The sequence below is a fragment of the Chironomus tepperi genome, unplaced genomic scaffold, assembly GCF_022539635.2.
Source record: "Chironomus tepperi strain 1889 unplaced genomic scaffold, CSIRO-AGI_Ctep_v1 contig_346, whole genome shotgun sequence".
NCBI lineage: Eukaryota > Metazoa > Arthropoda > Insecta > Diptera > Chironomidae > Chironomus > Chironomus tepperi.
The window spans coordinates 525,729-669,168 of record NW_027226468.1 but is presented as its reverse complement, the minus strand read 5'-3'; the positions used below and the strand labels follow the sequence as shown (position 1 = coordinate 669,168).

Sequence of the window (143,440 nt, the reverse complement as noted above, 5' to 3'; positions counted from 1 at the left end):
AGGGTTTTTTAGAAAAAGTAGCTTGTAATTCACGCAAAGAAAATTACTCTACAATTAAGAGAATCACGAAGAATCACAAAAAACTTTCTTTTTTCTCGAAAATATTTGGACCGAAAATATAAAAAAAAAAAATTATTTGATGACAAAATTATGAGCTAGAAAGGAAAAGTATTAAGACTGGAAAGAAATGCTTCGATATTATTATTTTCACATGTGTAGACACTTTGGATAACAACTGTAAATATGAATCACATACGTATGAAGGATGAAATTGTTATAAATGACATCAGTTGAGTACCGTGTTGAACTTATTATTGCTGGATGATTGCATTTTATTCGAATGATGATGTAAATGGTGTGGGATTAAAATAATGAAAAAAAGCTTGGAAGATCTGGAAAGATAGTGGATATGCAAGCAGTTGTGGTCTGTTTGGTGAAATATTGTTGCGCATTATGAAGGTAAAAGATATTCGACTAGATAATGCGCATCCTATGAACGTGAAATAACAATATATTATTGCTGACCTGAGTTCGAAGTGTATTCGATTTTTATATGAAGTTGCATTAATTTAAGTCGATTTTTCAATAGGAAATCTAAGTGAATTTCAAATTTATTGGCGACATACTTAATACTCATACAAAAAAGTGTACAGTTCGGTACATCATGACGATAGGAATCTCAATTTGGTTGCCGCATGGGTTCCCAATTGAAATATTTACTTAGTTGTCATGTGAATCGTAATAATTATGCTTATGAATAATTAATACATCATTCATAATGCGAATTTAATTCGTTTTCATAACGCGCGCATTATCTGAATATTTAAATCGTTAAGTATTTCTCGTTAAAAACACGCATTGTTTTATGTAGACAATACGCCATGTTTCACGTAGATAATGCGCTTTAAATTTTTAAAATTTTAAATCACGTTTTCTCATTTTTAAACATTTTTTTTTAAGTCAAAGCAACCATCGCTTAAAAACTTCTCATAAAATTTAAACATAAAGAAACCACCGAACTAATAAAAAAATCTTCTTAAAAAGGAGAAAAAAAGTATATTTTTCTTAAAAAATATCAGATTATAAAAATGAACATAAAGGTTAATTTTTTTGTTAAGTGCTAAGCATCATAATACGGAAAGAAATCAAGAAAAAAGCAAAGCAAAGGCAAAAAAAATCCAAATTTGTGTATAAGTGTTGAGTATAATGGAATGAAGTAAAGAAGAAAAATGGGAAGTAGGTTAGTAGGCTTTCACATTTCTTTGTTGTATATTTTCTTTCTTTTATGATACTCATTCGTGCATGTACAAGAGCTTTATAATGCTGTCAAAGCTTTTTTTCTTTCTCTCGCTATGTACATGGTACAGAAAGCAAGGCAACACACATATTGATTGAACATGCAATAATTTTGAATTCCTATCGCGAAAGAAAATTCATTTTTTTTATTTTGTTTCTCTTCGTCTCCATTTTTTTGTTGCCTCAAAAGATCTTGAATAGAATTTATGATGATGATTGTTATTATGAAATGACAAAAACAAATTAAATAGGCATTATGCTCAGTATGGGTGCCGAAAAAAATGCCTATAGATAGGTAAGAATGGATGAGAAATACGTGTGTAAAAGCATGATGTATTAGGAACAAAAGACCAATGCAAGGGAGGGGTCGTATGGTTGTGATGTCTAAAAGCAGTCATGTTTTGCAGCATAGAATTTGAATGAATCTGGTAATTAAGATTGATATGGGCGGATCTTGAACGGATGAGTCTAGTTCGAATCCTTATCATAATAACAACTCATTTATATGTACATAGATCGAACAGTAGACCTTTGTGGGGAATCAAATTCACATCCATGATACACAGTGATGATAAGCCTCTACCGAAACTCTACACGGCGTATGGTTTCGGATTGCTCTAGTGTACCCCGGCACACATGACCACCTCAAGGCAAGGGTGCAGCCAGAAATTGTTGTCTCAAAACACACTAAAATTGAATATTTTTGTCCAAAAAGGGAGTTGAGCTGACCGAGAACCCCTTCCTGGATGTGTCATTGCATTTAGGTATAGAAGCCTAATTTCATACTGGCAGATTCTTCTATTTGAAATCAGGAACGTAGTCAGACGCTGATAATTTTGCTCAAAAACCCACGAAAAATTGAAGAATACGAACAAACGCGAACCCTTCCTAGTTGCCTCATCCACATCCCTGTATGGCATGACACCCCATATTCCGTTCTTCTTCGCTATCCCAAATATGGCTACTGAACTAACAAACTTAAAGAAGCAAGCTAATTTTGATCTAAGGAAGCTATTTAAGGATTGAGATTGTCTATGACTAACAAGTAGAGCCAATTCCGAACGCAAACCCTAACAGACCAAAAAAGGCCGCTTTTAGGAACCGTACAGGTATTTGTGTACCATGAAAGCATGCTCTTTGTCTGTTAGGAAAAGACATCACTTAACCACGACCTCCATGATGAATTTCAGAACAAAGAGCAGTGAAAGACAATTGAAGCCATATCGAACCCCACAAAATCAAATTTATCAAATGAAAAAGCAATTTTTCATGTTTTCTTTCATTCCATTCCTTCTTTATTGTGTTCGACATTTAAGAGATAGAATGGGTGTGCAATTCATTCTAATATTTCGCATAAATTCTACTTTCTTTTCCTGGATCTCTATTAAATTTATATACTATTTTATCTTTCTAGACCTTAACAAAACAAAAAAATGAATTGAAACGAATGGCAAGAAGTAATAAGTAAAAGGAGAGAATATGCAATACGTGAGCCAATTCAATAAATTTTTCGTAGCATTTCCACAATTCTCTGGAGAGTGTGTGTGGCGCGTTTAATGCCTTTTATGGCTCAACATCCCAATTCAGACGACGACGACGAGAAGCTACTTTAATTTAACATAGATAGTGTTATAAAATAATAGGCACGATAATGTTACGTATATGTAACGTTAGAAATGGAATTTGTAGTTTATAGATCCGTTTTGATGTTAAAAAATTGTTATATACTAAGATACATCTACAACATTACTAATTGAATCCATTAACAATATACACTTGACCTCCATCTATCTAATTCTATTCATCTTTAATCTCTTTTTATTGTACTCGCAGCGAAATTATGACTTTTTTTTGTTTATCTCCACTTTTCACTTCGTTTTGTCTACGTCTGCTTGGTCTTTTGTTGCTTACTTTATAGTAATTTAGATGGTAGATTGATTCTTTTGATAGGTTTCTATGGGATAATTTCCCAAACTTGTTATCTTCCTTGGTGATTAGTTTCTATTGATCTAGTGCAGATTATAAGTAAGATAAATATCAGGACAGAAGGAGATGTAGGATTAAATCTCGAAGTCGACTAGGATTTTATATGAAGAAGTTCGAATCGACTTCGAGAACTGTAAAGGAGTATGAAAGGAAACTAGCCTGCCTCCGCTCAATTTGCCCAACAGTACTTCACAACAATATCTTCATCAATATAAATGATTTATGCTTTAACGAAAACTGCGTTTAATTCACATAACCCTAAAGCATTACTTTCCAACCCAAAAGTTCTCCTTAACATCGCCAGAAAAAGCACTTGTCACACCTTTTTCGAATTTTATCAAATGCGCCATATCATGGCTCTTGTCCAAAATAATAATAATCTACATCAGCATCAAAACAAGAAGAAAAAACTTTCGTTTGAAGAAAGGAAAGTAATAATAATAAAAAATTATGATGACACAATGAACATAGTACTTATATTCCAATATTTTGAATGCTAAAGGTTATGGTACTGTTTATGATCATCTTCGCTTTAAGAAATGAAAAATATCCGCACACACAAAAAATTGTAAGATTAAATTACAAAAGTGCTCGACCTTATTGAGAGGCTAAAGCGCATTTTTGTAGTAGGCATCAGTAATTGGCGAAATTAACAAGAATTAATTTGCATTTTATCATTTAACGATTTTTTAGAATTTAAATTTTCTAACGGGTACTAAAATTTCAAATATATTGAAAGCAACGCTTTAAAAGTGTTTTTCTTTTGTGAGTGAAATGAAAAATTGTGAAAAATTATTAATTAACGTGCATAGAGATGGTTTTGCGCTTCCAAACTCAATCGATACAACAAAAAATCGATGCAACAGAGCTAATGCTTCAAACTAGAGCTTTCTACGAGGTTTGGTTGCCGAGATATCATCACTTACAAAGCCAGACGAACAAAGTGTATTATTAAGCGTCCAAAAATGCGCTAGAAAAGGCAGCCGGCAATGAATGGATGAAATTCATGATCATGGATGAGGAGAAAGATGTAAAAAGAGACAAACAAAAGTGTATTATGATTCTCGGGAAGAGGCGAGGCAAACTACTTTGTATGGGAAAAAGGTTATTGTGATATTATGATGTCATGTATAATTAATTTATAATTCTTTATTTATGTTTTATGGAATCAGTGCCAAAAAAAAATATGTTCTTTATCTTCTTAAAAAAGAAGTTTCTCATCAATCAGCATAAAGTATCTTTTGAATGCTGCTTTACATTGTATTTTCATCTTCTCATTCGAGTCGATCACATGATAAATGAGATTTTATGATTTAATTTTCTTTTAATGCTTAAGTTTCGTGACACACTAAGGCTTTAAAATTACTAGGTAACTTATTATTCGTCAGGTGATGGAAATATACACATGGGAAGAATAGAGTTACGGGTACATGAGACCCATGTCTCTTTCTTTACATCTATCATACAATGGTTTTAATTTCACTATCATTTCTCACTTTACCTCTTTTTTTTCATTGCCTTTTATTTGCGCCACTTAGACCCGTGGAAATAATTAAGCATCACGAACATTGCACGTATGTACACGTAAATACGATAGAAAGGTTAATGTCAACATCAATGCTAGCCTTTTTCGTTCGAAATGTTCCATATTTCAATTCTGGGTGTGCCAATGGAAATTGTCTTATTGATTTGGACATGAAATGTTGTTCTAACTGATTTGGATGTTTAGATTGATGAAGATTTAGTTTGTAAGTATCAAAAGATTAATAATTTGATGGGAATTAAGCTTGATTTAGTAGAAATTTTGATGAAAATCTTGTAAAAATCTAAATTTTCAATTTGGATTGTTTGTAAACAAAAGAATTTTGTAAAATGCTATTCTAATAGACTTGTATATTTATATTGTTGAAGATCTAGCTTTGAAGCATTAATAGATCAATGTAAATATGAAAATTAAGCTTGATTTAATGAAAATATTGATGAAAATCCAAAATTCTGAATTTGAATTGTATGTAAACAAAAGAATTTTGCCAGAAAAATTCAAATCTGAAAAGATCGTTAAATTACAATTTTCAAATTTAAAGTCGAGATTTCAACAAAAATTCAATAAATCAAGAGAGAGTCATTAAGACTCTCGGCACACCCAATAATTTTGTTATACATGTATCAAATTAAGGAAGTATAACAGACAATCTCACTAGAAATATTCTTTCCGCGATAAAAATTCTTATTTATTGCATATTGTTGGTACTATAGAAACTAAAGTACATTTGCAGCTACTACTCATAAGTAGACCATGACAAATTTTTATAAGAAAAAAATTTTTCGACAAAAATCGCTCTAGCGCTTCAGGGCTATAGATGGTAGTGGAATTTTATTTCAGATTTTGAAAGTCTCTGTTAGCTATCAAAAAAGCAATAAAATAAGAGTGCGTTCTCTTGGCAAAAGGCACTTTTTTGGCTTGAAAGTCACATGTCAGCACTCCTCATATAGAAAAAAATTCATAAAAATTTTGGATTCAAATTAAATTTACCTAAAAAGTCTTGATTGATAGATCTATTCAAGGCGCATAAGATAAATATGTCAAGTTTTGGTCCAGTTTTATGGGCAAAACCAAAATCGATTTTTACTAAAATTTTAGATAAGTTTTTTCTCGAACTCAATGAAACTTGTTCAAATTTTTTTTAAAAGTTGTATTTTTATGTGTATAACAACTTTTGTTCTGCAAGTCATAAATATTTGATTTTCGGCCTGAAATTTTAAAAAAACAAAAATCCTAATTTTTGATTTTTTGAACAAATGTTACGAAATCTTATCAAATATCAGTTTTTAACATGACATTATTGACTAACTTTATATTTTCGAGGATAATCTTTCATTTTCCGATGAGAAATATATGGGTTTTCATATAAAAATGTTCTAAAAAATGACTTTAAGTAGTTCGAGCATCAAAACATTCAAAACTTTTCCATAGCTAAATTATTCAATGACTTTACTTTCATTTATTTATTATTGTAATAACTAATTTATCTAATTCAGTAATAACTCTTTTTGATCAGATTTTAGTAATTTTAGCAATTAAAATTCAACAAATAATTTTTTTACATTGCATTCTTAGACTGTTACTAAATTTCTTGAATTTTTGACTGAAAAATCATTTCTGACTAAATTTTAACCCAGTTACATAAAAGTGTTGCCACAAAAATGCCTCAAAAAGCATTAAAAAGCATGGTTAACTGTTTGTTCATTTTGAGCTGTATGACTACTAAATTTGAATTTGTTCAAATATTTAAACTTTTTCAACAATCTCTGCCCAACCAGAAAGAAAACAGACACTAAATAAAAGCAAAATAATAATGGAAACTAAGTTTAGACGTGAGTTATATTTTCCTAAAGTTTTTGGAAATTTCCGTTTGTTCAGTCTCTAAAATCCTATCATATAACTATTATTAATACCAAAACTAGCCATAAATTAGTCAATATTACAATAATAAATAAATTTAGAAAGTTTTAAAGTCATCTGAATAGATTTAGCTATGGAAAAGTGAATTTGAATGTTTTGATCTCCTTGCTCGAACTACTTAAAGTCATTTTTTAGAACATTTTTATGTGAAAACCCATATGTTTCTCATCGGAAAATGAAAGATTATCCTCGAAAATATAAAGTTAGTCAATAATGTCAGCTAAAAACTGATATTTGATAAGATTTCGTAACATTTCAAAAAATACCCAAAAATTAGGATTTAATTTTCAAAATTTCAGGCAAAATCAAATTTTATGAGAACTTGCAGAACAAAAGTGTTATCCACTAAAAATACAACTTTTAGAACAAGTTTCATAGTTCGAAAAAAAAGTTATTTTTTTCTCAAAAATTTTAGTAAAAATCGAAATTTTGAAATTTTTAAAACTGGACCAAAACTTGACATATTTATAGAAAATATGCGCCTTGAAAATCTAAATCAAGACTTTAATAATAAATTTAATTTGAAACCAAAATTTTTAAATTTTTTTCTAAAATTGACATGTAAGAGCCAAAAAAGTGCCTTTTGCCAAGAGAACGCACTCTTATTTTATTGCTTTGTTTGATAGCAAACAGACTTTCAAAATTAAATATTCCACTACCATCTATAAAGCGCTTTTTTGTCGAAAAATTAAAAAAAGCTTTTTTTCACTATCAGATTGAACAAAACTATACAATTTTCACAAAAGTTGTAGATTAATAATCTTTAATATAAAGAACAATTAAGAATATAAAATTGCACTAGGAATGAGCTAGACAAACGGAAGTATTGTGACCACGTGGTTTTCAAAAAATTAAGTTTTTCACATAATTTTCCGATTTTTATTATCTCAAAATTAAGTAATATTAAGCTAATAAACAAAAAAAGTTTCAAAAAGATTCATCAATACAGTAATCGGTGAGTAATTTGAATGATACTTGAAAATGGGCGACATACTAATTCAAAGTGCTATTTCTCCTACATGCTGTTGAGTTGGAAACTAGTTTGACACCATTATATAGAGTAATATAGGGACTATCATAAAAGCTTTTTGAAAGAATTTTTAATTCTGGCCCATAGTGCATTCTATTACAAATTTTGGAGCTTCTAATACCCTAATTCAATTCACTTGATGTGATTTATCGTGGTTTAGTTCATAAATTAGCAAAAACAATTTTTGTAAACATTGAAAATTTTGCGAATGTGTTTTGGAATAATGGGTTATTACTTCATAACGGCAATTTATTATTTGAAAAAAGTAACGAAAACAGTAATTTAAATAAAAAAATAACAGAAATTTTTCAGGATGCCGCACTCTGAATAGATCAATGTAATGATGTGAATTTAGCTTGATTTAATGGAAATTTTGATGAAAATCCAAAAAATTCAATTTGAATTGTTTGTAAACAAAAGAATTTTTCTAAGAAAAATTTAAATCTTAAAAGTCCGTTAAATTACAATTTTCATACAAAAAGTCAGAATTTTAGCAAAAAAAAGTCAATAAATCCAGAGAAAGTCATTAAGTCTCTCGGTACACCCAATAATTCTGTTCTATATGTATCAAATTAAGGAAGTATAACAGACAATCTCACTAGAAATATTCTTTCCGCGATAAAAATTCTTATTTATTGCATATTGTTGGTAATATAGAAACTAAAGCACATTTGCAGCTACTACTCATAAGTAGACCATGACAAATTTTTATAAGAAAAAAAATATAATTTTCAACACCAATCTTGGACTGAATAAATGTTTCCACTATATTTAAGTGTGAGCTTCATAAAGCTCCGAATCAAATTATTTTTTGGGCTTTAATCAGCACCATGAAAATTGTTGAAATTATTACAAAACCATCTTGAGAAAAAAAAATAAGAAATAAGAAATATTGAAACACCTCAAAAAAATTGTAATACACAGAAAAAAAGAGATATTTGGCAATAGACTGGCAATTAATATGCCCATGTGCTCATAATGGTTTTAAAAAATTTTTATGATTGTAATCAAAAATGTTTGATGCAATTCTTGTGTTTTTAGTTTTTTCGGTTTGGTGCATTAATTGCTTTTTATTTGTATTAAAAATTGGTAATTTTCAAGTGCTTTACAATTGCCACCATACATAGTATAAGCAGATCTAATTCGATTCTTTGTTTGTCAGTGTTCATAGTTTAGGTAGACTTGACTCTATACTTTTTTGGCTGTATTGTGACATTTCTATCAAATTGAGATATTAAATGGGACTGGGAGAGTCGGAAGGGCTTAGACTAACGCTTCTATTTATACCATTTAAGGAATAGAGCTTTATATACGCGAATCTGCTGATATGAATATCCAAGTTTCACACCACTTAGCCAAAAGCCTTATTAAACGATCTCTGAACAATTTGCCAGATTCTAAATTCCAAACCTTTGATCCTTACATAATTGTCCTGCACTTGAACACCAATTTACTAGACATGTGACTAGCTGAACTTCCTCAACTCACAATTTCTTCATGATATATCTAAAAATAATGTGACGAATTATAGCATGAGAGTATCTAATAAACATTTCACTAAATGAGCACATTCTTCTTCCATAAATTCTTCAAATCGTCAAAATTATCCACGTCTAATTGTTTAATCTCAAGATCTCATGTCAAAAAATTATCTTTTTTTATTGTGCAAAAAAAATATGCTTGATGTAAATCTCCTGCTAATAATTCTTAATTAAATGCTCTTTATCTCGAGACATTTCCGCTCTGGATTTAGAAAAAAGAAAAAAAAAATCACATGGCAATTTCTCGTACAACTCATTTTGTTGTTTATGCAGCTTCTACATTAAATTCTTAATGAGTGAAAATGACATAAAAATTATGCCAAAGACTTTTCTAGCGCAATTTTCCAATAAGGAAATGTGACAAATGCTTGGGGCGTATTTGTTTGGGTGTCTGGATGTCTGACTGTCAGTTAAAGTTCTCAACAAAGAGGTTATGAAGGAATTTGGATTGAAATTTAAGGATCCATTTGGCAGCTCTTAGAAGACAAGTTCAGAGCATATTAAGCCTCAGCATAGATTCAATCATCTACTTTGTGTTGCTCGGGTTCAGATTGTAATAACCTATAAACTTCATGATCAATTTCCTTAACAAATTAGAAACATTTTCTTGTGAAGTATAAAGATTTCATACAAAATGTTTGATGAATTATTCCTACTGAAAAGGATGGGTTTGAATCTCGGTCACAAGAGCATACCCAGGTGGTCTAGGGTCATCTCATGGAGGTTAAGGGTCAACCCTTCTCCCCTTTTTTGGACATGATTCTTGAAATTTCTAGAAATTTTCGATTAAAAATTCTCAAACATTCCCAAATTTTTGCGTCTCATACAAATAGTTACAAGCCCCCTATGTTACATACCCCACCCAGGCTAGGCCATGTCGATCCCGCTAGTGCGACACTAAAATGCGCCAACTAACCATCTACTTATTAGTCATCATTTCTAATTTTTCCGTCTTTCTTTCTTTCATTTTGCTAAAAACATCAACAATATTTTTTTTTCTATGCTTTTTCCCGCGCTCATAATAATATTTTACAAGTTACAGTAGACATTTTAAACAAGAAGAAAACATGCTGAACATACATGCGTTTACCTTTTTTAACGATTTACGATTTCGTTTTCTATTCTATCGTTGATATCTTCCTGTAATATTGCTTTTTGATTTGTATTTTTATTCTCATTAGTGCTGGCACGATAACTTCTCTTTTATGTCTTCTTTTCAATTTAACGTTGATTTATGTGTTCCTGAAATGTCACTGAAATTATGACGAGTATTGATGTATGAAAAAGGTTTTGAGACATAACCTAACCTCATTTGATGAAATGGTGATTGAATGAGATTTAATTTTGAATGATTGTTGAGAATTTAGATGGTTTTTGAGTAGAGATCAAAGTCGGATTGAATTCGCCGCATTTTGCTAAGAATCGTTTGAAATTTGAATGAAATGTTATACTTCACAAGTGTTTGCAGAAACCAATTTCATGTAAGTTTTAATTGGTTATCAGCTAGCTGAAGCGAATTTGAGTCGAATTTGACTTTTTTCAAGTTGATCTCTGAATTTGACGAAGTTAAGTTTCTAGAATAGAGCCCTACCCCTAGCCGCTTCTAGATTAGAGTCTAACTCGAACGGTTTATATAGTAAGGCCCTACTCTAGTATTTTTTCCTAAACCAGAAGTTTAGGTCGACTTGAGATCGCTCCGATTTGCTAAAAACCAATTAAAATTTGCATGGAATTCTTACAAGTGTTAGCATTGTGAAGTATAAAATTTCATACAAATTTCAATCAGGTTTTAGCAAACTGAAGCAAATTCAATTAGGCTTCGATCTCTTAGATTTCGAATGAATTTTGGATGTGCTCTGCGTCGTTGAATAGGTATTTAGGTTAGTAAGCTGTAGCGATGTCCGGCAAACTTTTCTTATACGTCTCAAGTTCCAAAATCAATATTAATACTTCTCAAAATTCCAAGAATCTAAATAGTAAATTGAACATAGATCATATCACAGGATGAGTCACCTTCTCATTAAATTCTTATCTCAAATGAGCATTAGGGAAAAAGTTTTATGTGCAGCATAAATTTAATTTTACGATCTGTAATTAATATTCTGTAAAAGCAGTGTTGGGCAATCTTTTGTTTATTATGGCGCACTTTGGTGGAAAGTTTCGACCAAAACCTTACACGGTATAAGGTTCTAATGTATCGCGGCATATAGGTTGCCGACCACTGTGTATAAGGAACGTTCTATTCTGATAAGTCTGGTAACTATCGATCGAAACCGCAATAAACATACGGCACATGGCATTTGATAGCGCACGAGTGTGCCACGGTACATAGTTTGTCCACCACTGTGTTTAATGAAAGTTCTATTCACCTAAAAATTATGCTGAAAACATAAAAAATAAAACAATTAAAAAAAGTAGACAAAAGGCTCAATTTTCACATAAATATTAAAATTTTTATTAATTTTTCTATATTTCTCTGTGAATTTACAAATTAATTTCGCCATATCATCAAAGTATATCTTTTCTTTTTTATTTGAATACATTTACAAAATAGCATATATGAAACCAATCAATAACATGAATGAGTTTTTTTTAAATTAAAAGCTTTTTATACGCATTCATTTCCATCATCAACGCTGGTTTCCAAAAAATGTAGAAAATATTAAAAAATTTCTCTTTTTTTTCTTGTTAATATCTTGTGTTTTTTATTTATCTTCTTTTTCTTACAAACTAGCTCATCATCATGGATTTGTTTGTTTATCTCATGACTTAGCTTTTTTTTCTAAAATATTTCATTTTTCATAAATAAAGTAGTGAATTTTTTTTCGGTCAAAGAAAGATGTAAAATGTAATTTATATATTTTTCTTTTGTCTATTAACAGTATTCATTTCATTTTTCTTTCAATTTGCTTCTTTATTTTTGAGATCTCTTGGCATAATTTATTGTGATTTAAATAATTTAAATTAATTTAATTGAATTTTTTATTGTTTACTTTAAATGTATGTATACGTTTTTTAAATTACAGAAAGGAAGTGAAAGGACGATTCTCCAGATAAATTATGTTTTTATTGCTTAATATTGGCAGCTGAATTGTGCTGAATAGTACTGAGTTGTGCTTTGTTGCTTTTTAAGCGCTGAATTGCACGATAAAGTAATAATTTGTAATCAAAAGTGCTGGATTTGCAAAAAATGTGCTGAATTTGCAATTAAAACTTTGAATTTGCAAAAAATGTGCTGAATTTGCAATTAAAAGTGCTGCAATTAAATGGAATTAAAACATAAAAGTAAATCTGCAATTAAAGAATTTGGTAAATTTGCAAATTAGTTGAATTTACTGCTCTAATTTGCAATTTAAGCTTTGAATTTGCATTTAAAAGTGCTGAATTTGGAAATAATAGTGGTGAATTGGAAATTAAAGTTCTGAATTTGCTAAAACAAGTGCTGAATTTGCAACTAAAGTGTTGAATTTACAATTTAAACTCTGGATTTTCTTTTAAAAGTGCTGAATTTGCAACTAAAAGTGCTGAATTTGCAATTAAAGCGCTGAATTGCAATCTAAAGCTTTAAAAAACTTTTAATTTGCTGAATAATTCTGAAAATAGCTGAACAGCTTTAAATCCAAGCTCTACAAATTCATCTGGAGAATCACCCTAGTTAGATACTTTAAAAGCTAGATAGATTTTTCTCATTATATGATAAAATAAATAAAAATTTACATTAAGTGAGTCCTGAATTTACAAAAACGATCATAACTATAATCCATTTGTTTACATACAATTGATCTGCTAGGGATTTTTATAATTAAATTAAATAAAAAAATTGTGAAAATAATTTACAATACCTAATTTTTTTCTTGTTATAATTTAATTAATCTTTATAATTTTTTTTTATTACAAATTAATTTTTTTTAAAATAAAAATTACATTACCACATACATATATAAATAATTATTTCTTGGATTTCATCTACACACAAACATTTAAATTATAATTAATTCATCAATCTACATTTTTAAAAATTTTATTTTTTATTTTTTCATACATAATGCAATTCTGCAATTAATTAACAAATCATTTGAAAAATCAAATTTACTGCTACGTTGTTGCAATTGAGGAGCCTCCAATAAATTATGAATAATAAATATGTGTACTTAAAAAAAGTGTGTGAAAATACACAATGGGTGGATAAGCAATACATTTGCAACAACAATTCAATTAATAATTGATTGAGAAAGAAGACGGTGAAGAAGAAAAAGTGGAAAATAATAAATTATTACCTTTTTAAAATCGATTAAGATTTAAGTGAGAAAGAAACGATATCACAATAATAATTTAGCATATTATGCAAGGGGAAGTCTACTACTAATGAGGTTTATTTCACATCATTAAGATTTATTGGCTGGAGAGTTCTTTATTTTATTTAAATTGTTGAATTAAATTGAAAATTCAGCTGAATTCAGCAAACTAAGTGAAATTCAGTATACTTTTATTTTCAATCATGTCAGATCCACTGAATTCAGCCAATTTAATCAAGTAAGCTGAATTCAACAGAATTTGCTGAATTTCTTTCAATCATGTAGTTTCTGCTAAATTTAGTCAACTCTAACAAATCAACTGAATTCAGACGATTCAGAGAATTTAGCAAAAGTTGCTGAATTTAGTCAATTTAGCAAAACTTGTTAAATTTATTCAATTCAGCTGAACTAACTGAATTCAGCCGTTTTAGTAAAATTAGCTGAACTCAATCAACTTAGTTGAATTTTGTAAAATCAACAAAATTAGCTGAATTCAGTCAATTCAGTAGAACTAGCTAAATTCAGTCGATTCAGCTAAAATAGTCGAATTCAGTCAGTTCAGCAAAATTAGCTAAATTCGGTGAATTTAAAAGAATTTGCTGAATTTAGCTAATTTAAATGAACTATTGAATTTAATCAACTAAGCAATAATTTCGACTTAATTTATCCATTTCTGCATAGTTCATGCAATTCAGCTAAGCTCAGACAATTCAGCAAATAAAGCCTAGTTTAACTCCCCCTTGGAAAATCTACTATAGATACAAGAATCAACAAGAAAAAAGAAGAAAATAATAAAAACTATGTGTTAATGCATGTATCTATGAAGAGAAAAAAATAAAGCGAACGAGTAAGATAAAGACCGAAAGGGAAAAAAGAAGAAAATTATGTTATTAAGTGCACGATAATCAGCTTTGTTGCTCATTCTTCAATAAGATTAGTAGAACTAGTACAACATGCAATCGCTTGATTTAGTGTAAGCATATAGTGAGAAAAAGGAGTTTATTTTTTGTAAAGTAAATAAGTAATCTATTTAGATTTATTATAGGTAGTGAAATCAATAATCACATGGGAAAATCTTATTACATTTATATGAAAAAGCTTATCTCAACAACCAGAAGTCTCTAGAAATTTACGACTTTAATTTCAATTTTTCGTCGTACAATTCTCAATTATTTTCACATACAAAAAAAATTAAATTGAATTCGAAATATAAAATAAAAAATATATAATTTTTTTCTATAAACATTATTAAAAATTAAAATTGCACTCGACATAGGAAATTGAAATTTATGAATCGCGCATGCAAAATAGTCAAATCATAAAGATCGAAATAGATAATAAAGACAAGAAAGTGTATTTTTGTTTTATTTACAGATATAATAAATTAGATAATAAAGACATGAAAGTGTATTTTTGTTTTATTTACAGATATAATAAAATAGATACAATAATTGATTTAAATTTATTGTTCTCAATCTTTGAACTATTTAGTTTCCATCTTTTTTTAAGTTTTTCTTCTGCAATTTAACTTGCTTAATTCCTCTTCTTTTGTGTTTTTAATCACATTTCATTATGTGATGTATTAATTTACAATTTCATTTAATTTTTTAGGATTATTAATTTCATTCAATTTCGAATGATTTTCATCTAGTTTTCATTTGTGTGAGGTACCATTTCTATTAAATTACATTTATTACTTATAGCACGTGAATTGATTGTTTTTTTGATTCAATTAAGACTGTATTCATTAATTTACATCTTTATCTTAATTAATTTTCACTTTCAAGTTTGTTGCCAAATTAAATGATCACAAAATCTTGTTTTTTCATCCTCGATTTATACTTTTTTTTATGATTCGAAACTTTCTATCCGTTCTAATTTTCTGTTTGTTGGTGATAATCAATCACGTCCGATTCGTTTATGAATTTGTTGATGTTTTATGAGATGTGCCTTTTGTCTGAATGCTTTTGCACACGTCTCGCATCTAATGGTTTATTGGGGAAGATAAATGCAAATAAAAGAAGCATTAGTTTATGACACCAAAAAAGAGTTTTTTTATTGCGTTAGGAAATTACTTTTCATATGAGTTTTGCGTAAAGTATCACAGCGTCGAATAGCAAGTTAATTGCTTTTAGGTATAGAGTGATTTTATAGTGGATATAGTTATGTATAGTGTATGAAGAAGCTATTTATGTCTCTTATTTTCTATTGAGAAATTTTATGGTGAATAGCATTCATTAATCTAAAATGCTTAGGTCTGAGATTGACAATTTCTCAAATTTCTTACAGAAACACGAGTGGCACAATGCAGCGCATTTCTCGCTGTAAAAATGAGTCGATATCAGATTTCGCGGAGCCTTTGGGCAACTACGCATCTAGCCGTTAACACGGGATACATAGTGAAACCCTAGAGCATACAGTGTACTGTTTGGGAAATCTAGCAAGCTATGTACTAGGAATGATCAATTTCTGACAGACAATGATCCGAGCAAAACAAATGAAGAAAACCCTGCAGCGGAGCTTTTAAGGCTCCGCTAAAGCTCTTTTATTAACACTAAATGGAAACCGTCTCTATTTGACAGTCATATAGAAGCAGGGCTGATCCATCTTCATTTGTGTTGCTCTACTAACTATACTCCAATCGTAGTCTCTGTGAGTATGCTCCATTGTTTGTTAGAAAATTAATTTCTAGTTGAAGCCTTCTTTGTCAATAATTGCTCTGTGTATCAAAAATTCAAACCAGAGCTCCAAGTCATCTCGGATTTTTTTTATAGAAAGGTCAATTTGAGTCGAGAGTCGACTCATACTTCTAGTCAACTTCGATCACTGATTCATACAAAATTCTGAACAAAGCTTACTTCAACACCTGTCATCATGCACCTACATATTACCCACTTCGAACACTCTCTCATAACATAATCAATAGCTTGCTGAGATTCGATTAAGAAAAATTCTTTCATAATCTTTAATTTATTTTATACTATAAATCATTATTATTCATTATGTAATGAATCAAGAGGTAAAAAAATCACATTACATCGAGAAATTCTAATAAATTATAAACCGTTTTGCATGTGAACAGATTTACTGTGAGATTTATTCTCAGAAAGATTCTATAGCTTGAGATAATGCAATTGGGTCATAAAATGTTTAGGGATTGGTGCATCAAAACTCATATTTCAAGGAATCTAAAGACTAACAAGATTCTTACCTGAAAGGTTTCTCTCCAGTATGAGTACGTAGATGAACTTTAATATTACTTTTATTAAGGAATCCTCGATTACATATTGTGCACCGATGAACAGGCTTCTCTTTCCCAAGTAATCCACTCAAATCATTTGGTGATTGAAAACCATGTGCTGACACTGATACATTTGTTTGATTTTGTACTTGTTGCTGTTGTTGTAGTTGCTGTTGATGATTAGCACCTGATGACACACTTATGTGAGATTGTGATTTCTTTGGATTCCGCGGCCGTTTTATTTTTGTAGTTGAGGATGTTGATGATGTTGTTGTATGTGGAAAATTACCCATAAGCTCTGGACTACAAATGCCATCACTTTTAAGTCCATTAATTATTTGATATGCTTGCACGTTATTGTTATTAGAACTGCTATTATTATTGTTATTATTACTATTTGAGTTATTTGATAAATATCGATTGCCATTAAGCATAACATTATCTGTTGTTGAACACACAGAACCCGGTGGACTAGTAGAAGTTGAAATGATATCATTACAATATGAAGTTGATTGGGCTTCTAATTTTATCGGTGGGCCGTTCTGTAAACGATTTTGTAGAAGCGGCATATAGCCATGTGTAAGAAGACTCTGTAACGTTGAGCCAGATGATTGAAGAGGCGAGTGTGGCAGTAAAAAGTCATTTAAAGCATCATTTTGCGATACAATAAGTTTACTATCTTGAGGCACAACTGTTTCTTCAATCCATGCATCTAAATCCATCCATGAATCTCTTGTATCACCTCCCGTATCTCCATCACTACGATTATTCGGTACCGTTGTGTCTGCAATTGCTGATCCAATTATTGCAGCGATATCCTCAATTGAACTCATATCATATTCAACAAGTTCTTTTGCATCGACATAGATTTTTGTGGCAGTACAATTTTGATTTCGATTTGACACGGAGTCAGGACCTGATGAGATTACACAACTATCGGCTGTTGATATGGAATAAATTTTCCTATCTATTGAACTATCTGAAAAGAGTTTAACGTCTGATAGACATGAGTCTGCACCATCTGGATTAAGTACTGAATCGGGTAGACATGTTGACGACGACACAATATTGTTGTCACCATTGTTATTGTTTGAACCGCCATTACATGACGTTTGATATGAGCTTTGTGAATAGTTATTATTATTCTCTTCAGGTAGTCTCTGCGCTATAGCATGATAATGATGTCCAGATATTCCATTTATTGATAAATGACCCGTATAGCCTGTAAACGGTGGCAGTGGTTTTAATTCGGCTAAATTCGTATTACTTATTGATGAAGAATTTGACAATAAATTATCTAATAAATCTAATGATGATTTTTGTGTCTCTGAGTCACTTGGCAGTGAATCCAAATCATGATCTAGAAGTAATTTGTGACCATCGAGTAAATAATCTTGACCATTTGTGCCTGAATTCCAACATGGACTCATCAATAAACTCTCTACTTCTGATTCGTTTTGTGAGCTCATATTTGTTGAGCTGCAATACACCATTTTACGATTATGTTTCTTCGTGAAATCCAATTTTTTTGTTGGTTTCGTTTCTTACTCGTGCTGAAGGTTGCTTTTCAGTTTCTTTATATTTATTTATTTTTGCAAAATTTCCTTTTTATTTTACAATAAATTTTCGTGTTTAACTCAATTTTCTGCTTCTGTATTTATTTTTGTGTAGCTTTCTAAGAATGTGCGTTTAATATTTCTTGAAATTCTACAATATTATTGCAACGAAATATGTTTCAGATAATTACGAAATATTTTTTGTAGCCGTAGTTACCTCGGTAGAGTTGGAATTCGTAACATTTTGGTATCTGCAATGAGAGCATTTAAAAAATTTACTGTATTAATGAAGTTATCTTAATTGTTTGTTTTAGTGTTAAATGTTAATATGAATGAAAGATGAATGAACTTATAACTTGAACATTCAACTACCAAAATCAGAATGACTCAATATTCCCAAAAAAAAGAGAGAAGAGCAATAACCTAGGTTAACAAAAATAACACTGACGTAATTCATGAATGATTTTTCAGAATTTTTGATTGTGAGTATATTAGAACAATTCGGTTGATGTGTGTGAAGATGGAACGGATCTAAACAAGATTATTAACTTATAGCTATGATCTCTTTCCAAGAAACTAAACTTTAAGTTCAATTTAACATTGATTTTCGATTTTTCTTGATTCTATTGTTTTTGACAAGTTGAATTAAGTTATTTATGCTATGTGTTGAAGCTGCCTTGAATTACGATTAATGAACTACTAATTGCTGTATTTATTAATTGCTTTCTCGCCTTTAAAATAATTAAAACACCAATTTAACAACTTTATTTACTAAATTAATCTTTGTCACTAATGTAAGTCCATAAAAAAATCACAAAATCTAATAAAATTCAAATTTTCAAAATACGTTACAAAGTAAAGTTAGAATAATTCAAAATTTAACTCAATCTACCAAAGAAGCATTATTAAAAGAACATAAATCCAGCACAATTCCAGTCAAATTAATCAAAAACCTTTAACAAAATGAATGAAATATGAGCGGATATTTTTATTTAATAGCCTAATTTGGCTTAGCCTTTTTACAACTTTCTTTTATTGTCTCATCACTTCTAATCCACAAGCCACAGCCTTTTTTCTTTCTCTATTATTTCCTTCTACATCATTCTCTCTTCTATTTTCATTATTTAATGTAATTACTACAAAAGTATTATTCATCATCATCCTTTACCGGAATACCATACAAAAATGAAATAAATCACACAATGTAGAATGAGCTGAATAGAAATATAATATTAAATTTTATAGCACAGATTGAAATTTAGACAGTAATAAAGCCATAAATTTAGAAGATTTTTGGTTTGACCTTTTAAAGGAATCTCCTTTATATTTAATTGTTAAAGTTTATCGACCCAGCCGTAAACCTCGAAATTGGAACTATTTTATGAGCAAAAGACACCAAAATTAATTTTCGACTCACTTTTTTTTATTTACTTAACGTGTATTAACTATCTTTAATTTGGTTTGGGCAATTAACATTCCATCCATACCAAAATGGCAAATTGTCATTTAATGGCTAAGAAATTCTTGTCCTACATTTTTCACATTCAACATTTTAACAAGCATTAAGCATCAATCGAGTCTCTTTCTCTTCTCTCTTGTTCTTAGATGTTAACAGAAGTGTAGTTAGAGGAATTTGAGGAGGAGGGAGATGCCGAGTGTATTAGACAGAAGGATTGGGGTAGAAGCTGGGGACGAGGGTTATATCTCATAATTCCCCAATTAACTAGGTACAAGCAGGTTGAACCCTAATTATGTAGATTCTTACTCCGCGGATAGTTGACCCGGGTGAGATGGGGTGGTTGGTTAGCAACTCTGAATTCCGAGAGTGACATGAATCCCAAATCCACAATTTAGTTTCAGTTCCATACATAATAGTTTTAAATTTTCATAATAATCAGTAGACTCATGATAGTTGGTCTAACCCACCATTGTATACCAGGTCAACCCATGGTATACTAGGTCAACCCACCATCTCTTAATATACTTGGTCAAGCCACCACCGATTGTAAACTAGGTTAACCCACTCCCCATTGTATTCTAGGACAGCATACCCTTCATTGTATACTGGGTCAGCCCACGACCCATTGTATACTATGTCAACCCACTCCTCATCCTCCGATTGCACACTAGGTCAACTAAATTTCCGACCTAAATTGTAGGCTAGATCAACCCTCCCTACATTGTATACCAGGTCAAACCCAACACCCATTGCATACTATACCAACCCACTTCCACGCCCCCTGAATTCCATCCTGATTCATTCCCAGTTATGTATTGAGACATTTTATACCTTTTATACCTTTCATTATTTATTCTTTGATTAAAATGTAAACATTTTTTTGCACTAATCGACCTCACGCATTCTTTTTCCATCATATACATACATACGTATCGCTTTGATGCCTTTGAAGTTTGAAATAAATAAATAAAAGAAAGAAAAGAAATTAAATAGTATTATTAACGTATGAATAAACGAACTGAGCGAATGAATGGAGTGAGAAAGATAGAAGAAAAAAAAAATGTGGCTTTTATTAACCGCGCCAAATTATTCATTATATGCCTCATTGTTGCAAATGCTTCAGTGAATATTTGGAGTATAATCGGGAGAGCAAAAAATAAAATCTGTGTATATAATCGCTGAATAAATTACAATGTAGAGATAAATATGTTATTAAGTGATTCAAAATAAAGCTGACATATGTTTTATTCATGTTATATTTATTGGTTCACAGCTATTAGCTTGAATGTAACTGACTCAATTCGAACTTGTGCGGTCAAGTAGTTTTTTCTATTTCTGTTAACTAATGTCAATGCTTTTGTCATGCATAAATTTCTCTAAAATAAATCGGATTTTGTTTTGTGTTTGCATGGCACATTTAATTATTGTCATAAAGTTTATGGACCAGAGAAATTTTTGAAATTTGAATTTTTTATTGAGTTTTCATGTTTATTGGGTTTAGACTAAGTACATTAGAGCGGATTGTTCAGGTGTATGCAAGCGAATATCTCATATGCCTAATTACACTGATTTTTAACTCAAGCAGCACGTTGTAGTCACTTAGGTGCACTGCTATCCCAAGTTGTACAATATGGCGAACTCACGGTACCATGGCGAATACGTTGTGCTTTTTGGGATTGTTGCCGCGTTAACGACAAAACGTGAAAACCCCTTCACACCAGGAAGTTGGATAAATTCAACCAGTACATTGAAGTCACTAGGTGCACTGCTATCTTGAGCGGCTCAGTGCGAAGAAACCATGGTGTCATGGCGAACACGTTGTGTTGTTCGGGTATGTTGTCACGTTAATGACAAAACGTTAAGACCCCTTCACACCACGAAGTTGACTAAACTCAAGCAGCACAATGTAATCACCAGGGCAATGCTATCTTGATCAGCACGATGCGGTGCACCCACGGTACCATGGCGAACACGTTGTGCTCTTTGGGTTTGTCATCGCGTTAACAATAAAACGTGAATACCCATTTACACCAAGAAGTTAGCTTTTTTCAGCCAATTTTACATCAAGTAATGAAATTTCCCGCATTGTGCTTTTCGGGTAAATTACTGTATAATTAGACTAGATACGCCGATTATTATAGACATAATAAATAAATCAGTTCAAAAATTAACCTAAAAATTCTCCAAACTCAACCTAAGCAATCGCCCGAAAATATAATATCAAGCTTAACACAGCCAGCCAACAGTTACTAACCGAAAATTCTACGCAAAAGCATTCACAAACTGTAATTATGTGCCAATTTCCGAAAAAACTTGCGTTAATTATTTTAGAAACTTGTCAGTTAATTCATAATAAACTTAAATACAAGAACTCCCGCTTTATTTTTTGGAATCTTCCAAGAACAAGTCACAAGCAACATCTTTCACGAAATATCATTATTTCCATTTTGTCAACTCAATCTTACTGTAAATTTCTTTTGTTAAAGTAAAAGAAGACAACAAAAAAAAAAAAATAATATAAAGAACAAACATAAAAATGTAATGACTTAATCGATCAATATGGCATTTTTTGTTAGCCAAGCCTAAATATTCTCATTGCGGATTATATCATAAATGGTTATTTGAATTCTAAGATGAGGAATAGGCTGTGGAAAAAGTAAATAAATTGTACGTCTTCCTCTACATTCAATGAGAGGATAAAGAAAAATGAGGCAATGGTAATGAAATTTATTTAAATTTTAAATTAGCATTTTTTGTGAACACAGTAAATATAAAAAGACTCAAAAGCAAAGCACATTTCGACCTAGAAAATCCATACCGAAAAAAAAGAACAGCAATATACGCTTGACGTCCAGTGCGTACATATTGATGAGATAATATGCCAAATAATAATAATAACAATAGCGGAGAATTTAGTTGAGCAAGAAAAAAAGCAAATTCTAACGGAACTAAAAATAAAATATTGAAAAATGCCCATTTTTGACATTTTTGCGTGACTTTATGCAAAGACTTTACTGCCTACTGGATTGTTTTATATGAGTTGAATTTTTTTGGAGTGGTTGAATTATTGTGAAATTATTTGGTGGCGTATTGGTCAAGAACTTAAGTAGCTCAATCTTGCAATAACTGTGCTATCTTGAGTTCACCCGGAACAGGTGACTCGGCTATCCTGAGACTAGAGCTAGAGTGTAGCTAGACTTCAGTGGAGAAGGCATGAGATTTGACGACCGTCTATCGAGTTATTCCGAGTGACATATTATAAAGGTGTAAATGAATTCATTCAGAATGCTGTGGAATGTTCAGAATACATCTCATGAATCAGCTGTATAATGAGCACTGAATAGAAAAAGAACATTTAAATGAGCTTTGAGTCACGTTCCATAACAAACCCTGGTAGCTCAGTGTTACGAGCATTTGACTGCAAATATTAAGATGCTGGTTCGAATCTCACTTAGAATCGTGAGTTCGAATCTCACATGGATTTGTAGGTTTGAATCTTGCTTAAATTCGAGGGTTCGAATCTCATCTAGAACTTTAGAAGTAGTAAGGTTCCTAACATTCATTGACAATCATCATGATGACACTATTTCATCATTTGACGTAATTTGGAATTCTGAATGTCGTCATCATATTGATCGTTGAGACGTCATGATTAATTCATTAACAAATTCATCGTCATGATTTATCGCTTGGAAAATGGTTGATTAATCATTGCCTGTTCCCACCCGGAAGTTACCTGTTCTTTTTCAATCACCAGTACATATCATCACTGAAGTGAAGACCTGCCCGAGTGGACAAAAATACGTTAGAACTAGTCATCAACTGGAAAATTTATTTGCCATCAACTTTTAATCGTGCTGAGATTCACTCTGCCTGAGTGAATCTCAAATTCGGAAGACTCTAGGCCTGAGAGAAGCTCAAAGCTCCCTATCGTAGAAAGCTTAATTATAGAGTGATTTGAATCCCACCATAAATATGCTTGTGCCATATGCTCACTAAACATCCATGCGAATATTGAAACATTAAAGCAATCTAGTGAGTCAATAGAATTTAATTACAGAAACAGAATGATGGGGAAAGTCTATTCCAATAAATCCAGACATTTAATGTCTGTCATGATGAAGAATAATATAATAAAAAAAAATTAAATTACGTCTCTAAAGAAGCTACAAAACAAGAAGAAGTTATATGTAAGTAATAATTTTTTTTTAATGTGTGAAAAATCATGATTTAAAACAAGACCGTGCCGCCGTCAAAAGAGTGAGAAGAAAAATCTCTTTTCGCTTTCTTCTGGATTGTGAGCGATACGGGCGGAATCGACATATAAAAAAAAAAGACTACGTAAAAATCCGCTACAATTTATGACTCGTGTATTCAAAAAAAAAAGAGGCACAAGCAAAAAGTTCTTTCATTCCATCTCTCAGCCATGGGCTGTAAAATATTGCTGGTATGAACCAACACATGAAAAGAAAAAAAGCACAACAACAACATCATCATACAGCAGCGCGTCGCGAGTGAATAAGCGAATGGGAGAGAGAAGAAATTAAACAACATTGAGGTCCCGTTATACGAGAGACCTGCTAACACACTTCCTCAATGTTTATATTCCATTTGAAATGTGATTTTTTTTTTTTGCTTTTTGCTTCTTTTCAGTTCAAATATTCTCTTTTGCCTCTTTTGAGATTCTTTCTCAAACACACGATGGTCTTTTCATGTTTTGGTTTATTTGATGAGAAAAATTTTCTTTCATTACTTCTTCCTCTTGGTTCTCTTGTTGTTCTTCATGAGCAAACCACATGAATGCTTTATGTAGCTTTTTTTATGAAAGAAATTGGAAGGGAAAGAAGAACGTCGAGACTCGACAGCGTTCACCCGATTTTGCTTTTTGCTTTTTTTGGGAAGTGTCTTTTTTTATGAACTGATTAACATTTTTGCATTCTTCTTGGCTACATTCAGCTTTTTATGCTTTTTGTCACACTGTCAACTTGTTCACTCTTTTGTCTGTGATGAAGCCACAAATGGGAATGTTCATAAATCATGCTTTTTTGTGAAAAGGTGGATATCCAAAATACTGAACGGTAATGTTCATAGTGTTGGGTGTGATTTGGTTGACAATGGGATGACATAGAATTGGATTGGAAAATTTCCGGCACCTACATATAAAGGCTGATTTCTGATGATTGGTTTGACATGGACATTGCTTATCTTATCATGAATTTATTCTCACGCGATTGGGACATTAGATTGTATCGTTGTTTTGGGTTCAGAGTGCCATCCGGCTAGCGTTTTAGACACACAGAGCCAGAAACCCTATCTCATTATAATTATTAGTATCTTTGCCTCTGGATACGCTTATGTGTAGTTTAAGACGTTATATGCGCAAACTGAGTTGCATATCTAGAATAACGACAATGCGTCCGAATACGATTAAACATACCCTGGGAGGATCGAACTCGAGTCATTTGAGTAGAAAACTGACTCTAGAAACCCATAAAGCACCATGATACATGACTTGACGTAACCACTCCATGAGACACAATAAGGACTTATGAACAGTGTTATCCTTAACTGGAACAGTTTGTCCTATCATGCACACCTTGATTGTAAATCATGACCGAAGCCGCACACGGAATACGAATCATGACATTTTGAACAATTATTTGAGACACATTAGTGTGCCGTGACACATAGTTTGGACAACACAATTGTTGGACAACTTTAACAGGCAAAGAGCATGCTTTCATGGTTAGAGAATTATCACTACGGAACCTAAAAGCGGATTGTTCTGTCTATTAAGATTAGAACTCGACATCAACTATCCATTAACTAGCTTTGACATATTTATATCCACTGGACATTAACATTCTCGGGTAGTAAAAGACCCCACAAAATAAAATGCTAATTAAACTGCCGAAACTACTAATTCACTACTTTGCTCTATATTCCTAACGAATTTTTGACAACTGTAGCATAAAAATCTCGGACTAAAATAAATGAGGCCTAATTCTTAATTCTAATAATTTAAAATTTCAACATGACCTAGTAAGCATTCAGTAGGATTATAATAACTGCCGGTTTTTTTATAATAAATTTAAAATTTTTTTCTGTTCATTCAACAGCCAATTTTGTGTAGAGAAAATAAAGAGTATGAAGCATAATCGCATGGTAAAAAGAAGTTCAGGAAAGAGAAAATGTAACACAAAAATTCATCAATTTAAAACAGTCTTAATACTCCCACGATTAATCATTCGGAAAAATTATTAATTTATGTTATCATCGCGAGCTAGCGGCAACAATTTGTTTGAAATCAACAAGAAATGGAAATGAAAAATTGCTGTCATGAATATGAATACAGAACAAGGCAGTGAGAATTCTACGAGATTAACAATGATATATTCTATTATGAAGGTTTGGAGAGGAATGAAAGCATTTTTTTAGCGACCGAACACTATTTTCTTTTGAATTTAACATATGTAGGCATGGGGACGTCCATAAATGATGTCAAACTAAAGACAATCATTGTTTTAAATCACAAAATTCAATTTTGCTCCAAAATCAGGGGTGTGCAACTGATAAATTGAACTTTTATCATTTTGCATAGTTTCACACCCCTTGAATTTGAAATTTTAGATTGACATAACTTACGCACAGTCCCCCATATGTATGCTACAATTTATTTTACTTTGAACAAGCGCTCTGCTCCACTTATTCATTATTACTAATTCAACAGTCGATACGAAAGCATTTAAGTTGCTCAAAATATAGCTTTTAGAGGCACTAGCAACTGAAGATTAAAATCGTGTAATTATAACTGAAACTTAAATTGTTCACAGCTTGCAATTTTTTTTATTTTTTGGTAATCATTATACCACTTTCTCCAATAGTCAAGTTCACTATCGCTGATGACTTACTTGATTCATGTTAATGATTTAATCATGTGATTAAATTTCTCTAAAAAAGTGCTCCTTTTAATTGTCATAAATTTGCTCAAGTCATTATGGCTTTTTATGGAAGAAATATGATTTTTGGATGGAAATATGATTAGCCACTTGAGGTGTACTTAAGAAGTACTCGACACGATTTTTTATAGCTTTTAAGTGCCTGAAATGAGGTTTCATCTCGATATGAAAACTGTTTTTTTAGCAAAATCACTGGATGAATTAGGCTTATTGTTTGTGAGTTTTGAGGAGTTTGTAAGGTTTTGGCGTGAGAGATGCAAGCTTAAAAGGCAATTTGGATTCTTAATCAGTTTACGATGGAGAAAAACTTTGACCTATTTATAGCTGTTTTAGGATTGAGTAAAGATTTGTTAATGATTTTTAGCAAGCTTGAGTGATTAATTGAACAATTTGACCATGAATATTGTATGCAATCTGAAAGAAATCCAATAAAACAAGACTTATGGAAGGCATATAATGCAAATCAATTGCAAATTAATGTTTTTAGCATCTTACAAGGAACTAGTAGAAGAGAACTTGTTATGTTCCTGATGAAGAAGGTAAAATGCATGTCTGGAAATCATGTTATTCAATAAATATAGGAATAAACTTCAGAAATGGCTTGGAAATCTAAGAAAATCAACATTTTTTGTCCAAAGGGGTGTGCAACTATGTAAATTTACGAAATTCAAATTCAAAATAGTCATTTTGACAAAAATTTATCAGAAATTCACATTCATACATGAATAAAATTGTTTGAAAATCAACATTTTTTGTCCAAAAGGGTGTGCAACTATGTAAATTTATGAAATTCAAATTCAAAATAGAAGTTATTACAGAAATTAATCAAAATTTCAGATTCTGAATAAAATTGTTTGAAAATCAGCATTTTTATCCAAAAGGGTATACAACTAAGCCAATTCAAATCCAAAATAACCGTTATAACAGCCATTCATATTCATCAGCATAAATTTCTCCTTTCTCAATCACCATAAATTAGTCAACCCTAATAATTACTCTTTCAACTTTTCACCATAATTCATCCAAGCCTCAAAACCGGGAAACAACGACTGAATCTCACGTAAATCCATAAAAACTGTCGAAAACTAAGATGATGAAGAGAGGAGTTAAGCGAATTAAGGCTATTCATAAAAAGCCATGACACGACCTCAACGGGAAAAAAAATGGTAAGAATGAGAAGAAATTGCCAACGCATGAATAATATTTTTTTGCATGTCTTTCTTTGCCTTTCCGTGAACATCGTCATTATGTGAAACAACCACATAACTTAATATATTTGCGTACACAATATGTCATATTGTAGAACGTGGAATATTCTTATTCTGGTGAATTTATCTCCTTTACTTGTACCATTCAAGTCCCTTTATTCAATTTTGGTTTATTAAGCATTCATCATAAAATTTTGACAATTTTTATGGCCCACTGTATTCTTTAAAAACTCCTCAGGCAAATATTTTGAAGTCGTAAAATCATTAAACAGCAGAGAAAAGAAAAAGGTATTTTGCTGTTAATACCTGACATGTTTTTAAGGATTTATGAGGATTTTCTTTTCGATGAAACAAAAAAAAATCTCACTAACAAGGCAAGAATGTCGCAAATGAATAATAAATTGAAGATAAATAAGTCATCATTCATGAACGAAAAAGAAGTGCCGTGCAATTAGTGAACGTAAAATAAAGACTTAAAAGTATATTTTTTTCATTAATTGCAAACTCAAGCTGACTTTAAGCAATTAGGCTAATTAATTAAAAACCGATGAAATATAAAATAAAACAAGCTTTTTGGTATTCGAACTTGAAAATGTACAATAATTATATTTTTTGGATAGGTAGAGCAGCAATTGCAGAAATACATAAAAATGTTCCGTCCATTATTGAGTTATCATCATCATCATTACCCTTAACACGAAAAAAATAAAAACTACATTTTAACAGAAGCAACTGAACAAGTCATTATGTGCGGATAACGAAATTGCATTTTTATCGTAATCAACTTTGTAATTTTTCAACTTACAAGAAGAATTTCAATGATATGATGATGTAAAGATGGTGTTGTGGTTTTATTGCGGAGTTTGGTTTAAGACAGGGAGTGAAGTCGACGAGAATTTTGCAATTTGATTTTTATCGATTGCAATAAGCTAAATTTGTAAACAATTATTTTGAAATAAGACTGTTTGTTATAACGGTCATTTGGCATTTGAATAATATATATTCTACATAGTTGAAAACCCTTTTTGTTGAAAATGTCAGTCTGTTTTTAAATTCCAAAGAATAAACATCATTGTAAAGGAAATTAAGTCAGTAAGGAGTTTTCAAATACATTTACACTCAATTACAAATGCAAAACTGTTTAATGATGTCGATCATTCCTTAAATTAAGGATTACTGAATCCTAAATCAAGCAAATCTCAACAAATTTGAAGAAATTGAAATTTTTAATAAAAATAATCAAAGTAAGCTTCATAAAATTCAAAAAATAGAATTTCAATAGCAAAAGATGTTAAAAATTTCATTAAAATTCAAACAGTGTAAAGGAAATATCAGTTATCATTAAGATAGCACTACAATACAGGAAGTGGATTGCAAATAATAATAAATCAACAAGCGAATGGACTGGAAAATTAACGATTAGATTAATTAATGTTAATGGATAATCTTTGTGAATCGCAACTGATCTGAACAACTAGCAAAGTAAGTAAATAAGATAAATTAATCAAAATTCCTCTTCAGGATCTTGCATGACAACAACTGACACAAAATAAGTATCAACAATCCATGACCATCGTCACTAATTAACAAATTATATATTCACACACAAAAATCTTCAAAAGAATTTTGCACATACCCAAAAAAAATAAAAATATCCAGTTTTATTAGCAGAAAGAATTCTGTTATCATGATTCATGGCTAACAAATAAATTGCCATGTAAAGTCTGTGTCAAACAAGCTTCATATGAATGAAAAAATATTGCAAAAATAATGTCAACAAAACATTTCGCAACTTGCAATTTTGTGTTTGTCTCTCTTTTCTTTGTGAAGGTCATCCAAAAAGTACGTACGATTAATGCGCGCGCATCTGTTTTACATTTATGTAAGAAAGGACAAATTTGTTTGTTGATTGAAAGGTCTCGTGGGAGTCTATAACATATGTCATTTAATTACCCTAAGTACAATGAAAGTCAATAAAGATTCTAAAGTGTCCTCTAAAGAAACATTTAATGACATCATAAACGAGCAACAAGTCATTCATAGTAAAAAGCCATGCACATTTTGTGAGAGAGGCAGAATAGCATAGAACGAAAGACTTAAATGCCTGTTCAAGATATTTTCAAGTTTTGTGCAAACACGAATAGAAATTAGAGAAATAAGACAAAAAAAAAGTAAATTAAATATATATTTTAATATGAGTGAGTAGTCATTGTAAAACAACAGTTCAAAAGCTTAATTCAATTTCAACTGGATTTGTTTATTTATTTAACGGATATAGAAAGACGTTTTATATTTTATGAAGCACTTTGCGTTTAAATATCTTATTTTATATTCTCATCTTCTTCATCTATTCAGCTGTTCATCGTTCGGTACGAATGAAATGAAAAACTGAATCATAGTGGAAATGAAATGAAATTTTATATCATAACATGATATTGTAGAAGCCAAAATAATTCCGTTGCAAAAATAGAGGCTTCAGTGTAACATATCACTGACCGTTAAAAACACAGCGGATTGTTCTTCATTTTCATTAACGAGATATCTTCAATGAATGTGTATTAATGAATCAATGGGATGAATGAATGAATATGGGAATCATTATAAAAGCTGATTTTAATTTTTTTCTAAATACAGCGGCTCGAGACTATTGAAAATATTTTGATAATTTGCTTCATTGTTTTAAGGGATTTAAGAAGATGCAGAAGAGAAATAGCGAATATTAAGTGTTGAATATGGAATACATGTGCTTTGGATTAATGGAATTGTATTCTCGCGACCTTGTCTGAATTTTTGCTGTTTTCTTTTCATACTTTCTTGTAATTTTTGTTGTAAAATTGAAGTTTTTGTTTAACGGTCATTTTTAATTTGAATAATATTGATTGAAGCATAGTTTTTCGCCCTTTTTGTTTGTAAATTCAGTATTTTATTGAATTTTTAATACTAAACATTGAAATTTAATTAATTTCGTGGATATTAGTGCTTTTAACTTAATCAAAACACTATTTTACATCAATATTAGAGTCATTGGATAGACTAACAAGGAAGATTATCGGAGAATTCAAATTATTAGCAAGAAAAATGTCGAAAACATTAAAAAAACGTGTAAATTGTAAAATCTTCAATAATCAGCAGCCTTTCTCATCACGCAAGCAAAATACCAACCTAAGTATGCCACAGATAACAAAGCATCTTAAGAAATTAACATTCAAAACTGTTCATTTTGATAAATTATTTAAATTAGAATAATAATTTTTTGCATATAATAGATCAACTATCACGTTAATCTTTAATCATTCACCTACTGTGTTCTAATATACTTCATAATCATGACCAATTTTCATGTTCTAAATACTTTTAATGATTGCACGAATAAGATAAAATTTAATGATCGTGTGTGAAAGATTAACCATCAAATTTAAGAACATTTATGAAATAGGTGTAAATTACTTAATATAAATCTATCTTGATCTTGATTCAATTTCTCCCATACTTAGAGAAAATCTAATAAATGTTCTTAACTAGGTCAAATACAAATTATCATCTCAATCATCATTTCATTTTCAAACTCAATTTTTAAGATATATTCATGAGATAGAAGGCTTCTCTCATATTTTTGGGGCCACCACATGGGATGTCTAATGATATCCATCAATCTTTTATTTGATTCTTATAAGTAAATTCCACAACAATGATTCAACAGAAAATAATTCGTGGTCAAACTGATACAGATTTGTCAATTGTTCCGGGAGAAAGTTGACTTGTGTCTTTTAATTTGCAAACATATGTGAGGAAGACAGAGAGTAAAAAATAGAAGTAAAGCAAAAAAACAGAAATTAAATATGCTTTTAACACATTCCTGCATAATTTATCATTTAGCGTAGTTTGTTTTGCATACATATAAATAAAAAATAAAAAAAAGCGTGATGTGCAATTAATTAAGAAAATATGATTTATAGTTTAGCAACGTTGTCTCATGGATAGGTGGAACATGTAAATATGTAGGCAGACTAATTTTCTTTTTTACGTATGGCAAATTACATTAAATGAGAAATGGAAGATCAGAATTATGGTGATGCTAATTAACAACTATTTTTCATTAATCTCGCGTCAATTTGTGATAACTTCTGTTATCCAAAGTGTTGCATGTGCTAGATTGGATATACTTTGACTATCATACGATGAGATTAAGAATGGAATGTATCAAAATGCAAATTTATTGCTACTACATCTAACAGGAAAGGATGATTTTAAAATGACCGTTAGGATTCGGTATTCTGATCACAAAGTTGTACGTGTAATTTATTAGCCTAATAGACGCCAATTGTCAGTGTAATGCTGTCTGTAAATTACATTTTAAAGGTGAAAAGGAGGAGAAATTTACTGAAATTTATTGCATGTCCAGATCATCCTCTTAGTCATGCAGAAGTGGCAATATTAATGGGTTTAGAGGAATTTATTGGTTTGGTCAGCATTGCTGGAGAGAATTAAGAGAAGCCTTTGGATAGAATCTTTAATATGCCAAATTCTAATATTTTAAATTAGTAGGCTTCGACCAAAACCTCACACGATGAACAGTTCTAAGAATTTTGGCTAAATTAGATCTAAATAGATATTAAGTGTCAAAGTCTAAGACACATCCATAGACCAGAGTAGATCTATGGAAGTGCTCAAGATCTCAATATACTTAAACTTTAAAGATTTAATTGATAATTATGGTCTGAAAAGCTGTGCTGCTCCAAAATTAACTGAGTAGAAATTCCGCAAATAGTGCGTGCAAAGCTAACAAATATGACTGGCAGTTCAATACCATTCTGTCGTGCATAAATAACTATCCGTTCCAACAACCCACGTCAATAAAAATGAAATAAATTATAAATCAATTAAATGTAAACATAGAATATATCTAACCTTTTATATTCGAACACAAATCAATGAAATTTTCACTCAATGAATCCATAAGCTCCACAAGCAATTAATGATGAATAATCACACTATTGTGTCATTTTTTTCTCCTTTTTTCTTATTATTGTCTCTTTTTTTAATATTTCGTTGCTTCCAATTTTAAATTAATGTCTTTTTAATCGCAACAACAATAATTAATTAAGTCTTTTTTAAAGTTATGCTTATTTGAGATTTCATCAATCTCTTCAGTTCATGTAACTTTTTTTTATTATTATTTTGCACTATGAAATATTTTGAAATTCACCGAATTATAAATTTCAGTGTCCAATATTTCTTTTATGTCAATTGTCTTTATGTTGCATATAGTTCGGCGGCTATAATATGTATGTCAAAATTCCAACCGAAAATATACGTAAAGATCCAAAAAAGATTTCAAATTGAGAAAATGATTTTTTTCTTTTTTTAATTTCTATTGTTTGATTTAAAATGAAATAAAAAAGGAAAAAAAGAGAAGAAAAGAAGAAAAATATCACAAAAACAATATCGCAAAGTTAGATAGCGTAAGTAAATTGATCTCAAGCCTTTAATGGGTTAGCGAGACATCAATTTGTTATTTTTATTTTTTTTTACATTTCATTTCATTGGTGACTTAGATTACTTTTGTAGAAAAATTTGAATGGAGAATAAAATGAACCATAAGATAGATAGGAAGACTAAAGAAGCATAGCACCATAAAACGACATTAAAATTAAACTAATTTCTTTATTTTTATTTTTATAACAGAATATAATTCAATATCAGATGAATTTAAATTATTGCGGAATTGAGTAGCGCATTTTTCAGGGAAATAAATATTTTAAAAATTAACGGTTTTTTATAAATTTGAAAAAATTAAAATTTTAAAATTTTGACAAAATCTAAGAATTTAAATTTTCTTTTGAAATTAAAATTTTTCAAAAATTTAACAGTTTTTCTACAACAATTTAAGAATTTCAAAAAGTTTACGAATTTTCAATAAACGTTTTGGAGTTCCAAACTTTGTTTAAAATTCTTTCAGATTTTTAAAATTTTCACAAAATTTAAGAATTTCAAATTCGAACAACGAGTTTAAATTTTTGAAATTTTCTCAAATTTTGAAATTTTCATAAAGTTTAAATTTTTTAAGAAATCTTAAAATTTCAAATTTTGAAATTTCAATTTCAAATTCTTTTAAAAATTTCAAATTTTCAAAATTTTTAAAAAATTTCAATTTTCAAATCTTTATAAAAATTCAAAAAATTTTTCAATTGTCAAAATCTTTTTAAAAATTTCAATATTTTTTTAAAATTTGAATTTTCAAAATTAAAACTCATCAAAAATTAAAACATAGCAATCATTAAAATAACTTCAAAACCAAAATATCTTTCCAAGAAAAATGCACTAAGAATGTCCAAGAGATGGTAAATTGATACAAAAGTAGATTAAGGAATGAAAAACAAGAGAAAGAAGCATGGTAATCATGCAATTAGCATTTTTATCAAACCCAACAAAGACTATATTTTTTTCTAATTTGATTAAACTAAATTCACTTCCAGTTTTTTATGCATAAATTTATAAATATTAAATGACTAAAAATTTTATTCTAAACTACACAACACAAAGAAAAGGCGAAAAAAGAGAAAAAGAAGAAAGAAAGACAGCAGGCATAGATGGATGCTTACAGAGCGAGAGTAAGTAAAGATTGGCTAGAAATGTAGGTTAAACTGTTTAACGATCCAACAGCAACAACAACAACAAGAAATTTCTTTTAATTGATTTTTTAATCGGAAAGAAAGCATAAATTTCTCGCAATTTACTACGCAAAAAAGTTAATTAATTTAAAATTTCCAAACACCAAAAAAAATTAAATTTTAAATTTAGCATGCAAAATTTAAATTCCGAACTTTTTTTTTTATACTTACAAATATTGAATTAATTATTTATATGAAATTTGTATAGGACAGGAAAGCACCAGCATTAAAATTTCCTCTAAAATTCTTTTCTATAAAGGCATTCTTTACAGAATTAAAGTAAAAAAAAAGAGAGAGAAATTTTAGTGATTTTTTTTTATACAAAAATAAATAATTAATTAAATTATTTATGTACAAAGGAATGACTTTTTTTTTGTATAAATGTACAACATCCAATTATGTATTTAAATATCCACTTTTTAATGTTTATATCCTGTCCGGATCTGGAAATTCCATTAATGATGCACACAATAGAAACAAAAATCACTTAATTATCCTTTTAAATGAGTTCATTCACTTTTTAAATCCTTTTTTTTTCTAATCTTGTGCGGTTAAAACAAACAGAGATGCACAAACAACCACAAAAAAGGGTTAATGTCAGTGAGAGGAAGTAAAATGACCAAAAGAGCACATAAAACACTAATTAGGTCGTGTCTAATTATCAGAGCATATATAGAGTAGGTAAAAATAGTTTTAATTTTTATGGCCTACAACAATAAAAATAAAAACAACAACAAAATATTGAGAGAACTAAGTTAAGTTCTCTGTTATGGTGGTCAGAGGTAACATCAAATTAAATAGTTCTCTGCCGACCGATTTTTATATCCGGGTTCAAATTAGTTGTAAACACATGAAAAAAAAATATATAGAACTACTCGGTATTATTAATGTATAATTTCCATATACTATAGTTGCACATTTAACACATTCATTAAAATGTAGGTCATTCACATTTCTATTACAATTCCTCTAAAAATTCTATTCTTTTTGTTATTAAATCTCTTTTTAGTCACTTTTTGCATTGTTAAAGTTCAATAATTTTATATCCAAAATTATTTAATTAACATTCACAATGTACTTGTACATAAATATTATTATTATTTTTCATTGTCACAATCCTTGATATTGAAAATTTATTATTTATTATTATTTTTGTATACTTAACACTCACAGTTCATTCCTTGATAACTTTATTTTATTATTTATTTATTTATTTTTTTTATCTCTTTCTATTGATTTTCTCTTCTTTTTCGTCTATCACTACGAACTGGAATTTTTTTATTAAACATTTTTTTTATTTCTTTAACGGTTCCGAGCTTTTTTCCAAAAATTTTTTTTTTTTTTATAAATTTAGTTCAAATGTGGGTCAAATTTTTTATTAAAGCTCTATTGAGAATAATCCATGAAATTTTTTTTAACTTTGGGCATGTCAACCGAAATTATTATTTTGAATTTTACACCACCCCTCTTTTTCACGATCAGCACATAAAAAAAGTTCTGTTGCACAAATTTTTTTCTTTTCCGATCAAATTTTTATTTTTTTTCTTCGCAAAACGCGCATGAGCGAGTGGATACAACAGTATTCGACAACGGTAGAAATTGAACTAAAAGCGTTGCGAGGTAAAAAGTTTTCCACTGTAGTGCATTTCGTACAAAAAAAAATTATTGTTACCATAGCACAGAGACGTCGAAGCGATCGGATCCCGACCATGGATAGAAAGAAGAACGTGCCAGTGCCACACACAATTGAGAGAAAAATGAGAATTAGGGCTCATAAGACCCGAAAACTATTTCTCAAAATTCATGCATGTATTTGTGTGTAGCTACACTAGATCTTCAGCTTCCCCATCCCAAATGTAAAGAAATTGATGTGTAAAAAAAGAAATTTTAAAAATTCTTTCTCAGCTCTCATTTCATCGTATGTCTTGTGTATTGGTTCCGCCGAGAGAAATTGTCCAAAAACGAACACTAACGATAACAAGAAGAAGGGGCCTGACGAAGATCGTGTAAAGATTTGGAGAAATTGTTGGTGCTGTTGTGTATGTTAAAGCTCTCATTACTGATTTAGGTCTAATTTAATCCTCAAAAGTCAATTTTCATCATCTAATTCCATTTATTGACATAAAATTGACAAAATTTCATCAAAAAATCTCAAAAATCAGCTCAAAAGTCACATAAATTTCATAAAATATCGAAAAGCTCTAACCAATACAATCACAGCCGGAGAAAGGGGTCACAAAGAGAAATAAACAACAACAGCAACAGGTAAAAAAAAATACACAACATCATCGTTGCTCACGTTTTTCCTACACAGAAGATATTCTGTACTCCGGAATATTGAGAGATGTGGAGAAAGAAGGCAAGAAGAAAAAAAAAAATTGCGAAAGAAAGTAGGAAAGAAGAAACAAAAAACGATGAGAAAAAAAGCATGTGAGAGAAAAGAAATGAAGGAAATGGCAATGTGTGGTTGAAGCTCTATTCACAAATTGAATGTCAATGGTAATATTCACAAACAAGATCGATGCTTTATGAAAATAAAATGTAGTAGAAAAGTTATTAAAGGTGGGCGATTGTGGTGCATTTTTGGACATTTTATGGGCTAATTTTATGGCGATGCAACGTGGGAACTTTTTCTTTATAGGAGCTGTGATCAGTTAGGTTTGTTTATAATTATGTCAGAAGATCGACATACTTAGTAATTGAGACTGAATCTAAGATAGCTTTGAAATCTATTCAAATGAAAGATAATTAAATTTTCAAAAATTTGAATTTTCCCGCACTTTTTTCATGTTTTTCAAAAAGAAAAATTCCCAATTTTTAGATTATTAAGAGCAACTTAACACAAAAGATTAGTGCTAAACTCCTTGCTCACTTCTATTAAGTAGCTTACAATCATAAAATTCATAAAAATTCATAAATTGAACTCAAATTTTGCAACCAAAAATGCCAGGTGGAAGAATAAACAAAACAAAGGAGAATTCCTTAACAAATTGCACAATTCAAATTCTAACTATATCCATAAAGCCTATTAAACATCACAAACCCTTTCTCAGCCACCACAAATCATACACAAATGATTCACAATAAATTAACGCTATTAAATCTAAAATGCCGGCAAGACAGCAAGTCAAACTAAATGAATCATGACATAGTCATGGCAAAAAAATAATACTGAGCCTATATCATATAGAAAAACGCGAACTCGTTGGTGCTGTAAATGCTGCTGACATTTTTTTCTACGTTACTTCTTTGACTCGCATCTCAAATCATTTGATCGTTCCACATATAAGAAAGCACGTTTCATGAGACTTGTTTGCATATATTATGTATTTGGAAGGAATTAATCATTTTTTATTAAGTACTAGCGTGGCCGAATTATTAAGATTAAATCATGCCAAAAAAAGTTAAGAAAGAAGAAATTCCTTTTTGTATTGTATTTTCACACATGATTAATGAGGTAATGATTACAAGCCGCTATTATAAAGATTACACATAGAATTCTTAATATGTGTGAGATTTATTTTTCTTGAGCTGTTAAAAAATGATGAAAGTTGTTGTGTTGTCGAGAGACTTGAGCGCATTCTTGCCCAGCGATCGGTTTTTGATTGACAAAATAACGTTTAAATTTAGTTTGAAAAATAACGGTCAAGAAAAATTCAAACTTTTGACGAGGGGAAATTTTTAAACGGTTTTGTAAATAAATTGAGAAATTCGTAGGAAAGTCATTAATTAAAGCATTTACAGACAGTTTTAAACATCCAAATCAATTGGTAAGTCAATAACTCGATTAGACGGATTTCATACTTCAAATCCTAATTCTCTAGGATGAATATTTGAATAATTTTGGAAATAAATTCAAAAATTCCATGAAAAGTCATTAATTAAAGCATTTAGAGATACTTTTAAGAAACCAGACCAAGTGATAAGCCTGTAACTGGATAAGACAGAGCTAATACTTCAAATCCTAAAGCTCAATGATGTTTGGTTGCTGAGATCTCAATCATCATCCAGCCAGCCATTCAAAGTGAAATTATTCATCTTCATTTTTTTCAATTATGCTCTAAAAATGCTCAATAGAAAAGATATCGATAGAAATATATGTTATGGACACCACCTAGTGATTCCCCTATTCAATTTTTGATATGTTTTGCATGCACTTTTGTTGATGCTTTATGAGAATTGGAATATAATCTTTTTTAACAGCTATCTGTAACTAATCTGACATTCATTTCAGGTCTTAAAAGATAAGAAATCACAATTAATTATTAAGAAATAATTTATGGGCATTCATAAAACAATTTGAAATTTGCCATTGGACTGATTAATTTTGTTATTTTTTCATACTTCAGTTATTTCGGGTTGCTACAGTTTTTTTTTATTACTATACTGTAATTATTAACAAAGCTGTAAAATACCTCAGACGATCTCGAAACTCAACAAAACGAAAAAATATTAAGACTGGTCATGATTATTTACACAAAGAAATTCAAAAATCCTGGTAAACTGTCCTTACATAACGATGATTCATAAGATATAAAATACACATCGCAGAGCAGAGTGACTTAACGTCAATATTGTCGATGAAAGGCTGCTTTTTGATGACGATTGTGAATATTTAACAATTTTTCTTCGAATATTAATTGCATAAATTTTTGTTTACTTTCTGAAAATAGCAATGAATGCTTTGATTTCGGATTTGACTAGACCTGGTGACTCAGATGTTGATCCTTAAAATTCGCATATGATCATGCATCTTCGTTTCATAATGTTTTGCTATGAATCAATAACTTCACAGTAAATTCCACGAAAAATCATCCAACATACTTCATACTAGATGGATAATAAAAGAGAAGATCTCGACCAAAATTATGGGAGGAAATGCAATAAAATTAAATTAAGGAAGTCAAGTCATAATTGACGGTTATTAATCCCATAATATATCATTGATCGTTGAGGCTATCAATTGCACATCCGAAAATTTTTTTTGGCGAATCATCAAACTTCAAAAAAAATTCATCTGCAATGTTATTGTGCATAATTTGACATGTGTTTCTGTTTTTAGCTTACGGACGTAATGTACCATACATTTGGAAAATGAATTAAACTAGCATTTATAGTTTACTTACTTACTTCGCTGGTTGTACAAGACAATTGAAATACATCACCTCTCTTTGCGATCCAACGCCGCCTCTTAGTGAGCTGGTGTAGTTGTCTGATTCTGAAGTTACCAAAGCTTAGGTTACTGGTGCTTAGATAATAAGAATTCAACAATCTAGAGTTCGATTCTCAAAAATACATAATTGTCTTGAACAGCACAATGTGATAGCCAAGGCACCGCTGCGTCGCCGTATTAACGATAAGACGCGAAACCCTGACGGCATCGTGACGGCTTATATCGATCTGTATATATGGCAAAAGATGGAGTTTACCGAAATGTGTCGCTCGAGTGAATACACAAGTACATTGAAGCAGATGTCGAATGACTTTGTTGCAGCGGGAATTCAAGTTTTAAGACTCAATTCCACAATACAACTTAAATAGAAGCTGTTGATGGAGATAGATTGCAATTGGCATTGGAAATTGTCAAATTGTTGCTATCGGTAAAGTCATGGACCATCCGTCATCTAAGATAGACCCGAAGATGAGACTATGAATCATATCTAATCTGTACTGTCAGCAAAGTGAACAAGCAAGAGTTGAAGTGGCATGTTGATGCAGTTTCTTTGATGACTTAATTGCAATGCAAATCCAGAGTTTCTGAACTCATTTCTTAAAAATATGTAATTAAGTCTAAGTTACTCGTCAATGATATTGCCTAGTACTTCAGCTCTAATGACAATTCAACAATCCTAAGCTTGAATATGCACAAATTGACAGAATCGTACCATAAAACAGTTCCAAGCTCTTATCATCCGTTCAGACCTCCCATTGAAAATCTCAAAAAAAAATCCACAAAACTAGATCACAAATTCCCGAAACATTCCATCAACATCTACTCCAAATTCTACATAAAATATATCTTAGATAAACACTCTTTTCCTAACCATTAATCAAGATTTCATTAATTGATTTTCGCTCCAGATATTTGGCTAGTCGGAAAGTCTCTAAGTTTTGAACTTAATTCGGGCGAAAAAAAATCACTTGAGAGCGGTAGCCGTTAATCAAAGGATTAGTACAATTATGCAGAAATATCAATTAGTATGATAACTATATTATACGTTCTATTTTCCATCCAGAGTTGGAAAACGGGCATCTGTGACAGACAAAAACCGTATAAAGGTTTGATAATTTGTATGGTTTTTCTTAACAATCCTGATAGGCAAGAACCGTACAAATTCTTGATAATTTGTAAGGTTTTTCTTTTTTAAAAAAAAAATCCAGGCAGTCAAAAATCGTACAAATTCTTGATAATTTGTATAGGTTTTCTTACAAATCCATACAAATTATCAAAAAATTGTATGGTTTTTGCCTGTCACAGATGCCTGTTTTGCAACTCTGTTCACATCTATCTACATCACTTCATGACATGACATCGTCTGCGCTGTCAATTTACTTGTTGTTATAACTTATAAGCCCTGTTGCTCATGTAAAAGTCTATTAAAGAAGACGATGAAGACTGTGAAAAATGCGTTATTGTCGTCTCATTGATTCGATTTGGCTTAATTTTTTCAACGACGCGTTAAATGGTTTGTAATTAAAGATCCACAAATTGATATATGTACATCTGAACTTGACATAACAGACTATGTTCATGCTTTGAATGGATGTCCCGAAAAATAAAACCAAATATGTATGAATACATAACAAAAAAACACACAAAGAACGCGATGGAATGAAACAATAAAATAAAATATACGTCGAAACATAACGGAATCAAATGAGCCAACAAAAAAAAAATGAATCTGGACTTTTTGGTTAAACATTTTTCTTCTCTTTCTCTACAGCTCTTCTTAAGAAATGACCGGTTCATTGGGTTATCAATCTTTTTTGTTGGTTCCCTCATTTTTGCTGCTATTCCGAGCAGCGCGCAATCTAATTTTGGCATTTTTATGGCAATATAAGTAACAGCAATTAACAAATGTAAAACAGGCATCTGCGTCGACAAAAACCGTACAAATTCTTGGTAATTTATATGGTTTTGTAAAAAAAAATCATTCAATTTATCAAGAATTTGTATGGTTTTTGCCTGTCATAGGTGCCTGTTTTGCAACTCTGATATAAATAGAGCCAACAGCTGCATGCTGTCGAAAATGATCGAATTATCAAGTAGAACAGTGATGGTCAACCTAAATGTCGTCAAACATGTTTGAGAATGCCATGAACCTTATATTGTGTACGGTTTCGATCGAGGCTTGATGTGCCACGGCACACAGGTTGTCTACCACCAGAGTAGCAATATGGTTTTGTAAGAAACCCGTACAAATTACCAAGAAATTGTACGGTTGTAGACCTGTTCACCACCACTGCTACAGACTACAACCTGTCTCTAAGCATACTGCCGTCATCGCCACACCTGAACATGTCCAGCTCGGGTTTCTTTTTTGCTCTTTTTCATTATATTATTATGTATTGTGATATGTGGATGTACGTATAAAAATAAAAAATGGGATTTATATTTGCTGTCATATTAAGATAAGGCCAATCATATACTAAATGGGCAAATTGGATTGTCTGTTGAGATCGCATAAAATATAATAAATTGAGCAATGGAGATACTTCAAACTGGGACTCGATTATGAGAGATATATGAGCAGCATAATAAAGAGATTTTTTTTTTGTGGAACTTTTAAAATCGAAACGCATTTTTGCCTAAGGCAATTAAGCATGAATTCATTTATGGCTGGATATGATATGACTGAAATGAGGTTTTTTGATGGGGTTAGTCAGTAATGACGTCGTGGGGAGAACTGTTAGAGATTTTGGAACTGATTTTATAAGTATTAGGGATTGTCACTTCTAAGATGCTACGACATTAGGGATATTTAGCATCACTTCTGGTTTTTGGTCTAATTTATTGGGACCCGTTTCAGACCAAAATAGTTAGACATTGGTAAAGCTCGACGATTATGCGCATACCGGCGTATACCCGCGTATACCGGCGTATACCCGCGTATACCGGCGAATACTCGCGTATACCCGCGTATACCGGCGTATACTCGCGTATACCGGCGCATATTCGAGTATATCGGCGCATATCCGAGTATATCGGCGCATACCTGCGTATACCGCTATTTCAAAGCCTAGAACCACTGTTCAATTGTTACAGTATAGAAATGCGTCTCGTTTTGTGCTAGCATAACACTTAACTATGACAAGTGCAGCCAGGTGTAACCCAGACGTTTCTGTGTCGTGTCTCATAATGCCGTACTTTATAGTCCCAGAAACAGTAGAATCGGACCTGGTATTTCAAGTGTACCTAGTTCCATCCCATTCCCCACCAGTCCAATTTGATAGATAATTCCAAATCTTCAATTTGATGGACATCATTTACGAACGATCCCCATATTCTTTCCAAATCCATTCAAGTTTTAGACACTCAAATAATAAAAATTGTTGATTCTTATCGCACACATGAATCTATTGCGAATTCAAAAAGCCTATTGACTGAATCAACAGACATTGAGACGATCAAACTGATACATCAACATAACCTCATTTATACAGGAAAAAAATGCCAAAAAAAATTTATGCTATATGAACCAACAAATAATTTCTCTTAATTTCTGTGCTGAATTGCACTCAAAAAATTGACGGTTACGTTGGACATCCATAAAAAAAACAAAAATTCTTCTCGAGTATGAAAATTATCGAGTACGGTTGCATGATCAAAATTGGTCCATACATAATTGTGGCTTTATAAATATTTTTGTAGGTCTGTCGAAGTCATGAAGGGCTTTTTTTGAGAACATGCTTCATACATCAACTTAATTTCAGTTCACTAAATATGTAACACACATATCGCTATTCGACCGACGTTTAAGTACGCAGAAAAATGCGTGTAAAGGAGAACGAACAGTAAAAAAAGAAGTAAGAAGTAAAAATGAAAAAAATTTTAGTTCCCTTGCTAACCATGACAAATTTACTTAAAAATTTCATACGCGTAAGGGATAAAGGTAATTTATTGATGCAATACTAGAACATGCTACCTGTTTTTGGACCTAAAACAATAGAATACTTCTCAAAATATTGACATAAATCACCTGCTGATGTTTGCAAAAATTCGTCTCATCGCCCTTTTTTTTATGCATACATTTGTCTTTTTTTGCGAATTCGGTAGTAGATCTGAGACACACAAAAAAAAGGTGCTGTAAACATTTTCGGGTACCTGATATCCTTCTATCTCACAAGTGTCAATCTTATTTTGCATGTAGACGTCAGTGCATAATTTATTGAATCACCATGAAGTGCAAATTGTTGAAATTCTTTGGAGTTCCTTTAACATAAATTTGCACGTCTTTCATCTTGGATGTGCGGGGGTCGTTCGGATATGACGTCTGATATTTTTATAAGTGATTCTGAGCTTAAACAGGGGAATTGAGGAAGACGAAGTCTGACTCCGAAGCTAACCAAATGTGGTACTCTCTGATATAGCTAAATGTACCGCTGGCGACCGATCAATGTGCTTTAAAGGATAGAATAAAAGCATATCCAAACCACCTTGTCTGAACGGTGGCAGCCTCACAATCAGAATAGGAATGGTAAGGCTTACAACCGACCATTTCCGAAATCAACTTGTACAAATAAAGCAGGGGTTAAATGACTGTTGGAAGGTTAGGCTTTGAAGCCAATTCTATCATAGACACGGTTCAACCATTAGTTACGTAAAGCGCTTTAGTTGATGGTGAATTAGGGTAAGGATGGTGTTCAAAAAGCAGATTATTCAGGGTTCGTAATAAGTGAACAACTCTATAAAAGTTTAAATGTACCAAGGCATGACTGTAGGCCTACATTTTCTACGTTTAAGATGCCAAAACCTGAAGTTTTCACCTGTAACCCATAGTTCGCCTGACAGCGAAAAAGCAGCAGTAGCGTAGTAGTTAGAGTGTCGGCCTAACACTCTAACGGCCCGGGTTCGATCCCAGGAAAAGTCTAGCTGGATTCGAGTGCTTTTTCGCTGTTTCTAGTCACACAAACTCGGTTTTTGTATTCGCGACACACAAATTGTGATTAGCTGCATTGCATTGATTGTATACTCTGGGTCTTGCAACTGTGCAGAATTAGAAAAAAAATCATTAGTGACAAATAATCAAATAAAAACTGGATAAACCATAGTTCGTCTAATTGTCAAGTGACCGTCACTTGGAAAAACCATAGTTCGTCTAATTGTCAAGTGACGTCACTTGCTAACGACCCCACCTCAACATAAAAAGGTTTCTTCTGTTTCCTCATCGATTTGTTGTACTTCGTTTTGCTGTACTTTACTGAAAATATACACGCAAATTGAATCAATGTTGTAATTGTAATGAAGCATAAGTGCTTCTAGAGAGCTTTTTTTGCAGGCAATTTAAGCTACTTAATTACTTAATTGTTTACATGAGTTTCTACGTGCAATTTTTTGGTAACTCAACAGAAAAAATTAATAAATGGATTTTTAATTTTTGCCTTCTTTTTATTTCCATTCATGAACATTATTCATTAATTAAAGTCATTCCTCCTCTATCGTGATTTTTTTTTAAATGTATATCAAGATTTTTAAATGTTTCTTCAATGAACATGATCATCATTAAGTAAGTGACGCAATTTTATTTGTATTTACACATAGTTAACATGACAAGTCAAAACAAAACAGGCAAGTTGGGATGTGGATTTGGATGTGGATGATGAAGAAGCGTTTAGTGGTGTTTTAGAGCTTGATGATGGAACTCTGATGGCAAAAGAAAAGCGAGGAAGTCCTTAGAACTCATGGAAAGAGATAGTATGGCATTTGGGATCAGCAATCGGCAGATGGAAGTCTGCGATAGAGTCAGTTGCCGAGACTTCCGAGACTGTCCGAGAAAAGCTTAGGAGACATCTGAGGAAAGTCATGGATCAAAATGGATCTGTAAGTATGATGGAACAAATATTGTCAATCGAATTAATTGTTCCATATCTGATTAATGAGCATAATCGACGGGTCTTTTCTTAAGGTTTGTTCATTTTAACCAGTACAATTGGTCTGAATCTAAGTATCATTTTAGGCTAAATCTAGCTGAACCTTGTATGTGTCAAATTTATTTTGAGCCTTTATTATGATTTATCCGAGTAACATAATACGGTAAATGTTATTTTGCAGTCAGAGAATCTCGACGTGTTTTTGTCATTTTGGCATTAGGGTACGTAGAGTTGACTTAGAAATTATGTTGTGCTAATCAGGCTAGTTTCATTCATATTATATCCTTGTGTTCTTGGTTCTACCAAGTTATTCCTTCTAATTTGTAAAATAAGACTTAAATACCTTAATCAATGGAGCTCCAACAAGTCTCTTATTAACATATCTATCCGAACGGTTTCTGTTTACTTTACCTCGTCTCACACTGTCAGTTTCCAAAGCCTCACAGATTCATATTAAAATTGATAAAATACAGTCAAACTGAATAGCATATAAAGAAAATGCAACTAGTCACACATGTACATCTTTAAAAAAACTGCATCATTAACAGAGATGGACACAAGGTGTTGAATGAGCACCAATTCATGAGCATTTAAAATGTTTTAAATTTGATGAAATATGTAGTTCTTTACAAGACCGGCCCCGTTGTTAACAAATCTCCATATAAATTACACTACAATTAACGGTCTAATTACTTTATGTGATTATTTAATTATGAAAGAAACAGAAAACCGCGAAAAAAAAATAAAAAAATTCATAAATTAAAATGATGCCGAGTTTCGTTAATTAATTAAAATCGGGAAACATGAAAAAATGTTTAATTATTGCGGCAGATATTATGAAATGATTTGTGTTCATTTGCACTGTCTTACTTCTTCTTTTTTGACTTTGCATATGATGAATTAAAAGAGCTTTTAATGCTTGCTTCATTGACATGTTTCAATAATTTGCTTTACTTCCAACGTCTGAAGACCAGCCAGAGTGTGGACATCTCAAATTCGAGTTTTTCGACAATTGATTGTTCAAACATTTCGAACTCAACTTATTTTAAAATAAAAATTTACGTTACGAAAAAAAGTACCTTAAAGTAACGGTCAAAAAAAATTTGAATTTTAACGGTCAAAAAAAATTTGAATTTTAACGACAATTTTTTTTTTTGAAAAAAATTAACAGTAGTTTTTGACACAGCCACACTCTGAGACCAACAATTATTCGTTCATGCATGGCAAATCAATATTGTGCAAATATAGAACTTGCAAAAAAATATTGAACAAAAGACGAAAATTGGCAAAGAACAAGAAGTTAGCATGAAAATGTGAATTTAACAAGCATCAGGTACAATGCGACAACTATCTTTGTCATTTATCTCATTCTACTATTCCTTTTAAGTGTAACTAAAAGATAAAAACGGCGTGCAGAAATGCAAAATAAAGTAAGAAAATTTATGACGCCCTACCTTACTCATTTAACAGTTCCGCAACGTCAACTTACTTGAATTCTTTTCTTTAATGAAAAAAGAAGCAAGAGAGTGAAGAAGAAAGGTGCTCCCTTAACTCGAGAATTTGTGGTTGAAGATCAATTCACTTGACCTTCATTTTATTCTGATTATTGTGATAATGGTGTGAACAGGTATATATGCTGATTTAAGTGACTTTGTTGATTTAACCTGTTTATATGATGATTTTTGGTATATTATCAATGTGAACTTTGATCTTCGAGAAATGCCACACATGATGCAATTTTATATATTTTTTAACTGGATTTTAAGGCACTTTAGCTTTAAGTGGTCGTTTTATTGCTTATTACGTACGGAGGTCCATTGCTGCATTTAAAGAACGTCTGTAGACAGCTCTATCTTTCGTATAACTTCTGGCAGTTTGGGATATTGCAAACTCTAGCGTCCTTATCAACACACCCGATGCAGGATTCGGTCTTCCTTTGGCTCTGTCAAGTAGCTTGTAAAATTGTCTGTCCGCACATTTAGCACCACTGTTATGTGGAAAGTAGCTATAGGAGCTCTTGGTTGCCGTTCTCTTTGTGGACTCACTTCAAGTACAGTGCATCAAACTTGTGTTTATATCCCAGCATGAAAATTCTCTCTGACACTCTTTTTACGAATTGTATGTCTAATCCAGACGTACTTCATCATCTGTATCTCCTTGATTTCTTGCTGACCTGCTTTTTTGAAGAAGCTTCTCATTTGTCGACCAATCATTTAGTTGCCCTTAACAGACCTTAAGGTACCGTATTGGTCTTTCTTTCTCATGGAAAGAAGCTGTCGATCGAGATATGGTCACATTTGGAATTGGTAATTGGCTAGCGGTGGCCAGCGGTAGAGCCAGCTTCAGGCGTCGACTGAGGGAGGCCATGGATCACACTTGATCTGTATGGCTAGAGATGTAAGCAAGTAAGTAAGTGGTCGTTCTGTATCTTTATAGCATTCTTTATGCCTGTTAGGAATCCCGTTCCAACAAATTTTAAGAATCCTGCCGTTGACGTTAAACTTGCAATCTACTTACAGTTCTTTATGATCCAGTAAACATTAATAATTTACTTACCTCAAAACTTTATTGATTTAATCGCCTTAAATCATTTTCTCTGTGTGGAAATATGACTGCATAAATTCATTCATAAGTGGATGTGTGGGGGAGATGTATGCTCGTGTGAATATGTACAGCAAATTTGGCAACAATAATTCATTAATTTATTTCATACCATAATATGAGGTTGAAAAGCTTTCAATTTTTAATTACTTATGCATTAATAATACATTCAACCAAGATTTCATTATAACATGTTTGAATTTCAGACCTAGTGACGGTAATGATGGTCAGTACTGTAGCAATAAATATTCAGCACTCAATAATTACAGAGAATATTTCATTGTGTAAATTATCTTCCGTGTTTCGCGCCAATTTTTCATTTCATAATTTCATTTTTTTGGCACTGTTAATTAAAGTGTATGGATCGGTTGAATTGCATCTGTAGGTCCTCAACATCAATTTCTTTTATGCTTATTAAAAGATGACAGAAAATTTCTCCAATGCTTCGTTGATGAAAAATTGTTTATTATCATTAACCTTAACTATTGGCAATGACACTGTGATGATGATGATGTTCATTATTGTTAAATTTACATATTACTGTACTGCTGCAACGTGATGAAAGGCCATTAGAACTTATCAAGAATGGGCAGGTCATAACGAAATATCGCGCATGTGCGTATTGTGTACAGAAAGAATAATTAAACAATTGCTTTTATATTATTATTATTTATATGTACATCAACATTGGAATGAAATAATCTCTTGTGTACCAAAACAATAAACCGTTATAATTGCAACAAAGACGTTGTTGAGTATCAAGCACCTGCCTCTTTTAATTTTCATCCAGCGATCTTGAATGAGACAAACGAAGCCCTTTTTTTTCATTCTGTCTGTGTGCCTTCTTTCAATTATACCCATCGACTATGGCAGAGAAGATGTAAAATTGCATAAATTCCAACTGAACGATCACTAGCATTCCATATAGCGCACTTTGCACTGCAAACGATTAATGGGTGAAGTTTTTAATGGAGGTGTCAAGTGCTTATGTCCATAAATTATGCTAATTATTACAATGTAGTGAAATTTTCTGATATTTTCGATATTTTCTTTGATTGTGAATCCAGGCTGAGGTGTTTTTTGTGAAGTTGATGCTGTTGAGGATGTAATTGTTGTTATTGTATTGATTTTATACTTACAGAGATTGTAATTCCTTGAAATTGTGTAAATTTAGCTGAAATTTGAAGGTTTGTTTACAATTAGTTCAGTTGACAATCCCCTAAAATTGGAAGGGGAATGTAAACCTCGAAGTTCAAAATTTCAACGGAAAATTTCAAATCTCATACAACGGTTAATGCCAGTTAATGAAGTTTAATTCCATCAATTGCAAAAATTCCAACGCAACATTGTTCATGTCCAAAATCCGCATAAGAATAATTCTGTAAACAGGAATTTAGGTCAAAAGGAAGATTAAATATCATACAACATACACAAAAAATTAAATTTTAATGTACAATTTCTGAATGTCTGACTTCATTACATGAAAATCCTGGAGACATTACAAAAAATTTATCAGACAATCGGAATTGTGCTATTGAATGCTACATTGTTATAGTATTTTTTGTGTCTTTATCTTTCTCCTTGCATCACGCACTGGACATATTTTAAAATTGTACACTTAAATTACACTTGATACAATCGAATTGAAGATGAGCGGAGAGTAAGAAGTCCGTTAATATACGTTTATGATAGTGCATTACATTATCGATTCCTCTGCTGTTACAAGACATATGCTGGCTATTAAGCTTACATACTCATGTTCCCAATATTATCTTCTCAATGCCTGCTCTTTTGTTCCAAATTTTTTTTTGGATTTTCAAAAATTGCTTTAATGATGGGTTTAATTATGAATGCATTTACAGGATTTATGATCCCATTTCTTTATGGGTCATTTCACTTCATTCTTATACATAATAGTGGTGTGCAACCTTTTATGAATCGCGAAACACATTTATGGTAAATGTCGACCATATTCACACATGGTATAAGGTTCATGGCATTTCTAAACAATTTTGGAGGCATACTAGTGTGTCGCAAGCAACATAGCGTAGAACAGTAATGTGTCGCAAGCAACATGACGTAGAACAGTAGTGTGTCGCAAGCAACATGTCATAGAACAGTAGTGTGTCGCAAGCAACATGACGTAGAACAGGAGTGTGTCACAAGCAACATGTCGTAGAACAGTAGTGTGTCGGAAGCAACATGTCATAGAACAGTAGTGTGTCGCAAGCAACATGACGTAGAACAGGAGTGTGTCACAAGCAACATGTCGTAGAACAGTAGTGTGTCACAAGCAACATGACAAAGAACAGTAGTGTGTCGCAAACAACATGATGTAGAACAGTAGTGTGTCGCTAGCAACATGTCTTACAACAGGTTGCGCACCACTGTTATAGAATGACGAAGTATCGAGACTATTCCCTCCGAGGTAATATCTTCAATAATTTATGATCCACTTTTTGTTGTTCATTCCTTTATTCGGTCTGTGTCGAAATGAGGAATAAAATAACATAAGATGCTATAAAAAAAAAATCCCTCCAAACTCATCTCTTTTGACCAAATGTAATGTTACCGAAAAACCACAATTATTGTGTTTCAAATGCACATGAAGAATCATAAAAATGGGGTTATGCGCTGTTGTTTGTTTGGTTAACAAAACAAAAAAAAAAGCGACGAAAGAGAATATAAGAAAAAAAAAAATTCGGCACAAAATCTCAACACCAGCATCAAGCCACAGAGCATGTACCATAATAACGGTAAAAATCCTTTTTATGTTCGCGCATTTTATGTTGATTTTTAAATGGTGCTATTTTTTTCCTGCTGAATACGTGATTCTTCCTTTACCCAATGATGAATTATTGGTAGACAATCTACATAAAGTTCATTTTTCATTCCGTTGCTTCCTTCTTCTTTGAGTACAAGCCTTTTTCTGGGTGCATGTTTTGGAAGTAATTTGCTTTAATCGATTTGCTTTTTGGGTGAGACATGGAAAAGGAACATTAAGGCATTGTAGAAAGTTTGGATTTAAAACTTGCATTTGAATTTTAAAAAATTGTTGAAAATTCAAATTTCAAAAAACCGTTAAAAATTCAAATTTTAGAAAATCGTTAAAGAATTCAAAATTTGAAAAATCATTAAAAATTCAAATTTTAAAAATCGTTGAAAATTCAAAATTTGAAAAATCATTAAAAAATTCAAAATTTGAAGAAAACTACAAATTCAAATTTTAAAAAACCGTTAACATTCAAATTTTGATAACCGTTAAAAATTTAATCCATAAAATCACTAAATGCGCTTAATCATCCCACTCAAAACTCCATGGACATTTTTAATCGTCTTTAACTTTTCGCAAAAAGTAATGATTAATTATCAGCCTCTCTGAACCTTTCTTCTTACCCCATCTTAAGCCTTTATAACATTTAATCATTTGATTAATCAAAAGAATTAAAAAATAAATACTTTAAAATGTCACATTTGCTTCATTGGTGGCATTCAAGCCAAAATACATAAAATTGTACATTTCAACTGCCAATGGATATTTTTTTTTTGTTTTTGTGTCTATACAAATCCGGTTTTTATTTACCACTATCAATTGACCTACTTCCGGTGAATGAAAAGATCTTGTGTGTAGTATACTTATAGCACCGAAGGCGATTGATCACCATCAAGTCTCTCTCTATCGCACTGTTTTTCATTGTCTCAATTAAGCATCACCACAACTTTGTTGGAAGCTTGATCTTGCTTGCCTGACTCTATATAAAGAAAAGTGCTTTCGGCACTAATAAGTGGATTTAGAAGAATAAGCAGCTTCGCGTTTTAAGTACATAACGTTGATTAGAAAGTTGTTTATGGTGAATTTGTCTATGCGGATCATGGCATGTCTTAAAAAATGCATTGGATGCAAACAATTCATAAAAAATAAACAATGCTTGCCAAAAAGCAAGCGTGGACAACGTTGAGTTCTCAGAATTTCACTCAAAAAAAGTCATTCCGTGCATAAAAGAAAGTGAAAATTTCTCCTTCTATGGCACTTAAGTCTCGTTCTTCCCTTAGCAACAACAAGCAAAGCTCTAATCATGCCAAAGACTGTTACATATATTTACACCAGGGTATACGAATAGAAAAAATGACAGTTAATTTTGTACGGTTTTACAAGAATTTGTATGGTTTTTAGAACCCGAAATTTGAATAAAAAATTAACGGTAAAACCAGAGTGTGGCTGTCTCAAAAACGACCGTTAAATGTTTTCAAAAAAAATTTTTGGCGTTTAAATTCAAAATTTTTTTAATCGTTAAATTTCAAATTTTTATTGACTGTTAAAATTCAAATTTTTTAACAGTTACTTTTACTTTTCTTCGTAACGTAAATTTTTATTTTAAAATAAGTTGAGTTCGAAATGTTCGAATTTTTCGAGAATTTAATGTCGAAAAATTCGAATTTGAGACGGCAACACTTTGGGAAAAACCAATATATATATATGTGGTCATACGGAAAAAAATCGCCCCAAAATCGCCCCAAACAAAACTAATACATTGACAACAGATAAATTTGAATTTCAAATAACGGTTACGAAAAATGTAAACAAATAATTTTTTGCATTGTCAATCAGTCGATTTAAAGAACAGTCGACGTTTCCTTAACGTAACTCCCAGGATGTTTTAAGACAATCGTCTCAATCCATGTAAACTTGTTGATAAATAAAAATTTCATAACTGTCATTAGAAATTCAATTTATTTACGTACTGTAAATTTTGTCATTGTGTTAGTGTATTTCCAAAAAATAACCGTCATTTTTTTGTATGACCACATATATATATATTGGGAAAAACATTAAATTTTTAAGGTTGATTTTAATTGATATTTGCTGAATTAATCAAGGATATTGGTATTATTACTGCAAATTATCAACTAATTAACCGTAGGAATTGTACTACATGTTTTAAACTCAAGAAGAAATCAATTTTTTTGTGATAATTTCTAACGGTTTTTTCAAAATTTAAACATAAGTGCTTAAATTGATATGCTAAAAGCAGGACACTATCCGTTTACCCTGGATATTTACGTATGCATTTCACAACAACTATGTTTTTTATCATCATTAAAAACAGCATGTTTGACACCATTTTGATCATCTTTAGGTATTCTTTTTTTTTGCCATTTTTATATGTCGCGCGTAAATGTCGTTCGATATACTTTACTATGTAAGTGCATGGAATTTATGCTCTATCAGTAATTTTCTTCTTTTCTAATTGCTAATAATAATGATGGACATTTTCTTGTGAGACAGAATGCTTGTTCGAACATATTTTTACACATTTACTGGATGGAACTTAATTCATTTTCATTATAATCGCATAATTTATGAGAAAAAACACCATTAAATTGCTTCCACATATTTAGCGCTTTACTGACTAAACTGTCAATTGGTGCTTTCATCACTTTGACTTGATGATTTTGTTGTCATTTGGACATTTGTTGTCGATTGGTATGACATATCGGGGAGAAATTGGAGTGTCCTAAATATTCAAATCTGTTACAATGGATTTGATGTGAGCTTTTGGAGAACAGAGTTGGTTACTTGGGCATATTTTGGTGCTGTGTAATGGACTGTAAGGTGTAAGATGTTGTGCTAAAAGTAGGTGAATCTGCCAGTGAATGAACAAAATCTACGCAAGCTACATGTGTTGCTTAGTAGTTAAGTAGCAGATTAACATTCTTGCATTTTGTGGACGTGGGTTTGATTCCTACCAGAAGTCGATCTGATGACCTAGTGTAGTCATGGTTGATGTACCTTGTGAGTGACCATATTCAGTGAGACCATGCGCAGACTCCCTTTGTCAAGCAGTCTGAGTATGATTCAAACCATAAAAGTTCGTTTAATCGACGTTTTCTGTCTATGAGCTTTGTCGATAGCCTGGAAACTATGCAGCTTAGAAATGGCCCGAAATCCAGTTTTAGGCCTACTTGATTCTGGTGTCTGAAACAGGATGTCATCTTTCCGGCCGGATTTCATCTCTGGCTTTGAGCCAGAGTCATTCTGGCTTAGGTCCAGATATTCAACCATTTCTACGCAATGTGCTTTGCGGAAAGACGTTCACTTTAACTAGAAAATCATCCAGATGAGAACTTGTACCACCTCTGTTTGTACTTTGATCTGACTTTCTTTACATATCAAACATTCCTTATTTTAAAAATTAATTTTAATTGAGATCCGCCTAATGGGACTGATGTTGATTGCTTTCAACACCTAAGTTTTGTAGTCGAAGTCTAACATAACCTCAAAAAATCATATTAAAGTCACTCCATTTGATACAATTATAAACTTAACCGCCAAAAGCGCTTTGATCAACTTTGCGGCTATACTTTTAATCACATTTTAATTTCTTTCCTTTATTCACCAGAGTATGCATCGATTGTAAACTATAAAACTATAATAGCAACTTTCTCCAGCAAGGTCATTTCTTCTTATGAGCTGCTTTTGTTTTCATTATCATGATTTGGATTTTTCTTCTCTCTACTTTACATTACATTTTTCCACCATGATCTGAATGAGCGCATTACTTAGCTTCATCCAAAAAAAAAAAAGCGCTTATGAATGCTAGCACACAAGATTCAAGATGAAGGTGACCTAAATTCTCACGGTAACACGTGCAATTCTTCTCAATAAAGCTCTTTAATGTGATTGTGAGTAAGAGTAAATAAATTTGAATTGTTTTTAATAAATTTATTTAACTTCCATCGATAAAATAAAAAAATTGAAGTTCAATGTCAATGATTCGTTAACAAAAGAACTGCACAATATGTCATTTATTACAAAATTTAACACTTTTTTACCGCATTTATTAATTTATTGCATTGAGGGTTGTTTAATAATGCAGAATGTTCTGTTTTTGACTGGACATCGTAGATTTATACTATAATTAACAATTTTTCCTATTTTTAATCGGAAACACGTTTTTTCAATGTTTTACTGTGATTTTCAATGTTTTACAGTGTTTTGTGAACAAATTTTGAATTTTTTTTTTCCGTTGAAAAATTTAAGTTATAAAAATCCGTTAAATAATGAAATTCATAAATTGATTATATGGTGACTTGGATCTTACTGGATCTTGTTTTTAAGGTCTTGTGAGAGACCTTGATCTCACTGGATCTGATTTTTAGGTCAGGTAAATGACTTATTAATCAATTCCTGATCCTTTTGACAAAAATGCGCTTAAATCCCTCCATAAGAACGAGGAATTTTATAATTTTCTTAATACACCGAATGCATAATGCTTATATTAAGCATTCTACCTAATGAAAGTGAATAATCAAGTATGAATATTTTTCGTGACACAGATATTTCTTTCTTAAATATGAATATCTCCACTTAGCAAGATGAGATGAGATTCCTCAATGACTAGTCCGTTCGATGATGTGATTATTGTTAACAGCATTTTTTTCGGACTTAAGCTTTTTTAATTTTGATGGTTTTAAAATGCTAAATTTGATATTTTGAGGTCATAGAAAATATACCGGCATTTTATTGAGCACTCCTAAACTTTCGGAATTGTTTTCGGGTCGAAATTTTTTTTAAGGTTTGAATAACTTTTTGGCGCAAAAATTTGGCAAAGTAAACATTGAAATATTGAAATTCAATTAATTTTAAATAATTGGACAGTTAATTTGAATTAAAGTAATTTAAACTGTATTGTAGCTTACAAAATTAATCATCCTGACATCGACAATCATTTAATCTTCAGCAATTCCGCAGAATACATTGTAATAAGAAAGGAATTTATTTTTAACGAAATTAAAACGCAAAAAGTATTAAAAAATACTGGGAAATTCCAATTTTTTATTAATGATGCGTGCAGGATGAAAGGCATACATTGCAAAGGTTCAAGAATTGACTGCTAAAAGCATCGTTTTACAATTCTCTAAAATATATATATTAACATGATTGGAACAAAACAAAAACCAAGAAAGACTCGTCAATTTGCAGTCTAAAAAGAAGAAAAATTATGAGTGAAAGTTTTTTTTTTCCTTTTCGCTGACGCTATTTCTTTCTTGTAATTTGCCACTTCCATGACTTCCATATACATAGTATATATAATGTTAACAACAAATAACAACACCAACAAAAAGTTCCAGATTTTCATTTCAATTCACACCAGTGGCACAAGAAATGAATGAAAATATAAAAAAATGTATTGTTCTACAAAAATACAAAGTATTATAATTTATAAATTATAATTACGATTGAGAGGAAAAAAATGAGACTTAGCATGCAAAAATAGATAATCTTTATGATTTTGAATATACACACAATTTAACATTCTTCAATCTCTTTGAAGATTTATTCGTTAACTAGGTTAGGAAATTGAGTAAATAACCAAATAACATGGTTTTTTTTTATTTCTTTCTTCTTCGTGTTTTCAATTTACAATCTACCTACTCGAACATGCTTGTTCGTACAAATCTGATAATTTTATAGATACATTATTATATCCGATATGATTTTTTAGCGCATTTTCTCATATGCGTTGGTGCAATAAGCTCTTCTCATTAGATACTCATCAAATGTGTGTTCTGATTAGGTGTAATTTAGAGTTTAACACTATTCGTCATAATGTTTTCTCGGTATTGTGATCGGAATCGGGATTTACCGGAAAATATTATATTTTTAACTAGGAAATCACGAGAAATTCCATTGCAGAGCTTGAATTCGGTTGTGATTTTGAATAGATAAATTGAGTGGAGTCGACTCGGCTTCAAATAATATCCAATTCGATTTAGAACTCTAATTCAATCAAGATTCCCAAAGTTTTCCTGAATCCGGGATTTTGAGAAAGCATATTCGTTAACTTAAATGATGTTTATGACTAATTTAAAATTTAAATCTTATGCTCTTTCTAAGAAAATACCAATATGACCTTCTTTTAATCATTTACCTGCTTTAATCGTTGAAATAACTTGAAACGGCTGCTTAATCTGTTAATTGATGTTTTGGTTTTTTATTGAAAATTAATGTTTATTCTTCAGAATTTAAAAATGTAAATAAAGATGTTTACTTTTTTAATTCTAAAAGTCAAATGCATTTCCTTGTGAAAATTTCGTCCTTTTATGTCAATATTTTGGCGCTAAAATGTTTAAGTTCAAACTTTGAATTTTGAACTTTCGTTCGATTTTAAATCTGAAATTTTTGTTAATTTTATTTTGTTTAAAAGCTCAATTTTCAGCATTCATTAAATTTTATGTATTCAAGTAGATTTGAGTCGACTCTGAGCTCTGCTAATAGCTGTATGAATTCCAAAATCTATCCTAAATTCCAAAACACACTTGCACAGCTCAACTCTAAGGTCGCAATATCATTGATTTCTTTTTGAAGTTCAAACGTTATTTGAACCCCATCAAGCATAAAAGAATGCACATTATGAAAGCTTGCATTAACTTGGTGCTGTTTTGTTTTGTACATTTTTCCGACATTTGGCATTCAAAACTTGCATTTAAAATCTCAACAAAGAAGAAAAAGAAGAAAAAAAGGTCATCAAATGAAAATAAGCAGGCATTCTTCAATCATTCGACATTTCCCCTTCATCATCGTCATTATTGGTAACAAAAAAAAAGATGTAAAGTTCTCATGAGATCCGGCATTAACTTTTTCTTTCAATAACAAGCATTGCTGACTAAAAAAGTAGGACAGCGGAGATTCCTCAATATTCTCGAGAATTTAATTATATCTGACCAAGAAAAAATGACTCAATATGTTTTTGTAAAACCAGACACAATTCAAAATATATATACCTATATTTGAGAATCATGGTTGATATTTTAAACTTCTTCTTATTACTGCCATTCGCTTCCCTCTCTTCATACCTTACTATTCCGGCTTGTTTCCATTTCTTTTGACCTCAATTTCTTTCACTTGAAAACTTCTTTCTTTTGCCATGTTGTGTGTGATTCACAGCATTTAATTCTTGGTGTTTTTTTATATACCTACTGCCTATATGTATTTTAAATTACACGATTTAAAATTATCATCATCTTTACGAGCGAATATAACTAAAATAAAAAAAAAAGATATGAAAAGCGAAACGTGATTAAGCTTTTTTTTTTTTGCTTCTCGTGAACATCGAAGACAATGTTGTATTCTAAAAAGAAGAAACGTGAACTTTATAAATTCAACATACTTTTCTAATTTCAAATATTTTGTCCTCATTTTCTTAAAAGTGCAAATGGTATTCATTCTACATTTTTAGCATGATATTTTTTTTTTCGGTTGAGTCTTGTATTCATTTTGGATGCTTTGTAGTTATAAACTAGGGCATATTGAATATTCATGTTTTGTCACAAAAAAGCTTGTGATCTACTAGAAGATAATGCTTGTTATAAATAAAAACTAGTTCTGTAATGAGAGAATGTATGTACAATTGGAATATCTAATACTTCCTAGCAGTCACATGTCACAAACCGTTAATTAAAGATAAAAATACATAATTTACAGATCCTTATTGATTGGGATTGTATGGCTTCTGTTTGTTATGTTTGTAGTCAGTCAACAGAGTCAGTACAATAGAGTTTCAATTTGGAACTTCAAAATGTCAAGCTTTAATGAGTTTTAGAGTCTATTTAAATTTGAATATTTTGAACTGTCATTCTAAATTTGAATATTTTGAACTTTTTTTTACTGAATTTCTAAAATTTAAACTTCAAAAATACGTTGAATTTTCTGTCATTTTAAATTTAAACTTTGTCAACGGAATTTTCCAAGTTCAAATTTTGAATTTTGTTTTCTGAATTTTCTAAGTTCTAAATTTGAATTTTGTTTTCTGAACTTTCCAAGTTCAAATTTTGAATTTTGTTTTCTGAACTTTCTAAGTTCAAAGTTTAAATCTCAAGAAACCGTTAATTATCGATTTACATTTTTAAGGATTTAAATTCATAGCAACACGAAAATACGCTTTTGACATACACAGCCTAATATCTTAAGACAACATTTAACGTTTGACTCTTTTTTCGGTTAAAAATAATAAATCAGAGGAGATAGAGAAAGAATAAGTTGGTCACGAAATAAAAAAAAATCGCAAGTGTCCTACTTTACAAAGTATAACAATGATGTTAGACATCTAAAGAAAGAGAAATGCCCTAAATATAAAGGAAAGATGGTGGAAAGGCTTATAATTTTTTTAACAATGATAGACAAAAAAAAAATATAAATTTTTTTTTTATTGTCTGCTTCCATAGCATTTTATATTTTTCTATGCTGTATATCTATCCATTTTTGGATTTTAGACATAGAAAAACAAAATGTTATGTTTATGGACATTATAAATTGGAAATGCTTTCTTATAGCAAAAATATATATAATTCTGTATATTAAAAATAAAAATTTGCACTGTAAATCATAATTTAAATATGTAGGAATTGACATTAAGGCATAGCACACCAAATATGATTATTTAAGAGTAATATTTCGTTACTTCGTCGCTAATCTTTTCAATTGTATCCTCCGATATTGTTACAAATCGTTTCTGTTGTCGACTAAAGTAGTAAATATCTCCAGTATAAATATCAAACCATAGCGCGTGAATGTGCAGGTCAAATTGTTCTAAACGCTTCTTTAAAAATCCATAGGAAGCGACATTTTGTAGTTGCTGTAACGTGTTGATTTGTGATAATTTATCTTCAATCGCAAACTTATTGTCTGGATCGATGTAGGCAACAAATTTTCTTAGTGGCGTTTCTGCTGTGAACATTAATGGCTTCTCAAAACCTAATATTGATAATAGATAGGCAAAACATGACAAGTTATGACATACACAACTTAGAGATTAATTTATCATTTTCTTACCATGCTCTTGGAGATATTGAAACTTGTCGAGACTTGTGCCAGCATGTGTTGCAAGCCAACTTCTCAACGGTGATAAGATTCTGTTTTTTCTCGATGCAAATTTCGAACATTGAAGCTGATATAGTAAGTTAATTGCCTTACAGTCACTATGTCCACAAACGATGATATGTCGTATGTTGTTAACTACACAGCCTAACTCTAAGCCAGCTGGTTCACATGAATAGTATTCATCTTGAAAGAAATGACTATGAGGTACCAAGTTTCCGGCATTACGAATCACCTGGATTAATAACAAATATAACGGTTAAAAAAGTTTTGAAAAATAACGGTCAAAAATAATTTGAATTTGAAATTTTGATATTTTTTTTTGTAAATTCAAAAAATAACGGTTAAAAATAGAAATTAACACGTGCAGATAACACAGTAAGCTGTCAGAATATCACAATATTGTGTAAATTTAATCACTTTCTAATCCGATAAAATCGGTGTCTTATCTAATCTAATCATCTCTAATTTGTAATTGACATTGAAACCGAAGACCAGATCCAGCAGCACATATCTAACATGGAGGCACATAAAATTCCAAAGATAAATATTCTGACGACATTTTAACAAAACTCATGATTTTCGCAGAACTGAGTTCTATTTGTGGTTGTCAACCAAACAGCATTTCCAATAATTAACTTACAAACATATCACCAACGTGCGTATCAGTAAATCTTGTGGGTATCATTCGGGAATCCATACATGTGAAGAATCTGAAAATAGTCATAAAATTAGCAATAAGCTCAATAAGTCTGATAAGTATGATAAATTAACTTACACGGCTTTCGGTTCAGGGTTATCGCGAACTTTACGAAATTCTTCGACCATTGATGCTCTTGTTGTGTTCCGATAACGCATAATTCCCCTTAATATTCGATCCATTTTCTGTGAATTATACATTGGCAATCTTTGGATTAGTTTAATCCTAGGATTAATTTAAATCCGATGCTTAATCCTACGTATTAGTTTTACTTTAAAATTCAAAAAACAAAGATTCCAGGAATATTTCTCAGAATCAAGCTTTCCAGATCACTTTCGATAAGTACTCAAAAATAGACAACATTACTGTCCTTGCTGATAATCATATCAATGACAATAAAACAGTTAAAAGTGCTCTGCCGGTACTTTTCGTACATGTCAATAAACTTTTATTTTTATCGGAAGCTCGTTGAATGTCAAAATTAGCATTTGACAGGTGATTTCATATCCATTAATTAAAATCAAACATATCATGCTATTAATAGCTCTTCAATGCCCAGATAAATGCTTTATTATGGTCGATTTCGTGATGAAAAGCAACAAGTGCATTGGATTTATTTGTACAATAATTTGCGTGCCAATTAAGCATGAAGGTTCTTTAAATATTTGCAGATCCACTGTATCACTTATATTCGGTCCAATTCCTCGAAATCAAATCAAAACAACAAATAAGATCCATAATAACAAGCATAATTCTTTCATAACAATTTACGTCAATAGAAGAATCACAGCAGATAATTTATGTACTTTATGCGATGTGCGACTATAAAATTTAAGGTCATAATGTCTTACCTTGATATTTTGTTAACTAAATTCACTAAAAATTTCTAATCTTAATTTGTGTACAAAAATTCTTTAAAGCTTCTTAGTTATTTCATTATTTTGTAAATATGATCGCTGAGACCTGTTGTTCAATATTCTATATATTCACTTTTTCTCTACACTAGGGGAAGTAAAGTCGCAGTATATCGACATACACTGGAAATATGTTTTAATATTATTTTATCGTTATAATTAAAAAGATCCGGAAGGAACTGTTTAGGAACACTTGGAATTAGTAATTAGCAAGCGATAGAGCCAGCTTCAGGTGCCAACTGAGGATCATACTTGATCTGTAGATCCAGCGAAGTAAGGAAATAAGTAATTAAAAAGATCCAAGTAGTTATGGCATATAAAATTGTAGAAAGCAACAAAAGAATAATTATAAGTCTAATTTATTGATGACTGATAAAAAAATAACATATTTTTTTTTGTAATTAATTATCCTGAGATGGTGTCACAATTTACATGTACATGTTTGATTCGTATAGTCCAGTGGTTGACAACTTTTTGCACACCTTGATGGTAAGTTACGACCGAAACCGCACACTGCATACGGATCGTTGCATTTTATGGTTCACGATACACAAGCTTACCACTTCGACCGAAACCGCACACTGCATACGGTTCATGGCATTTCTAAGATTGCCCACCACTGATATAATTTGATTATTTTTTTGGAAGAAACGGAAAGGATTAAACTAGTCGTGGTCTGTAATTTTCATGATTTAAAGGTGACATCATCAAAATTTTCCAACAGAAACAAATTTAAATCTTTTGATATCAATTATAATTCATCGAATATGATGATAACGAATTGTTAACTGGATTCTCCAATTCCTCAAAATATTTTCGTGCATTCCTAATATTTACTAATGTAGCTTCCGATGGCGTATCAGGATCTGCTGATTGCACTACCATACTAAAAATATAAATCATAGATTAATAAGCCTTACTAAGCCTTTAACAAACATCCAGTAGACTTACATGTATGTATTACTAGTAAATGTATCAATAAATGAGGCAAATCGGCTGTTCCTTACTTCCATTGATTGAAATTTCGCACCAAGTTTTGCACATGAGAGCTTAAATTGTTTTATGATATTTGATACCTTTTCAAATCGATGTGAATCCGAATGATGCTTAAGTTGACAATGTGAAATGACTAAAAATGTAGCACGTTCAAACAGAAGCACTTCATCGGCATCAAGAATGGTCGCAAATTGATGTAATGAGCTTTCGATTGCTTTCACGTTAGGTATGAGCTGATAGACTATACTTGACCATGCTCTGTATAGAGTCTCATCCCAAATCGATGTACGAAATGCTTTGCATTCCAATGGTAAACTGAGCTTTTTCAGATCCTCTTGTCGTGTCTTAAAAATCGAGTCCCTTTGATCCTCAACAATGAGATCCATCTTATGAATTAGACAAAAGATTTTAGCTTCAGGCGAATAGTTAAGGATAGCTTCAAGGCATGACTGATAGTAGTGCATATCTTTATCAAATTCCCTTGATTCTACATCGAAGACATAGATGAGCACTTCAACATTCCTAAATATGTTCTCTTTTTGTGACTGAAAATATTGGTCCATGTATGACTCCTGTCCACCTACATAGGAGCAAAAGATGATTACTTCTGGAATGTACCGACAAATTGAACACAAATCTTACCGCAATCCCAAAGATTAAGCACCAAATTTCCTAGGAACCTAACATGAGAATGTTCAACATCTACAAAGAAAGTGCAATGACTGTGTCAAAGGTCACGTAGATAAAGATATTAACAAGTTTATTCACCTATTGTTGCGCCTAATCGTCTTGTATCACGAGCAATGTAATTGGCAAATATAATCGACCTCATTGAGGTCTTTCCACTTCCACTCTTTCCCATCAATAAAACCTATCGAAAATAAGTTTAATTAATAATTGATTTCTGGATTAGTTAAAAACTTTTCTTGTTTTTCAAGGACATGTCTGATCTTACCTTTTTCTTCATTTTTCGATGTCACTTTGTATTAATTACACGTTATAAACAATCACAGGATATGATACTTAAAAGTAAGTGAATAAATTTGATTAAATTTCTAGATTTATTTTAAACAAAAATTCTATTATTGATAAACTCGTAGAAAGATCGCTGAGTGAATGAGGCATGAAGCGCATATGTTGTGGACATCAGGTAGTTTATCAATTGGAATGAAAATATGTTGCTATAAGGGCGTAATGAAAGTGAATTAATTAAAAATTGATTTTTAAAAATATAACGGACTTGTAATATTTGAAAATTCACCAGTCAATAAAGTCAGACAGCCATAAAGAGCACATTATTTGGGAAACATCTTAAAAACAAAAGAATCCGAGATTAAGATTTAAATTTTTAAAAACTGTTAATCTTCAAATGGAATTTTTGAAATTTTCTTTAATTATATTAATTACAGTGGCCATATATTCACTTAAATTAAGTATAACATCATAGTAATCAAGTAAGTTTAAAAATATAAAGGAATAACAAGAAATATCATGAGAATCAATGAAAATTGTAAAATCCTTAACTGAAAATTTTTTAGCCCCAAAATCACAGCCGTAGAAAAAAGAAGTTTGGCAAAAAGTAGCAAAATTGAGTGGTATTTGTGGATTATAAAAGTATATTAAATGTTTAATTTACAAGAATCAATGGATATTGTTGTAAGGAACAGGCATTAAGGTTCCAAGTCTTTTATTATTTGTGCTATTATCACCTTTTTTTGATAATATGGAATAAGTGACGAGAAAAAAAAATAAAAAGAAGAAAAAACTTTTCATCAGAAACTTTTTTTTAAAAAAAAAAACTTAATAAATCATCTTAGTGAATGCAGTTACCTGAATTAAGATCAGAAAGGATTTTAACTGTGTAACGAAAGTGACTAACTGTTTGCGACGATAGTAAAATAATGTCCAAATTTCCGATTATGAGCTTTAGATGGATTTTTCAATTATTAAATAAATTGTGGCTATTCCTCTCATATCTTTTAAACAAACAATTCAGAAAAGTGCTACAATATCAACCCGTAAAATACGATTTATATCCCTTGTCGCCAGGTATAATTAACATTTTCATTGACACTTTAACTAATATTTCGAATTTAATGAATGAATTATATTTTTTTTTTCAGTGTCAAGGCATCGTTTAAGTCTAGTTCAAAGGAAAACGTTGGTGCTGGATTTAGATGAAACATTAATTCATTCACATCACGATGGTCTTCCTAGAAATCCTAGTATCAAGCCTGGAACGCCTCATGACTTTTCTGTAAGTATAACTGCATTTCACAATAATGTGTATCAAAACACATCGAGTGTCTCGATCAGGAAGAAGACGATAGGAATAATAAGAAGAATAATAATAATACAGACATAAAAAAAAAAAAACTTTCACTTATCGACATTTTATGCTCTATTCATTTGCCTATCTATTGCAATTATGTTAATGACATGTGTAATTAATTAAGTGCATAATATATTTTTTATTTGTAGGTATCTGTAGTCATTGATCGACATCCAGTTAGATTTTTTGTTCATAAACGACCTCATGTAGATTTCTTTCTGGACATTGTGTCACAGTGGTATGATTTAGTTGTGTTTACCGCTAGTATGGAGATATATGGTGCTGCTGTAGCAGACAAGTTGGACAATGGACGAAATATATTGAATCGAAGGTGCGCAAAATTGAGAAAAAAAAATATGAGAATAGATAAAAGAACAGTCAGGCAACTAACTATTTAATTTTTCTTCTATTTATAGATATTATAGACAACATTGTACACCAGATTTTGGTTCGTACACAAAAGATTTATCGGCAATATGTAGTGATTTGAATCGAATATTTATCATTGATAATTCACCTGGAGCATATAGACGCTTCCCAAATAATGCCATACCAATTAAGACGTGGATATCAGATCCTATGGATATTTCTCTTCTATCACTCTTGCCATTACTGGATGCTCTTAGATTTACACATGATGTTCGTTCAGTGCTCTCGAGAAACTTACATCTCCACCGTGTATACTAATCTTTTCGTATCGTCATCAATTAAAAAAAATCACAAAAAAAAAACAAAACAAATGCAAAAAGTAATGAGAATAGCTTATACAGTAGCTTGTTTAAAAACCATAACAATTTTTTTTTTTTCTTAATATAATGTTAGAAATGATTGAATGAAAGAAATACACGTATGATGCGTGAATTTAACAACATAATGTTCTTTTCAATTATGTTTTTATATTAAAAACAAGAGAAAAAAATCATCTTTATATTATATTATAATTTTAATTTTATGTAGGCCCCCCAATGAATGAGAGCCACCGAAAAACAAACACAAGTGAGAATGAGGATATTAGAAACTTTTTTTTTTGTTGATGAGGAATAATTAAAAAAAAAAAATTAATAATGTAATGACTCTTGAAAAATGATGATTTTAAGTCTAACGTTGATGATTAAACGTTAGAGAATATATATATAAATATTTTGTCCCTCTGTAAATAGTTCACTTAAAAACACATGAAATGAAAAAAAAAATATATAAATAATTAAGACGATACAAATTTTTGATGTAGTAAAAACAAGGATCAAGTTTCCATCTTTTTTCTATAACAAGATCGATCATGTGTCGTTTTTTTAAAACAAAAAAACAATGAATAAGGAATAATAAAACATCCATCATAATGATAATTGACTAAAAATTAGGAAGAAAAAATGAAACATAATACGATTATTAAACAAAATTACGATCTTTTTCGCAGTATAGATACATGTAATGATTAAGTGCATTTCTTTGAGAATCAAAAATTCTTTAATTACAAAAAACATCAGCAATTCGATATTTATTGAGCGTTACTGTGTGAGGAAATTTCACTTTTTCCCCAAAAAAATACTTCGTGATTAGGGCTCTTAGACTTAATTTTATTCAATTTTAAAAGATTTATGTTATAACGTTCGAAATGTTTTTGAAAATTATGAGTTATTTTTTGAGTCAAAAATAACTGTCAATTTTTGTCAAAAAATCACTGAAAAATTCAAAAAAAATAAATTCAATCAAAATTTTCAAAAAATATCAAAATTAAAATTTTAGATTCCATTCAAAAATGCAGAAAAAAATTAAAATTGACAAAAAAAATTCAAAATTTTGAAAACCGTTGAAGAAAAATTCAAAATTGTTGAAATTGTCAAAAATATTCAAAATTTTAAAAGCCGTTGGAAAAAAATTCAAAAGCAAATCTTTAAATTCAAAATTTTGAAAACCGTTAGAGCAATAAGAAAATTTGACAAATATTTTAAAATAATTTTAGCCGTTACTTTTTAAATTTCAAAAAACCGTTAAATTAAAAAAGAAATTTTGGACATTTCTAAAATTAAATTTTTTTCCTCCTTCACATTACTTTAAGAAAATATTTTTTGGCAAGCCCTACTCATGATACTTATTTCTAATGAAATTTTTATTTCTTTCCTCTCATTATTCATACAAAAAACAGAGTGAAAAATTTTTATGAGAAATTACACAAAAAATAATAATTTTTTTTCTTTTAAAAATAGTCACAGGGATTCGTTTGATAATACCTAAATGATGATATAGGAATAAGAAGTAAAAAAAAAAAACAATTTTAAAATTTCATTTACCAATAATAGTACCTACATATATAATTTTAAATGACATTTAAATGAATCCACCTTTTTGTGTAATTTTGAAGATTGGTCCATCAAAAAGATTGATGGTGGAATGAGGATATAATTTGCGAGATTTTAATTTTTAAAATAAAATTTGTATAAGATAGATGCTCAACAGTTCTTACGCGCTGTGACCGAATTTATTATCATCAAAAAAATGAAAAATTTATGGTTTAAAAAAAGGAATTTTAAAAAATGAAATTATTGTCCCCGAAACATTTTTCTTCACAAATTTTACATAATGGAAACAAAAAAAAAAATCTTTAAGATTCATCTTAATGGAATAAAAAAGTGGATAATGATAGAAAATATGCAGCATGTTATTCTTTATTCCTTGCAGGTTTCACTATGGAATGTCTTTTAATCGCCGCACTCAGCCATTTTATTGCTTCTTCTATTCCATATCCCGTTAATCCTGACACAGCAATTGTACGACAATCTCTTGGTCCAATTATGCTGTATTCATCAAATTCCATCATTATTTCCTTAATCTTAATTGACTCTTGGATGTCTTGCTTATTAGCTAGGATTACTAATGGAATTCCATTCGTTTTCTCATTTCTGAGCATGTTCTCGAATAGTTCCTTTGATTCCTGGATCCTTACTCGATCATTGCTGTCAATTACGTAGATTATGCCATGAACTCCTTCGTAATACTAGAAAATTATGTATTTTAATCTCCCATGTCTATTAATCCACTTCATACCTTTTTCCACAAATGCTGCAATTCCCTCTGACCACCTGAAAAGTCATGTCTTAAAGCTTCAATAATCCACAAAAATTCATTTAAATCCTCACCTAAATCAAAAAAATTCAATTGAATCTTATCAGTCACAATTTCACCTAAATTCAATCCAATTGTCGATGGGATATATTTTAAATCCATGCCTTTATATCCTCTAATAAATTTCCTCTTGACAGACTCTAAGAACGTTGATTTTCCTGTAGGAATTACTTTAATTAAAAGAAAATCCATCAACCGATAAGATAGCACACCTACCTGCATTATCTAAGCCTACTATCAACACATTATATTCATCAATCTGCACGCATTCGTTCCATAAACCAGAGATTAAGTGATACATGTTGGCTGAAATTGGATAATATAAATAACGGTCAATAAAAATTTGAAAAAAGTGCTGGAAAATTCAAAAAATTTGAATGAAAATTGAAAACTTGATTTTCTCAGTTTATAGACATTAATCTAATAAAAACTCATTTTTGAATGATTCAATGCTATTTAACCTTTACTATGAGCTTACTGTATACTTTCTGATATTCTTAAATGTCTTGAAAATTAACAAAATTAAATTGATACGATTTTGTATGTATTTTACTGAACACACCCAAAATACGTTCAGTAACTCATTGTTTACAAAAATTAGAAATTTAAAAATAATATTTATTTAAAAATACTAAAATCCTCTTTAATCAGGATATATTTATAAGATTGCTGTGCACACATGGATTACGAATGCGAAATAAACCTTTTAAGGCACAAGAGGAAGCATGTAACCCTGACAATTCAAGAGAAGTAAGTGAAATAATATAAATTCCAAAAACAACAATTAATTACAATGCTAATATCTCCCAAAACAGGCTTGAAATAATAAATTTGGTTGAATCAGGCAGTTGTTCCAGACAAACGATAGCAAATAGATATGGAATTGGAAAATCCACAGTACATGATATTCACAAACGCAAAGATATACTCAAAAATTTTGCATTGCAAAATTCAGCGGAAGTAGCAAAGCGTAGACGAGTGGATATGAAACTAGAAAACACAAAGCCTGACGAAAGCTATCTCTATAAAGAAGAATCAAATGGAATTGTCGAGGAAGAAACGCTCGTTGAGAATTTTGACCATGAAGAGTTTGACTATAATGATGAAGAATACGAAATTGTGTACGAGCCAATTTTATGCAACAGTAATGAAGTGATGGACACAAAACCAATGTTTGTGACTCCATCAAAGCACGATAACGAAAGCAGTGCTAAAAGAAAATCAAAAACCCTTACATTAAAAGAGAAATATGATATTTTGATCCAACTGGATGAAGGAAAGTCAGTTTCGGCTATAATTAATAAATATGGCATTGGACGGACAACGTTGTATGATTTAAAGAAGCAGAAACAAAAAGTGTTTGAATATGTAGAAAATTCTACAGGCGAAACGAGAAGAACATTCAAAAAGTCAAATTATCCAGAGATTGAGAATAGCTTAATAGATTGGTGCCATTCACAAGATTACTTTACAGAACAGGAATTCTTTGAGAAGTACAAACTACTTTTTGTACAATTAAAGTCAAAGAATTCAAATATTCAAGCACCTTTTACAGGCAGTTGGTCATGGTGCAAGAGATTCTTCGAACGACATCCAGAATTCAAGAAGAAATTTACAATATCCAGTAAACGTCTAAATGATTCATTTAAGCAGGAAAGTGGAAATAAGACAAGTGATAGTGAAAAGTTCCTTAGCGAAACAGACAGTTTTATGGACGACGAACCTGATATTATTAAAAATACTCCAAATAAGAGAAATGCAAAGTATTTGAGTCTCAGTGAGAAGATTCAAGTACTTGATGAAGTTTGTGCTGGAAAGTTAGTTGCAGATTTAGCCACTGACTTCAACATTTCAAAGTCAACAGTTTATGAGATTATTAAGAAGGAAAATGAAATTCGGCAGCAAAATAAAAGCAATTCCAAACAAAAAGTCTTTAAACGTGCAGCACATCCACAATTTGAAAAGGAACTAGCTGATTGGTGTCTAGAACAAGATCTCAGCCCAAGTTATAACTCAATTGTCAATAAAGCGTTGCAGATTTACCAGTCGTTAGATATTAAAGGAGATTTCAATTTGACAACAGCATGGGCCAAAAAGTTTCTTGAAAGACATCCAGAACTCAACAAAGGCAGCATAAAAAGCAGCAGCTCATCAATTTGTGAAATTATTGAAGCAGCCGACCAAGAAGGTTCGATCGAAAATGTCCAGGATGAATCTTTAGAATTCATTGAAGCTGATTTTTTGAAATCGGAACCAAAACATGCCGAGAACGATGAGTACAGCAATGAATATATCATAGAGGAACTAGACGATAACAATTCTGATGACTTTGAATCTCAAAACTACGAACAAGAACAAAAACACAAACCAAAGGATGAATATGTTGTGTCTGAGGAAGAAGCTTTAAACAGTCTCAAAATCCTGATAAGATATTCAGAACAAAAAGGACACGAGGAAATATCGCGGCTATTACTAGAATATCAGAATATAATAGAAGAGGACGACGGGTTACTTTAAGTGTAAATCGTGTCTACAACATTAAAAATTTCATGTTTTTACTACATCAGACTGAATAGCTTTAAAAATAATAAACAAAAGAAATGGATATTGTAAAAAAAATTGCCATTTACTGACTTATATAAATTGTCTGTTGACTTACATTTTTAAGGTCATTTATCCCATTTATTGATATTCTTACTTTCTGACTCATTTTATATGGCTAATTTAGGTAAATTGTTTCGGTATTGCTTGTTTCACACGTTTTCTGATGTATTAAAACCGTTTTTTATCATTTCACTTTCGTTCTGTTGTCTCGTGGTCATTTATTGGATGAAAATGTGCTATGATAATCACACGATGAAATATAGCCGATCCCCTGTTTACAGTGAATATTCAACGGTTTTTACAAGTTTTGAAATTTTTTTTCAATGCATGCTTGTAGACCATTTGTTTTGATTGTTAAAAAATTCATAGTTTAGCACCCTTTTTGAATTTTCAAATATTATTCAAGGCTTTAAAATCGAATTTTTCACAGTTTACGAGTATTAACAAGCATTAATTAAGTTAAATTAGCAGATTAAGGTGTTTCAAAACCCTTTCGATTTTAGCACAGCAAGAAAATGTAAAAATCATTGCTCTAAATAACTTCAAATACAACTTGAACAAAAAAAGACGTGCGTCATGAAAATAAGATTAGGTTCAATGCGTTTGTAATCATATTAGAATAAATAAATTAGCAAAAACAGTTGAGCTAAGAACTTATCAGCAATCATGAGATAAAAAATTATCAGTAAGTTCTTTTTGAAGCATTTTTGACAATACAAAAGCATATTCAACGGTTCGAGTATGGCTATCAAGCTGTTGACTAAAATAGCACTTGTTTAATATTTAACATCTACATTAATACACGTATTTATTAATACAATACATTGATTATAGATTTTTTTACAAGTTATATTTCTGCACATTTTGTGCCTAAATGTACACAACGTACACGTAACGATTCATTGATAAACGTCTGGTTCAGCTGTAGCACTGTATTAATGTAAGTAAACGGAATAAATTTAAAATAAAATTAAATATGGATAGACTTACAATTCAGTCGTTGTTAAAATCTGAAGCGGTACAGAAGCAAGCATAAGTTACCACTCTATTGTTTTGTATATATAGACCTAAAAAAATGAAGCTGTGGATCGCTTTTGCATTTTTAGCAATCAACTTCTGCTTAACATGTAGGGTTAAAGTAAGTAACAATTAAGACATAAATTAATAGAAGTATTACATAAAGCTAACGATTAATCATTCGACCATGAAAATAGATCAAAATGGATATTTTTTACGAATCGCTATGTCCGGATTCCGTAAAATTCTTAAGCTTGCAACTTGGACCCAATTATGAGAGTTTCAAAGAAAATTTGGATATAACATTCGTACCTTTTGGAAAATCAAATGTAAGATAAATTTTGTAAATATTCATCCATTCAAATTAAGTTCTAGTTCTAAATATTATAGAGCTACCAAGCCCAAAACGGTGCAATTGAGTTTGAATGTCAGCACGGACCCGATGTAAGTTATTACAATTTTATCTGCCCAGACTACTTTTCATTGATCATTAATCTCGTTTTATTTATTCTTTTCTCTGCGTTGCACTTATGCATATAGGAATGCTTTGGAAATAAAGTACAAGGTTGTATGCTCAGTCGTATGCCACATCAAGATACACAAGTATCTTACGTTACATGTCAAATGCAAGCTGGTGCAGACCGAACGCACAGAACTTGCGTTGAAGCATTCGGTGTTTCGTGGGATGAAATTTTGCAATGCGTTCAAAGTGATTTCGCCACAAAGCAGCAATTAGGATTTGAAAGAATTACCACACCAGTTTTACAACATACTCGATGGGTTCCAACAATCGCTTATAATGGACAAATTACTGAATACTCACACAGTGGAAACAGCCCACCGTTGAAGGATGTTTTGTGTTATTATTGCTCAAACAGCAACCCAGCTTGTCTGCAGCAATAAATTGATTTGGGACTATGATTGGATACAGAAAAGGATGATGAAGTGCTTCAAAATTTACAAAAATAAGTTGGTTCAAGGACAAAAGTTTCTTCCACTCAACAGATATGATATTAAGATAAGATTAATATAGGACTATTAGGAATGTGTAAAATCCTGAAAAATACGTAAGATAACTTGATCAATAAAAATTTGGATGCACCAGAAGTGGAAAATTTTGAAAATTTAGTGCAGTTTATCCTTTTTCTGAAATTTGGACGTAATGCTCAGAGTCTGTCTCACTACAAAGTATCAAGGACAGATGATCAAGCGTCTTTTTAAGTAAAAGCCCTTCTTAATCCGGTTTGACTATATTCTAAAATTCTGATTACTCACGACACAAACCTAAAAAAATCTTTAGTTTAAAGCCACTTCAGATGTCTATAGGATTAAAGAGATTAGAAATTAATTGCCCATAGGTACTTGAACATTATTTAGCTATTATTAATTTGGACTCTACAGTAATTATCGAAAATGTTTTCCGATAACAATTTCACAAATGTTCGTTAATTATCAAAACCAGTTCTAGATACACGCTTCTTTCCTTTTAGCGATATACAATTCGACAAGTAAACAACTTTCTGATAGTTCTTAAAAAACAGTAAGCAATGAAGGTCATTTGTCATAATTTAGCAAAGGAAGCAACATAAGTGCGATAAAAGGAACATACATTAAGAATGACGACTGATTCAGACAACAATTTGCGTCATAAACAAAGCAATGTATCGTCCGGTATCATATTCATGCATAACAATTAGTCACAAATTAAAATGTAATCAGAAAATCTTCACATCAACACCTGTTTAGATTCGGTGGGTTATCTGTAAGTGATGAGTAATTAGAAGTCAGGTAGACAAAATTGAAATAAAACTAGTCGCTAACTGGTCATTAACGAGATATAACGTATTTTTGTATACTCGGGAAGTCTATTCTTGATTACTCCAGTTGAAGTAACTCGGTGAATTTCGGGAAATTAATAATCAAAAGACAACCTATTGATCATGATTCATGAGTTCAAGACCGGTTCAAATTTTTGCATGAGCTTTTGGATTCACATTCACTGGAATCGCAGCTCAAGGCTTTCCTCTGTAGATTAAAAACAATAATGCCTTAAAGGAGTGGTTCCGATCGCATATCATAATTTGATCTAGGTTGGATTGACGTAGTCTATTTAATCCTCACTCCTTCAACCAGTGGTACGCAACATATTCGCCGGACACCTTAGCGTTAAGTATAGACTGACCCTACATACGGCTCATGGCATTTTCAGTAAACAGTTGTATGCCGCGGCACACAGGTTGCCTTAAACGATTGTCAGCCTAGAACCTCTCTTTTCCAGCTATGGATCTAACTCATCTGATAGTATTGTTTGTTCTTAAAACTCCCCGTTGATCCGTTCCTAATTAAGCTTTATCCAAAATTTACCTAACAGTCGTCATTTGTCATTCACTCCATAGAACATGTCTGTAAGATCGATCAAAATATAATTATTACTCATAAAAAAAAATATCTCCAATCTCTGCTCACTCATTCATAAAATGCTTTTTCTTCATACCTGTTTCGTCTTTCACTCTCAATATACTCACGAAAAAGTCCCACATAAGACAATATATGTATATAAGTAGCCCAAAAAAAAAGAGTCGGTCGCAGTGTAAAGTGAGAATGAATAGTAAAGTAATTTTTAGTATTTTTTGAAAACTGTCACACAATGGACGTAAAAAGTGGCTGTAAAATTATTTTTTTAATGACGATATTCCTGTTTTCGGTGATAAAGTCTACAAATTCTAGTGATAGTAACAAAGTTAGTATTACAAATTCCTTAATATTCCTGCTTGTAACTAGTTTGTCAGTCAAAAATTCCGATAATTTTGAGAACAAAACAAACAAGCTTATTGTGTTCATGCCTGACTAGGTTTCGTTAAAGTTGTTTTAATTTTTATTTATTTTGCTCTTTTTGGATGTCATCTGCGTATAGTTGAATATTGATATACTTTACGAGTCAAGATGCCCTGATTCGAAAAATTTCATGCAACGGCACTTGAAGCGCGTCTATCCGAAAATCAAAGATATGGTGAAAATTAATTATGTGCCTTTTGGAAAGGCTTATGTGAGTCATAGATTGAATTTCCCTCACTTTTTGTGGACTTAATTATCCAACTTGTGCTAATTGACAGAGTTACGACAGCAATGATGGCATTAGATTCAACTGCCAACATGGCCAACGAGAATGTGACGGTAATAAGTTCCAATCGTGCGTTCTCGATGTCATCGGAAGTGACAACCAAGATCTCCAGACTGACTTTGTAGTTTGTGCTATGGACTTTACAAAAAATCCTCAAAATTGCGCCAAAAACATTGGTGTCAATTTCAAAAAAGTTAATGAATGCATGACAAGCAATAAAGGCATCCAGTTACAGTTGAAGGCAGAACAAGATTCGACAGGAATCATAAGACGATCGGGTTTTGTTCCAACGGTAAAACTTAAGCTGCTTAATTCCTTCAAATTCTAATTATTTATCTTTTAGATCGTCTACAATGGAGTTTACAATGGAAATGATTTTTGGGATTCACTTGATGACTTTGATTCCATCGTTAGCAACAAATTGAGGTCACTTTAAAAAGGAGTACAATTGTCTTATTTATTATAAATTAGTGATCAATAAAATAATCCTATTTTTAAATAAATTTGTGCCTTTTTTGCTTGCTTTGGCACTTTCTCTTTTTCTATTTCAAACGTAGATGTTAAGGTAGGTCATTCCTGAAAGATGTCAATAAATTCTATCGAAATGTTGGGGATTAACAAACAGGTTCTTTCATAATCTTTGGACATTGATACTTGACAATAGTCGGAGGATTTGAATATTTATAGTCAATTAGCCTAAGGTGGTCGGAATTTCTTGTAGGTGGTCAGTGTTATTATCGATAAATCTATAGCTTACATGGCTCTTCAAATGAATTCCCCTTCGGCAAACATGAATATTTTACATTTAAATTCAAATGAAATTTAAACCAAGTAAACATTGAATTTTTCCGTCTCAAATGTATTCAAAACAAAGCAAATACTTTTAATTAATCAAATTTGAGCGTAGCACAAAACTGCAAACATGGGAAATTTTGGAGAACAATGACCTCAATATACCAGTCAGTCAGGTAAGTGTGGCTTTGTTTATAAAATTGCTAATTAAGTTAAAAACTTATTAATTTTATTGTAAAACCGTGTTCAAAATTGAATTTTGCAATTAAGTCGTTCAAATATTATTTAATACAAAAATGACAAATTTTAGACATGTTTTGGGTTTCGCGGAGTGAATATTGAATGTGATTTGAGCAAACGATAACCTACTGGTTGCTTGGTATTATGTTATATCCGATTATCATCTTAAGATTCGTATTTAACTAGCTACGCTCCTAGTGTTCTTTACCTATTGACCTGGATCATTGAGATCCAGAGCAGATAAGGGCGATTTGCGGGTAGTAATTGTTTAACTAGGTAGAAAGAGTCAGATCTCTTTACTCAATAAATAGTTCATAATGAAATAAAAACCACTCTTTTGATGACAAAACTGTTTGTATTCTACAATAAGGGCATGAGACTCGTTTTCAGAACATATGATTCAAAAAAGGATTAGTGAAAAATTCCTCCTGCCGAGCCTCGAACCCACGTTCTTAGGGTCGGTATTGCAATAATTACGTACCACAGGACTAAACCATTCCGCCATCGAGACATTTCGACTCACTTTGCGCCATATAAATTGAAAAATATTATCAATAATATTACCCAATATAAAATTGCCAGCAAAACGGTTTTGCCCCATATAACAATACCCTTTAGGTATTCAGATCATTAATATTTAGAGCTCTACAATGACGTTTCGCGACTAATAATTGTTCAACAAGTGAAGGTACGTTGACCTCTATGCTCAGAAAAACTACAATTCAAAGTCAGATCCGAATCACTTCTCTAAAAATGACTTAGAAATTGATTAATAAATTTCAATAAATACGTGGTGTTTTAAAATTTGAATTGTATAACAAATTAAAAGAGAAAATTTTATATTAAAAAATTCTTCAATAAAATTCAAAAGCAAAAAAGAATTTAAAAAATTAATGTTGCATCTTTTTTGCTACACTCGCCCATTAAAAAAGTTTGTACATTATAAAAGAAATGACGAATTAAAATCTTCTAACTAAATGCATTTCATAGGCATTTTGCTGTATGTCATCTGGAAGCATTACACGCACGAATCTCGCTCCTCGCAAATTGTCACGTCGTTGAGTTGCGTTGCGTCTTTGATGTTGCAAGTTTTGTCTCATTCTGACAAAGTTGTGTCGCCTAACGATGTTGCTCTGCTGAGTGTTGTTGGTTGCGTTTCTGTAGTTTTGGCGACCTTCATGATGACCCACAATATGATAATTTTGTGGCTGCCTTTGTGTCATGTTAGGAATTAACGGTACATTGGATACAAAATTTTGTTGATAATTATTTTGAACTGGTGGTTGTGGGACGGAATTTCTTACATAGTTTTCACCTTCAATGTAAATCAATTTAGCATAACAAGTTGAGAATTTTGGTGAGAAGTGCTGTGATCTCAAAAGTTGCATCATTTCCATAGCATCAGTGCCATTAATAAAGGCAATATACGTTTTGGCGCGATTGCAGACGACATATTGTATTTTGTATTTTTGGGAATCAACGATAATCAAAATATCCATAATTGTCTGGTGTATGCCTGTGTTGTATTCAATAACTTTCTCGTAACATTCGCTACTTCTGTCCATTGGAAATAAACGATAAACGGAATTATTGAATGGAGGTGTAACAAATAGATGATTCGTTTTGTTAATTTCTATTGATGAATAATTTGGATCTGAAGTTGATTTGCAGATTCCTAATAATCCAGATTTAAATTGTTCTCCCTTTGAATGGATATGGAGATGGAATCTGCTATTTTGCAAATTTTCGACGAATATTCCGTTGATTTCCTTATAATTGGTTCTGGTGAAATTCAATTGTCGACATACACTCCCTAGGAAATCCTTTACTGTCCGTTTAGAAGGGATGCTAAGGAACTTAATTAGCTTTCTATCCTCATTCATGATCTAAAAGGAACATATTTAATTATTTTGTATTGTCTAAAGTAACATCAATCTTTGTAATGTTTGTAAACTTTGACAGAGTATTTTTATTTTTTTTTTTTTTTTATATATATCAATTATCAGTGCTTTCGTGTATTTGTACTAGAGATATTATTTTCAATTCTTATTCTCAATATATGAGTTTTATTTTTCCTCAAACAGTAAATTTAATAATAACTGAACAAAAAATGTCGCTCACGCCAAAATTAATTATTTGACTATGCGACAAGTCATAAATGACTTTATTTAATTCGTGGCCATTCGAATTAAAGAGAAAAATGGGATTAATTTCCCAAAAATAATTGACTGAGCTCAGTTCGTTACCACGGGTAACTCTAAATAAAATTTATTGCCTCAAGCAAGAGTTTCTGAATCCATAGTCAGAATACCTAGGTTTTATCGTTTCCAGAATTGAATATATCAATGGAATTAAGTAAGAAAATTGAAAACTGATAGTATATTAAGTTATTGTACGTATTTTATATATTTATTGTGCCATTTATAATATATATTTTCTTTTTAACTGATGAAGTTAATTTGACAATTAATGCATATATATGTAATTATGAAAAATATATATATTTTTTGAGATTTTAAGTTAATCTAATTTATTTTTAAAGTTAAATCTTAGGATTTAGTGCCTGATTTAAATTAATCGTGTGAGATTTATTTTATTATTAATTTTTTTATTAATTAATTACGTCTAAATTAATTTTAGCGATCATTGTGGCTGGTCTGGATATGACCGTATTAGCTTCTTGTTTATAAGTTCGCATGATTTGATTTTTATTAAGTGTCTTAATATCATTAATGACTTTATTCTTGCCCAACTTTACAGATACTTGTCTAACTTGTCCCTGTGAACCCATGGTAACAGCTGTTATTATGCCTTTCCTCCACGAATTCGCAATAGAAGGATCTGCTGTAATAATAATATCACCGACCTTTAATGGATTCGTTCTATCGATCCATTTTTCACGTTGGAGCATTATTGGAAAGAAGGATTTTAACCATTTATCCCAAATGATGTTTGCAATGATTTTAACATCCTTCCACTGTTGAGAAAGAGTTTTCGAAGGTTCTGAGTCTATAGGAACAGATTGAGCGTTTTGTCTACCAATAAGGAAATGATTGGGAGTTAGAAACATATTTTGATCTTCATCGGGTGGTAAAATTTCTATGGGGCGACTATTGATCATGTTCATGATTTCACATAACACTGATTTTAAACCAAAATCATCATAAAATGAGTGAGTATTGTCGAGATGTTTTTGAATCCCTTTCATCGCATTTTTTACTAACCCAACCATTCTCTCTACCGCTCCATTCATGTGAGGAGCCTTTGCTGGTGAAAAATACCATACAATCGGTTGAATTATAATTCCGCGTTTTAACAATTTTTTATTCCATTCGTTGTGATACTTTTGCATAATATTATTACCGCCAACAAAGTTCGTACCGTTATCGGTACAAATACGAATCGGTGCCCCACGAATATTAAAGATATTTTGAAGTGCTCTCAATGTTGCATTGGAGTCTAGATTTTCTACAACTTCTAAATGAAGCGCTCTTGTGGTCAAACATGAATAAACTAACACATATCTTTTATTATTTGTAAATCTGGTAGCCTTAACAGTAATTGGTCCTAATAAGTCAGCCATAGCATACGTAAAGGCATTTTTATGTAATGCTAATCTAGTAAATGGAATATCTCCCATTAATGGAACAATAGGTTTCGCGTGACTTATTCGACATTCAAGACAATTTCTTCTAATAACGTTGTTGACAGTTCGTCTAATTTTATTTATATAAAATCTATGTAATAAATTTGTGACCACTATTTTCTCATTATTATGTACCAATGCATTATGTTCTTTTAGTATGAATAGTTTTGTAAGATGACTTTCGCGATGGAGGATTATAGGATTTATACGATCTAAGCCAAACTTCTCAAGGTTTTCTTTGTTATTACTAATGCGTGTTTGGGACCTGATCACACCATTAGAGTCAAGATATGGAAGAACTTTGTAGATGTGAGATTTTTTGTTTATATCTTTGCCTTTACATAGATCATTATATTCATTTTTGTACGATTCTTTTTGTGCCATTCTTATCAACGCTAATTCAATTTTTTTATAGTTTGAACCAATTTCATCGATGGACTGAAAGCAAACTATTTTCTTGTTTTTTAGTGTCTCTATTATTTTTAAATTTTTATTAACTGCTGCACGAGTTCGCCACTTCATGGATTTTACGTCTTTAATTTCTTTATTGATCTTAATTATTTCTGCTCTATATTTCCATTCCAAACATTTCGCAACACCATTAATCAATCGATTTAAGCATGAAAATTTTGATATAAACGACTCATCCTCAATAATATCGTCTGTTGACGTATTAATTGTACTATAAACTAAATTTGTAATATTATTGGCATCAATCAAAGGCCAATTACTCTCCGGCAATTGAAAAAGTTGAGGATTAAACCATTCGTTAGAGTAGGAAATATCAGGCATGGAACTTATCTTCGTTCCAAAGTCAGCTGGTTGAAGATTAGTAGGAATCCATCTCCATTCTTCGGGTTTTGTGAATTTTTTTATCTTTTCTAATCGGTTATTGACGTAAATCTTTGGATTCTTTGCACCATTAATAATCCATTCTCTTACTGCATTGTTGTCAGTAAAATAAAGTTTTTCATTAAACATAAACGTATGGGAAGCTTCTATTTTATTCATTAAAATAGCTAATTTACAGGCAATATCCACTTCTAAATCGGGAATAGTCCTAGACTGTTTATAAGGGACAGTATAGGATTTAGCACAAATGAATTTGTAATCTAATTGGTCTCTATTTTCATCTAACAGTCGTAAATATATTACAGCGCAAAGCATTTCTATTCCAGCATCACCAAATCCGACTAATTGAATAAATTTGGCATTAGATATTTTATTCGAATACCATCTTGGTATTTTTATATTACTTAATTCTTTTAACCATGTGATACATTTTTTCCAAATTATAAAATATTCATCGCTCATTATTTGGTTCCAATCATAGTTTTCCTTAATCATAAAATGATATAGCAACTTAAATTTCGAGATTAAAAATTCGGTAAATCCAATTGGATCAAAAATAGACATACATAGTTGCAATACTTGTTTTTTGGTGGGTTTATTAGTGCAATTCAAGATACTCTCTGGGATTTTTTCAAGTGTTAACGCAAGACTCAATACATCCGACTTGAAATCTACATTATATCCAAGTAGTTTCTCAATATCATCTTTACCAAATAATTTTTCGTTCTTTAAGTCATCTGGTGACAGATTCTTACGAACAATTTCCAGTACATCATCTAAATTACTTTTGAGCTTCACTAAGTTGAATCCACCTGTCTTCAATATCATACGTACGTCATTAATCAAGAATTTACCATCTTGTAAATTATCAACCGATGTAATAACGTCGTCAACATAAGTTTTATTAATAATTACATTTGAAGCATTAGGATGGGACTGAATGTATGGTTCAGTGACTTTGTTTTTTATATATTGGGATGTGGTGGGACTTGATTTTGCACCGAATATCATTACTCTCATACGGAGTATTTGAACCTTTTCGTCTGTAGACTTACGAAATAAAAATCTTAAAGAATCTCGATCTTCCTTTCTCATTATTACTTGGTGAAACATTTCTTGAATGTCACCTTTAATTAGAATTCTACCCTCTCTCATCTGCATAAGAATTTTCATGTAACTGTTGTACATGTTGGGGCCTGATAGTAAGAAGTCATTTAAAGATTTGCCTTCTACTTTCGTAGCTGCATCCCAAATGAATCTTGTGCGTTTATTTTTTGGTTGTATAAAAAATATTGGGAGATAAAAGGTCTTTCCAGTACGTGCTTCGATTTCATTTGGGGGTACGACTTCAGCGTAATTTTTTCTTAATAAATTATCTACTTGCTCTATGCATTCATTAAATCTTCCATTCTTTATCGCATTCTTTTCTACTATCATTAAACGTTTGTAAGCTATTTTAAATGAGGAATTGGTAGGCAACGAAATGTCTGTTGTGCGCCATAATAATGGAGCTTCAAAATTTATACCGTTTTTTGATCGTTTGACGTGTTCATCTAATAACTTTAAAGCTAACGTATCATCACATGAATTATTATCATTAACGTCGAATAAATTATATTCTGAACCTAAGACAAATTTATCCATCATGGCCAATTCTTTTTCTTCTTCTTCTGTTAATGTTGTACTAAGTAAAGTTCCATTCAAATTAACAATTTGATTATTATTGGCGTTATCTTTTAAATAATTATAATAATCTTGAAGTTGATGGAAGCATCCTATCACATAATCGCCTATGGGGCAGCGAATACCATATGGCATGCTGGAATTCCAATATGTTGGCTTAAATATTTTAATTTGGTGGAAACACCATAAATTATCAATTCCGATTATTCCATAAACTCTGCAATATGAAGTTAAGTTCATATGACTCAAATAAGGAAAAAGTTCAATCATTTCAGCAGCATCAAATGGCTGGTCGATAATATTCAAATTTTTAACCGTCCTAAAAAACATTTCATGTACTTTTGAATTAAGAGAAGTGCCGGAGACACTTACCTTCACTATACGTGAAGCATAATCTATTCTATTAACGTCACTTGACCAATTTAATCTTAAAGGACTCCAGACACCCTTAAGCTCTAATTTATTAGCTAAATTTTCTTCGATTAATGTAACAGTGCTTCCACTATCAATCAATAAAGCTACATTTTCATTACTAGCTACAAATTTGATTACAATAACACCTAAAATACTTGATGATGTACGCGTGACACTGTTTAATGAAAGATGATTATGAAAAAATTCACTTCGAATCGTATGCATTTTATTATTAAAATAATTCGTTACATGACTATTTGGATTCTCATTTTTGCTATCTCTTTTTATTTTTATACTTTTGGGAGGTTGATTTATATAGAGTTCACTCTGGGGTATAATTATTTCTTCGTTATCTGAATCTAAATCGTAATTATCATTTGTTTTATCATCTTGATGATGAGAAATATTTAATTTATCATCTTCATGATGAGACATTCTTGGGTTATTTTTTTGAAAGTATCTGAGATTCTTTTTAAAATTTTTATTATTGTTTGATTTTTGTTGGGGAACTTTTTCAATTTCATTTCTGTTATTATATCCACTAAAATTTTTATAATTTTTTCCAGGGCGCTTAAAACAGAAAAGCATATGGTGCTTAAGGCTACAGCTATCTATTTTACAATTTAGGGATTTAGCAGCATGACAATTCTTGTGTCTTTTTAAGCCACAGAACGTGCATATAGCATTCTGTCTTGCAAGTTCAGAAACTTCTTTTCCTGAAAGTTCCCATAATTTTGAACATTTAAAAGCTGAATGACCTTTGGATTTGTGATACCAACAAAAATCAATTGTTTCTTGATTGTTGTTTATTCTATTATTTGTATTATAAGATCGCTTAAATCCAAAATCATTTTTCTTAAATGGTTTAACATTGATTTCTTTCCATGGATCAGTTTCCTCAGACATCATTTTGGAATTAAGATAAGGCACTTGTTTACTGAGAAAATCAGCAACATGCTTAATATAGACTGTCTTGTCTTTTTCTTCTAATTTACTTTTAACTTTATGCCAGCCGTTCATCATATTATAAGGCATAATATTACTTATGTGAGATATGATTCTTTCATCTACCTTATGTTTCTTTTTTCCGTATTTATTAACTATACTACTATAATTTATTATTTTATTAATAAACTCGATTACCCTCTTACACTCAGTGTCATTCCTAAGTTTCTTTATTCTTATAATTTCATTAGTTTCTTTTTGAAGAAGATTAAAAGATTTTGCAAGTCTTTCATTTATTAACTTTATTGATTGCCAATAGGTACGAGGATCTAGCAAATTTTCTCCCCCAATTTCTAAAATCTCTTTAGATTTAATTGATCTTTGAATACGTAAAATATTCTCAGCATCGGAAAATAATTTTCTAGACTGTTCAAATAAATCGTAAAATACCGCCCATTTAGTATCAATATTGTCTACAATAGGGAGCTTTTCATACTTGGACTTCTCTCGTTCTTCTTTAGTTAATTTGTAGATACCTATCATAGCATCGCTTTGTGAAATATTATCATTTTCCTCTTCAGTATCATCACTATTATAATCGATTTTGGACTTTAATTTTAAAACGTCTTTGCGTTTATGTAAAAGCTTTTTCAGCTTCTTATATTTTTCAATTAATTTAGTTTCATTTTCAAAACTTGATGTACTTTCAGTGTCACTTAATGAAGAAGAAGCAGAAAGAGAACCAGAGGAATCTAAATCAGCATATCTAAGTTTCTTGTGTGTCTTTGCATTAAATTTAGAGTGAACCACTCTGGGTGTACTACTCGTGAAATGTTTTATTTCTTTATCATTCTTTTTTAATTTTGCTTTACTTTTAACATTATTCAAATTATTATGTCTAATTTGATCTTCAATACAAGATTGACACACGAATTTATGGTGCTTAACTTCCTCAAGTTCTGATTCGTTCAAGCAGTTCAAGTGATATGTACTTCGACATTCAATACATAACACTCCAACTAAATCTTTTGTAAATTTCTCGTTACATTCTTCACAATTGAAATTAGAGAAGGGATTATAATCATCATCATTATCAAAAGGGATCACATTAATAGCTTTATTATTTCTTACGGTTATGTGAGAATTTATAGACTTTCTATCATTGGTCTGTGAATGCATTAAACTAGAAAAATGATCATTAGACTGATCATCAATTTTGGAATTTTTATTAGAATTGGAATCATCATCATCTATAATATTAATTTTATTATCGAGTTCAATTTTATTCTTTTCGTCTTCACTATCTTCCTTTTCAGATGATTCTTCATTTTCGTTAACATTAGAACGACGCTTTTCTAAAGGAATATCTTCAATATGAACCTTACAATACCAATATCCCTCAATGGAGAACTGTCTTTTGTCACTACACTGTTTATGTGTCCATGATTGGCAATGTTCTCCATTGCACTTATACCTTGCTTTTTGTGTAGCATCATAAGATTCGTTACAATCACTGCACTTATTCATGATTGTGTAAAAGAAAAATAATAATAATGTGTACTAAATAATTTGTAGACTCAATGGAAATATTAAAGATTATGAGCTTTTATTGGAAATAATTTATTGGAAGTAACATAAACTTTCAAACAACTAAAAACTGTAAGATGATAAATTATAGACGTAACGAATTTCCAAAATTTAAATTTAATTGGAAATATTGGAAATATTGGAAGTCTACTGGAATTTTATTGGAATGTTGGAAATTGTTTGGAATTTTTGAGAGCTTTTTTGAGTGTAAATAATTAAATAATATATAATATTACTTCACGAATTCAATAAATAATGACAGAACTGATGTATGACAAACATGAATGCTAAACCTAAACTTATTGTTCTAATAATCTCACTAAATAAATATTATTTTCAAACTTCACTGGATGTTTAAAGTGGATCTTATTATTTTAAACTGATTTATATATCATGGATTATAATTGGCACTTATAATGTAAATATTCAATATATGATATTGTACAAGATTAATGAACTTAACTGATTGTTATAAACACCTCAAGGTGTATTTGTAGTAACATCCAGTAGATGTTCCACGTGAAAAAATTTCTCAATGGAAATATTGAACTAATTTTAATGATTAATTATCACACAAAGAATGTATTATAATATCTCAAACGATAGGTATGATTATAAATGGCACAATAACTTACAAATAGAATGTTTCATTCTTTTACGATCCAGAATGAAAATTATTATTTTTTAATTAATTAATTTTTCACTTAATATCAGATTTCAGACTTTACTACATGTAATGTAGTTTTATTGTTCTTTTTATACCTCTAGGGTTGCTTAAATATTTTCTATTCTGCACTGATTTTTTTTTTTATCTTTTAATTGTACTATATGTCACTATTTTTTTATTTTTACACTCACTGAACAAATTTGAGGTTACTCACTTTCTTTGTTGCTGATCACTTTTAAAATATAAAGTGATTTTATATTGATGTCCTTCAAAATGCGGTTCTTCGTGATCCTATTTCTTTTTCTGCTGTGCTGTAAATGTTTTTGATCCAGGAAAACACTTCGTTTCTTCTGTTGTATAAAATTTATTTCTGGATCGTCTCATCCGACGATTTTAATGAAGCACAATTTGTATAAAATAATGAAAAATAAATGAAATAAAATCACTTTATATCCGCTATAACTAATAAATTTCTGTCCACCACGAGATTTTGTCTTTTGCGAAAATTTTTGTACTCTGACAGAAAAAATATTATTCTCAAAGGGGTCTAGCACTTTTTTTTACTTTAACATTTAATTTGAATTCAAAATAGACGTTAAAAAATGACTTAGAAATTGATTAATAAATTTCAATAAATACGTGGTGTTTTAAAATTTGAATTGTATAACAAATTAAAAGAGAAAATTTTATATTAAAAAATTCTTCAATAAAATTCAAAAGCAAAAAAGAATTTAAAAAATTAATGTTGCATCTTTTTTGCTACAGATGACATTACTGCCTGTAGCCTATAAAGGAAGACTGTATATCACGTTTCCAATACATACGATTCGAAGAAGAACAAATGAAAAATGGCTCCTACCTAGTCTCGAACCCTAAGACACTGAGTCGGTGTTGCCATTATTTGGTTCCGAAGCACAAAGCCATTCTGCCGTCAAATCACTTCAACTTACAACAAACATGAACGAATCCTAAATTCCCATCATCAAGATTCTCTAGCAATCATTTAAATCCATAAAGAATTCTATCAATTTTAAATCAACCTTCAACTTGATTTACGATAAATTCACTCTCTTAATGTTCAGCATCAATTTAAAATTGATGGCCAATAAATCAAAAATAGACATTCACTTTATTAATATTACATGATTTATAGACCCATCCCTATGGTCAATATAAATATTATCATCTTAGCAAATAAACACAAAAAAAGATTGCGTGAAACGCTAAAATAGAAAATTTTATTTATTTACAAAACTAATCAGCACTTCCAACGTGCGATTAAGAAGAAACAAAAATTCATGCTTTGAGGTGAAATGTGTAAAGTCACGGCCTGTGCTGCATTCCCCTCGTCTATGTAAATACAATGATAATCATGTCAATGTAATAGTATACACATTAAGTCTAGTTCTTGTCACGTCCGCTAGAGTTCGCACTGTCTCAGGGGGCATCGCACATAAATTTACATCCCAAATTTGGCAACTTAATTGATCAATTCTTAATTAAGTCAATCGACCCTGACATTTCAAACAATGAACAATTCAATATTGTATTAAATTCAAGTAGCTTAAACATGATGTGGTATTAGACATAAAGTTGTAACATGTCATAGCAACAAGAGGACATCTCCCCCTAATTTTTTTTTAGTTCGTGAAAAGCTACATATAGAGTGCGAACAGTATAAAAAAAAGAAATCCAAAAATGAAATAAATTAATGCATTAAATCGTGTGTTTTTGTGGTCTTATTAATTAGTTAACGCGTCCGCTTTTGATTAAACACCTTATTTTACGTGAAAAAAGTATATCCGAAAAATTGAAAAGGTAAATCATTAAAAAAAAAGTGATTGAAAAAAAAAATAAGAAATTTTTCTGATACGAGGAAAAAAAAGGTTTTTTTTATATTCCTATATGCTGCTTCTCAAATCTTATTTCCCAATGTTAAGTCTCAAATGATGTGAAATTTGGATATAAAAAAATGTGAATTAAGTGAAAAAATATTTAAAAAAAATAAATAAAAAGACATTTTTCATCAAATTATGACAAATGGAATACAAAGTAATCAACTTTATGGGAGCTACTGTACATTAAGCATTAAGTGTAATTATGTTAAAAGTGTAAAGATCATAATTTAACATAAATCTGTACCATGTTGTTAGAGTAATTTTTTTTACACAAACAGAACCAAAAAATTGTATATAATAATAATACATAGTCATCATCAAAAGGAATATGCTTCAATTGAAATATGAAAAGGAATAAGAAGAAGAGATAGTGAAAAGAGAGAGAGAAAGAATGAAAAAGAAAGAAAAAATCCATTGAGATCGAGTATGTATGTGTGTGGAAAATAGAAAAAAAGAAAGAAAAAAAAAAAAGTTTTTCCTCATCATTCTTTTTCCGAAATAATGGTTTTTCACATCGATGTCGAGAGTCGAGCATAGTACACCAAAATATATATAATATGATGATGACGATGGATGACTAATATAAGTTGTCAAAACTGGCAACACTTACAAAAAATTTCATATTTTTCAATTTTTTTGTAAAATTTCGTAATTTCACCTACATTTCTCTTATTTGTGATGTCTGTTCCATCTCTGCCTCTATACAGATTGCATCAATCCATTCAAATCACATCGCAGACGGGGGAAAATCTTGACTGTGTCTAAAAATGCACGTCGGAACTTAAAATAAGTCTTCCAGAAATTGTCGTGCAAGATGTAACGATTTTGAATGGAATTTTATGTCTTTTAGAAATAGAAAGACGAAGAACTTTTATGTTGCTTGATGGGCCAAAAAAATTATTTTTTTGGCGACGATGATATTTTTCCAAAAAGAAAAATTTTTGTTTCTAGAAACTATAAAAGAAGTTGGGAGTTCTTTGTTGATGGTGATTTTAGGGGTAGTGTTGTTCCAATGGTGTGACATGAACCATGTGGCTAGTGTGATTTCAGTCATGGGTTACCATCAAGGTGTACACACAAAAGTTTGGTTAATACTGCTTTAGAGCATACTTTGGGTAAGATAAGACTAAACGTAGTGATGGACGATCTATATTCAGATCGGTAATTTGAATGAATGTGTATGAAAATTCTTATGCAAATCTTGATTATTAAAAGCTAGGACCGCCTTCGTATATTTATGACCGAAAGCCAAAGTGTGGTAAATGCTCCAATTGCATCTTAGTCCAAGTGTTCATCAATCAATTTTTGATGCAAACGCAGGTTCGATTCTTATATAATTTGGCTTCTATTACTATTAGAAAGCTGGGTCTTCGGTTTAAATAGCTTCAGATTTTGTAATTTTAGTTTAGCTCATTGATGGAAAATGTAATGAACTCTATGCCGCGTGCCACCTAGGTCATCTAGATAGCCTTCACCTAGGGCCGCAAAAAATAGAAGGTCGTTCACCACTAGTTTAGCATAAGATTCATTTAGCTCAAACCAATCATGCTATTTAGGCACACAAGATAGTTTCACAATGCTATTTAATAAATATCATCCACTTTGAAATGTCTCAATCTGCTATCTAAAAGGTCATATGGCGTCTGCTAGAAGGACTAGTAAGCGACTGACAAAAGACCGTGGCAGGTCCAAGTAAATCCCATTCTGTTCTGGTTCTGTAGTCTGTTCTAGTTCTGCAGTCTGCTAAGTCATTTCCTGCGTATTCACAACGCTTCAATGCATAACCGATCCAGACTATTAAACCATCTCAAAAATAATCAAAAAGTTTCTCAACTAAAGTCGAAAACCGAAATCCGCTATCCATAACTTCTGAATCATAAGATGCTTATTGAAATAAATCACTACGATAATGAACGGTAGTTCAAAGAATTTTCTCAGCATTAGACTCTGCTGCTTCCCCGTGTTTTCGATCAATTTACATTCTTATTCATAAAGTCATCGTCATGCTAATTACATTGCTGTTTCACAAGCTATGTACAAAACGAAACAAAAATCTTTCCCTTGGCCATTCACCACAAGTGCTCTGAACTTTAAGTCGGGATTTTTTTTTTGCCAATAATAATGATGCATAAGCAAATGAAGTGAGCATAAAGAATGTAATGAAACATTAATTAATCATACAGATATATTTATCTCGTTCTTTTCTCTTAATTTACTTGTTTCTTTACATGCTTACATTTGTTGTTGACTTTGCTAGGGATTGTTTGGGAACGGGAAGATTTATTAGATTTGAGGAAATGTCTTTGAAGATTTTTTTTGGGTTGATTTGGTCAATTTAGTCGTTACAGGCAACTTTGCGTCAGGCTTCACATCTTAGAGTAGCCATAGCGAGCACATTGTGCTGTTCGGGTTAGTAAATAGAAATGTTACTTAAAGTTTAGTCAAACTATTTAGAGTTGACACGAATGTGCCAATATGTTAGCATTTTTAGGCTTGAACAATAAGTTCGTGACCAAAACTCATTGTTTGTGTATGAGCAATTGTTACAAACGAGGTAAATGGCTTTAGAACTAAGTTTGAGAGGCTCTTAGTTTTGTAATTGAGGCTTTTGTGATTCTGGGAGGAAGTTCAAATCCCATTGGATATGATTTATAATGAGGACTTGCTGTAGTCCAGTGGTGAGCAACTTGTGGGTCACGGGATTTTTTGGATATGTAGTTGAGGCTTTTGTGATTCTGGAAGTGAGTTTAAATTCTACTGGATCTGATTTCTAATGAGGAGTTGCTGTAATCCAGTGATGAGTTACCTGTAAGTCACGGAAATGTCATGAACCGCATGCGATTTGGACGTAGCTTACCACCAAGTTGTATCTTGACACAATAAAGGTTGAACAACACTGATCAAATCAACAAAGAGTTCTGAGTAATTATCAGATCTGGATCTTTATGGATCTAAATATTCAGAAAGATATTCACTATAAATTCGGTAAATCATCAATCAAAAGCCAATTAAGAACCTCCAATATCTTCCATACATCTCAACTTTCGATGTCAAATGGTCAAAAAATGAACAGACTGCTTAATTACATTTTCATTGTTAAATTAATATTGAAATTGAAACATGATGATTTCTTAATTGAATAGAATATATCTCGTGGATGGAACATTTTAAACTCCCTTATATCATCGTTAATAATAATGTAAAAGTGTTAATTGCAAGTTGAGTGTTCTAATTAATGATTCATAAGACAAGCTCGGAAATGATTATTTTCAGAAAAAGTTTGTACTTTATTCTGAATAATTCCTATTTCTCATGAATTATTTTTTGCGCAAAAAATGTTATTTTAAAGCTATCAGCGTATGTCATGAGTGGAAAACATGAACAACGATAAATGCATGAAGTGCAAAAAAAGAAAAAGTTTGATTATTATAGATTATTTGTACGAGTATATCAGTACACATGAGCTGATAAGAATTTATAAACCCAAAAAAACCTTGGGTCTCTATATCTAATTCAAAGAAAAGAAGGCGAATGAATGTAAATAGATAAATATACGTCAACGAAAATGTCTGAGATCTACAATTTATTTGCAATTTATAATGACAATATGTAGGATAAATTAGCCACTTTTTCATGTATCAAAATGATAAATTTTATTGGTGACTTTAATGAGTCATAAATTTTAATTGTTTATGAACATAACACAATCTTGTAAACATATCTATTCGGGGATGGATCAAGTTAATTACCAAGGAGAACCTTAAAACGGTCAAAATATTTTTGAATTTTCTAACGGTTGAAATAATTTTGAATTTCATAATTGTTGAAATATTTTTGAACTTTGCGAAAAATTCTAAGAAAATCTTCAGTTTCTCTTAACATTTCAAGCAGTAAACATCTCAGAAAAACTACTTTAATTTAATTATTAGAACTGAATCATTGCTGCCTAAAGCAGAATGAGTAAACACAAATATAATACAACTTTCAACAGAACGCAAACTAACTGTATTTACAAATCATTTCACAAAATGTCAACTCTTAAAGAAAATGACATCATTGTAACTATTAAAAATGCGCTTCTATGACTAATTTCGAAACTTGTTCTCGTAAATGTTTCTTCAAATATCATTCACTTCTTTCATTCAGGCAAACTAAAAGAAGTTGATGAAATTTTTTTTAACTCAAGATTTATTTTCAAATTTTTTTCATTTGCTTTATAATTCATGAATGAAATTATAAGACTGCTTCTGTTCAAGATAGTCAATATGTTCAGTTACTGCTTTGTCTTTATTTATAATTACTTTTTTTTTTTCAATATTTAAAAATGGAATTTGATGTGATAAAAGCAATTAAAATTTTCAATTGTTTAGCGATTTTCATATTTGAATTGCCCAGGAAATTGAATGCAAATATAGAAATCAGAATGTCAGACAGTTGTTCAAGCATTCAAATCGAATACATAAGTGCGGTGAACGTGTGAGGAGTTTTATGTGAGCTAAACCGTAAAAATGATTGATGGATTAGTGAAATTGTTTTGCGAAAAAAGTAAAGGAACATCACAAAATTATCTATAGACTGTCTATGAGAAACTATTTCTGCGAAAGGAATATTAATTAATTTTATTTCTTATAAAAAAAGTGTATTTAAATAAATGAGAAGATCTTTATAACGTAAACAGCTCCCACACACAGGTTTGGTCAATCAGAGAGCAATTTTTTATATTTTGTGGGATGATTTTTTGGTCCGGATGAAGAAAGCTGAGATAAAAGAAACATTTATTTTCTATTTCATTGAAAAAAAAGCTAAAACGAATTAGTCAAAATTTTTTGGTGCTGTAAGAGCATTTACATCAATGTGTCATTGGATGTTTATGAACGGAATCAAAGTATACCCAAGTAAACCCTCAATGTCATTTTGATGATTAACGTTCATGATATTGAGGTAATGTTACATGTTTGTAGACGTGCTTCTTTATTGAATATCCAACTTAAAATTTCAAGTGTTACCCATGTTTATGAATCTACAAATCGATAAAATAATATTGTGTATTTAAGGCAGTGGTGCGCGACCTTTTATTTGTCGCGGCATTTCTTAGTGGTCTTGATCGAAATCACACATGGCATTCCCATGCACCTGTCATAGTCAAAAACCGTACAATTTCTTGATAATTTGTATGGTTTTGTAAGACACCATACACATTATTAAGAAATTGTGCAGTTTTTGCCTGTAACAGGCAACTCTGCATATCAGAGTACCGCGGCTCACAGGTTGTCCACCACTGTATCAAGCAAACAATCCTAACTATTACGTGCAATAAAAATAAAAAAAAAATTATCAAACGACAAAAATCCAAAATTGCCAATTCCGCCAACGCCAAGAGCTCAAATTGAAGATAAATGCACAATATTTCATAATTTACATACTTACTTAGTTCCAATGCTCATGATAATTGAATATAATATGAAGAGGAAGACGCACGACTAAGAAGAAGAAGCGTGAAAGAATTTAAGTAAATTTTTTTTTAATATTCCATGTGTCTCATTGACACAACCATATAATAAAAGGGGAGTGAATGAATGGAAAATGTTGAGGAAACATGAGCGAGGCGATTTTCATTTCGTGCGTAAAATGCTGTTGACAAAATTAGATAAAAAAAATAAAATATAATTCTGTATAGTATGGTATGTCATAGTAAGGGGGAAGTCAATATCCATAATGATATTTTATCTTTAGATTTTTCAATTTCTCATTCACTAGTTTTCCACAAAGAACATAGAAGATGTGATGTGAAAAATGAGAAAAGTTTGAGAGCGTTTTGGAATCTTCTGGATGTGATGTCTAACATATTAGAATAAAGGGAAAATTTGGGTGGCAGATATTGAACACTAATCCATACTATGGTATTCTGGGAAATTTGGTAAAAATATCGGTAATCAATATAGGACGAGAAACATGGCATCCTTCAGACAGGGTTTGAATCTTTTCTTTTAAGTACTTATCCCGGCACAGATCTCGGTTGTCAGTGGTGCATTCACTGAAAACAGAGAATAACCACGAGAAGATTTGCTCATGGCATTTGGTCAGTTTCGGAGTCAAACTTCAGTTTCCACAATTTCCAAATCGACCCAATCATATGTTTAGTAACATTTAGAGTTGGAACCTCTGGTTCTTTACATAATTTGACTATAGTAGAACGGTTTGTTGTGAGTCGAGGTGGCTCGGTGGCGGAATGGTTTAGTACTTCGGTACATAATTATTGCAACACCGATCTAGCGATCATGGGTTCGAGACTCGACATGGGAAATTTTTCACGTGTCCTTTTTCGAAACATATGTAGTGGAAACACGGCTCACAGCCTTCCTTTGTCATCAAAGAAGTGGTTCGGATTCCACTAGCCGGTCTATTGATCCACCGCTAAATAGAAGAGAAAAGCAGATTTATAAAGTTGACTAACCTCTAGTCTTGTACAAACCAAGTGTCATGGTAGACAAGGAAAGACTTTTGTCAACATATAAACTCCACATACATAAACAGTTCCAATAAGAAATCATACCAAAGAGCACACAAAGCTTTAATTTTCTAACAGTCATCATCACCATTCGACCCCAATTGCTCATCAACAGGAAAAATAGTAAATAAAGAGACGTACAGAAATAGAAACATTAAATTCTCATGGAGCTCTTAACTCGGATTTCTATTTTATATTTCTCATTAAATCACACATTTTGCACAAATGCTATAAACTTCTACTCTCAGAGGACAGCAGCGCTTTTCGTTACTGGATGTGATTTAAACTATTTCATTAACTTTTGTTTACATTGAAATTTTGTGGGTAAATAAGTCTTTTTATCAAATTTCAAGTTAATTAAACAAGACTGTGGTTTAAGACCAAAAATGAAGCTATTAACGCATTTGTTTAACATAAAAAAATGAGCTATAAAAAAGAAGTAAAGAAATTGAAAAGAGAAAGAAAGAATAAATAAATATACAAAAATAAATAATTACGTATGAGTGATACTTGACTGTAAGTACATAAAAGTGATGAAAGAGAAGTGAACAAAAACACTCATTAGTAGATTTTCATCTATACTCCACGAGAGTGGAAATAAGAAAAAATCTTAAAGGAAAGGATGTAAGAAATAAGAAGAAGTGGAATGTGCAATGACTTGAATGAAAAGAATATATGTAAACCTCGACGACCCAGACACTTGATATACAATATTTTTTCTGCCTTTCTACTTGATGAATGTTACACATGAAAAATGTGATGGATTTTTTAAGTCTACTGCAGAGTTGGCTTGTGGATGTGACCTAAAGCTAGTATAAAGTTGAGATTTTAGTGCTTAATCAAGGATGAACTGAGTTTGAACTCGATCAAATCGAATTTCTTGGGATTTAGGGAAATTACCTGTCAGAAAATGTTCAGGAAGTTGAGTTTGGTTATTTTGATGAAGAAAATGTTAATTTTATATTGACTCTGCAGTTGTAGAACATCAGATTATCTCTTTCTCTTTTAACACGTCCTTTAATTTTTCCATTCTCCTGTGTAAACAAAATCTCATCAGAACTTGACATCAAATTGCCATTAAATAGTTATGACTTTTTTTGACTATTTGCTCTAACATCCAAAGAGTTTACTCACGAGTACACATTGATTGCATTATTGAGTATGCTCGGAGAATTGTATGAGGTCATAGCATGCTCTTTGCCAGTAAAGGACAGTAAAGGGTTGGATCTTTGACCAGTGTTTCTAATAAATCCCAAAAGTTATCAAGATTTTCCTGCCTGATGTTACAAAGCATCTGGACGAGATCTAGATGAAGCGTTGGGCTACGAACATTACAAGATTATCTACGACTGTATATCATAGACTCTAATCTTCAAAGATATATGTAATGTTGCCATTAAACCGACCTCACGTCTTGACTGCAATGCTGAAATATCGATGGTCTAGTCACAACATTTTGCTATTTCCACTAGATAAAGAGGAGCCTAGAATTTCTATAATATTAACTTCTTAATGGTCTGATTGACAGGGATGTCACTAACAGACAAAGAGAATACACTTAGGTTCCGTACTGATATTACAGTACCTTGAAAGCATGCTCTTTGTCTCATAGGAGACACCTATCAATCCACCAACTCTGGTCCATACTAATTAGTCTCTTCATATGCTCGTCACATCAGACCAAGTGCAAGTATTGATTTAAAGCTATCACAAAAATCGTCAGCTTGTGATCTTTGATTAAAAATCTTATTTTCCAATATAATAAAAGGAGACCATAAGAGAATTACAGTAATGTAATATCATGTCGTCTGCCTGCCGACGACAATTTTCCTTTACTTTTAAATATATAAAAAAAACTTTTTTTCTCTTTTTTTCCATTCCGTTTATTATTAGACACATCCATGTGTTTAGAGGAGAAAAAGAAAGAAAAATACAACAAAATAATAAAGAAAAAAATGTAAAGGAAAATGTGTCTCATGTCTTTTTTTATATTCTCGTAAATGGAGAATAAAATACTCACGGAATTGGAGAGGCAAAAAAAGAAAATTGGAAGTAAAAAAACAAAAATTGTTCTTGCATCCTCAACAATTTCAATCTCATCGTATTTATATATACTTTTTTACTCATGTTATATGTATGAAAACATCATCGTAGATATGGCTTCATTGAGATTCTTAACACATTTACAGTTAATTCAACATCATGACTTTATGGATGATATTGAAAATTGAACTAAACGAGATGATGTTGTGAAAGGTCTTTAAAAAAAATATAACAAAACAAATACAAATGTAAACGATGTGATAACCTGCAATGCATTTTGTAACTTCAACAGACTAATAGAACCAATTACGTTACAGCTGTAAAATATCTCTGACTCAACAGGGCAATAATATAAAAAGTAATAAAAGAGAATTGAGAAGAAAAGAGTTATAACACTTAAATTGCTTCTCAATTCTTCCATATTTAGAAGTTTATGGAATGATTCATGCATTCCAGCTATTTTAAAAGAGTTCGTTCATAAGTTAGGTTTTTAGGAGAGCTGGAAGTCGAAGTCGTTTGTCTTCCAGTAGATGAAATGCCAACAAACTAGCAGTTTAGTTCCACTGTCAATTCTTGCTTTAGGTTCGGGCTGGAATTCGTGAGTTCTCATTCTTTAAATTGTCATTAGCCAAGTAGACAGCATTGGATCTTCCTAAAATTTCTATTTGGCTTGTTGTATGTTGTTATAACGTTCATTTGAGATTTGAAAAATATTAATTGTGCATAGTTGAAAACCCCTTTTTCATACAAAAGTTCAATTTGTTTTTGAACTTCGAAGAATAAACATGATTGTAAATAAATTATTATTAATTTAATTAAACTTCAATTATAGACTACAAGCATGTCTAGTACTATAGATTAACAATGTAACTAGCCTATCTACTCGATTAAATCGAGTGTAAATATCTAAAAATCTTGAAAAAAACCAAATCTCAGCAACAAAGTTGTAAACATTTCAGTAGGCACCATTTCGAATTCACGTAATCCATGCCACACGTCATTAGCAAATTCCCCCTCATATAAATCCGAGAAATACTTGCTACCGGTTAAACTTGCTTTGCTTTTAACTGCAATATAACAAACAGAAAAAATCGTAAATCGATCTATTTAATGCAAAAACACGAAACGTACAGTTCAATGCTAAGTTCACAAAACATACACAGAACATAATGTTAGCATATTATGTGGTTTATGGTACAAATGGCAAAAATAAAAAAAAATCCTTGCAAAATTTTCTATATTTTGAATTTATGCAAATTTGTGTTATTTATTTTTCTTCAATCCTGTTATAATAACAACAAAATAGGTTAAAATTGACTCGAATACTAAGCCCGACACACTCTCTCGAGAGAGAAAATGGAAGTTTGTCAATTTATTTTCATTTTAATTAAACAAGTCAAAAAATCAGATTGAAGGAGGAAATTAAGTTTTAAATTAGTTTACAGATTTGGGACTGCATATTGCAAGGCATTCTATAAACCATCCAAGAGTCAATGGGTATATAATGATTATGGACTGTAATTTACATAATGCGTGAACAGTAAAAACCGTCAATTCGTCTTTATCACGAAATGAAGACAAAGTTTGCCAGACAAAATGTATAATGAAGATTTATTGTTTGACATGAAAAAGAGAGATGCAAACGGAATGAAGAATAGACACCGAAACTAATCGCACAAGACGAGACATACAATTCGCTCTTTTTTTCATTTCTATATTGTTTTAGTCTTCATCTTATGCAAAATATTCAAATGAGGTGAACGTCGGTTGTGGATTGCAATGCATGGTTTAATGCAAAGCAGAGGATTTCTTTTCTTTTTTAATTCTATAAAGTGTGCTTCACTTGTTTACCTTTTCATACTTAATCTCAGATTTAAAATGACGATAGTGCTAAAAAACTTTTCAACGCCAAAAAGCATACAGGAAAATCAAATGAAATAAAAATCAATTACTCAGTTGAGAGCAGTTCGAGACAGGGTTGTTGATGGGAAGTTGATTCTGTTGGTTGACTTAGAAGCTATGTTGATTTCTGATTCCATTTGAGGAAGTGATTTTAAAGGAAATTTGAGTTGACTTTCAAGTTCTTAGTGGATTTGTAATCTTATTGGACATCTAATGTTTATGACTCATTGCTCTGGAATAGTCACAAGTTGGACGATCGATACACAATTCGCCACTAGCCCAGCGTGACTATGATTTGGTGTCAGATCGATTTGCAATTACCGTGACTCTGGGATGGCGTCAGATGCAAATCAATCTGGGACCAAATCAGAGTCAATCTGAACTGAGGTTTGATTCTTGATCGATTTACCGATTTGCAATATTTGGGGTAATTCCTTACTATTGATCCCAAAAAATCTTCTAAGATTAAAGAATCGATTAATACATAAAGAATGAAATCATCATTATGCAAATTTCAAAATTCTGCACCTGGAGTAAAATCATAATAAAACTAATAATAGTGAGTCATTGATTTGGAAAAAATACAAAATTCTCACCTGAATGAGTCAAGAAATTGCCCTGATCTAACTTTAGTAGGACATAAAATTACTCATATGTAAATGGTATAGAATCCTATTGCATGATTTAATTGGTTATTATGAATTATCGATATTTCATTCAGAACTGCTAACTGTTATATGAATACTAGTTCTAACGAATGTTTGTCCACTCGGGTCTGTTGAATATCTTACTAAGAAGACACACGACAAAGAAATTACGAATAAATCGACGCCAGGCCGGTTTGACTCTGACTGAGATCAGATTCGGTGAAATTCAGTTTCAGACCAGACTCACGTCTGTCTGTGACTGGAATTACGATCCATTATCCACCATGTGACTTCTGGGTTACTTGTCAAAATGACTAACTTCTTCTAAATCACCAACTCTGACTCTGACAACATGAGATTTAAAGATTTGAGAAAAAGTGCATCTTCATATTAAAATAATTTAGCTTCACTTTTAATAAGCATACTCCTACCTCGACATAATATTAAAGTATGAAAAAAAATGAAACGATTTATTTTATTTTATTTTTTTTATTTTTAGGTGAATTTTCCTACTTCTCATTCGGTTCCGTATATATGTTTATACAAGCACGACGCTACAACAAGAAGTAACGCACTTTATAAATCAGAAAAGAGGAAGAAAAGAAACAAGAAATATTGTGAATATTAAAAGAAAAAAAAAGAAATAAGTCCTTGAGTTACATAAAATCGCATTTTTTATATTGTTTGCTTCATCATACCCAAAAAGTATAAGTATTTGATTTGATTGGATATAGAAAAAGCTTTTAAGACATTATAGTTTTTAACAACTATATATGCGTGAATATACATGATGGAAATGATGATGATGAGAATGATGAAAATCACATTCTTAAATTAGAATTTCATCATACAATAAAATTGATGCAACATTTGAATCAAAGATACACATAGGAACGTCAAAAAAAGGAATAGAGGCATTTATATCAAGCAACAATAGTAAAAGTTTCTATTGAAACAAAAGTTATTATATTTCTATACACATAATTTAGTAGAAAAGAGAAGAGGAGGAGGAACAAAAACAAAAAAAATATAAAGCATATACTAAGTTTAAAAATATCTAGAAATTCACATTAGACAGACAGCAAAAGTTTAGTTCAATATAATCATTAAATAATAATAAAAACCTACCTAAAATAAAAACAACAACAACAACAACAGAGAAGGAGAAATAATAATAAAATATATATTATATATTCTATAAGCGAGAAACAAAGAGAAGCAACATATTTAACAATAATTTATATACATAGTGTGAGAGTGAAAGCATCTGAAAAATGTCGAGTGAGGAAGATAAGCCGCCAGCTCCACCCGTACGATTGACAAGTAATCGAGGTGGAATTGATGGACCACCGCCGGATTTAAAACCATTACCCAAAGGTAGGATGACATTAATGATTTTTTTCTATTATTTATTTTTGGAAATGGAATCACTGAATATTAAATTCTTTTTGAACAAAGCTCCATCAATCAAAAATTATAGTTCGATTTAAAGCCATATTGGCAGAAAATAAGCTTTTTTGAACTCATTTCCATACTGTTTATTCAACGGAGTTCATTGATTTGAATTTTAACGTATCTTTCAAATTTAAACTTAAAGACTTTACGTTTTCTAGTTTGTCATAGTTGATTGCCCTTCAATACAATTATAAATTCATTTTTATTAATATTTGATCTTAATTACTGGTTCAACTATGGATCGATTCCAAATTTTAAGTCCATTTAAAATTAAGGAATGAGATTTCAATACATACTGCTGCTTATATTTGATAAAAACTCCACATTTTCTTTATTTATTTTCTGTGACTTTTTCCAAACAATCAAAAAATTAACTTTTCTGCGACTTTTCAAGTTTTTCTCGATGTGGGCGCTGTTAATCTAGACTTGATTAGTACGTTTTACTGTTTTTTGTTTGCTTCCTACACCGAAAAGCAAATTTATTTGCGAGAAAATAACAATTCCACAACTTCACACTTTAGATTTTAAGGGGAAACCACTTCGGTTGATTTTTTTGGGATTTTTGATTGTTTTGTTATTGAGAGGAGCAAGAACGACAGTTTTTAATGGATTGGCTTTAGTAATTAATAAGAATACTTAATATTATTTAGCTTATTTAATGAAAAGAGGTAGAATCGTTAGAGATTAAGAGTTCAGGATAGCAATTTCATCCAAATCATTCTTTTCCGATCAGTTTATAGTGAAATGTTGTAACTACGATGACGAGGCGGCAGAATATTTAGAACCAAGTATAAGCCTCTGGGCAAAAACCTCCAAATTTGATAATTGACTGCCACATGGCTCTAAGGATGGCATATGGTTCATGACATTTCCATCAAATTTTGGCAACACACAGGTTGCCCACCACAGCTGCTGTAGAGAAGTATGCCGCCTCATCCTCGAGGTTGCAACATTTCAATCACTGCCGATCGGGTTTCCTAACACAAAATCCCAAATTACACTAAAGACATTCAGATATTTCCAATTACTAACATTTTATTATTCAATTATTATCCAATAAATTAGAACCTGATGATCCCGATCGTAAAAAGAAGACACTAAAGAATAAAATTAAGTCAACAAAATCACACAATGACTCCAAACCGAATATTTCATATCCGACAAATTTCGAGCATACGGTGCACGTGGGTTTTGATGCAGTAACAGGAGAATTTACGGTAAGTTTTACAATTTTACGCTCTCGTCTATATGAACATTTTTTTTATACTTTTTTATTTGAATTCTTTCTTTTTTTTTGCTCTGCTACGCTTTCATTGTTGTATTTTATGATGATGATACTAATGATAATGATGAATTATGCTTAAGTTTTCATTAGAAACAATTCTATAGCTATATATACATATGCAATTAAAATTGTATACAATTGGTTTACTGTGCGATTGAGAACTCGTAATTTAATGTTATTAGGCAAGAAACCAGAGTGAAAAAAATTCATTTACTTCATATTAATCGCACTCGCTTCCATAGATTATTTATATTTTGCATATTTCATGTAGTTTTAACGCCCAAATACATAATTTTTTATTTCACAAAATAATTAATTAAAATTAAAAAAAAGCAAGTTCAGTTTGGAATTAAATATTCAAGAAAGAAATCTCACACATGACATTGCACATTCAGGCAATAATTTTCTATTTTATTCGAATTGAACGAATATTTCTCATGAAATAACAATCAGTATGCAGCTATTTTCTATACACAGTCATCAATACTTTCAATTTATCTTCTTTAACGCAGTCAAATGTCACTTGAGAGTCACAGCTAGTTAAGCAAGTGATTTAATATATTCACATTATATACCTTCACTATTCAGTTAACGACATTTTATAGATTAATTAGCTTCACTTTTTCTAATGACAGTTCTTTGAGTTTCTAATGAGGTCGGAGATGTTTTAACTTTTACTTTTTTTAGATTTTTGAAACCGAAAAGAATGGAAATTATGTCAATTGTGTCTTTGATAATCGTAACGACTTTTGTTCAAAGACAAATCTTTGTTGAGTTTTGGATCTCAGCTTAGACGAAATGTTTGAGTTTTAAAATGTCGTTAAATTTAAAAAAAATTAGTCTTTGATGTGTCATTGTTCATAATAACGACTTTTATTCAAGAATTTCTTCGTTAAGTTTTGTGTCTAGGCTTTCATTTAATGTTTGAATTTTAAAACTTCGTTAAGTTTGAAAATTTAAAGTTTTTGACACTTTTGATGTTTTTAAAATGTATTTGCTAATTTTAAACTATAATTCAAGGCACGTTTTAAAAAGTGTCCTAGCTAAAATTCTAAATTCAAAATCCAAATTCGGTTAAGTTTTCATTAAAATTTTAGCTCAATTGTAGCCTATGCTAAATTAAAAAATTTATATTCAAATTTTAATCCGTCGTTAAATTTTCGAAACGTTTAATTTTTCGTTAAAAATTAACGTGTCTTTGCTAAATCTCAAATTTCAAAATACAGTTGAATTTTTGAAAAATTCCATTTTTGCGAAATTTGAATGTGTCTTTGCTAAATCAATACTTTCAAATTTAAAAAAGCCGTTAAATTTTCAAAACATTCAGTTTTAGTTAAAATTCAACGTATCTTTGCTGCATAAAAAATTGTGAATTTCAAATTTTAAAAAGTCGTTAAATTTTCAAAATATCTAATTTTCGCTAAAACACAAAGTTTCAAATTTCAAAAAGTCGTTGAACCTTCTAAATTTCACAAAAAGCATACAAAAGTGCGTCTAAGCTAAAGACACAAAATATTAATTGCTCATTCAACTTACCAATGACTTATTGAGAAAATTTCTTTTATTTTTCCACTCTTAAGACTTTTGTGACATTATTGTACGTAAAAATAAATAAATAGAAAAAATATTCTTCATGCACATATCTAATATTATTATTGACTGCGGATTTTTAAACAATTTTTCAATTCTCCATTTTTATATTCATAGTTATATATTATTGTTTGTAAATTTTTTTTAGTATATTTTGTTTCTTTTTTCATTTCTTTGCGTACTTGTTCATACCTCAGTTGTTCGCGATATAGCTCAATGCTCATTACAAAAAAATTTTATTTCCATCCACATTTTTTTCTTAAAATTATTTTTGAATAATTTTCGTTATTGGTTTTCAATCGCGATTGTCTTATTTCGGTGCCTTATTCGTTTTTTTATTTATACCGTTCTTGTCTTGTACTTTTACAAGCTGCCACTGAAAGTAAGTATTTGCTTAATAATTTGTGAAGAGAAATAATAAAAAAAAAAATATTAAAATTCTGTCATAATTTGAACATGAAATATTTTTGCTTCTTTTTTAATTTTCAAATATTTATTCTTGCCTATACTCTAAAGACTTCCTTTATTCATAAAAAACATTTGTTTAAATTTTAAATTTTTTAAATTTTTTTTTGTATTCAAAAGACGAATTTTACATGCAATTAATCCATTAACCCAAAAAAGAGAGACAAGACAGTTTGTGGCAATTTCTCAAAATATAATACAATAATTGAATATATGTTTATTGCATGGGAGATATTGTCACAGGTCAATTAAATATCGAAACAATAAAACATTTGTCATTTATGTTTGTGGTTGTAGCGCATTTTTTAAGAAGAAACATTTTTACCGGTTTTTTCAAATTCAAAAATTGCTTTCATTAAGTTTGAATTTGTCTTGAATTTTAAATTGAATTCACATTCTAAATCTCCGTTAAAAGTAATTTTGAACTTAAAATTATTTTTGTTAAGTTTGGATGTGTCTTGGATAATAAATAAAATTTAAATTCTGATTGTCCGTTAAAAATTGTTTTGAACTCAAATCGACTTCGATAAGATTTAATGTGTCTTGGATAATAAATTGTATTTAAATTCTGAAAGTTCGTTAAGAATTGATTAAACTTAAAATATTCTTCATTAATGTTAAATGTGTTTAGATTAACAATTGTAATTTAATCTCAAAATATCCGTTAAAATTATTTTGATCTTAAATTTTTTTCATTAAGTTTGATCGTGTCTTGGATAATAATTGCAAATTAAACTCAAAATATCCGTTAAAAATTGTTTTGAACTCAAAATGTTCTTTGCTAAGTTTTGATGTGTCGTGGATAACTATTGTAATTTGAACTCAAAATATCCGTTAAAAATTGTTTTGAACTCAAAATGTTCTTCAATAAGTTTGAATGTGTCTTGGATAGTAATTGTAATTTAATAATTGTAATTTAATTTTTCCGTTAAATTTTCAAAACTTTAAAAAATGCGTTTAAACCCCAAATTTGCATTTTAGATAGGATATTTAAATTTGCAAAGAGAGTTTGATCATTCCAATGTGCAAAATTAAACAAAAAGTCATTGAAACTGACCAGACTTGAAAGTAGTCTAACGATATAATTCCCCAAACAATTTAAATTCAATTCCACTCACTCAAATAAAATCCATTTATTTAATTCAAAGCTTTTGATGTTTTGAATCAATCAGTCAGTCATCGAAAGTGCAGTTCATTAAGGTTCTTTGTTTGTTTATAGCAAAATAAAAATGCGTTAAACACCTAAAATCCCAAAGCTTTTTTTGGCTAAATATTTGTGAAATGGGTATTTTTATAATTTCAAAGTATTCCTTTTCCAAATCTTTTTGCATGCCTGTGTACAATGACGTAACATTATTATTTTTCAAGTATATGTCTATCCAAAAAAAAAAAGAAGTGAGAAAAAAAAAAAACTTTTGCATAATTTAATTCTGTATATTTTTCTTTAATATTCAAACAACTTCTTCAAACATAAGCTCGCACTGTTCTTCTCAGAGTTACTTAACAAGTAACATATGATGAAGGTCTTTTTTACTCTCGTAGTCTCTTACTTTACTTCTTAATGAGAAGAAATGACATTATTATTTACACTTACTTAATGTCATACTTCACATTTTGAGTACGTATATCTATGTAGATTGTTAATTAATTTAATTTTTATCTATTCAATTATAGGGCATGCCAGAGCAATGGGCAGTATTATTAATGAACAGCAACATTAGCAAAATGGAGCAAAAAAAGAATCCACAAGCGGTACTGGATGTGCTCAACTGGTTCGATAACAGTTCAAAACAGCGGCCTAGCTCGAAATATATGACACCTGTAGTGCACAATACAACTCATTCAGGTATGAGACACAAGACTTTCTATCAAATTAAATAATTTTTTACAACATCTCTTCTTCCTTTCTTTATTCTTTATGACTAACTCCGTTTGCCATTTCTTTAATATGCTGTTAATTAACCTTCACTAATTTGTTGCCATTTTTCAATTATGCTTAATTCATTCTGCTCTTTTTTTTGCTATGCTCTATCTTATCTACCATATATGTGTATATACGTTGAGCCTGTACGTAATTAACCTATTCACTTAACTACACACAACTTCTGTTTCGTCCATTATCCATTAACTTACTTGCTGTGATTCTTACCTGTCTGTCGTCTAACGTTCCCATCAGAGTTGATTTTTTGGGCATTTTGGTTGGTGTAGACTCATTTTTTTGTTAGTCATGTCAATGACATTTATATGAGTGGTTTGGTCTGACCATGACCTTGAGGCTCTTAAATCCTGTCTTGGCTTAGATTTCCTGGTATATCCAGTGAAATGTCATGAACTTTGTATGAATTCTTGACATATTGGCAGCACTCTGCTTACTTCCTTACTTCGCTGGCCGTACAGATCAGTTGGGATCCATGGCCTCTCTCACTCTCTCAGTTGTAGTCTAAAACTGACTCTCTCCCAAGGAGTCCAAACACACTACATAATGATTAAAAGATCAATCTCTGGTAGGAATCGAACCCTCGATCTAATTGAAGTCAGGGTTACAGATAATCGTTCTTGTTCCCTAATCATTCGGCCACAGAGGGCTTTGTCTTCCACTAGCAGATTCGCTTCCATATGACTTGATCTCCCAGAATCCATTCTATTCCGACTCTATCTGAGCGTCTTGGTTAGAATAGGTTAAGTGATTGTCCATGCTCATTCCAAATTAGTTTGTCTAACTCAGTGATTTTCAACCTGTGCTCCGTGACACACCACTGTGACACTCCACTGTGACAGACGTGGTAAAACTTCAGGTGTGTCGTTAAAACGTACGCAATTTGAGATGTTTATCTCACTTTGTTTAAAAACCAAACCACTTGTCATTATGAAGTCTTAACCAAATATTGTCTTAGTGATGACGTTGACCTGATTCGAGTCTAGCCGAATAATTTTGTTATAACAACACTGGTTCCCACAATTCCACACATCTAACTGCTCATTCCATCCATCTACTTACTTACATTTTTTTTGTTATTTTCATGACAGCAAGAAGTAGTTTATTGTTACTTACTATTTTTCATTATAAAGTAAAAAAAGGAATAAGAAGAAGAGAAATGAACAAAAAAATCACAAAAAATATAAAAATTATTTCATATTATTTATGTGTGACATAAAAAAAAAAATCACATGAATTTAGCATCATCGATAGGTTCATCATTGAGTCGTGTAAGCAGTTCAAGTCCAAGTAGTACACCAACAGATAGCGAATCGCAATCACACGTCGGGCATGCTGTACTGCAAGCAATTAACTCAAATCATACAAATATTCCTACTTCAATTTCCATGCAAAATAATCATGTTCTTCATAATATCAGTAATTCGGCGCGTAGTAGTGAGCAGGAGGAGGAAATGGCACCGCCAATTGCGAGTCGACCAGAAAGAACAAAATCTATCGTAAGTTATTGTCTTAATTGATGCTAATCAGTATTACTTAATTTTTTAAATGGATATTTTTGTAGTATACACGTCCAGTCGATGAACCGCCTATGTCACCATTGCCTCATCCGCATATTAATCACAATTTGAAGAGTCCTACGGTGGATAAAAATAAAAATACAACGCCAATTATGACACCAGTAATCACAACGATGACAAATAATAATACGGCAGTGACAGTTAACACCACTGTAACATCACCAATAACAACAACTGAACAGCAGCCGCAACCGCAAGCACCTCCGACAAATCAAACACGTAATTCAACGAAAAAGAAGAAAATGTCTGATGAGGAAATTCTCGAGAAGCTGCGTACAATTGTTAGTGTGGGTGATCCGACAAGGAAATATGCTAAAATGGAAAAGATTGGGCAGGGCGCTTCAGGGACCGTTTATACAGCAATTGAGAGTTCGACTGGTATGGAAGTAGCAATAAAGAGAATGAATTTAAGTCAACAACCGAAAAAAGAGCTCATTATTAATGAAATCTTAGTGATGAGAGAGAATAAGCATCCGAATGTTGTAAACTATTTGGACAGTTATCTCGTGTCCGAGGAGTTATGGGTTGTTATGGAATATTTACCTGGCGGTTCCCTTACTGATGTTGTAACGGAAACATGTATGGATGAAGGACAAATTGCAGCCGTATGTCGTGAAGTTCTGCAAGCTCTCGAATTCCTTCATAACAATCAAGTGATACATCGAGACATTAAAAGTGACAATATATTATTGGGTTTGGATGGTAGCGTTAAGTTAACAGATTTTGGTTTTTGCGCACAAATATCACCTGAGCAATCAAAACGAACTACAATGGTTGGCACACCATATTGGATGGTAAGCTTAACATTCAGTTTTTATCGTTAATTGAATCTATTAATAATTAAATTATAAACAATAGGCGCCAGAGGTAGTAACAAGGAAACAGTATGGACCAAAAGTTGATTTGTGGAGTCTTGGAATTATGGCTATAGGTATGAATATAAAATTATTTGACATGATATAAATTATTAATTAATTCAATTTATGTTATGCTCTTTTATAGAAATGATTGAGGGCGAACCTCCTTATCTTGTAAGTCATATCCACCTTTACAGCAATTACAATTTATTAATTATTAATTAATCTTATATTACAGAATGAAAATCCCTTACGTGCGTTATATTTAATTGCAACACATGGTAAACCTGAGATCAAAGAGAAGGAGAAATTGAGTCCAGTATTTCAAGACTTCCTTGATCAATGCCTTGAAGTTGATGTAGATCAGCGATCAAGTGCTACTGAATTGTTAAAGGTGAGTAAAGCTTAGAGGATTTTGAAATCTATTCTATCTTTGAAAAAATCAAAGCAAATCAATTCAGCGGTATTCAGCAACTGTTCAGCGTATTCAGCTGAACAAAATGTGTACAAACTTTGATTTTCGAATTGAATTTGGTTCAAATTTCATCACCATTCAGCGTATTCAGATGAAATGTTTTTCGAATTTGTTTTAAATTTCGTGATTATTCAGCATATTCAGGTGAACAAAATGTAAACAAACTTTGAATTTTCGAACTAAATTTCCTTTAAATTTCATTAATTTCAAAATTCTTTAGAAGTTATTCCACATTTCCTGTTCACTATAAGATTAAAACGTCAGTTTAAAGCTTTATAAAGCATACAAAAACATATAAATACTAGCATTAAACTCTAATTAAGATTCTTTGTAAATTTACTAATAAATTTTCAACCATTTTTCTTCTCTTTTATTTCATTTGTAGCATTCTTTCTTAAAACTCGCACGTCCATTGGCTAGTCTGACACCATTAATAATAGCAGCTAAAGAGGCAACAAAAGGGCACTAATGCAAACGATGAAACATTTTTCCTTCATTGAAAAAACTCTTAAAGAAAAGTAAGAGAAAAATAAGTTAAAAAGTTAATTGAAAAAAAAAATCACACAACACAAACAAAAAAAACATTTAATCTTCCTTCTTCCTATGCATTAAAAAGTAATGTTTTTAATAGTTTAATAATGATAATAAGAATGAGATGAGAAGTAATGGAAAGAATTACTACTTGATTAAGTTGATAAAGTCACTTTTTTTTTAATTTCATTATTTTTAATTAATTCTGCCTCCAAATAAGTCATTTTTATTTGTTATTATTATTATTTTGTATTCTTATGATTCATGCTGTAAGCATTTCATTTCTTCCCTCCTGAATGAGAACATAACTATGTAAGTAAAGTGTGCCTAAAAACTAAAAATTGTCATTGAAAAAATAATAATATCAAAGCGAGTGATGTTTTTTTCTAAAACGGAAGTACGAAGTGAATTTAAACAAATATAAAAAAAAAAATCAAGTAATAATAACGATAAATTATCAAGTCGAAGTATGGAATAAGAAGCGATTCATAACAAATTCTCTTTAGGTATATATTTAATATATATCATATAATAAACATAAATTATTTAAAAATTTTTTTTAAACATTTATTTCGAGCGACGAATGAGGCAAAAGTTGGAACTTTCTTAAAAAATATATTTGTGACGATGAAATTTAAAATAATATTTCATATCAACTTTCGATTGATTATTTCTATAAAAAAAATTATTAAATCATTAGATAAATTAGATAAAGCAACTCATTAGCAAAAAAGGACAGCGTCGTCACATGAACAAGTTTCTGATTTTTAAACTATAAATTAAGTCGAGAGAAAAAAGGATGTTTGAATTAGTTGAGAGATTTTTCTCTTTTTGGAAATGGATTACATTAGGATCGTGATAGATGGATTAATGAGAAAAGTTTGTTTTTGTCTAGAATTGTCCTTTAAAAGAAAGTTTTTGAAACTAAAGAAAAATGATAAAAATTAATTAAAAAAGAAAAGCTCGAGCAGATGGTCGCCTGGAAGTTGGAATTTGTTTTGATTTCTGAGGACTAGATGTGGTTTTGATGAAGATTTAGCATATTACAAGATTTATTGCTTTTTAGACTTGGTTTCTTAAGTATAATCAAATATATAGTCTGTATTGCAAACTAGACCAGCTAAATTTAGGTTATAACTTACTTCCAGGAGTCTTATGGAATGAACTAAGTTATATTTCAAAGTCAAGTCAAATATTATTAAACAGCACATAGTGTGGACTCTACTCTCAAACCAGGCTTTCCCAAGGTCTCGATTTCGACAAACTTTCGAGAAAAAGTTCTCAATCGAGACTACTTAGGATTTCTTCTAAGTCTCGATCACAGCAAACCTCGAGACCGAAATTGGAAAGTCTTCGAAAACCCTTCCTGGTAGCCTAGTCTAGCTTCATACTAACTATATGTAAGCCTGGTGAATATACTAAGTTGTCATCCAGAAGCCACACCCAGCTCCATCCAAATAACCTCAAAAACACCAAGTTCTCACTCCACGTGATCAACCCCTCGACTACCTGTCCCAAAAAAATTAGCTATACGTTATGAATCCGTTCCATATGCATTATGTTCCAATATTTAATTCTCTTTTTTTTTTTATTTGACATATTCCTTTCATACTGCATTTATTGAAGCCTTTTCATTATTGTTTAAATTCATCGGATGCTTTTCTTATTGTTCTTTAAAACAAGAAATTCTTTATTATTTTTATCACACATTTTTCTCTTTTTTAAAATTCATTCACATTCATCCAGAGCTGATGATTGACGGGACTCAGCAGTGTTTACTAAAACTTATTAAGCATCGGAATGTTATTCCTTACTAGTAGATACGATTAATTCTCTGAATCAGATGATTTTTATAAAGTTTTTTGGATGTTGGACGAACAGTCCTGGAATACTGAAGTGCTTAAATAAGTAGCCTTGAGTGGGATGTAGATGGGAAGTGGTATTTTAGTAGATTTGGGTGTACTGTTTTGGAGATTTGTTTGAATTGTGTGTTATACTTATCCAGAGTGGACATTTTGACATAATATCCTATGGAAGACTAATGACATTTTATCAGGAAGGTTCCGTAACATTTGTCATTGGTTGACCTAAGGACTAGATATTAACGAGATATAGTGTCAAATTGTCTACTTGGGTCTGAATTATCTGAAAAGTAGGATCATATTTGAGGTTTTGAATCCAAGAATCAATTTTGACGCTATTTAGACCAAATTGGCATCTTTTTGGTCTTAAACTGACAAAATTTATAAAACCAACCAAGTTTCTCGATCAGACAAGGAGCAGGCTTATGAGTAGTCTCAATATTGTGCGCATGGTCATGAACAGGCTCAATTTGTGCACATACTCATAACTAAAATATTTTAAGTGAGTATGCTCAACATCTGTTAGAATTTAAGAAAGCAAGCCTCTTAGACAAGTCTACAAGTCAGCTAGAATGTCAGATTCCAATAATATCCTACTTAGGCTGACACTACTTGAGTTTCCCGCCCTAAAATCAGCACAGCATTCATCATTAATGAGAAAAGAAATAAAAAAAAAAATCGAACTGTATAAAAGTGTCATGTATTTATAAATCTAAAGTATAAGTAAATGTTAAGGAGTGTATAGACATAAAAACAAGTAAAAAATGATTAATTAATTGATATATTTAAAGACTTATTTCCTTTCATTTGATTTTCGTTTCTTCATTATTTTTTGTTTTCGTCGAGAAATGTATTTTAGATGGCCAGCAACAAAAGAAAATCAGTTCTGTAAATAGGAAATGAACTAAATTTATTAACTTAACCTAAAAGAAGAAGAGGCTGTGCCTTTCTTTCTATAACTCTCTCTTAATTTTCGTGGATCTAATTTGATTTTAATTTGAGTGGATATAAAAGTTAATTTTGAAAATTTTTCTTATCAGAAAGCAATAATATCTAAATCTATAAATCCTTTCCTTCTGTTAAAATTTCTATTTCTTATGTTAAAATATATATAAATTTGAAAACTATCTTAAAGATAAGCTCAGGATAATAAAAAAAAAATTAAAAAAAAGTTTTTCGTTTTGTGAGAAAAATTAAAATTAATTTCTTTTGTTTTAGAAAGGTGATTTTTTTTTATAATTTTTTGTGAGTCCTATTTTGACCTAAAGACATTAAATAATGATATATAAAATTTTTTTATTATGTTTGAGTCATCGACATTTCTCAATGATTTTTTTTTTCAAAATTTTTTCTTATAAAGAATTAATTATTATCGGTCAGTTTAAAAAATGAATAAAGGAAAGAAATTCTTATCATATAAATATTAATTACGATGATGATATATATGATGAAAAAAAAATAATAATAATTATTATTATATAGAATAGAAAATAAATTCATGAAACCTGTACTAGAAGAACAGCATAAAAATGATGAAAGTTAATTAATGAAAAATTAATAAACGTTTTATGATTTTTTAACTCAATAACCATTGACATTTTACTCAATTGACATTTTACTCAATTTTTAATTATTTTGTTAATTTACTTAATCCTGCAAATTGTGAGCTGAAATAGGAGTCAAGCTCGCATACTTAACTAAGTTCCTATATAAAGTTTAAGTTACAACAGTTGTGGCCACTCTGTGTATCGCGGCACACTAGTGTGCCACTGTTTCCATCAAGCTACCACCAAAGTATGCCATGAGTATTGTCCGCCATTGAGTTGTTTTTGATCTGATTCTAATGCTAGTCCTGCCACCTAGCATCCGCAATCGTTTTCATGCTTATTTACTTCGCTAGACGTCCAGATCAATTGTGATTCATGGTCTCCCTCAGATGGCACTTAAAGCAAGTTGTCCGTCTGTCAATTACCAATACCAAGTACAATACTGTCTCTATCAACAGCTTCCTTTCATGAATTATATAAACGTCCTCGTGATCCTTTGTCATCTACAAAATCAGACTTGATGATCTTATTATTTATAATGATCTACCCAATCCCATCTCAATCCTGCAAATTGTGAACTGAGATCAATTTCACAAGCAGAACTCAAAATCTGAAAATCAACCAGTCAAACCATCCACCCATCCAATTTCAGTGTCAATTGCAAACATGTATTTAATACGACAACTTAATAAACATTACATCTACATAAAAATAATTCAGTGCTTAAGTTTGGACGGATAATTGAGTATATAAGAAAGGACATCAGCATGACATCACATTTTTTATGTCTTCAAATTGTTTCGGCATTTTTCATAAATGTCTCGTATAGTCGTGTAGTCGGGAAAAATTTTGAGTACTTGTTGACACACGTCAATTGCATCAGCATAACGTTTAGATTTCATATTATTATAAGCCAATTTGTATGCGATACCCGGACGTTGTTTGCCAGAAAATTTCCATGCTGAAAAAGACATAAAAAAGACAAAAACATTTTAATTATTCATGAGGAAATTAAATTTTGGAATCAACTTACCCTGATCATATTCCAAAGCAGCAGATTTGTAATTTTGTTCCTTCTCGGCTATACAACCACAAAGTTCATAAGCTTTAGAGCACGATTTATTATGTTTCAATACTTTTTGTAGAAAGTCAGATGCAATATCATATTTGCTAGCTTGGATATAAATGTCAGCAAGAAGCAACCATGATCTCTCTAAATATTCAGCATCTTCAAATGTCCATAAATTTTTACTTATACGTTTCAACTGATTTTTGGCTCGTTGTCCTTGCTTTAACATAACATAACATGCAGCCATGCCATAAATTACACCAATATTGTCCTTAAACTCCTCTTGACTTGCAATGCTATTGAAATTATTAAGTGCCTTTTCTATATTAGTTTTCTGGCGTGATGCCAACAATAGAAAATTTTCAAGTAATTTATGATTTAATGCTTCATTATCAAGTGAGTTGAATGTTTTGGGCTTCAGTTCTTTCAACAATCGTTCAGCAGTCTTTAATGCTATTTGTCTGGAATTATTTATATCGATATCATCGGGGGTTTCGTTTATTTCCAATTCAGATGGTAAGTCATTGTCAGGATTTAAACATATTTCAATCATGTTGAATACACCTTGTTTTCCCCATTCAGAGTCACGACGGCAATTATTAAAGTACCTTAATGCAGAATTGGGATTGCACGTATACCAATCATATAATCCCTTACAATAATTTAATCCAGCTTCCATTTGACTTTCAACAGATTCTTCTGCACGTTCCATAAATGAGCCAACATCTATTAAGCATCCAGAACGTCTCATAACTTCAATTAAACGTGCAAGTGCAGTCCAATAGGTTGGTTTATTTAAACATAATTGAGAAAAGTGATATGCTGCTTTTTCAAAATCAATTTTACGGAACGATAAGTCAGCCATCATTATTTGAGCTGTTTCATTTTGCGGATCATTATTCAATATTACAGCACACATCGATTGACATTCTTGCATTCTATTAAGCTGCATATAGAGCTTTGCAAGGGCCGCCTGTTGAGTTGTCTCTTGTGGTGAATACCTTATGGCTTCCTTATAATGCAAAATTGCTTGATCTGTATCACGAATCATAATCGATTGCTCTGCCATTAATGCACATATTTTTGATAGAATTTTATGTTGTTCACGTACATTTGCATTTTGATCGAGACTCAAACGATGTTGGATTCTGTGCTGGTTGTCACGTGCTTCCTTTAATGTCGAGAGTGATGAATTGATGTTACCACTCTTTTCGCGTACTCTGGCTAATAGAAGAAGCAATTTAGTTCTCGTTTGTAGCTTAGCCAAGTCATCATCATGTCTCTGATTTGTTTCTATATCTTCTAATATAATTTGATCTGCATTGGTGTATTGTTTCAATTTCAGATACAATTCTGCAAGATCCAATTTCAATTGATAGTTTTCAGGTGCCATAATTGCATCTTTATAATACGATATAGCCTTTTTATATTGATGTGTTTTTACGTATGCTCTACCAAGTTTTGCTGCCAATGATGGGTCATTTGGGTCTTGTAAAACGGCTTGTCGATAAGCCTCAACGGCTTCATCTGGCTCTTGTATAGACATGTATGCATCGCCAAGCATAATAAAACTGTCTGGTCCAGGATTATTATGAACAAGCTCCTTAAAGCATTGAGCAAATGATAATCTATCCTTTTTATTGACCAAATAAATGTGAGCCATTTTGGTTTTTGCCTGAAGATAATACGTCTGACCGGATTTTATATTTGACAGTAATTCCAATGATTTTGATACATTTCCTTGAGATAGATATAAATCAGCATTTGCAATAACGACCCTCCCGGCTTCAGGCGTTTTATCAAATTCTCTCATTGCAAACTGTGAATATATAAAAAGGCAGTTGATAAGATAAAGGTTTGGGAAAATGAGCAACAATAAGAAGACTTACTTGCATTAACTTTGTCGCTTCCGTCGATTCATTCATCAAAATATATGTGTTGATCATTTCTAGGAATAATGAAACCAAATCAGCCAGTCCAAGTGTACTTTTCTCAACGTTATTCTTTGATTTATTTGAAGTGTCATCGGAACTTGAAATATTGTAATATCCACACAATGTCATTGCCATCTTGAAGCTTTTCAGACAGTCTTCATAATTTTGTTGACTCTTTTGAACAATTCCGCAAATTAAATGGTAAAGTGGATTGTCACGTATCTTAAAATCGTGACTGAGACAAATCTCCAAACTCTGCGATGCTCTTTGGTGATTATTTTGCTGGATGTGAATTTGTGCAATGAGCAAATGTGCTGGTGTGAATGTTGGATCTATTTCCTGTAGAATTTTTTGTAGAGACATAGCAGACGATGCAGTTTCGCCGCTTAAAAATTGAACTCGTGCTAGGAGATATAAAGCTTCACATGATCCAGGAAGTGCTTTAACAATTGCTTCCAATATGTTCATGCTGTTCTTTAGTGAAATGTGGAGACTTTCTCGTGGCATTGATGACTTCATTGTTATACTTTGTTGAATTGGACAATATTGAAGAAGTTCTTTGCATAATTGTAAGAGAAAGTCTGGATCAAAAATCCGTAAGTATTCACATCCAAATGACAATGTCTTTAAATTCTTGAAATGTATTTCACTGGCTTCAACCAAGTACGAAATTGCTTGTTTAGGTTTGTCTGGTGAGATTTTTGCAGATAGAAGCAGCAGCAGTGGACTTTTGTTAGTACTTCCTTGAATCTCCGAGAGAAACTCAATCTGTTGACTGACTTGTGTTGAATAGCCATTATCAAGTAGTTGACACATTGTCAAACCACACAGTGCCTGTATTGAATTATCATCAATTTTGGTAGCATTGCGAAAGAATTTTACCGCATTTTTAACTTGCTTTAACAAGATGCTTTCAAAGCCCAATTCTGTTAGATAATTTGAATTTGTTGGTGCCAAAATATTAGATTTTTCAGCAAATCTGTAAGTTTCTGCCAAAATTTTTATGTTTCGTCCGCAACAACGTGAAAACAATTGTGCTATTTCATAATAAATTTCACTGTTGCTAGGTTCAAGTTTCTCTAGTGCTTTATAGAGTGTATTTAATACTTCAGCAGACTCTTCAATTTTTCCATCACGACACAACATAACAACAGTTTTAACCCTTAATGCTTCAATGTTTTGTGGATCTATGTTAAGAATACGGTAAGCAGTTTCATAAGCCTGTTCATAATCCCAACTTGCTAAGTATGTCTTCATCTTCTCCACTAAAGGCAAATTCAATTCTGGATATCGGACAGAAAGCCGATTAAGAATGGTTATAGCTTTCTCAAAATCATTATTTTGCTGATGATATCTAACTTGTCCTAAAGTTGCACAAATGGATTCAGAAATATTTGCAGCACGTTCAAAAAGCTCAAGTATCACTCTATTTTTCTGATTCATTTGGAGCAGACAATATCCCTTGAGAACAAGAGAATCTGTATGATCGGAATGAAATTTTATTGTTTTTTCAGCATATTCTTTTGCTTTATCATATTTTCCACATAAAAATAGAAATAACGATGCAAAATATGCAGAATTTGCATTGATCTTCTTTCGTTCTTCTTTAATTTTTTGTTCCAAATTGGCAACTGCATCCTTATCGACCATTGTCGATTTCTTGTGACCGTAAATCAATGCTAAAATACTTCCGATTCCTACATCCAGGTCATTAACTAAATTATTCAACTCTCGAATTCCTTCCTGTATCCTGTTTCCTAATATTAATGAGATTCCATTTAAGAACCGAAAATTGGAACTTCCAAACTTAGAAATAGCTTCTACACACAGCGAGTTCATTGTATTGTAGAACTTTTCAAGTCCAGCAATAAGTATCAGCGATTTATATTCCTTTTCGTCCATTTTTAGACGGTACTTAATTAGTTTTTCAGAAAATAATTCACAGCATTAAATTTTTTGTTTATGTTTTTATTCGTTGCTATTGGTTACATACCAATACACTCTTGTTGAGAGGAAGGTATTCAGGGAGAATTAGAAGTCAGCTCTTTTCTCTTTTTTAATAAAAATTCTCTTTCCTCTCAAAAAATTTCTGGCTACGCACCTGCTAGTTGCTCAATTTTGATTTGAAGTTATCCAACGGATTCTGTATTATTTACAGTCAACCTGTTATCAATTTCAGGTGATTAATTATTAAATTTCCTCATTTATTGTCCAAACTAGAATAAATTTCACCTTTATGGTGAAAGTTCGCGCCAAAAATTCCCGCAGTTCAAACTTCCAGATTTGTTTTGAACTTCAATTTAAATTTTGAACTTCGGTTATTTTTTAAATCCTGAAAAAAAAAGTCGGCTTTTGCAGCTCAAAAGTGAACATAAATAAATCAGAAATTTGGTTAATTATAGGGTAAAAAATATAATTTCTTGCGCAAAATGCAGTTGAAATTTTTAAATGTCCATAACTTTTGAACGGAAGCATGAATTTTACCAAACAAAGTTTAAAAAAAATACGAATTTCGCGAATTTTCCGATTCCTTAAGAGAAATATTTTTAGGGTGCTCCATTGCTTCAAAAATCGATCATTTATACTGTATATAATTTCTTGCGCAAAAAATATAATTTCTTGCGCAAAAAAATATAATTTCTTGCGCAATTTTGGACAAGTAGGCGATTGATTTTGATAACACAAAACTTGAATTTTCGGACGATTTATCCTCCTTTCTTACGTTGTTTTGCTTCCAAATGGTTTGAGGATGCTACTTGATTATTTTAAAAATATTTTAGAGGTTGAAAACGCGAAAAAATTACCAAAACAAAATTTTCTAATTTTCGTGTGCAATTTTAGCCAAGTAGGCTATTACAAAAAAATTTTGTTGTGATAATTTTTTCGCATTTTCAACCTCAAAAATATTTTAAAATGATCAAGGAGCATCCTTAAACTATTTGGAAGGAAGACAGCGTCGTAAAAGAGGGTAAATAATCAGAAAATTGAAGTTTTGTGCCATCAAAATTAATCGCCTACTTGTCCAAAATTGCGCAAGAAATTATATTTTTTTGCGCAAGAAATTATATTCAGTATAAATGATCGATTTTTGAAGCAATGGAGCATCCTAAAAATATTTTTTTCACGGAATCTGAAAATTCACGAAATTTGTATTTTTTTAACCGATTTCGGTGTCAATAGAGTTTATCGTTGAGAAGGCATAAGCATTTAAAAATTTCATGTCAGAAAAAAATTTTTTTTTTGGTGAATTTGTTCGCGCAAGAAATTATATAACGCAAGAAATTATATTTTTTACCCTAGTGATTAAAGTTAACTGGTGTGAATAAAAGTAATGTTGATATCCTTATAAAAGTGAATATTGTGTAGATTAAGTTAGCGTCCTAATTTTAACAGAAGTTTTACAAGAAACAAACTTAAAAGTTGAAAAATAAAGTTTAATTTACATACCCTGAATTTACGTTATAAGCCAGTGGCTTATCGGAAGAAAAAAGTTGTCAAAATCATAAAAAAAGGCTTAATAACGAGTAATGGCTTAATAAAAAAATGTAAACAAATGAAGAAAAAACGAAAATTTAATGGAAATCTTAAAAATTAGTAATTTCTTCTAGTCCTAACTGATTGCCAATGTTCAAATATGTCATTTTTAAACGATTGAATTATTTTATCTAGTTTATTTAATGACTTTTTGGTAGTGGCTTATTAACGGATACAAAATTTTTCCAGAGTCAAATTCCTTTACTAAGCCAGTGGCTTAGTAACGGGTAGTGGCTTATAACGTAAATTCAGGGTAATTGCAATCCAACACCAATAACAACTTACAAATTCAAATACGTTTGCTGAGTGTTGCTAAGTTGTAGCTCATTTCTGGATATTTCTTGATATTTTCTTATGAATTAAGTTTTTTAAAAGAAAAATAAGAAAATAACATTAACATAACTAACAAAGCTGTTAATTAGACTAAATTATCAATAGATATCAAGATAAGGAACAACTTTTATGTCAAAAAGCCAGAAATCAACAAGAAACGAAAATTCAAGAAAGATTGAAGGAAAGGAAAAAATGAATAGAGCATAATTTATAGTCTCACTTATCTAAATTAATTGTAATAAGCAATGGTAAGTATCAAGTTTAAACGTTCTGATAAGTTACTTCCTTTCATCATTCCGAATTGACCCAATTTTATGGGAAAATTTAAATCATGTGCATAGTTCTAATTTTAGAATACAATAATCTATTTTTACTTTAAAGGCACTGCTAGGAGCTCAGCTTGTAATAACTTTAATATTTGTTAGCATCATACAGAAAGTCAGTCCGCATTTTTCATTAGCAAAATGGTTTTTATGTTCAACTCGGTAAAGCATAAATTGCATAATAACAGAATTTGTTGCTAATTCTTCCTTATTTACAGTCTCATTAGATATTTACATCCGTCGGATGATGAACTGAGATCGTTGGCTGGTGTACCAAAGGAGAAAGGTGGTAAAGGAAAGGATAAGAGGAACGGTCATGCACAAGAAAAGTCTTCAACCTTTCATATTCCACGAAATCTCGATATAACATTAGAGACAACAAATATCACTCATTTTGATGTAGTGCATTTAAGATACTTTACTGAATATCAGTGGCTCATCGATTTCAGTCTTTACTCAATAATTGTGTATACAATATCTGAAATTTATCATTACTTCATACCAATTCAAGATGAAGTCAATTTAAGCATGTTATGGTGCTTTTTGGTAATCTTTTTCGCATTGTAAGTCAATTAGCAGCTATATGTTGGATATGTACTCATAAAATTCTCAACTTTTCTTTTGTAGTAAACTACTTGCTTCGTTAACCGTTCAATACTTTAAAAGTGATGAGTCAATTGGTGAAAGATCGACATGTATCGTCACTGGACTTATCTATTTACTCATTGCCATGATGATTGTTATAGTTCCGGAAAGAATACTCGAAGTTGGACTTAATACAGCATATGAGAAGTTTAATGAAGGCGCATCGAAATTTCTTGCTGAACAAGGAATATCCAACAGTGGACCTGCCTCAAAAATTGTCTTGTTATTCTTCATTGCTGTCTTTTGTGGAATATTAGGTGCACTTTTTACGTTCCCTGGATTAAGAATGGCAAAAATGCATTTTGACTCATTGAGATACTGCAAAGACCGTAAAATGTTGAAGCTGTTGCTGAATATTAACTTTGCATTGCCTTTTGTACTAGTGCTGTTATGGATTAAGCCAGTTACTCGTGATTATCTTACTGATCGAGTCTTCACTGGAATGAATAATCCAATGTAAGTTCCACTTGTTTTATATGATGGCCGTCATTAGTAAATGAGTCTGGTCCATAGATTAACAACTCACGATTAACTCTTTCCCATTTCTATTTTAGTATGACACCTGAAATATTTGAATCAATTCGCTTGTTGACGATAATTGTAGCTGTATTTCTCCGTATGATACTAATGCCGATTTATTTACAAGCTTATTTAAATCTAGCATATGATCGTATTGAAGAGCAAAAGAAAGAAGCTGGACGTATTACAAATGTCGAATTCAAACAAGTAAATAACTTTCATTTTCAATCGCATGCCTGCTTATTGACTTATTGATAAAAATATTTATTTTTATAGAAAATCACATCCATTTTTTACTACCTTTGTGTTGTGACACTCCAATATGCAGCACCAGTTCTTATGGTTCTATTTCTATCATTCATGTATAAATCACTCGGTGGACATTCATTGTCATGGTTCTCAAGAGCAACTGTCGAGGAATGTTCAGCTGATCTTGATACAAATTCAATGCCAACAGAAGCTCCACTTACGGAACAAGACGCAACAACTGATGCCACACTCATTCAAGTCGCACAAAACTTTCATTTATCCTTACAAAATTTAAAACAAGTATTTACGGAAGATGTCTATCGAGGCATTTTTGGATTTGCAACATGGTGGAGTTGCTTTGTGTGGTTTGCATCGTCTTCATTAGGAATGTTTTATCAATCTTATTTTACTAACAAAACATAAGTGCTATAGAAAAAGTTTTTTTTTTGTTACTTCATAATTTCTTTATTTTAAAAAGAATTGTTTTTTGTGTATCCCTTGCGTATGTCCTTTTCGGTTGTAAAATAGATCAACTTGAGTTTTTAAAAATACAAACATTTTGAAAAAAGATTAAGGCTTGTCTGGACTTTTCAGTTTCTACATAGATAATTTCAGGATCCATGTTACCCAAAAAGCACAAATTGTTTGCTAGGCATCGCTCCTTACGTCGTATTAACGATAAGACGGGAAGTTGCTCTGATGGTACCGTACCTTATTGAGCCACATGAATTAGTTCCTGAGTGAGATTTATTCCTATTTGAAGTGGATTCTCCGAGCAACATAATGTCACAAACCACATTTGTCGCATCACATGGCATGTTGTCGTAAGGACAACTTTTCGTATAGCAATTAATACAGCGGCAAAGCTGTTCCTTAGCAAGTACGTTCTTCTGTTTGGAATTCATCGAGTGCTCTGGCTCACACTCTTACATCACACGTGCATCCACACATTACTATTCCTTGAGCAACATGATGACACGAACCACATTTGTCGCATCACATGGAACGTTGTCGTCAGGATAACTTTGCGTATAGCCGTTAATACGCGATGTAGGGTTTGACTAGCGATCAGCACGTTGGGCTGATCTAGATTCATCAGGTGCTTTGGCTCACACTCTTACATCACACGTGCATCCACACATTACTATTTAATAAAAAGGAAAATGATTATCGACTGGATGTTATCACTAATAAGTCAAGTCAATATAAAGAGATTTCCATTTTCAGCAATATATCTCAAAAGATGAAAAAGAAAGTGATTCACACCTTTTCAATTTATCAATTACCTACAACCCTATAATGCAACTTACACTTTTATCCGGTGAAATTCTCACGAACTAACTTTACAGTCAGTTAGTATTAATAATATTTGGTCGGAACTTATATGAATACATGACGCGTAAAGATAATCACTACGAGTGACAAATTAAACAGTCACGGGACGATGTAATTACCTTTATAGGCATTGTTTCAATCTCACTTGATAATTAATAAGAAAATCTTTTCTATCAAAATAGAAATATGGAACTGACGCCGGGTCTTTTTTCTTAACACATTCTGCACGCGTATGTATGTGATGAGATGATTTTTGTGAGAGATTGGAGATGGAAAATTGTCAAAAAAGAAAGAAAAACAAAAATATGTATAAAAGACTTTTGACAGAAGAATTGACTCTCAGTTTACTTCCAAACAGTGTACGGGAAGATCGCATTGTGATCTTTTCTGAGTATATATAGCTTAATTTTCAATAAAAGGATTAAAAATGATAAAGCTTGTGAAGATAATTTTCTCGTTAGTGCTGATTCTGTATCTTTTCGTGTTTGTGTCAGCAGAATCAAATTCAACTCAAGTTACAGTACAGAATGGACGTGCTGTGGATGATGAAGCGAGAAGAAGACGAAAACGTTTTCAATTTGGTCATCAATTGTGGTGTAAGTTAAAGATCCAGTAAAGCAAACTTACAGTTTGCAAAAAATATTTTTGTGTGCTTTGGTACTAAGTGTCTCTAAAGTAAAGCAAGTCAAATGATATCAAAAGTGAATGTGATACAAGATTCGATTTCAAAATAAGTAATTAGCTGGGTTATTAGAACGAATATGAACCTATAATTTATTAATTTTCATCTCTCAATTTGTGACAAGTCAAGCATGCTTTGGATCTTATACATGCTGTATGAATTGTCTATACAATTTCTTAACGGTCACTGAGATTTCATAAAGTGAAAGTTCGAATATGTTTGTTATGATTTTGTGAAAAATTTAATTGAATGAAAATGAATTGAAAAATTATATGAGAAATCAGAAGAAAATAATGTTAAAATGTTAAGTAGGCAATTACTAAAAGTGTCAGCTTATAGAGTGTTAAGAAAATATAGTGATTCAGTTGTGAGTATTGAGTGAAATCGATGAATTAACAAAAATGTGATAAAAATATGAAAAATATTCAAAACAGAATCAAAAGCCTAAAAAGGTATTTTCGGGGATACAGCCAACAGGAAATCTTCATATTGGCAATTACTTTGGAGCTATAAAGAAATGGATTGAGTTGCAGAACAGTGAATATGATGTCACTTACTGTATCGTTGATTTACATGCAATTACATTGCCGCAAAAACCAAAACAGTTGACTGACAATACTTTGAAGCTGTGTGCTAATCTCCTAGCATGTGGAATCGATCCTGATAAAGCAACTTTGTTCCTTCAGTCGGAAGTTAAAGAGCATTCCGAATTATGTTGGATATTGAGCTGTATCACGACTATGGCTAGATTAACTCATTTACCACAGTTTAAGGATAAATCAGCAAAACTGAAAGAGATTCCTTTAGGTCTATACCTTTATCCCATCCTTCAAGCTGCTGATATTATGCTTTATAAGTAGGACTTTTCAATACTTTCTTAGATTCATGAATTAATTGAGCTTCCTTAATAGAACAAATTTTGTTCCTGTCGGCGAAGATCAGATCCAGCATATCCAACTAGCACAGCATTTAACTAAAAATTTTAATAATCGATTCGGCTATACTTTTCCAACATGTCAGCCAATGATTTCAGAAGATTTAAGTGCTCGCATAAAGTCACTTCGCGATGCATCCAAAAAAATGTCAAAATCAGATCCTGATCCAAAAAGCTGTGTAATGATTGAAGACACGCCTTATCAAATGACCGCAAAAGTCAAGAAAGCACTGACTGATTTCATATCTCAAGTTACATTTGATCCAGTAAATCGACCAAGTGTTGCAAATTTACTAACAATCCACTCATTAGCCAGCAACAAAAGTATCGAGACAATATGTGAAGAAGTTAAGCATTTGGACACTGGACAGTATGAATTAATTTGACTGATATAATTACAGTCATTACTTAGTTCTTTCACTTTCAGATATAAATTTGTAGTCGCTGATGCGTTAGTTGAGCATTTTAATCCAATTCGATTGAAAGTTGAAGATTACCTCAAGAATCCCGAATATCTACAAAGTATATTAGAAAAGGGAAATGATAAGGCTAGAGAAGTAGCTGTAAAGACGATGGATGAAGTCAAATCTAAAGTCGGTCTAGGAAGTTTCAATTTAGGCCTACAAAAACAAAGAATGACGGAGAAAATTTAAAAAATGTTATAAATAAAATAGAGACTTTCCAATTAGTACCCAAAAATGCGATGAATCAATTCACACTTTATCGAAATCATTTCATATTTATGTAAATACTTTAACGAAATTTCTTTTCTCCCTTTTTTCATCTTATAGGGTGGGGATTGAAGGCACTCTCAGTTTTGATAACTGTAAAAATCAAGATCATTCTTCTTGTGCTGTTCATCGGAGGTGGAATCTTTTATGGATTGAAAGTATGGCAAGGCTCAGCACTTGGTTGTCCAGAACCCATCATTTCTGAAATTAAGCATCACGATATTCATGACATTCTTCCATATCATGCACAACTTTCACCTGATATAAGCTACTCAGCACCACCACCTGATGCATTTTCTGGTTATTCAGGATATCCAGGCTATGATATAAGTAATGTTTATTCTAATACTCCATCAAGCTACCCAGGTGGAGCTTCTAGCTTCTCTGGTGCATCTTCTTCTGGCTTCTCAGGTGGACCTCCTACTGACTACTCAAGCGGAGCTATTTCTGGATCTTCTGGATCATCTATATCAGGAAGTGGTGGCGATGCATCATCTAATAGTGGACCATCCAATACATACTTACCACCAAATAGAAGAAATGCATACACAGGCAGAGCTATAAACGACACACCAGCTGCTATGATCAGTGACTTAATGTTCCGTTTTCTTGGAGTTAAATCAGACTCATGTAAGCGACGATTCATTTGTGAATTAGACTTTAGAAATCCATTCATGTCATATGCATTAAATTACATTGGGTAAGGTCTAATTAAATCTATTTAGGAACTAATAGCTCATAATTTATTTATTCACAGCAACGACGTATTCAAGCATTACCGATTAGACAAAGAGAGTCCAAAATATCCAAAGAAATTCTCAGATTGTCAGAAGCTTTATTCCGACTGTGAGATTCCAAAAGAAGGATATTCAACCAAAAAACGAAGACGATTCTATAGAAAGAAAAATCAAACAGTCACAGAAGAAGAAACAACTGTTAATCCAAGCATCGAAACTACTGATTTAGTAACAAAGTACGTTAAGGATCAAGAAAAGTAAAAATACTCAACTCAGTCATAGATTCATAAATTAATTAGTAGTATTTATTTATTGTATTGTAACTTATTTATTTAAAAGTGATACAAATTAAGCATTAATAAAGCACATGAAAGGATCATGGATATTCTATTGAAAACTCAGGTTATTTCTGCAATATGATTTGCAAGAAATTTCTCTGAAATGTAAAGATTTGAGTTTTATTTTCTACAATGCTCTATGCATCAACTATTCACAAATTAGTGGAAAGTCATCAACATAACTAATTAAATACTAAGAGTATAGAAATCACTCCAAAAACTGCAGAATCATGGTTTTTCGGCTGCCTGTGTGTTTTTTGCCAGTATATACAGTCAGATTTGAAGGCCTTGCTTACATCCGGAAGCTCCACAGGTTTCCTATTGTGTCCAGCACATCGAAGTCTGTTCAAATTTTCTTCGCATCAAAGCATGCTTGGTGGAAATTGAATAGGTTTCTGATCGCGAAGGTTTGGAACAAAATAATCAGCAAATTTAAGAAATTCGAATTAGGTAGTCCAGAGTTCCTCTTTTCTGCAATGTCCAGGAACGACAATTGAACAGCTCAGCCAGCCTACATCATTAACTAAAGTAAATAAACAAGATTTCCGTTGAAAATATCCTGTAAAATTCAAAGACCGGTTTTCGAACATGATTATTATGTGTATAGGAACGATGAGAATGCTATGTTGAGTATGGTGTTGTAAATTTTCTCAGTTACGGCACCTTCGGATCACGAATAATTCTTCGAAACATTTATAGTTCTTGTTTTATTTTTAAAAAAAATGTTATATTAAGGTTTCTGTCAGTTTTTCTGTGTATAAATTAGCTTGAAAAGTAACTTCCAAATACTTAGGTAAAAAGTGCATTGATAAAATTACAAGCTACATCCAATAACTAATTCATTAAGCCATAATAGAGAATACAACAAAGCAAATACATTTTCTATTGATTGTGATTTTTTTTTTGGTTTTGAATGTTTTATGAATCATACATAATCAACATTAGTGCCAGCATAGTTTTGATTACGAATCAATTTCTATTGTTACATTTGAGTACCGCAATCCAGTTTATATTGCGATATAGTTCATGCTTTTGTGTATATAATTTACAAAATCATTGACCTTTCCCAAATAAAACAATACGTATCAGTTATCAAAGACATGGATATTGCTGCCTGTCATTCTTGAGAAAATTTTGGGCTTCTTTTTTCCCTCTATTTTCTCTGTTATATCATCATTCGCAAAAAAAAGTATTGAAATTTATCGATCCGGATATAGTGAGTGTGTGTATGTGTGTTTATTGCACATAAGAATGTTTACATTACGGATGGATAGTAAGGAAGGAAAAATAACAAGAAAATTAAGGCATATGAATAGATTGTTTCATATTTAAATGCCATCAGTTGGAGAATTTAATTAAGCTTGAACAATATCCAACTATATTCTGTATATTTAGCAATTCATTTACACATCAATTCACAAATTGTATTTGTTGTGGTGTCTGTCCAACATGAAATAATATAATAAATTAAGAGAGTATTTGGCAATAGAGAGCCGGCTTTTAACATAAATCATTAAGCAATTGAGAGGTGTCAAATTATCTGATAAGTTTGACACATTTAACCATCAAATAAGCACACCCAAAATATACTTTATCAAATGACATTAAATGTTCACGGCAATGACTACTAAACACATTCGAAATAATTATCAATTGAATATAATAAAAAAATTATTCCCGAGCAGCACAGGGTGTTCGATAAGGCACTAGCTAGTCGCTGGACCGATTGACACAAGTGTTTCATGTTAATCATGTGGCGGGCCACATGGCATTCAAGTGACAATTTTTATGGCAGGAGACATCAACATTGTCACTTTGACGGCATATAGCAACCACTTGGACAGTATATTGCAGTCACTTGGTCGGCATATAGCAACCACTTGGTCGGCATATAGCAACCACTTGGTCGGCATATAGCAACCACTTGGTCGGCATATAGCAACCACTTAGACAGTATATTGCAGTCACTTGGTCGGCATATATCAGTCATTTGGACGGCATATAGCAACCACTTGGATGGCATATAGGAGCCACTTCGGTGTCATGCATAATTTATGCCGATCGGGTGTGTAGACGATAAGACTCAAAATTATCCAGATGGCGCCGTTACTGCTGACTATGACTCATGTTTACAGCGAAACATACGATTCCCCGCCCTGTGCTGCTCGGGACTATTATCTATTTTTTATAATATGAACTTAACTTACACTTAGTTACAAACGACAAAATGAATATAAAAAAATAAAATTTTTTATTCGCTCGATTTAATCACTGTCATTGAAATGTGGCATACCAATTGAGTATATGTGGCATATTTTAAACTCAATTGCCAAAGGAAAAAAAGAATGTGCTGGTAACTGCACATTTATCTGAGATTCTATAAATTATGTACATCAATTGATGACTTTATTTCGATAACGACTTATGCTGTTGAATTATTTAATCATGAAAGTGTTGGTTCATGTGCTTACGTTAAATGCTTTCGACTATACGACTGTATGAGTTGGATGATGTTTGTAAACAAATAGCAATTGAAACAGTCAATCATTTGATTTAAAGGAATTGAGTTAGATTGTGAAGTCAGTTTTGTGACTGTATAATTGGCATTGAGGCTAAATGGCGCTTTATGGAAAAGCATTGGAAGCTTTCCTAACTTCACAACATAGTCGTTAAGGCAACCGCTAAATTGCCGTGTTAATGATAAAACTGGATAAAACGTCATAAAGACATTATCCAAAAATAAGCTGTTGCTGAAGCACATAGAGTAAGAATGTTGTTATACAATGGTGGCTTGATGTCCGAATTAAGACTCAGGTAGTGATTATTAAATTGGAAAGAACACAATTTAACAGGAGTCGGATTCTTAATTTAAGAGTGTAACCAACCTGATTGACACAAGTTTTTCATGGCAGGCACACAACATCTATACTTTCTCGATGCCAGGACCCAAACCGGGAAATTCCATGAAAGTTCCATCTTGAGTTGAAAATCTTCCTGGACTGTATTGACGGGAAAGCATAACTATATGCATTTATGGCAGTTCCATGAAAATTACCACGAATCGGGGCTGATCCGGCCGATTCTCAGTAGAAGAAAGGCTCTAAATATCAAGGAAGATAGACATGAATCTAAGACTTAAAAGTTGCATGCATTATGTATATCCTTGCATACAATTTCCGAGTACTACAAAAATCTAATAACTCTGTTCTTTCCTTATTTTAATACATGCATTTAAAACGATACAAATTTGCAAATTTTCATACCTTCTGGACATTTTGCAAACTCATGACATGTTAACATGCATAACTATGAGCTGTATACTAACAAAAGATCAATATTATGACAAGCAGCAATGCTCAGGAAGGTCAAATTTTGAAAAACAAGAAATAACTCAGATCGTAAACAAAGATTTGAAATTTTGGCGGGAATTTTTGAAAAGATGAGCTTTTTTTAACGGACAAAATTGAACTTTATAGTTTACAGGCAATCAATAAGACATTCAATCAACTAAGAACGTCCCATAAAGATCACAATCAAAACAGAAAAATGCGCGACTCAAAGTTCATGCATAATAACTTTTTTTCTACATATTTTTTATTATGTGATATACATATTCATTTACTCTTCAATTCCATATTTTTTTATATTTTATTTCAATTTCTACAGTCTTTTGAATCACTTGCGGCGTGGAAATATTGTCGGTACATCAAAGGATATAAAATCGTTGTGATTGATTTAAAATAAAAAAAGTATCAAATATTATCGAATATATTGTATGACAAAATAAGAATAATCTCAGCAGTCATATTTTAGATCATTAAATAAAAAGTAAATAAAAAATATCGAATAGTAGAAACGCGCTGTATATTTGCATACGTAACACAATAAGTTATAATAACATAAAAGTAATAATAGAGTGCTGTACAATAATTAAGTTTTAAGTAAAAGATAAGAATAAAAAAATTATGTCGAATGATAATCTACAGATGCACCAAATTAATTCCACATCAACACTCGGCGAGCCATCCCTCATGCACAACAGTCAGAATAGCGTCAGCACTGCATCGATGGCACCCAAGTCTGCGACAGTACAGTTTGTCAGTGACTGTCCGATAACAGATCCAGGTCAACAAACCAAGGTGAGCATTCATGTGAAGCAATAACTATTTTTTTATTTACTTATAAACTTGAAATGTTCTTTACATGTCGCATGCTTTTTTTGACCCAGTTTAAACATGCATTTCTTCTTCTTTATTATTTAATTTCCTTTCAATTTTCTTATGTCATGTTTACATCCATATTGTCTCAATTTCGTCCTTATACGAACAATTAAACTTATCTCAAGACATTCCATGACGACACATTAAAAAGAAAAGAAATGAAGATTAAATAGCTATAAATGAATTGAATACAATTGAGTATTTCCAATGCTGTATCTGCCTATGCGAAAATTGATTTTTTTTTTTCTTCATTTTATTGAATTTTGTGGAAATTTTATTTCTGTACGAATCTCAATTTATTCATTTTGATGTGTTTTGTGGTCTCTTTGGTACTTTTTTTAATTACACTTTTCATCATGGAGCATTGAGTCGTATTGATTTATTTTAAATTTTAACTTTTGTGTTCAGTTTTGTGATTGATTGCTGTGGGAAATGAAATGAAGTTTCGATTGTTTACTTTAGATTTGTTTATTTAAATCTCTACTCAATTTTAGGAAAGTTTTTAAGTACGTACGTTTAAAAGCTCTACGTAATTTGTACGTACGTTTTTAAAGCTCTACGTAATTTGTACGTACGTTTTTAAAGCTCTACGTAATTTGTACGTACGTTTTTAAAGCTCTGCGTAATTTTTACGTACGTTTTCAAAGCTCTACGTACGTTTAAAAAGCTCTACGTAATTTATACGTACGTTTTAAAGCTTTATACTATTTGTACGTACGTTTTAATGCTCTATTCAACTTTTACGTACGTTCTAAAGTTTTTCGTTATTTGTACGTACGTAAAAAAATGACGTAACCTCAAAAAATTCATCAATTTAACGTTATTTTAAAAAAATTCTAACTTCCCAAATGACCAATTAACACGTAATCACGTGACGAATTTAAACAAAAATATGTCTGTCTCATTTGCATTGTTAGAAAAGTGATTGTATCTTTTTTAACATTCAGTAATGCCTAGATAATGACAGTGCCAATAAATAATAAAAGACAACTATTTACATATTTTATTTTATATCTTGTTTTTTTGTCATTGTAACTTTACTACACACATGAATCGTTGAATATTTTGTAACATACATAAAAAACATGGCGCTATAAGGGCGAAAAAAAATGTGTCGTCAATTTTCCTAAAACATGTAATCTTTTTCTATTCTATTTATTGACAGTAGCAATAATTGTGGCGGAATTTCCTCATATCATTTTTTATCTCCCCTTGTGATATCGCTTCTTTACATTTTGATTAAGTATTCCAGTACAGTTCGTTGGAATGAATGCCAAAATCAAATTGGTTTATAGCTTGGCTATAAATCATCGTTAACGAATTAAACATAATAAGGAATACTTTATAAGTGTTATCAACTTGATTGTGGATTATATTTTGCACGTATTGTCCACTTATAGAACAAGTTCTTTCATATTTTTCTCTCGGAGCCACTAATGAATAAGAAATTTCATCGCTTGATAACATCTACTTGATTTAACATTTTTCCTCTTCAATTGACTTTAATTGACTCGATTGTGTCTTATGAAAGCAATAAGCATATTCAAATTTATAGCCATCAAACAAACTCATCTAATATGTATTAGACTTCAAAGAATCTATCAATTTGGTTTACATGATTTATGAAATATGGAGTGCAGTGTTTACATTGTTATATCTTTGATGATTTTGAGGGCTTTTAATGTATGTAAATTAGAAGGGAATATTCAAATAAATCACTTTGCCTAAGTTTTACGTACGTATTCATTACGTTTAAGTTTTACGCACGTATTTAGTACGTTTAAGTTTTACGTACGTTTTCATTACGTTTAAGTTTTACGTACGTTTTCACCACGTATAAGTTTTACGTACGTTTAAGTTTTACGTACGTTTTTCGTGAATCTAAATTATTTTTTACAAGTAATTCATTAAGCTTAGAGTACGTACATTCTGTACATAGACCTTCAAAACATTTACGTAACCTCCAAAAAATTCCAAAACAAACTTATTTTGACTGCAAAAAAGTATTGATCCATCCAAAAATATTCAAAACAGTCAAAATATTGACAAAAAAAAAATATTGGAAGTAATTCCTTAATAAGTCATTAACTAGTACTAAAATTAGACCACCGCAAGTTTTGCGGTATATAAAGTAAACAATTCATTTTTTCCCTTCCGTTTATAGCTTGTTTTGGTTTGTTTATGTTCGCAAAAGTTTATGTTCCGACAAATAACACAAAACAATTCAATGTTCCCGTAGATGGAAACAGCTTAATTCCCTTTATTTAATCATGTTAATTGATACTTAATAGTTTGTCATAGACTACTTACTTACTACTTTCGATATCTTTATTAATCTTTAACTTTTTATTTTATTTTTCTTTAAACTCATCACAGGAGAAAGACAAGGATTCAAAGAGTATTTCGAGTGCTCTTAAAAAGTCAAGTCGCTATCGCAGCCGTAGTCTTTCTGCCTCCTCAACGGATTCCTACAGTTCTGGTAAGCTTTTATTTCCTATCTTTATACACAATGGGGACGCATATATATGAAGACATAAAAGGCTGATATAAGTCTGATGCTTATCTCTGTTGTGCTTCATACTTGTTTGATTTACTTTAACCAAAAGAGGAACAGTAGCATTTAAGCCATAATTGCTTGATAAATTTACAATGATAGTAATAACAATAATATAAGAGGTTATTTCTTTCTGACGAAATTCTCGTCATACTGATAACAATGAAATTGTTTGAAGAAGATCTTTGTATGTATTTCATCTGTGCAACTCGCGACACTATATAATTTAAGGCGGAAAAATTGAATTTTAAAGAAAATCTTTGACGGTAACTGTGTGGTTATCTGGTTGTTTATTTTGGCTTTATAAGTTCAAGATTGTCTTTAGCGCCTCACCTAGATTTTTCACGACACCTTGATTATGCTCTAGATACCTCTAGGTATAGTAAAGATGAATCAGGTAGACAAGTTGTTGAAGCTAGAGATGATTAGGGGTTAGAAGGGATCTGCTTAAAATGTCGACTTAAAATGCTCTGAATCAATATGAATCTAGGTCACTATTGAGTTTCTAGGAGGCCTGACATTAAAAAAGACTTTATCTTGTCTAGAATGGTCTGTGTCATATGATGCTTACAATATCTTGATTTTGTCAATACAACACAATAATGACGTAGCCAGATACTTTTTAAATGGGGGTTTCATAATTTTTGTATGACGTGGAGGGATAGGGCGATGGATAGGGATACTTTGTTCCCGAAAAACCCTGGCAAATTAAATTATTTTATCAAAAAAGAGTGGATGGCAACAGGAATAAGGTGGATCTCATACCCCATTTAGCCACATCCCTACAACACATTGCCTAGACCAGTGATATACAATCTTTTATTTTTCGTGACACACCTTGGTAGGCAGCCTCTACCGAAACCACACGCAATATACGGTTCATTGCCTTGTCCAAATTTTAAATGAATCGCGGCACACAGGTTGCTCAACACTGGACCTTTGGTAGACTAGACCTTTGGTAGACAACCTGTGCGCCGCGAAACACTCATGTGACAAGAAAAATTGTTGTTAAGACCGTGAACCGTATGACATGTACAGTTACGGTTGAGGCTTGCCACTAAGGTGTGACCCGAAAAGAATAGATTGTCACCACTGTCCTCAACCACAGTCAGGAATCCTTTGAAGTCTGACCACTTTATTAGTAAAGATATCTAAGCAGCCTTGATTCTTCCTACACTTGGCATATCATACACGGATAGACATGTCTGAACATCCCTGGAGTCTTATGTCGTCTAGCCGATAATCGAAATATTTACCACCAGACTCACCTAGGTTTTTCCATTAGCAACACTGCACCAGCACCTTCAAATTATTTCACTATATAGGCAATATTGACTTAATTAACTTTTTTTATTGCTTCTCGTCACGATCGGTATTGAGCTTAAAAAAACTTTTTAATTAACTCGAAATTTTATGAAATTTTTTTTATAATCCATTATCAAAGATATAATTGTAAACACAAGCAGCAAGAGTCAGGTTGAAGTTGTATGGACTAGAAAAACAAGTGAATTGTCATAAAAATAAATGTTAATAATCTCCAACAAATCAATTCACTTAATCTTATCTGAAGCACTTTTTGTTTAATATACAGCAGGTCTACAACTACATTTCATTTATGTGTATCACAAATTTAGCTACCTGTTTCTGAACATTATGACAACATGATTTTAATTGACTTGTTAATGACAATGTCTTATAAGAATTCTAATGATAATGTCTTATCATGTCTACTTCCATCATTACACCTTCGAACATCTCTTCTCACATAATAATGTCTGTTATCAAACTCGTGATTTTGCCCTGACTTGCCTGGTGCCTCACTCCTCCAAAAAATGATTTATTAAAGAACGAGCTGAGAGTTACCCAACACACATTCTTACACGTAACACTTATTACAATTTATAGCAAATTTTTGAGATAAAATGGGCGCTTAGTAATACACTTTGGGTGGCTAACTGGATGAATTACAAGATCTTGGCAACCAGACGTTGTAGAAAGCTTTAGTTTGAAGCCTTAGCTTTATGTTATCGAGTTATTCCGGTATCAATTTGTTTTGAAGCCTAAATCCATAACTATGAACGTTAATTAATGATTTTTCACAATTTTTCACAATTTTTCAGTTCATAAACACAAACTAAATCTTTTTAAAGCGTTGCTTCAAAAAAATTTAAATTTGTAGAAACAGTTAGAAAGTTTAAATCCTAAAAAATCGTTAAATGATTAATGAGTGATTTAAAGCTTACTGAATCAAATTTTGTAACCAATTACTGATCGTTGGAACCAAAAATGCGCTAAAGTCGCTTCGATAAGGTCGAGTACTTTTTTTTTCAAACGACAGACAAAAAATATTATTATATGTATAGGCTCAAATGCGATAGAGAGAAAAGAAAAACTTTTTTTTTCTTTTCAACCTGTGCACATGATTCAGATGCTAGTTGGCAGTTGGCTTCGAAATGTTCGCGATGAAACATTCTCGGCGTCGTAGCAGCGCTTTTTGTTAGTTCCAAAATTTATTTATTTTTTTTTTTCGTGTTCATAAGCAAATATTTGCAAAATAGTTCTCGGTGCTGCATGCTGCTATTAAGAAAAATTTAATAATTTTTTTTTCGTGTTTCTTTTTTCATTTGCAGCATCATACACAGGCAGTTCCAGTGAGGACGATGATGTATCGCCTCGTGAGAAAATTCAAAGCAACTCGAAAGGCTTTGCGGACTTTTGTGTGAGAAACTTGCAACAGCATGCATTTGGTAGACGTGAAATTGAAATTGCTGAGCAAGGTGAGAATTTTGAGCTTTTTTTTTTTTTTTAATGAAATAAACATCAAGTTCACTAAACGTGCCTTTCTATTCTGTATCTCCCACATACATTCACAAAAAACAATAAAATAAATATTAGAAATGCCTGGAATTATGGCCCTACGAAAACGTGCTTCCGATGATAAACCCCTAAAAAATGCAAAAATTGTTGGATGTACACATGTTAATGCACAAACGGCCGTATTGATTGAAACTTTAGCGGCATTGGGTGCATCTGTAAGTAGTCGTGTGATTTGTTATGTGCCATATATGAATAAATCTGAATGTTAAAAGCAGCAGCAAGTTAGTCAGGGACGTAGCTAGTGAGAGGGATTGGATGCGGGGTCAAGTCCGTTCCTTACATGAAGCTTGATTCTCAACAATTCTATTGAAAAATTGACAAACTTCTCAAAAGCAGGGCTGAGCAACCTTTTTTGTGTCACGGTCTACTTTGGTGACAAGTCACGGACGGGATCTGATTTATGGCATTCCCAAAAGACACTAAATAGTGTCCCGCGACACACAGGTTGCTCACAACTGCTCCAAATCATCCAGCTACGCCCCTGTACTAACAGCATTTAGAGATTGTCATAAAATAAATTTTTATTGGATAGCCTTCATCATTTGAGTCAATTTAATTACATTAAACGCTTCTATCCTTTTCCATCTACTCTATTTTAAATATTTTATTTAGGTTCGTTGGGCAGCATGCAATATCTATTCAACACAAAATGAAGTAGCAGCAGCATTAGCTGAAAGTGGATTTAGTGTATTTGCATGGCGCGGCGAAACGGAAGAAGATTTTTGGTGGTGTATTGATAAATGTGTTAATGCCGAAAATTGGCAACCAAATATGATTCTCGATGATGGTGGTGATGCAACGCATTTAATGTTAAAAAAATATCCCGCAATGTTTAAATTGATTAAAGGAATTGTTGAAGAGAGTGTTACGGGCGTACATCGTCTTTATCAGTTGTCAAAGAGTGGAAAATTGACAGTTCCAGCAATGAATGTTCATGATTCGGTTATCAAGACGAAATTTGATAACTTTTATAGTTGTAAAGAGAGCATCATAGATAGTTTGAAGCGATCAACTGGTAGGAACCTTTTAAATTGACATGACAGAATCAATGGAATCAAATCTAATGACTTTATTATGTTTTTTTTCATGTCTATTTACAGATATTATGTTCTCGGGAAAGCAAGTTGCATTATGCGGATACGGTGAAGTCGGTAAAGGTTGCTCACAAGCTTTAAAAGCACTCGGCTGCATTGTATACGTCACAGAAATCGATCCTATCTGTGCACTTCAAGCTAGTACTGACGGCTTTCGTGTTGTTAAATTGAACGAAGTCATACGAAATGTTGATATCGTCATTACAACTACAGGCAATAAGAGTGTGGTCACACGTGAACATATGGAAAAAATGAAAAATGGATGCATTGTTTGCAATATGGGTACGTATGTGTGGTGACGATTTGACTGATGGATTTTACCTACTGTATATTTCCTGAATGCTTTTGTTTGGCTCATACATGGTTACAATTGGCTGGATGAATACTGAGTAGTGGATGGTGTAGACGCAGTTCCTGAACGGCACTTGTTAAATTGTTGTCCATACAGTACCCAAACTGACAGTGTAACATCCAATTTACAATGGCCATCAAATTGTCATGTCTGGTTAGCAGCTGTGTAAACAACAATTTAACAACTGCCGATCGGGTTTTGGACTAAAACTCAATTTGAATACACTCCTCAGTCATTCAAGCAATGCCAATTATGCTTGAATTTGTTTTTATGCTCAAATGAGTCAAGAAAATTGATTTTCTTCCTTTACTCTTTAGTCTAATTCCAATTCTCATTTTTTTATTCTACTTTAGGTCATTCGAATACAGAAATCGATGTAAAGGATCTTCGTACACCAGATTTAACATGGGAAAAAGTTCGTTCTCAAGTCGATCATATCATATTCCCAGATGGTAAACGTATTGTATTATTAGCCGAAGGACGATTGGTTAATTTATCATGCTCAAGTGTTCCATCATTCTGCGCAAGCATAACTTCTGCAACGCAGGCTTTAGCTTTAATTGAACTTTATAATGCACAGCCAGGTCGTTATAAGTGCGATGTATATTTATTATCCAGAAAAATGGGTAAGCAATTGTGAATGTAATTATGTCGACAAGATTTTAATGGATTGCCTTTTTTTCTCACTTGCAGACGAGTATGTAGCGATATTGCATTTGCCAACATTTGATGCTCATTTGACTGAGCTATCCGACGAACAAGCTAAATATATGGGCTTAAGTAAAACTGGTCCATTCAAGCCGAACTATTATAGGTATTAAAAGTGCATACAATAATTTACACACAAATTTGTTGTGGACGGAAGCTTTCGGTTCCAACAATAAAACGATGGAAAATCTACCTGTAATAACAAAAAAACTTATCATTCTTGTTAAGAACAACTTAAGGCGAATTGACGAATTTTTATTTTTTATGTCTACCTATTGATACCTTCTAAAACTGTTCTGCTGATGCTGTTCTTTCTTCTATATATCTATTCTAAATCAACATTCAATATTGATTTCAATTTTCCAAAATAAGTCAAATCAATTCTTTCAATCACACAAAGATGACGACTATTGAGAATTTTTCTTTGCGTCTGTTTTTCTGATTCGTATCCTTTCGACCCATAAATATAATATATAATAAATACAGACTACGGTCATTGGAAATGATTTATTTGAGTTGTTTCATTTTTTTTGGAGTTTTAACGGTTGGCAAATATTTTAATTTTTTATTTTCGAAATTTTGAGTGTCAAAAAAAAAAAAAAAATTGAATTTTAAACGGTTATCAAAAATTTGAAATTTCAAAAATCGGAAAGATTTCAAAATTTTTTAACCGTCAAAAATTACTTGAATTTTTTTGACAAGTTTTTGAAATTTTATCGGTTATGAAATTTTTACAGCAGTTTTAAGATATTTGTCAAAAAGCATTTAAACCTTATTCCGGTTGTAAGATTCAAGGAATTCAATTGTAAACGGTCAAAATTTTCTTGAAATTTTCAAAGCTTACGCCAAAAATATTTGAAATTTTCAAAGCTTACGTTAAAAAAAATTTTAAAATCTTCAAAAACTTCAGCATTTTTGGAAATTTTAGCCGTTAGCAAAAATATTTGAAATTTTTTAACTGTCAAAATATTCAATAATAATGAAAAATTGCCAACGGTCAAAGAATATTTGAAATTTTATTGATCAAAAATTATTCAAAATTTTTTTATTGTCAAAAATAATTCAAAATTTTCCTAACGTTCAAAAAGTGTTTGAAATTTTTTGACACTTTTTTGAAATTTGAACGAACTTTTTTGACCAAAAACTGTGAACTTTTTTAACGGTCAACAAATATTTGAATTTTTTTTTTTGACAATTTTGACGAATTTTTTTCCAATTTGTCAAAAAAAATGTGAAAATCAGTCTAAAAATTTCTTAAAACTGTCCGTAGCCTGTAAAAACATTTCTATTATTGCTCCTACCTATCCATAATTTTTGTTAAATAAAATATAAAGTAAATGAAAAAATTATTTTTGCATAAAACTAAGAAAAAAAATGTTTAAAAAAATCACGATTACTAGATAAAAAAAAATGATAAATTCACTAGAAGTAAAGTTACTTAAATAATGTTTAAAAAAAGCTGTAGGATATACATTAGAGTCAAAAAATAATAAAAATATGAGAAAAAAAGTATGGATTTGTGGAGGGATATTTATTAAATTAATGTCAATTCAAAATAAATAAAAAAAAAATCTGAAAGCTATTTTAAAAAAATAGTCGATGAACAAAAAACATAAATAAAGGATTGCCGAAGAAAATCTGGCATGTACTTCGTGAATAAGAACAATAACAAGCACGTCTTTCATGTTTTATCGGATGTACAATTTGTGTCAATATTTTCAGCAACTTAGCAATTTATTTGCAGAGCTTTGCAGTGTGCATTATCTTAATGCAGTATGTTGTATTGAGATGTATTGTTTAAGCAGGTGAATGAGGAATTAAATGAAGAAAAGCTGTTTGCATTTGTAATTAAGGTAAAATTTGTAAATTATTCACATATTATAGGTTAAGGTCAGACGGTGTGAAAAAGGCGTTAAATGCTTTCTCAAGGGCAAGGCTGATGCGACTCTAGTGGGAAGTTGGATTCGTTACAATCCGATCCTATGGCAGAGAACCCAGAATGGATACACAATATATTGCATATTTTACGCTGTGTGCTTTATAGGATTAATTAACAATCCGAATTACACCAAAACTCAATTACTAGTCTCTTCCTTATTAAGAGAACGTTAGGATATTACGTAATGGTTAGGGCAGTGGTTGGCAACCTTTAATTTTTAATGGCTCATCATGGAGAAAAACCTCGATCAAACCAGAGACAACATGCAATTTTAAATATTATTGGCGGCCAACTACGGTGTCACGTGACACAGGTTGACAACCAATGGATAAGGGGAAGGAAGAAGAGGTTGCAATTTTTCAACAGGGCAATTTTCGGCTCATAATTTTGTTTCGAAGCATCACAATGGGGTGAGTGGTGTCGAAAAACGACATTTTTAACTTTGGGCCGTTCACTTTTTAGGGGTCTGGGGAGATCTAGGATTTTGTGGCAGCCTAAACAAAAAATTTTTTTTTGCATGGACATTTTGTAACGAGGGAGGATTGGGAGTCCTGAAATACGTTTTTTTGCGTAAGGTAAAAACTAAACGGCCCCTTTACGTAATTTCCGAACGTTCCCTAATTACATAATAAGTAAACGACCCTTAATTCCCCTTTAATCTCTAAATGAATTTCTTTTCAATTTAAATCTCCTGTAATATATCTAATTAATTGCTTATTTTAACTCAAGAAACATCAAAATGTTTACCTTAATTAAATTGTTTCTTAATGAAGCGAAGAGAAAATTTTTCATCAAAGTTATTACTTCCTTCACTCAGCATGTTTGAGATTCATTTGAGATTTTTATAAGGCTTGTAAGTTGATGCAATTTGAATTAAGATGTTTACTTAATAAACATATCCGAGTGGCACACAGCGGATATTTTAACCACGACATGCCAATGTCCTGGGAACTGTCGTGTAAAGCTTGAATTTACTTACTTTGTGAATGTTTGCAAATGACGTCAATCTGAAAATTTTAATTAGAAATGTGACAAGCACAGAAGGAGTCAGTAGGAAGGTTCAACGTTATATTTGGATACACTCATGGAAAAAAGTTCAAATTCAAAATTGTAACGGTTTTCAAAAATTTAAAAAAATATTTTGGTTTTTTGAAATTTTGTAACGGTTTTTTGAATTTTCTATATTTTTTAAAAAAACATTCAAAATTTTTCCATGAGTGTAAAATTTTTCAATTTGCTAAGGTTCAACACAAACACAAAAACTCTCCTTTCATCATTTAAAATCGGAAAATCCAATCTCTAAACAGCAGCAAACATTCTTAGTAAAACAAAAGATAAAGCTTTGAAGATTAGAAAGCATTTAATGAGACTTACAGCTGTGCTTGAACAGAAAAATCGTGGCGAGCAATCTTGATAAAATGTTATTAACGTCTATAAACAGAATTAATTTGAATTTAATGCTTCCCCAGGTTCCTGGAAATCTCAACAATTACTCAGAATGCAACTGTAAACTTGTAAAATGCACAAGCACGTCCAAATCAAATGGCTCAAGCTAAAAAAAGTCAAGGCATACTGGAAACTTTTTTTTTTAAATTTTTTCACACATTTTATTCATGTTGAGTATGAACTTTAAATTTATTATATTTATGTGTCAGAGGGTAAAATATTTCTGCCCGAGCGACACAAATGAAGAAGGCTCTGCCATGGAGCTTTTAAGACTAAAGCTCATTAAGGAACGCCAAATGGAAGCTGGCTATTTATGGCAGCCATATGGACGACAAACGGAAGACACCAAATGGAAGCCGCATCCATTTTTCGTCCATATAGCTGCCAATATTAGGCGGCTCCAATATGGTGTTAATATAAGAGGTTTAGTGGAATCTTAAACGATTCCCCGAACGGCACATATTGAAATGTTGCCAACACTGCGATGAGGGAGCAACAGTGTTGCAACACAGCCACCTGTGACAGGCAAACATTGTACAAATTCTTGATAAATTGATAAATTCTTACAAAAACATACAAATTATCAATATTTGAACTATTTTAAGAATTTGAACGGTTTTGCCTTTCATAGGTGCCTGTTTTGCAACTCTGGGTAGCAGTATACTTAGTTCCAAGTGACAGCAACTTGGCTAATTTGGTTGTTTTCACCATGCAACTTGCCATTTGGTTCTTAGTATACTGCCCCCTCGTCACCGTGCTAGCAACATTTCAATATGTGCCAATCGGGGGAGCTTTTAAGGTTCCGATAAACTCTTTTGCTAACACCAAATGGAAGCTTCCTATTTTAGTCACCCATATGGATGCTAAACGGAAGCGGCTTCCATTTGGTGCTACTAAAAAAGCTTTGAAAGCTCCGCGACGGATCCTTCTTCACATGTATCACTCGGGCTAGTCTCTCTGTAAAACTCTTTTAATTCCTTAAATTCTACATGCATTAAAATGAAAAAAAAAGAAAAATTTTTATGTGCGTGACTTAGTTTCTGAAATGCTTAAATTATTACATCATGGAAATGGAAATGAAAAACTCTTTATATAAATAGAAAATTAAAGGTGAAAAAAAAATGTGGAAAAAAAGAAAATTTTAAAATGATTTTTTATAGCGCAATGCAACTTCCTCGATGTAGTCCAAATCGCCACCTATCTGCAATCGATCTATCCGATTTATCTCGTATTGATGCTCAAATTGATATTCCAATGATGTCCCCGAGAAGAATTGGATGTTACGCTTTGAGAATCTTAAGATTATGTCAATTTCCTCAACTGTAAATGAAAATTTTTGTTTTTTTGGGAAAATGAAAGGATTTTTTTTTTGTATTACATTTTTTTGTGTCCAGCTCCATGCAATATCCATCACTTACCACCTTCACAAAATTTAAGTGATTTAAGAATAAATAATAAAAATAATTTTTTACATACAAAAAATAAAAATCATAAAAATAAAGGAAGTAGTGTTCGGGTACAAAGCAGGTTGGTAAATATGCGAATAATTAAGAGAAAAAAAAAGAAGTTTTAGGTTAGTAGTCTACAAATTATAATCAAAATTTTGTCCACCTCCACAACCGCCAATTATAGATATTTATGCTCACCATTATCATCAATCCATGTGTTGTCTATCTCATCAATATCATCCCATCCTTCATGACCTCGTTTACAATTCATCACAACATGGCTTACGTCTTCGGAATCTTCTTTAAATTTCGTTCGAAAATGAAATGCAATCATCATTGGCTCATCATCTTTTGAATCTATTGCACTGTCTACGCATAGATTTATTATGAATCTGTTGAGAAAAGGGGAGGATAACGATCAATTTACACTTAATTTGCTAATGAAGCTCGTCAAAAGCTTTATTATTAACAAGTAGCAAAGACAGACGATTGTATTAAGTTTAAAATTTTTGCTTTTTTCAAGAAAAATGACCAAAAATTTTTTAAAAAATAACGGTTAAAAAAATTTCAAAAAAGTTAAAATAATGATCAAGTTTTTAATAAAAATAACGATCAAATTTTCTTTGAAAAAATCGATCAAATTTTCTATGAAAAATAACGATCAAATTTTCTTTGAAAAATAACGATCAAATTTTCTTTGAAAAATAACGGTCAAATTTTCTTTGAAAAATAACGATCAATTTTTTTTTGAAAAATAACGATCAATATTTTTTTGGAAAAATAACGATTAATTTTTTGAAAAATAACGGTCAAATTTTTTTTAAATTAACTTTTTAATTTAAATTAATTTTTTTGAACTTTTTAAATTCTTCAATTTTTGAAATTTTCCTTGTCTTATTTTGAAAACAGCAGGCAGACAGAAAACCACAGACATAACCACAACTTTTAAA

The 143,440-nt window shown here is 31.3% G+C and overlaps 15 protein-coding genes and 1 long non-coding RNA gene across 21 annotated transcripts; 9 read left to right on the top strand and 7 right to left on the bottom strand.

The window, feature by feature from the left end:
• Positions 1–15,227: 15,227 nt before the first annotated feature.
• ich (zinc finger protein ichor) lies at positions 15,228–18,406 on the bottom strand. Its single transcript, XM_070644845.1, has 2 exons — positions 16,823–18,406; positions 15,228–15,595 (listed from the first exon to the last, which is right to left on the bottom strand). Exons 1-2 carry the CDS (start codon positions 18,343–18,345, stop codon positions 15,511–15,513), a joined length of 1,608 nt encoding a protein of 535 aa, XP_070500946.1. The 5' UTR covers positions 18,346–18,406; the 3' UTR covers positions 15,228–15,510.
• Positions 18,407–59,600: 41,194 nt separating this feature from the next.
• On the bottom strand, positions 59,601–62,002 carry CAHbeta (carbonic anhydrase beta). The gene is made up of 5 exons (XM_070644803.1): positions 61,827–62,002; positions 61,054–61,160; positions 60,919–60,988; positions 60,231–60,510; positions 59,601–60,152 (listed from the first exon to the last, which is right to left on the bottom strand). Exons 2-5 carry the CDS (start codon positions 61,155–61,157, stop codon positions 59,839–59,841), a joined length of 768 nt encoding a protein of 255 aa, XP_070500904.1. The 5' UTR covers positions 61,158–61,160; positions 61,827–62,002; the 3' UTR covers positions 59,601–59,838.
• Positions 62,003–62,232: 230 nt separating this feature from the next.
• On the bottom strand, positions 62,233–64,002 carry RagA-B (Ras-related GTP binding A/B). The gene is made up of 5 exons (XM_070644780.1): positions 63,841–64,002; positions 63,654–63,756; positions 63,528–63,587; positions 62,841–63,465; positions 62,233–62,775 (listed from the first exon to the last, which is right to left on the bottom strand). Exons 1-5 carry the CDS (start codon positions 63,850–63,852, stop codon positions 62,637–62,639), a joined length of 939 nt encoding a protein of 312 aa, XP_070500881.1. The 5' UTR covers positions 63,853–64,002; the 3' UTR covers positions 62,233–62,636.
• A 436-nt stretch (positions 64,003–64,438) lies between these two features.
• Positions 64,439–67,855, top strand: Dd (CTD nuclear envelope phosphatase 1-like protein dullard). Its single transcript, XM_070644741.1, has 4 exons — positions 64,439–64,934; positions 65,009–65,142; positions 65,367–65,548; positions 65,634–67,855. Exons 1-4 carry the CDS (start codon positions 64,787–64,789, stop codon positions 65,902–65,904), a joined length of 735 nt encoding a protein of 244 aa, XP_070500842.1. The 5' UTR covers positions 64,439–64,786; the 3' UTR covers positions 65,905–67,855.
• LOC139093891 (ADP-ribosylation factor-related protein 1-like) lies at positions 67,262–71,387 on the bottom strand. Of its 2 annotated transcripts, none has more exons than XM_070644744.1 (5): positions 71,000–71,387; positions 68,557–68,646; positions 68,355–68,498; positions 68,263–68,297; positions 67,262–68,212 (listed from the first exon to the last, which is right to left on the bottom strand). In XM_070644744.1, the coding sequence occupies exons 2-5, from the start codon at positions 68,639–68,641 to the stop codon at positions 67,877–67,879; spliced, it is 600 nt and encodes a 199-aa protein (XP_070500845.1). In that variant the 5' UTR covers positions 68,642–68,646; positions 71,000–71,387; the 3' UTR covers positions 67,262–67,876. The 2 variants fall into 2 exon arrangements, with proteins under 2 accessions (XP_070500845.1, XP_070500846.1); XM_070644745.1 differs by lacking the exon at positions 71,000–71,387 and adding an exon at positions 68,819–68,848.
• LOC139093887 (uncharacterized) lies at positions 68,940–70,966 on the top strand. Its single transcript, XM_070644740.1, has 2 exons — positions 68,940–69,090; positions 69,156–70,966. Exons 1-2 carry the CDS (start codon positions 69,020–69,022, stop codon positions 70,855–70,857), a joined length of 1,773 nt encoding a protein of 590 aa, XP_070500841.1. The 5' UTR covers positions 68,940–69,019; the 3' UTR covers positions 70,858–70,966.
• Positions 71,388–71,923: 536 nt separating the features above from the next.
• LOC139093890 (GILT-like protein 1) lies at positions 71,924–73,085 on the top strand. The gene is made up of 4 exons (XM_070644743.1): positions 71,924–72,082; positions 72,159–72,290; positions 72,352–72,405; positions 72,502–73,085. The coding sequence occupies exons 1-4, from the start codon at positions 72,020–72,022 to the stop codon at positions 72,862–72,864; spliced, it is 612 nt and encodes a 203-aa protein (XP_070500844.1). The 5' UTR covers positions 71,924–72,019; the 3' UTR covers positions 72,865–73,085.
• A 409-nt stretch (positions 73,086–73,494) lies between these two features.
• Positions 73,495–75,585, top strand: LOC139093889 (GILT-like protein 1). The gene is made up of 4 exons (XM_070644742.1): positions 73,495–74,701; positions 74,876–75,007; positions 75,075–75,374; positions 75,426–75,585. The coding sequence occupies exons 1-4, from the start codon at positions 74,609–74,611 to the stop codon at positions 75,516–75,518; spliced, it is 618 nt and encodes a 205-aa protein (XP_070500843.1). The 5' UTR covers positions 73,495–74,608; the 3' UTR covers positions 75,519–75,585.
• A 1,421-nt stretch (positions 75,586–77,006) lies between these two features.
• LOC139093948 (uncharacterized) lies at positions 77,007–86,988 on the bottom strand. The gene is made up of 3 exons (XM_070644811.1): positions 86,768–86,988; positions 86,123–86,278; positions 77,007–78,000 (listed from the first exon to the last, which is right to left on the bottom strand). The coding sequence occupies exon 3, from the start codon at positions 77,995–77,997 to the stop codon at positions 77,074–77,076; it is 924 nt and encodes a 307-aa protein (XP_070500912.1). The 5' UTR covers positions 77,998–78,000; positions 86,123–86,278; positions 86,768–86,988; the 3' UTR covers positions 77,007–77,073.
• Positions 86,989–87,489: 501 nt separating this feature from the next.
• On the top strand, positions 87,490–109,639 carry Pak (serine/threonine-protein kinase PAK 3-like protein). Of its 3 annotated transcripts, none has more exons than XM_070644738.1 (10): positions 87,490–87,726; positions 99,406–100,283; positions 101,427–101,578; positions 105,376–105,547; positions 106,892–107,136; positions 107,202–108,011; positions 108,076–108,148; positions 108,220–108,248; positions 108,313–108,468; positions 108,935–109,639. In XM_070644738.1, the coding sequence occupies exons 2-10, from the start codon at positions 100,181–100,183 to the stop codon at positions 109,016–109,018; spliced, it is 1,824 nt and encodes a 607-aa protein (XP_070500839.1). In that variant the 5' UTR covers positions 87,490–87,726; positions 99,406–100,180; the 3' UTR covers positions 109,019–109,639. The 3 variants fall into 3 exon arrangements, with proteins under 3 accessions (XP_070500839.1, XP_070500838.1, XP_070500837.1); XM_070644737.1 differs by having other exon boundaries at positions 87,494–87,726; positions 100,157–100,283; positions 106,880–107,136; XM_070644736.1 differs by having other exon boundaries at positions 87,495–87,726; positions 106,880–107,136.
• A 3,496-nt stretch (positions 109,640–113,135) lies between these two features.
• LOC139093986 (tetratricopeptide repeat protein 21B-like) lies at positions 113,136–117,592 on the bottom strand. Of its 2 annotated transcripts, XM_070644855.1 has the most exons (4): positions 117,486–117,592; positions 115,448–117,406; positions 113,523–115,377; positions 113,136–113,450 (listed from the first exon to the last, which is right to left on the bottom strand). In XM_070644855.1, exons 2-4 carry the CDS (start codon positions 117,392–117,394, stop codon positions 113,272–113,274), a joined length of 3,981 nt encoding a protein of 1,326 aa, XP_070500956.1. In that variant the 5' UTR covers positions 117,395–117,406; positions 117,486–117,592; the 3' UTR covers positions 113,136–113,271. The 2 variants fall into 2 exon arrangements, with proteins under 2 accessions (XP_070500956.1, XP_070500954.1); XM_070644853.1 differs by lacking the exon at positions 117,486–117,592 and having other exon boundaries at positions 115,448–117,457.
• Positions 117,593–119,317: 1,725 nt separating this feature from the next.
• Positions 119,318–121,665, top strand: emei (transmembrane protein 161-like emei). Its single transcript, XM_070644784.1, has 6 exons — positions 119,318–119,607; positions 119,741–119,844; positions 119,901–120,245; positions 120,310–120,783; positions 120,882–121,053; positions 121,123–121,665. Exons 1-6 carry the CDS (start codon positions 119,605–119,607, stop codon positions 121,516–121,518), a joined length of 1,494 nt encoding a protein of 497 aa, XP_070500885.1. The 5' UTR covers positions 119,318–119,604; the 3' UTR covers positions 121,519–121,665.
• A 1,655-nt stretch (positions 121,666–123,320) lies between these two features.
• Positions 123,321–124,745, top strand: TrpRS-m (Tryptophanyl-tRNA synthetase, mitochondrial). The gene is made up of 4 exons (XM_070644848.1): positions 123,321–123,479; positions 123,547–123,968; positions 124,024–124,416; positions 124,474–124,745. The coding sequence occupies exons 1-4, from the start codon at positions 123,414–123,416 to the stop codon at positions 124,697–124,699; spliced, it is 1,107 nt and encodes a 368-aa protein (XP_070500949.1). The 5' UTR covers positions 123,321–123,413; the 3' UTR covers positions 124,700–124,745.
• Positions 124,746–124,821: 76 nt separating this feature from the next.
• On the top strand, positions 124,822–125,911 carry LOC139093981 (uncharacterized; the record flags this gene model as incomplete). Its single annotated transcript, XM_070644849.1, has 2 exons — positions 124,822–125,477; positions 125,535–125,911. Coding segments are annotated over 2 exons (897 nt in total), but the record flags the coding sequence as incomplete, so codon positions are not given.
• Positions 125,912–126,511: 600 nt separating this feature from the next.
• LOC139093979 (adenosylhomocysteinase-like 1) lies at positions 126,512–138,167 on the top strand. 2 transcript variants are annotated; one of them, XM_070644846.1, is made up of 9 exons: positions 126,512–126,645; positions 129,519–129,991; positions 132,449–132,551; positions 135,257–135,403; positions 135,522–135,658; positions 136,116–136,518; positions 136,604–136,879; positions 137,303–137,575; positions 137,643–138,167. In XM_070644846.1, exons 2-9 carry the CDS (start codon positions 129,818–129,820, stop codon positions 137,768–137,770), a joined length of 1,641 nt encoding a protein of 546 aa, XP_070500947.1. In that variant the 5' UTR covers positions 126,512–126,645; positions 129,519–129,817; the 3' UTR covers positions 137,771–138,167. The 2 variants fall into 2 exon arrangements, with proteins under 2 accessions (XP_070500947.1, XP_070500948.1); XM_070644847.1 differs by lacking the exons at positions 126,512–126,645; positions 129,519–129,991; positions 132,449–132,551 and adding an exon at positions 135,027–135,122.
• A 2,999-nt stretch (positions 138,168–141,166) lies between these two features.
• On the bottom strand, positions 141,167–142,881 carry LOC139093859 (uncharacterized). Its single transcript, XR_011544736.1, has 2 exons — positions 142,689–142,881; positions 141,167–142,362 (listed from the first exon to the last, which is right to left on the bottom strand). It is a non-coding gene; the product is annotated as an uncharacterized lncRNA (long non-coding RNA).
• Between the last annotated feature and the right edge of the window lie 559 nt (positions 142,882–143,440).

Bases quoted from the DNA above. Each gene is read 5' to 3' on its own strand.
- Pak (XM_070644737.1), top strand. From the start codon at position 100,181: ATGTCGAGTGAGGAAGATAAGCCGCCAGCTCCACCCGTACGATTGACA. The intron at 100,284-101,426 runs GTAGGATGACAT...CCAATAAATTAG, and splicing joins TTTAAAACCATTACCCAAAG to AACCTGATGATCCCGATCGT. The intron at 108,249-108,312 runs GTAAGTCATATC...CTTATATTACAG, and splicing joins AGGGCGAACCTCCTTATCTT to AATGAAAATCCCTTACGTGC.
- RagA-B (XM_070644780.1), bottom strand. The intron at 63,466-63,527 runs GTAAGATTTGTG...GCTCCTATGTAG, and splicing joins GCTTAATCTTTGGGATTGCG to GTGGACAGGAGTCATACATG. The intron at 62,776-62,840 runs GTAAGTCTACTG...TTATATTTTTAG, and splicing joins TTTACTAGTAATACATACAT to TATGGTAGTGCAATCAGCAG.
- TrpRS-m (XM_070644848.1), top strand. From the start codon at position 123,414: ATGTTAAGTAGGCAATTACTAAAAGTGTCAGCTTATAGAGTGTTAAGA. The intron at 123,480-123,546 runs GTGAGTATTGAG...TATTCAAAACAG, and splicing joins GAAAATATAGTGATTCAGTT to AATCAAAAGCCTAAAAAGGT. The intron at 123,969-124,023 runs GTAGGACTTTTC...CTTCCTTAATAG, and splicing joins GCTGATATTATGCTTTATAA to AACAAATTTTGTTCCTGTCG.
- Dd (XM_070644741.1), top strand. From the start codon at position 64,787: ATGTCCAAATTTCCGATTATGAGCTTTAGATGGATTTTTCAATTATTA. The intron at 64,935-65,008 runs GTATAATTAACA...TTTTTTTTTCAG, and splicing joins TTTATATCCCTTGTCGCCAG to TGTCAAGGCATCGTTTAAGT. The intron at 65,143-65,366 runs GTAAGTATAACT...TTTTATTTGTAG, and splicing joins GAACGCCTCATGACTTTTCT to GTATCTGTAGTCATTGATCG.
- CAHbeta (XM_070644803.1), bottom strand. From the start codon at position 61,157: ATGGATCGAATATTAAGGGGAATTATGCGTTATCGGAACACAACAAGA. The intron at 60,989-61,053 runs GTAAGTTAATTT...GACTATTTTCAG, and splicing joins AACCCTGAACCGAAAGCCGT to ATTCTTCACATGTATGGATT. The intron at 60,511-60,918 runs GTAAGTTAATTA...TTATTAATCCAG, and splicing joins CGCACGTTGGTGATATGTTT to GTGATTCGTAATGCCGGAAA.
- emei (XM_070644784.1), top strand. The intron at 119,845-119,900 runs GTAAAGCATAAA...CCTTATTTACAG, and splicing joins TGGTTTTTATGTTCAACTCG to TCTCATTAGATATTTACATC. The intron at 120,246-120,309 runs GTAAGTCAATTA...TTTCTTTTGTAG, and splicing joins TTGGTAATCTTTTTCGCATT to TAAACTACTTGCTTCGTTAA.
- LOC139093986 (XM_070644855.1), bottom strand. From the start codon at position 117,394: ATGGACGAAAAGGAATATAAATCGCTGATACTTATTGCTGGACTTGAA. The intron at 115,378-115,447 runs GTAAGTCTTCTT...ATATATTCACAG, and splicing joins AAGCGACAAAGTTAATGCAA to TTTGCAATGAGAGAATTTGA. The intron at 113,451-113,522 runs GTAAGTTGATTC...TGTCTTTTTCAG, and splicing joins TGCTTTGGAATATGATCAGG to CATGGAAATTTTCTGGCAAA.
- LOC139093889 (XM_070644742.1), top strand. From the start codon at position 74,609: ATGGACGTAAAAAGTGGCTGTAAAATTATTTTTTTAATGACGATATTC. The intron at 75,008-75,074 runs GTGAGTCATAGA...GCTAATTGACAG, and splicing joins TGCCTTTTGGAAAGGCTTAT to AGTTACGACAGCAATGATGG. The intron at 75,375-75,425 runs GTAAAACTTAAG...TTTATCTTTTAG, and splicing joins GATCGGGTTTTGTTCCAACG to ATCGTCTACAATGGAGTTTA.
- ich (XM_070644845.1), bottom strand. From the start codon at position 18,345: ATGGTGTATTGCAGCTCAACAAATATGAGCTCACAAAACGAATCAGAA. The intron at 15,596-16,822 runs GTAAGAATCTTG...ATAAACCATTAG, and splicing joins ACTGGAGAGAAACCTTTCAG to ATGCGAGACGTGTGCAAAAG.
- LOC139093891 (XM_070644744.1), bottom strand. From the start codon at position 68,641: ATGTATCACTTAATCTCTGGTTTATGGAACGAATGCGTGCAGATTGAT. The intron at 68,298-68,354 runs GTGAGGATTTAA...ATGACTTTTCAG, and splicing joins ATTGAATTTTTTTGATTTAG to GTGGTCAGAGGGAATTGCAG. The intron at 68,213-68,262 runs GTATGAAGTGGA...ATAATTTTCTAG, and splicing joins TGCAGCATTTGTGGAAAAAG to TATTACGAAGGAGTTCATGG.
- LOC139093979 (XM_070644846.1), top strand. From the start codon at position 129,818: ATGTCGAATGATAATCTACAGATGCACCAAATTAATTCCACATCAACA. The intron at 135,404-135,521 runs GTGAGAATTTTG...AATAAATATTAG, and splicing joins AATTGAAATTGCTGAGCAAG to AAATGCCTGGAATTATGGCC. The intron at 137,576-137,642 runs GTAAGCAATTGT...TCTCACTTGCAG, and splicing joins TTTATTATCCAGAAAAATGG to ACGAGTATGTAGCGATATTG.
- LOC139093887 (XM_070644740.1), top strand. From the start codon at position 69,020: ATGGATTACGAATGCGAAATAAACCTTTTAAGGCACAAGAGGAAGCAT. The intron at 69,091-69,155 runs GTAAGTGAAATA...CTCCCAAAACAG, and splicing joins ACCCTGACAATTCAAGAGAA to GCTTGAAATAATAAATTTGG.
- LOC139093948 (XM_070644811.1), bottom strand. From the start codon at position 77,997: ATGAATGAGGATAGAAAGCTAATTAAGTTCCTTAGCATCCCTTCTAAA.
- LOC139093890 (XM_070644743.1), top strand. From the start codon at position 72,020: ATGAAGCTGTGGATCGCTTTTGCATTTTTAGCAATCAACTTCTGCTTA. The intron at 72,083-72,158 runs GTAAGTAACAAT...CCATGAAAATAG, and splicing joins GCTTAACATGTAGGGTTAAA to ATCAAAATGGATATTTTTTA. The intron at 72,406-72,501 runs GTAAGTTATTAC...TTATGCATATAG, and splicing joins AATGTCAGCACGGACCCGAT to GAATGCTTTGGAAATAAAGT.